Source organism: Nycticebus coucang, chromosome 2 (genome assembly GCF_027406575.1).
Source record: "Nycticebus coucang isolate mNycCou1 chromosome 2, mNycCou1.pri, whole genome shotgun sequence".
NCBI lineage: Eukaryota > Metazoa > Chordata > Mammalia > Primates > Lorisidae > Nycticebus > Nycticebus coucang.
This window is the reverse complement of record NC_069781.1, coordinates 118,194,083-118,315,978: the sequence shown is the minus strand read 5'-3', so window position 1 is coordinate 118,315,978 and position 121,896 is coordinate 118,194,083. Positions and strand designations below refer to the sequence as shown.

General features: G+C 51.1%; 4 protein-coding genes across 6 annotated transcripts; 3 read left to right on the top strand and 1 right to left on the bottom strand.

Annotated features, from left to right (window-relative positions):
- The first annotated feature begins 3,243 nt into the window (after positions 1-3,243).
- On the top strand, positions 3,244-9,722 carry FSTL3 (follistatin like 3). The gene is made up of 5 exons (XM_053581626.1): positions 3,244-3,430; positions 4,717-4,902; positions 7,216-7,431; positions 8,003-8,230; positions 8,327-9,722. The coding sequence occupies exons 1-5, from the start codon at positions 3,328-3,330 to the stop codon at positions 8,389-8,391; spliced, it is 798 nt and encodes a 265-aa protein (XP_053437601.1). The 5' UTR covers positions 3,244-3,327; the 3' UTR covers positions 8,392-9,722.
- A 2,507-nt stretch (positions 9,723-12,229) lies between these two features.
- PRSS57 (serine protease 57) lies at positions 12,230-26,574 on the bottom strand. The gene is made up of 6 exons (XM_053608861.1): positions 26,555-26,574; positions 26,030-26,271; positions 18,752-18,892; positions 18,313-18,490; positions 16,577-16,721; positions 12,230-13,100 (listed from the first exon to the last, which is right to left on the bottom strand). Exons 1-6 carry the CDS (start codon positions 26,572-26,574, stop codon positions 12,684-12,686), a joined length of 1,143 nt encoding a protein of 380 aa, XP_053464836.1. The 3' UTR covers positions 12,230-12,683.
- PALM (paralemmin) lies at positions 26,304-57,457 on the top strand. 3 transcript variants are annotated; one of them, XM_053581623.1, is made up of 10 exons: positions 26,304-26,577; positions 31,456-31,629; positions 39,497-39,548; positions 39,964-40,044; positions 40,123-40,253; positions 42,062-42,212; positions 44,722-44,743; positions 48,251-48,310; positions 51,462-51,593; positions 55,427-57,457. In XM_053581623.1, exons 5-10 carry the CDS (start codon positions 40,204-40,206, stop codon positions 55,954-55,956), a joined length of 945 nt encoding a protein of 314 aa, XP_053437598.1. In that variant the 5' UTR covers positions 26,304-26,577; positions 31,456-31,629; positions 39,497-39,548; positions 39,964-40,044; positions 40,123-40,203; the 3' UTR covers positions 55,957-57,457. The 3 variants fall into 3 exon arrangements, with proteins under 3 accessions (XP_053437598.1, XP_053437596.1, XP_053437597.1); XM_053581621.1 differs by lacking the exon at positions 31,456-31,629; XM_053581622.1 differs by lacking the exons at positions 31,456-31,629; positions 51,462-51,593.
- Positions 57,458-59,651: 2,194 nt separating this feature from the next.
- Positions 59,652-68,092, top strand: MISP (mitotic spindle positioning). The gene is made up of 5 exons (XM_053581614.1): positions 59,652-59,779; positions 63,430-65,180; positions 65,767-65,897; positions 66,912-66,950; positions 67,858-68,092. Exons 2-5 carry the CDS (start codon positions 63,506-63,508, stop codon positions 67,945-67,947), a joined length of 1,935 nt encoding a protein of 644 aa, XP_053437589.1. The 5' UTR covers positions 59,652-59,779; positions 63,430-63,505; the 3' UTR covers positions 67,948-68,092.
- The last annotated feature ends 53,804 nt before the right edge of the window (positions 68,093-121,896 follow it).

Sequence of the window (121,896 nt, the reverse complement as noted above, 5' to 3'; positions counted from 1 at the left end):
CATCTTTAGTGAAAATAGAAAAATTAGCTAGGTGCAGTGTTTCATGCTTATGGTCCCAGCTACTAGGGAGGCTGAGGTAGGATTATTTGAGGGCAGGAGTTTGAGGTTGTGGTGAGCTATGAGGCCATGACACTCTACCCAGGATGACAGAGTAAGACTCTGTTTCAAAGAAAAAAGGGTGGCGCCTGTAGCTCAAAGGAGTAGGGTGCTGGCCCCATATACTGGAGGTGGCAGGTTCAAACCCGGCCCCAGCCAAAAAAAAGCTGCAAAAAAAAAGTCCAACTTGCATCTCACTGGGGGAAATCGAGGTATTGGCAAAACTGCATCTCAGGGGAGAGTCTGTTCTGTGCCTTTTCCAGCACCATCTAGAGCAGCAGTTCTCAACCTGTGGGTCGTGAGCCCTTTGTAAAAATGAAAATACGCCCCTGTGGCTCAAAGCAGTAGGGTGCTGACCCCATATGCTGGAGGTGGTGGGTTCAAACCCAGCCCCCACCAAAGAAAAAAAAAAGAAAGAAAATATGTCACGGTATTAAGAAGGTTGAGAACCACTGATCTATAGGCTATCTCAATCTCTGGGCTCGGGATCACTCTTCCACCTTCAGAGCCAGCAGTGCAGCATTTTCCAGTCTCTCTCTGCCTCGGACCCTCCTGCCTCCTCATAGGGGGACTCTGTGAAGATGCTGGGCCACATGGATGATCCAGGATGATCTTCCATTTTCAGAGACCCCTTTAACCATAGAGGGTGACAAATCCACAGGTTCCAAAGATTAACCTAGTCGTCTCTGGGGCTGTTATTCTACCAACAATCCCTAAGTTGCACTCTTACTTGTAATGCAAACATTTTATCACTTCTGTTCCCAGCACACACCCCTGACTTTCAGTATAGCTTTGAAGTCTCAATTTAAGTGTCTCTTTCCTCTGGGAAGTCTTTCTCAATCTTCCCACACTGGGTGAGGCCTTTAGGGCACCTATAGCTGTCTGTTTACCTATTAGGGTCTAAGGGGGAAAGAAGCCTTACAGCAGAGGCCACAGGGAGTCATGGTGGGCATATGAGTTGGAGAGGTAGGTGTCTTACAGCAGCTAAGATAGGGAGGGGGCCGCAGGGGCAAGGCTGGATCAGGGTGAAGAGGAAGGCAGGCAAGAAGCGGAGGTGGGGAGGCTATCACTGGAGTCTTGGCAGGAAAGGGCTCCCCAGAAAGGCTCAGTAACTTGCTTGAGGTCACCCAGCACATGGCCTCTGGGTTAGAGAGAAACACTGAACAAGGGCGCAGGAGGACATTGGCAACTGGCCTTGGTTTCCCTGGAGAGGCCCCGAACCCACGCCACCCAGACAATGTCCCTTTGATTTACAGAGCTTAGGCCAGAGTGTCCAAGCCACAGTGAGGTCAGGTCTTGGCCAAGGTCACAGTGTCCAGCCCTGGCAAATGCTCTGGAGAACACAGGATCTTATCCCTACCCTATTCCCCAACCCAGGGAGAATCTCTGGGGACTGCCAGAGGCCAAGGATAGGTCAGGACAGTCAGTGTCTTCCTCCAGTGCCATTAGGGCAGTAAGCTGGCCTCTGGCCACTGGCCAGGGGACACAGGTCATGCTGGGCAGCTAAGGTTGAAGAAAAGGTCCAGGTGGTGGTGGCAGATCTTACTCACACAAGAGGAGGTGCTGTGCATGTTGCTCTAGAGAGCCTCAGTTTCCACACCTCAGGGCAATCCAGGAATGGCAGTGACCAGGCATAGGCATCCCTTGGAGATATTCACTTGCTTCCCATCACCTCAACCTTCTTTACTTTCCTGAAAGCATTTACCACTCTTTGAAATTATGGATTAACTTGTCTCTACATTTTGTTGTCTATGGCCCTTCCAAACCATGAGCTTGGTGAGGGCAGGACTGGGTCTTCCTTGTGGTACCCTAGCACCCTGCCTGGTCACCACTCCTGCCACTAGGAGATGTTCAATAATTACTTCTTAGAAGCACGAACATAGAGAGGACTTACTACACAGAACCCACAAGTATATCAAGGGTGCCCTGACAATTCTGGAGGCCCCCAAGATAGAAGGCATCAGCTCCAAAGTAGGCAAGCATGGGGCAGCACCTGTGGCTCAGTGAGTAGGGCGCCGGCCCCATATGCCGAGAGTGGTGGGTTCAAACCCAGCCCCGGCCAAACTGCAACAAAAAAATAGCCGGGTGTTGTGGCGGGTGCCTGTAGTCCCAGCTGCTTGGGAGGCTGAGGCAAGAGAATCGCGTAAGCCCAAGAGTTAGAGGTTGCTGTGAGCCGTGTGACGCCACGGCACTCTACCCGAGGCCGGTACAGTGAGACTCTGTCTCTACAAAACAAACAAACAAACAAACAAAGTAGGCAAGCATCCAGCGGTATCCAAGCTTCAGCCTTCCAGGCCCATGCTCATGTCACTGTCGTAAATTGCGAGACATGCCTCTGCTCAGGCAATCCAGGATTCCAGGACAGCCAAGGGCTGCACAGAAATGGAATGTCTGCTGAGTCTCAGAGGGGAGAGGAGAAAAAAACATCATAAACCAGTAAACTAATAACGTTCCTGTTAGTGCGACCTGGGCCACCACCTGCAAAAGGTTGGAGGGCTTGGTACATAGCCTCCTAGGGGTCAAGAGGCACAGGGCCAGGCACAGAGTGGGCTCTTGGGAAGCCATAGCTGATGTGAAGATCCCTGTCCTCCATGTTGTGCTGGAAGTTGCTGTGTCTCTGAGTCTCTCCCCACTGTACCCCCCCTCCCACTCACGCAGAGTTCAGCCAGGTGGACAGGTGGGTGGCCTGTAGTTGTGAACAGAAAATCATATTCAGCCAAGGTCCCAAGGCTGTGGGGCTGTGTAGAGGCAGAGGAGAAGAGTTCACTACCCAAGCTACACTTGGGCCATGAAAATGACCACATGCAAACCACAACGCAGTACATAGACAGGCTTGCTGTGGGTCACAGCTCAGAGCCTATGGCCCTACAATCAAAGGTCTCCCCAAACCCACGGGGGACACCTCAAGATGACACCCTCCACCTATGAGAGGAACGGACCACCTCAGTTACAATTCTCCTGGCCACAGCCCCAGCTCAATCCTCTGACTCCCAGATGGAATTCCCCTGCCCCCCACCCGCTGCCGTCCGCAGGCGGCCTGGCCCAGCCCCTGCACACGTCGCGCGGGACACAGCCTCGCGCCCCGCCACTCACGCGCCGCGCCCCGCCCCGGTCCCGCCCCGCCCGCAGCCAGCGGGACCTTTATAGGGCGGGCCAGCCAAGCGCTGGGAAGTCGGTGCCGCCGCCCGCCCGCGCGTCCGACGCGGGGCCGCCGCAGTCTTTAACTTCGCCATGCGTCCTGGGGCGCCGAGGCCACTCTGGCCTCTGCCCTGGGGGGCCCTGGCTTGGGCCGTTGGCTTCGTGGGCTCCATGGGGTCAGGGCACCCCGCGCCCGGTGAGTGGGGCGGCTGGAATGGGTGGGCGGGCGGGCCACCCACGTGGGCCTGCCCGGAATGCAGCCGGTGATATTGGGGGTGGCGCGACGGGCGGGGCTGCATGACCACAGCCTGAATCCCAGAGGGATTGGGGCTCCCATCCCCCAGTCCCAAAGGGCCAGAAGGTGGGTCACCAGGAGGTCAGTAGAGTAGAGGTTAGTAATCGCTATGATTGCTGACATTTATTGAGCACTTAGTGTCTACCTCTTCCGGCCTCCAATCCACACAACCATCCAATAGAGTAGGTACTCCTACCATCTCTGTGTTTCCAGGTGAGGAGACTGAGGCTTGGCGTCACACAGCCTGGGAGTGGCAAAGTCTGGATTCAAACTTTCTGGGTAGGACTGCTGCCCCTAGAGAGGCAGTGCTGGCTGACTGGACCCAGACTCTCCAGCCAGGGTCTTAGATCTTCCCCAAGTCTAGAGTCTATACTTGGGACTTTCTGGGAGATGCCAGGCAAGCAACATCCCTACTCCTGGCCTTAGTTTCCCTTTTTTACAAGATGGGTGCTGGGGCACTGGATGTCCAGAGCTGGTCCCTGGAAGGTGCTCAGCTGAGTCTGGGAAGCAGTGAGTGCTCTAGGATGAGGGCTGTGGCCACTTCTGCCCCCACTGACCAGTAAGGAAACTGAGGGCTATCTGTCTCCTCACCCCTCCACCCTGGCAGCCACACTGCACCCCACTCCAGCCCCAAGCCAAAGGGAGAGCTAAGCCCCCTCCCCGAAGGCCATGTCCCTGGGGAGATGGTGAGCTCATGCAAGGAGAATGTTCCCAAGTTGGAGTGAGTAAGAAGCAGGCCAGGCGAGGGGGGGCCCTGCCAGGCGAGGGGGCTTGCATGCCCTCGCCCTTGGTGCTGTCTAGACAGAGGGCAGAAGCGGAAGAAGCAATTCTAGGGCCCACTAACGCTAACTTGCCCAGCGCATGGTGTTTGAAGGGTTGGGCAGAATGCCAGCTGGGGGACTGTAGGAAAGGAGTGCTTCCAGGATGAGTGGGGGTTGGTGGTGAAGCAGTGAAGGGGGGTAGGTGGACCTCAGAGTGGAGAGAACCCAAGGGATCCAGAGCCAGTGAGGATACTCACATGGGGTATCATACTCACAGAAATGTCCCTCCTTCCTGGGTTGGGGTACATCATTCTTTTCTAACTACTTAGCACTGTGTGCATCAACACAGGCTAGAGGCTTTGTCAGGAGTGATACAGGAGAGCACCTCTGACCCCGTCCCATAGGAACTGTGCCCTTTGCCTTCAGGTGGTGTCTGCTGGCTCCAACAGGGCCGAGAGGCTACCTGCAGCCTGGTGCTCAGAACTGATGTGAGCCAGGCTGAGTGCTGCGCCTCTGGCAACATCGACACTGCCTGGTCTAACTTCACCCACCCCGGGAACAAGATCAGCCTCCTTGGCTTCCTGGGCCTTGTCCACTGCCTCCCCTGCAAAGGTGAGACCCTGGGCATTGGCCACAGGCCAGAGGCAGGGCTGCTGTGTTTCATCTCAGGACCAGGAAAACTAACCACCGTGGTCGAAGGTGGACCATGGGGAGCAAGCTCCCCATTCTGCAAGAGGTTGCAGAGGAGAGGAGCTAGGGGATTCCCATTTGGAGTTCAGGAAAAGGCTCTCTCCCAGCCTGGTTTGTAGCCTCTAGGACTTTGCTCAGGATGAACCCTCTTCCTGGATGCTCCTTCTACCCGTGCTCTGCCTCTCCCAGTGTAGAAACATCTGGCTTGTGACCCCACACTTAGTGTTCCCAAATGTCATACCAGGGTCCTTAACTCCACAAATTTTAGGGATCTGTGGTGGACTTGCAGCTGCATGTTTAATAAGAATGTGGTATCTGGACCTTGTTCTGAGAAATGTTATCTCCCACTTCAGACTAGGAGGTCTTTGAGGGCAGAATGAAAGAATCAAAACATTCTCTGGGCCGGGTGTGGGGACTCACACTTATAATCAGCACTCTAGGAGGCCGAGGCTGGCAGATTGCTTGAGCTCAGGAGTTCAAGACCAGCCTGAGCAAGAGTGAGACCTCATCTCTACTAAAATAGAAAAAATTAGCCAGACATTTTGGCAGGTACCTGTAGTCCCAGCTACTTGGGAAGCTGAGGCAAGAGGATTGCTGGAGCCTAAGAATTTGAGATTGCTGTGAGCTGTGATGACGCCATGGCACTCAACCCCCGGGCAATTGAGTAAGACCTGTCTCAAAAAAAAAAAAAAATTCTCTGCCCTGGGGAGAATGGATTGTGGGGTCCTCCTAGAGCTGAATCTGCTGGCCCCTGAGGGAGAACTAGGGCACAATTTGAAAGAGGTGGGCATTAGAGTCAGAGTGTTGGGGAATGATTAGGAGTTTGCCAGATGGAGAAGGTATGGAAGAACACATTAGGAGAAACTATGGCCCAGGGGTAGGGTGGGGCAGGGAGCAGGGCTGGAGCAGAGGACTCTAGATCTGGAGGGCAAGCTGAGGAGGCCTGCTGGCCTCCAAGATATGATTAATCCCAGATCAGCCTGGCTGGGTGGTCCTGAACTTACTGCCACATACTCCTGCTCTCTCCAGAACCACCCCCTAACCCCCTCGCTTCTGGGAGGAGAACATACTTCAAAAAATGTCTGGCCTGGGTATGAGATGGCCCAGAACTCTCCTCCTCCCCCCACTCAGACCTCCACTTCCGTTCCTACTTGCATGAAGCAAGTGGCAGAGTGTTTCCAGATGTGCTGTGGGCCAGCTGTGTGGGAGGTGCCCAGGTGCGGCCCACATGTCCTGGCAGGGACTAGTTGGGCCGGGTTATCCTCTTGGGGAGTGTCTAATCACCCTAAGGTGGGGTCCCCCATCAGCTCCACTTTATGCACAGGGAAACTGAGGCTGGAGGATAAACTCAAGACTTGGTGTTCAAGGGCCCCTTCCAGCAACAGACCTTGGGGATCTGGCTGGAGCTCTGAAGGAGGTGCCCCCGGCTTCCTGACACTCAAAGCTGTGATCCAGCCTCAGTTTTGCCGTCTGTAAATTAACGACTTGGGAGGATCCAGAGAGCCTGGGAGGACCTGGGAGGCAATAATCGGCATATTAAAAGTGGTTGCAGGGACCCTAAAGAGAATTTCCCCTCGCTGGACCTCAGTTTCCCTACCTGACAAATGGGGCTATGGAGGGCTAGGGCTGTGGAAGGCACCCTCCCCAAGACATGCTAAAGCTCCACCCTTACCGATGCCTCCTCCCGGGAGGTGCACGCAGCCGCGGGAAGCAGACCCTGCTGGTCGTCCCCAGATCCACGTCTGGACAGGGTGAGGCCACTCCACCCCCATTGCCCGTCTGACGCAGCCGGTCCCGCCGGCCTTCCCAGAAAAACGTGTAAATCCGAGAATAGACGTCAGTCCAGTTGTGAGGAAAGCGGGCTGTGTTCCTGGACCACCAAACCGGTAGAGACCCCCGCCCGCCCATAGTGAGCTCAGCCTCGCGACTGAGCCCCACCCTGAGGCGCAGCGCTGAACCCAGAATCCACAGGGGCCTTCCGCTAACTCCCGCCCCCTAACGGATCCAGCACCTACACTCCCAACCGGTGCCCTCCTCCCGCACCCAGGCTATGGACCGACACTGGACCCTGGATTGCGCCCCCATCCCCGAGTCCTGCCCCTCTCTTGCAGAACTGTCGGGTGGGGAGTACGAGGGGCGAAGGTGCCGCAGGCACGAAGGACCAGTCATCGGCCACGCGCCATGGGACGCCCTCCCATCGCCCCAGCCCCACGCGCTCGCGTCCTGTTTCCGCAGATTCGTGCGACGGCGTGGAGTGCGGCCTCGGCAAGGCGTGCCGCATGCTGGGGGGCCGCCCGCGCTGCGAGTGCGCGCCAGACTGCACTGGGCTCCCAACGCGCCTGCAAGTTTGTGGCTCGGACGGCGCCACCTACCGCGACGAGTGTGAGCTGCGCGCCACGCGCTGCCGCGGTCACCCGGACCTGCGCGTCATGTACCGAGGCCGCTGCCGCAGTATGTGGGGAGGGGGGCGGGTCGTGGAGGGGTGGGGCCACAGGCCGGAGGTCTTGTACCCGGGCCGCTGCCACAATACGTGGTGGTGGGGCGCCTCCAGCCCAGTCACGTGGATTGGTACGGGGCTTGTGGTGAGCGGGGTCTGGATAGCATGCTCATGGAGCTGGGGTCTAAGGGACGCTTTGTTTTCCCGAGAGTGTGTGACTGGATTGGGTGTTGTGACGTGGGAACTGAGGAGGGGTCTGGAATGTGGAAAAGGGGGTTGGGATTTGGAAAGGGGACGTTGGTGCTCACATAGTGTAGAGAGAATATGGCATGGTCGTAATGGACGCGTAGTCAGAGGGTGGGGCTTGATGCTGGAACTAGGGGGCGGGGCTCATGGAAGGGGTGTGGCTCCTGCCGCAACAGAAGGCCTGGAGCTTGTGGGTGGACTGGGGAAGGGGAGGTGGGGCTCGCGCCTAGGAAGAGGTTTGTGAACCCAACTCTCGACCTCTGTAAGCTCGGCCGCCAAAGCCCCTGCGCGGGGTCCTGGCGCAGTGCCCCCTGACCCGCTTCTGGCGCCTGCCCGCAGAGTCCTGCGCGTACGTGGTGTGCCCGCGGCCGCAGTCGTGCGTGGTGGACCAGACGGGTAGCGCTCACTGCGTGGTGTGTCGCGCGGTTCCTTGCCCCGTGCCCTCTAGCCCCGGCCAGGAGCTCTGCGGCAACAACAACGTCACCTACATTTCCTCGTGCCATCTGCGCCAAGCCACCTGCTTCCTGGGCCGCTCCATTGGCGTGCGCCACCCGGGCAGCTGCACAGGTGCGGGCGCAGGGCAGGGGCTCAGGCCTGTCCTAGGGGCCCAGAGCCCCCTGCTCTGCACTCTCAGCGCTCTGACCATACCTTCCACACTTGCAGGCCCGCCTGAGGAGCTGCCAGATGCTGAGTTGGAGGAGGAGGAGGAGGAGGAAAACTTCGTGTGAGCTGCAGGGGGCCTGGGCCTGGCGTCTGAGGCCACTTCTGCTTTATTTATTGCCACAGCAGAATCTAATTTATGTCCCACGGACATTCCCCAGTGCCTGCACTGGGATCTCTTGGGGATCCTGGAAGGACTGAGGGAACAAGGCTGGAAACTGCGTTGGTGGGTGGAATAGTACTCAGAGCCCTGGCACTGAGCATCCCCTTTAGGGGACTTCTGTGGGAAGTCCTAGCCCCTATTCCAAGCATCCTACTGTATGGGAGGACCCATACTTCTGTCCTTTGGGGATAAGCCCATTAATTATTACCACTGCCAGGAAGACTGGGTACTCCCTGCTGGTAATTGATAAAGAGGCATGACTTGCTCTCCTAGCCCCAGATGGGGCACCTCAGGCTTAGGTCAAGAGGAGAGGGCAAGGTCTACCCTCGGAACACAGCGACCTTGGCCCAGTGGGACATGCCCTTCATAAAGTCCAAGAAAGCAGCCACTGTTCCCTATGGCCCAAGAACTCCAGGTTCTTGCCCTCTCATCGCCTTCATTTCCTTGGTTTATGTCCCATGAAGGCCACTGAGAAGTACTCGATGTGTCCCTTGTGAGAAGAGCCATCTGTGCCTCCTCCATTGCTGTTCAAATGGGTTCATGTGGCAACATCTCATGGCCTCAGATGTGGAGTAGCCAGCAGCAGTACAGAACAGGGCACTGTGTCCAGTTGTGCCCAGTCCACTTAGGGTGGTTTCTGGCCAGAATGCAGAGCCTCTACTCACCCCACTGGCCCAGGGTGGGGTGTTCGTATGCCAAGACACACTGCACAAATGACATCCTGGAGCCAGTGTCCCTGCACATCCTATTCCCTGCCTTCCATGGGGGAGGTCAGACACAGGAGCCCTTAGTCCTGCACAGCCTGCCCTGGCCAGGCTTTGCACACAGTTCCCAGCTAGACCTTCCTTACCCACCAGCCTGTCAGGGGGTGGTCATACCAGCCACGTGCTGCTCTTGGGCCAATTCCCTCCAAAGTGCTCACTCTCCATGCAGTCTGATCTGACGCTCAAATTTATCTACCTACCTGTGTCTGCATGTAGACCAAAGGCTAAGACTGATATAGAGTGGGTGGCAACAAGGAAGAAATCTAGCTCCCCAAGTCTGGGGTGAGGAGTCCAGGGGAGTTTTGCTCATCCTCCTCCAGCCCTCAAGTAGTGCCTTACCTACAATGCCCAGAAAAGTGTCCTTGAGTAGGGGGTGTCCACCCAAGCCCCCAGACAAGGCAGCCTCCCCCGCCCTGGGGTACTGCCTCACCAAAGAAATAAAGACTGAAAAGCCCATTTTGGGGTGTCCAGGCCTGAGATGGTCTCCTAGGGTGCTGCTGGGGTATTGGGTGGGGGCTCTGGAAGGACCCAGAGGAGACACACAAGTGGATGTCTTTGAGACAGTCACTGCCTACCTCTGGGCCTCAGTGTCTAAAACTTGGCAGTGGATAACAGCCAGAGATGAAAAAAAAAAGGCCCTTAGGCTAGGTGCAATAGCTCATATCTGTAATCCTAGCTGTCCGGGAGCCCGAGGCGGTAGATTGCCTCAGCTCATGGGTTTGAGACCAGCCTAAGCAAGAGCAAGACCCCCGACTCTGCTAAAAAGTAGAAAAAACTGAGGCAAGAGGATTGCTTAAGCCCAAGAGTTGGAGATTGCTGTGAGCTATGACGCCATGGCAGTCTACCAGGGTGACAGCTTGAGACCCTGTCACAAAAACAAAGGCTCAAGCGGCTAAGGTGCCAGCCACATACACCTGAGCTGGTGAGTTCGAATCCAGCCCTGGCCCACCAAACAACAATGATGGTTGCAACCAAAAAATAGCCAGGTGTTGTGGCCGGTGCCTATAGTCCCAGCTTCTTGGGAGGCGGAGGCAGGAGAATCTCTTGAGCCCAGGAGTTGGAGGTTGCTCTGAGCTGTGATGCCACAGCACTCTATGCAGGGTGACAGCTTGAGGCTCTGTCTCAAAAACAAAACAAAACAAAAGGCCTTTAAGGGGTGATTGGCAGAGGGGAAAACAGGAGGCTTGGTATCCAGAAGCAAAGGCCTGGTCTTGAGGGATTAGGGTGCAGCAGTAGTAGTAATGGTAATTACACCATTACTGACAGCCTCTGCCAATGACAGGGACCTGTGGGGTACCTGTGCCATTATAAACTTTTCAGAGGAATAGCACAAGGCTTGATGGAGGTCAGGCCAAGCTAAGATTCCACACGGGGTGGGACAGCCCCATACTGGTATCTTAACAGCCCCCTGACTCCTGCTCAGGGAACTTGGAGTTCCTTAGCCTCAGTTTCCCTGTCTATGCTTGTGAATGTGGTTAGTCAGCTGGTGGGTGGTGGAGGATGGGCACTCCAGGCAGGGGATGCTGCAGGGGCAAAGGGTAATGGTTCCTGGAGTGTAGGTTGAGTAGGGTGTGTCCACCCAAGCCTCTAGACAAGGCAGCCTTGGGGTTGTGAGGAGGGGCACAAATCCAGGGAATTCATGGTGGAGGTGTGGGAGAGTGGAGAGGGCTGGGGGAAGGAGACGTGGGGAGGAATGTGAGTGGACCCTGAAGCTGCCAGAGGTGAGTGAGGCAGGCATCCATAGTCCCTGTAAGTTGGTTAACATTTTACTTGGTTCCATTTTGACCTTTTCATTTGGAATAAATTCCCCACCCCCACCTGCAGCCTGCGTACCAGGCTTCCCCACAGACCCCCTGCCACATCAGCCCAGGAATATTCCAGGTCAAGAGCTGCCATCTGATCTGCATACCAGTAAGACTATGGGTTCAGGCAGCTCCTGACAGGAGCCTGGTGGTCCCAGGCACAGGGGCGGGCTTGGGGCTGCCTCACCCAACCACATTCCAGATCCAGGCCACAAAGGCAGACACCTGTGTGTACACATCGGGGGTCTTGGGGTCACCACACCAGAGGCCCGAGAAGGAGACAAGGCCATGGGCACGGTTCCTGCACACCAGAGGCCCCCCAGAGTCTGCCTGGAGTGAAGGAAAAAAAATGGTTAGAGGCCCTTCTCTGGGGTTACTTTCCCAGAGGAGCTTCTACAGGTAAATCAGATCACAACCCTCCCTGCCTCAAAATACATGGCTCCCTGGTGCTCTTAAAGCAAAAACTAATCTTACCTCTGCCTTTCAGTCCCTGAGAATCCAGCCTGCACCCACTTCTGCCTTGTTCTCCTAACGCATTTGGTTCCAGCCCAGGGACCTGTTACTGCCCTCTACTGGATACTGCTTGTATATACAAGGCTGCAGTGTATACCCTGCGGAGCTGTATACAGTTGACCTTTGACCAGTCTCTCTGCCTGGCATGCCTTTCTTCACATCTTCCCAGGACTCCTTCAAGTCTCAGCTTAAAGATTCTCTACTCATACAGGGCTCCATTCATACCCACCCTAGATCTCCTGACTCCCTGTTCCACCATCCTAACTGCCATCAGGAATCAGCTCTGACCCTACCAAGTAGGGTGAGAAAAAATTACTGGCTGTAATCTTTTCTTTTCTTGTTTTTTTCCTTTTTTCTTTTTTTTTGAGACAGAGCATCAAGCTGTCACCCTGGGTAGCGTGCTGTGGCATCACAGCTCACAGCAACCTCCAACTCCTGGGCTCAAGCGATTTTCCTGGCTCCGCCTCCCAAGTAGCTGGGACTACAGGTGCCCACACCCGGCTATTTTTTTTGGTTGCAGCTGTCATTGTTTGGCGGGCCCGGGCTGGATTCGAACCCACCAGATCAGCTGTATATGGCTGGCACCTTAGCTGCTTGAGCCACAGGCACCAAGCCTGTTTTTTTTTGTTTATTTTTTGAGACAGAGTCTCATTCTGTTGCCCTGAGTAGAGTGCTGTGGCATCATTGTACCTCACAGCAACCTCAAACTCTTGGGCTCAAGCAATCCTCCTGCCTCATCCTCCCAAGTAGCTGGGACTAGAGCTGCCCACCACAACGCCCAGCTAGTTTTTCTATTTTTAGTAGAAATGGTATCTTGCTTTTGCTCAGGCTGATCTCAAATTCCTGAGCTCAAAGGATCTCCTACCTTGGCCTCCCAGAGTACTAGGATTACAGGCATGAACCACCACACCCAGCCCCATGTCACTCTCTTGACTAAAACAAAAGGCACTGCAGGCTGAGTGTCTCCTTCAGCACCAGGGCCCAGTTCATTCAACCAACGGGGTCTTGGGTGAAATAGCTGCTTCCTTTAGATCTGTTATGCCCTCTACTGACCACTGCTTGTATAAATATATGAGTCTGTGGCACTTTGTGTAGTGCCCAACTTGGACCTGCACAGCTTAATGCGGTACCTCTGTGTGATAAACTCCTTGCCCTTCTTGGGCTTCAGCTCCTCTACCTTGGGATTCAGCTCCCAAGGCTCTGCCTGAGTCTCCTCCCTCTGTGAGCCTTGGTGTACTCATATAAGTGAGTGGGGCCAGAAAGGATCTTACTGAGCAGAAGCCCCGCCTCTGGCGGTCTCCACTGTGGGTGCAGAGCATGGCAGGTCTCAGCTGGCCCTTCCAGGAGCTGTTACAGACATCCAGGCCCAGCACTCGGACCTCAGCCTCCATCAGCCCAGGCGGCTGCTCCTCAAAATTCGACACGAAGCCCCATCCAGCCACCCAGCACCGCGACCCAGGCTTGGGTGGCCTGGCACCTCTCTTTGGCAGCTTCAGCACTCCCACATGAGGGCCCAGGACAGCAGAGCTGTTCAGCTGCAGGGAAAATGTGGATTCAGGGCAACTCCCTTCTCCCTTGCCACCAACCCACCTTCCCCTGTTCCTGCCTCACTTTACCTGTCTGTGACCACTGGTCATGGCCTGTGGGGAAAAATCATTGGCCCATCAGGTCTGTGCCAGCCTCCAGGCTGCCAGTCTCACCTCCTCAGCTGCCCAGAGAAGCTTTCAACTCCTGTCTCTTTCCCTCCTCTAAGCCTTCCCCTGGGATCCCTATTGCCCCAGGGACAAAGCCTCTAGGTCCCCCCAGCCTCAGCCCTCTGTCCACCAAAGTGGTTTGCTGCCAGACTTTGGAGCCACCTTCACAATTTCGCTTCCCTGGCACTCCTGCCCAGAGCACCTTTCCTGTTTAGTCTTCAGATCTCAGCTTATATATCACGTCCTCTGGAAGCCTTCCTAGATGCCTAGGCTAAGATACAGCTGGTGCTCAATTAATGATTATAGAAAGAATGGGTCTGGGCAAGCAAGGTGGCTCATGTCTATAATCCTAGCACCCTGGGAGGCTAAGATGGGAGGATCGCTTGAGCTCAGGAATTTGAGACCAGCCTGAGCAAGAGTAAGATTTTTTTTTGAGACAGTCTCACTGTGTTGCCCTCAGTAGATTGCTATGGTGTCACAGCTCACAGCAACCTCAAACTCTTGGGCATAAGCCAGCTGTTCTCAACCTGTGGGTCGAGACCCCTTTGGGGGTCGAATGACCCTTTGACAGGGGTTGCCTAAGACCATCCTGCATATCAGATATTTACATTACGATTCATAACAGTAGCAAAATTACAATAATGTTTTGGTTGGGGGTCACCACAACATGAGGAACTGTATTGAAGGGTTGTGGCATTAGGAAGGTTGAGAACTACTGACTTAAGTGATTCTCTTGCCTCAGCCTCCTAGGTAACTGGGACTGCAGGCACCTGCCACAATGCCCGGCTATTTTTTTGTTGCAGTTGTTTAGCTGGCCCAGGCTAAACCCACTACCCTTGGTGTATGTGGCTGGTGCTGAGCCCAAGAGTAAGATCTTTTCTACTAAAAAAAAAAAAAAAAAATTTTTTTTTTTTTTTTTTTGCAGTTTTTGGCCGGGCTGGGTTTGAACCCGCCACCTCAGGCATATAGGGCCAGCACCCTACTCTGTTGAGCCACAGGCACTGGCCCCAAAAAAAATATTTTTGAAAAAATTATCTGGGCATTGCGCCAGGTTCCTGTAGTCCCAGCTACTCCAGAGACTGAGGAAGGAGAATCATTCCATGAGTTTGCTATAAGCTAGGCAGACACCATGCCACTCTTGCCTGGAGCATCAGACCACTGGTTTTGGTGTCGCCCACTTCATGGCCTTGGTACATTTCTGACTTCTCCCTCTGCCTTGGTTTCCCCATCTGTACAATAATCTGAGAAACAAATAATCTGAGAAAACCAGAGCAGCAGGGTCTAGGCTTCAGGCTTTCATAGATGAGTAAAATTCACCCAAAAGCTTTGATCACCAGCACTCACTCCTGCCTTTTTATTTTGCTAAGAAAACACTGCCCCTCCACCCCCACCAAGTATTCCTGTTTATAAGACTGCGGTTATCCTGTTGAGAGTTTCACTATGTTTTGGGGGGGCAGGACTGGGAATCCTCCCTTTGAAAAGTAGGCCCTGGCTCAGCGCCTATAGCTCAAGCTGCTAAGGCGCCAGCCACATACACCAGAGATGGTGGATTCGAATCCAGCCTGGGCCTGCCAAACAATGACCAAAAAATAGCGGGGTGTTGTGGCAGGCGCTTGTAGTCCCAGCTACTTGGGAGGCTGAGGCAAGGGAATCACTTAAGCCCAGTAGTTGGAGGTCACTGTGAGCTGTGATGCTATGGCACTCTACCCAGGGTGACAGCTTGAGGCTCTGTCTCAAAAAAAATAAATAAATAAAATAAAAATAAAATAAAAAGTAGGCCCTGAGGTGTGCCTGAAATTTGGGGACTTCCAGGTGGAAGCCACAGTGAAGGAGTCGTCCTCCTCAGCAGGAGGAGGCCATGCAGGGTCAAATGGATGCGCTACGAATGGCCGGGAGTGAAACTCACTTGATAGTAGACACAACTTCCCACCCAGAAAACTTCTGGGACACAGGGTAGAGACCTAGATCTAACAGTGACCCTAGACTCTCATTCTTCCCCTCTTTCAGCATAAATATTGAGCACCTGCTATGTGTCATAAATGGCCATAAATGTGATAAAAATCCCTGACCTTGAAGCGGTAAACTATCACCAAGGTGAAGAAGCAGATGTTACAGGAGTTAGCAAGTGACAACTATGTGGACAGAAGGAAGGTGGAACAGGATAAGAGGTGAGAGGCAAGGACAGAATGGGGGTGTGTGGTCAGGGGAGGCTCCTGAGGTGGTAGGATTTGAGATTTGTGTGGGGGAATGGTGCTTGGGTGGGGCACAGCCAGTGCAAAGGTGACAGATGGGAGACTATAGAACAGCAGTTCTCAAACTGTGGGTCGTGACCCACAGGAACTGTAATAAAGGTTCACGGCATTAGGAAGGTTGAGAACCACTGCTATAGGAGGTGATGGGAACACATGAACAGGGCCCATGGATACCAGAAGGGCTTTAGCTCTTGTCCTGAAGGAGTTAGGAGCCATGGAGTGTTCTAGGCAGAGGAGAGATGTGGCTTAACTTGGGAGTTCACAGGGTCCCTCCAGGTGTTTTTGTTTTATTTATCTTTTTTTTTTTTTTTTGAGACTCTGTCTCACTGTACTGCCCTCGGGTAGAGTGCGGTGGCGTCACACAGCTCTCAGCAACCTCTAACTCTTGGGCTTACGCGATTCTCTTGCCTCAGCCTCCCGAGCAGCTGGGACTACAGGCGCCCACCACAACGCCCAGCTATTTTTTTGTTGCAGTTTGGCCGGGGCTGGGTTTGAACCCGCCACCCTCGGCATATGGGGCCAGCGCCCTACTCACTGAGCCACAGGTGCCGCCTTATTTATCTTTTTTTAATTTTTGAGACAGAATCTCACTCTCTTGCCCTAGGTAGAGTGCCATAGCATTGTAGCTCATGGCAACCTCAAGGTTTGAAAATTGAAGAAGGCTTGAGCCATTCTCTTGCCTTAGCCTCCTAAGTAGCTGGGACTACAGGTGCTCACAACAATGCCTGGCTATTTTTGTGTGTGTGTGTGTGTGTGTGTTTTTGGCCAGGGCTGGGTTTGAACCCGCCACCTCCGGCATATGGGACCGGTGCCCTACTCCTTGAGCCACAGGCGCCACCCATGCCTGGCTATTTTTAGAGACAGGAGTCTCACTCTTGCTCAGGCTGGTCTCAAACCTGTGACCTCAAGCAATCTACCCACCTCGGCCTCCCAGAATGCTAGGATTACAGACGTGAGCCACTGTGCCTGGTCATTCAGCTGTTGTTAAATAGAAGTCAGATGGTCCTGAGTGACCAGAAATGGGTCAGATCCATCCACCGGCCCACCCTCAGCAATAGGGCTCACCTGAAGCAGACAGATGTCATTGGCGTGGGTCGTGGGCTGGTAGTCGGGGTGCCTGACAACAGCTGTGATGCCAAACACCTGCTGCGTGGGCTCTGTGATGCCCAGGGTGTGGGCCCCCAGCACCACCAGGCCACTGCGGGAGTCTCTGCAGAGAGAGGAGGGCAGGCAAGACTGAGGCTGCCCACCCAGGGCCTCAGTCTCCCCATCTGTGAAATGGAGGTGTAGCAATCCTGTTAATGCTCATGCCAGCCCTGCAGTGATAATCACTATGTTGACTATCATTCCTACCTTAATTACACTGTTAGCTTCAATGGCTGCAATTTTTTTTTTTTTGTAGAGACAGCGTCTCACTTTATTGTTCTCGGTAGCACAGCTCACTGTAACCTCCAACTCCTGATTTAAGGCGATTCTCTTGCCTCAGTTTCCCGTGTAGCTGGGACCACAGGCGCCTGCCACAATGCCCGGCTATTTTTTGTTACAGTTTGGCCGGGGCCGGGTTTGAACCTGCTGCCCTCGGTATATGGGGTCAGTGCCCTACCCACTGAGCCACAGATACCACCCCAATGGCTGCAATATTAATTTGAATCACAGTTATGAAAATATACTTAGAATGAACATAACACTATATTTATTAAATGTCCCATTTCACGGCGGTGCCTGTGGCTCAAGGGGTAGGGCGCCGGTCCCATATGCCGGAGATGGTGGGTTCAAACCCAGCCCCGGCCAAAAACAAAACAAACAAAAAAATAAATAAAATAAAAAAAATAAATGTCCCATTTCAATTATAATATTAACTATAATAATTTCAATATCCTTTTCTTTTTTTTTCTTTTTTTTTTTTGAGACAGAGTCTCGCGCGGTGCCTGTCGCTCAAAGGAGTAGGGCACCAGCCCCATATACCAAAGGTGGCAGGTTCAAACCTGGCCCCAGCCAAAAATTGCAAAAAAAAAAAAAAAGAGAGTGAGAAACAAGAGCTCACTATGCTGTCCTAGGTAGAGTGCTGTGGCGTCACAGCTCACAGCAACCTCAAACTCTTGGGCTCAAGTGATCCTCTTGGTTCAGCTTCCCAATTAGCTGGGACTACAGGTGCCCACAATAACACCTGGCTATTTTTTTTGTTGCAGTTGTTATTGTTGTTTTAGCTGGCCCTGGCTGGGTCTGAACCTGCCAGCCTGGCTGTATGTGGTCAGTGTCCTAACCACTGAGCTACGGTCACCAAGCCAATAATTTCAATATTCATGCTAATAGTCATTATAACAATATATTTAAAAAGACTATCATAACAAAATGTTTAATTGTTGTCACCATTGTTGCTTCTTTTTTTTTTTTTTTTTTTTTTTGTAGAGACAGAGTCTCACCTTGTCGCCCTTGGTAGAGTGCTGTGGCGTCACACAGCTCACAGCAACCTCCAACTCCAGGGCCCAGGCGATTCTCCTGCCTCAGCCTCCTGAGTAGCTGGGACCACAGGCGCCTGCCACAACGCCCGGCTATTTTTTTGTTGCAGTTTGGCGGGGGCCGGGTTTGAACCTGCCACCCTCGGTATATGGGTCTGGCGCCCTACTCACTGAGCCACAGGCGCCACCCCATTGTTGCTTCTTATGTATTTCTCCCGTTTTCTCCTTGATGCCCTCTCCTGCTACACCTCCATTAGGTGAGGGGTAGAGGGGTAGTGTCCACCCTGCCCTGCTCATGCCCCAGCTCACTCCACAGAAGAGATCCAGAAAGGTGAGGCTCACCTGTGGCTGAAGCAGTGGGCGACCGAGACTACCCAGCGTTCGTGGAGCAGGAAGCCCCCACAGTGGTGCTGGCCACTGAATTGCACAGAGGCCATGTAGGGCCGGGAATTGGGGGCCACCTCTTGGCCCCCAATGATCCAGGTTCCCCAGGAGCCTGTGGGGGTGGATGGCCTGAGTCATGGATCAGCACTGGACAGGCTGGGGGCTGGACAGGGGGAGAAAAAAGCAGAGGCAGAGACAGGGTGGGAAGACACCAGAGAGATGCAGACAGGGAGAGAGAGTCCAGACAAGCCTCCATGCACCGGGAGGGGGCTCCCCTCTTTTCCAGCTGAGGCCAGGAGGGGGACAACCATCCAGGGGGGTTAAGTAGCTAGGTTGGATGGGGGGCCTGCCTGCAGGTTCTCAGGGCACCCTATGTAGGGTCCTAGGGGCTCCTCACCAGGCAGCTTCATGGGCAGTGTCAGAGCAGCAGCCATAGCCAGCAGCGGGCGGCCCCAGCCCCCCATCGTAGGCCTCATGGCCATCACAGGCTGGCGGCTCCCTGTAGAGGTCTGTTGGTGGCCGAGGCCCCCACTCTCACCTAACGGCCCGGAAGCAGGGAGCCGAGCTGTGGCCTGTGGTTGGGAGGCCCCATCAGCAACATCCAGTGCAACCAGGTGCTTCTGGGGAACCGATGCTTTGGCTGTCTCGGGTTGTTATTGATAACGATTATAACTGCAAGAGAGGCCAAGAAGCAGGCCATGGAGGTGAGAGTAAGGGTCCTGGGGCTGCTGTGTGACCTCAGGAAGTCACTTCACCACTCTGTGCCTCAGTATACCCAGCCTGGATATGTGCAAGGGAGCATTCACAGGGCCTCAGCAGAAATGCAGCTGCCTCTCTGGTTGTAGGTGCTGGATTTCCAGCCCGTTGAGGTAAAGCTGGGTGGTACCCAAGCAAGCTCTTTGCCCCTCAAGCCTCAGTTTCCTCATCTGCAGCCCCAGCACTGACCTCAGGACTGTGAGAACATTGAGAAAGGCTGGTCCCTGGACAACTCTAATTATTTCCTTCCTTCATTGCATTTACTGAGCATCTTCTGTATACCAGACCTTATGCTTGGAGCTGGGCATAAAGCAGCAACCATGATTCTATGGTCCTGCCACACATTAATGAAAGCCTGGTGAGGGCCATTTTGGACTATGACCTCCAGAACCGTTAGAGAATAAATTGGTGTCATTTTAAGCCACTGATTTTGTGGGAGTTTGTTGCAGCAGCTCTGGTCTGCTGGGCTTATCTGGCATGGCTGTGTCCCCAGAGTTTGGATTGCCCTTGGCCAATAATGTTGAATGACTGGACAGAAAGGAAATACTCTGGTCTTTGAGAATCACTGCGTCGGCACTAGTGGGTCCCTTGTCTGGGTTTGCTCCTGGACTGCCCTGTGATAGAGATACCTGGAAAACATCTCCAGCCACACATTCCATGGAGGCTGGAACTAGTAGGTGGGTCATTACAAAAGTTTTTTGTTTGTTTGTTTTTTGTTTTTTAAGAGACAGAGTCTCACTCTGTTGCCCTCGGTAGAGTGCTGTGGCGTCACAGCTCGCAGCAGCCTCCGGCTCTTGGGCTTAGGCAATTCTCTTGCCTCAGCCTCCCGAATAGCTGGGACTACAGGTGCCGGTCACAACGCCGGGCTATTTTTTTGTTGTTGCAGTTTGGCCGGGGCCGGGTTCGAACCCGCCACCCTTGATATATGGGGCCAGCGCCCTACTCACTGAACCACAGGCACTGCTATTACAACAGTTTTAAGATACACAAAAATCACGAAACATAAAATCTGCACTGATGGAAACAAATGAAGCCCTTTTAGCAACACTGATAAGCTGAGCAAGTTGCAACTTGCACAGGTGAATCAGAAAGGATGCCGTTGACTGTGTTTCTTGGAAGTGAAATAATATACCATAACATAGTCTGTCTCACAACTTTCATAGTTACCTACATATTACCTGAAGTTACAAGTGTGTGGAACTTCATTTACCTGAGGATGTTGGTTTTAGCCACTCCACCTTACTGATTTAGAAACAGCCACAGTCACACAGTATAGGATGATGGGGCCAGGGATGCAGCCTTGGGTAAGCTCTTGTTGCCTCTCTAGGGGCTGATCCATCCCAGACCTGGGCAATTTCCTTCCCTTTTCCTGAATGTTTCTGAAACAAGTAACCATCCTTCCTGGAAGCTCTAAAGAGTAGCTGGGTAAGGGTCAGTGTTTCCACTTTCCAAAGGGATGCCCAGATAGGGAGAGGGAGCTGTTTGGGAGAGAATCTTTTTTTTTTTTTTTTTGAGACAGAATCTTCCTTTGTCACCCTTGATAGAGTGCCATGGCATCATAGCCCATAGCAACTTCAAACTCTTAGGCTCAAGCCATCCTCTTGCCTCAGCCTCCCCAGTAACTGGGACTATAGGTATCTGCCACAATGCCCAGCTATTTTCTAGAGAGAGGGTCTCGCTCTTGCTCAGGCTGGTCTTGAACTAATGAGCTCAGGCAATCCACCCACCTCAACCTCCCAGAGTCCTAGGGTTACAGGTGTGAGCCACCATGCCTGACCCTAGCTAATTTTTCTTTTTTTTTTTTTTTGTAGAGACAGAGTCTCACTTTACTGCCCTCGGTAGAGTGCCGTGGCATCACACGGCTCACAGCAACCTCCAGCTCTTGGGCTTATGTGATTCTCTTGCCTCAGCCTCCCAAGCAGCTGGGACTACAGGCGCCCGCCACAATGCCCAGCTATTTTTTTGTTGTTGCAGTTTGGCCGGGGCTGGGTTTGAACCCACCACCCTCGGCATATGGGGCCGGCGCCCTACTCACTGAGCCACAGGTGCTGCCCTTTTTTTTTTTTTTTTTGTAGACACAGGTGTCTCGCTCTTGCTCAGGCTGGTCTTGAATGCCTGAGCTATGATGCCAGGACATTCTACCTGGGGCAGTTGTTCTCAACCTTCCTAATGCCACGGCCCTTTAATACAGTTCCTGTGGGTTGTGACCCACAGGTTAAGAACTGCTGACCTAGGGCAACAGAATGAGACTCTTTTTCAAAAAAAAACAGAAAGAAAGAAATATATAAATATCCAAGTATCCATGCACACTTTTACAGTGATAGCTATTGGAGCAATAATAACTTTATTTATGTATTTTATTTATTGTTATTTTTTATTTTTGTAGAGACAGAGTCTCACTTTATTGCCCTCAGTAGAGTGCCGTGGCGTCACACAGCTCACAGCAACCTCGAACTCCTGGGCTTAGGCTATTCTCTTGCCTCAGCCTCCCGAGTAGCTGGGACTACAGGCGCCCATCACAACGCCTATTTTTTTGTTGCAGTTTGGCCAGGGCTGGGCTTGAACCCAACCACCCTTGGTTTATGGGGCTGGCGCCCTACCCACCACGTGGAGCCATAGGCACCACCTTATTTATTTATTTATTTTTTTGTAGAGACAGAGTCTCACTTTATGGCCCTTGGTAGAGTGCCGTGGCCTCACACAGCTCACAGCAACCTCCAACTCCTGGGCTTAAGCGATTCTCTTGCCTCAGCCTCCCGAGTAGCTGGGACTACAGGCGCCTGCCACAACGCCCGGCTATTTTTTGGTTGCAGTTTGGCCGGGGCCGGGTTTGAACCCGCCACCCTCGGTATATGGGGCTGGCGCCTTACTGACTGAGCCACAGGCGCTGCCCCTATTTATTTATTTTTTGAGACAGAGTCTCACTTTGTCACCCTCAGTAGAGTGTGTGGCATCATAGATCACAGCAACCTCAAACTCTTGGGCTCAAGTGATCCTTTTGCCTTAGCCTTCTCAGTAGCTGGGACTACAAGCACCCACCACAACGCCTGGCTATTTTTTTTTTACCTTTTTTTTTTTGTTGTTGTTGTTGTTTTTTGGCTGGGGCTGGGTTTGAACCCGCCACCTCCGGCATATGGGACCGGCGCCCTACTCCTTGAGCCACAGGCGCCGCCCACGCCTTGCTATTTTTTAGAGATGGGATCTTGCTCTTGCTCAGGCTGGTCTCGAACTGGTGCATTCAGGCAATCCACCCACCTCAGCCTCCTAGAGTGCTAGGATTATAGGCATGAGCCACCTTGCCTGGCTTGCTTCTGGTTTCTTGAGATGGAAGATGCTGCTTGAAAAATAAACACAGTGCAACCCAACACCATGCGCCTTCCTGCCTGCCCTGGGGTCCCTGACACCTGTCCCTGGTCAGACTTCAGGCTATGGTGGGCTTGATTGCCCTTCAAGGACACCTTCTCCTGGACCCACACCCAAAGGCCTAGCAGAGAGCACAGAAAGGAATGGACACATGGGGCACCCTGACAAGTCCATTTACACCAATGAGAAAACTGAGGTTGGAACAGTGAAGGTGACCCAGTGCAGCCAAGGTGTGTTCACCTCTGCCCACCTCCTCTGCCCTCTAGGTCTCCAAGGCTTAACCTTGCACAGCAGCCCTCCTGGCCTCTAGGATTTTAGCCAAGAAAGCAGCTTGGCCACCATTGGGGTCTACTGCTCCCCAGAGATCTCTAAGCTTTGATCCTCCCCATTAGGAAACAGGTTGACCCTGGAGCAAGATTCTGGGTGCAGACTGCAGCAGGGGATGGGGTCCTTGTGCCCCTCACTGGGCCCCTATCTATTCATCTATAAACTGGACTCTGTGATCATCTTTCCCAGGGAGGTGTCACAGTCAAATGAGAAGATGGAAGATAGGAAATCATTCATTCCCCCAACACTTATTGAGAACCTAGTGTCTACTGACACCCTTCTGAGGGCTGGGGATTCAGCAGTGGGGAAGACAGGCAAATTCCTGCCCTGGTGGCTCCAACATTCAAGGGAGAGGCTGGAAGGAAATGCCAAACACAATACATAAATGACACCATCTGTTAAAAGAATTTAGTGGCTTCTGCCTGTAATTCTGGTAGGCCAAGACTGGAGGATGACTTGAGCCCAGGAGTTGGAGACCAGACTGGGCAACAGGGCAAGATCCCACCTCCACCAAGAAAAGTGAAAAAGAGGAAGGAGAATTATTTAGTGGGAAAAGAGAAAGCAGAGTGAACAAGAGGAATAGAGAAGGGGGAAGAATTTTTAAATAGGATAACCAAGGGGACTCTGTAACAATACAGAGGTGGGGAAGGTGTTCCCAGAGGAAGGCACAAGCAGGATGTCTGGATGGCTGAAGACAAAGTTGGGTGTGGAGCAGGGAGAGATGAGGGTAGAGACAGGGTGCTCTGGCTTAGCTCAGTCTCATGAGTCAAGCTGTAGGGAATTGGGAAGCCATGGACTGTGTTTTAGCAGAGGCAGGCCAGGGCAAATGAAAGTGCAGTGGGGAGAGCAGGCAGGGAGAAGAGGAAGCTGTGGGGCTGCAGGGTGGGGTGGGGTACAAGGACTGAGCTGGAGCCAGGGCTGGAGGGATGTGGGGGGGTGTCTCTGACTCAGGGAGAGGGGAGGAGTGAGGTTTTGGGGCCTATCAGAGTTCAGTGTGAGGAGTCCTCCTAGTTCAAGAGCCCCAGAGGATGTCCAGGGGGGCTGGAGCAAGAGAAGGTGGTGGTGGAGGAAGCCCGGTAGATGGTACATGGCAACTTCACAGGGAGGTGAGAGGAGAAGGGGCATCCTCAGGGAAACTATGGGTGCTGTGGTCCAGGGAGCTGGGGGGGCTAGGAGGCAGGGCCAAGGGTGCAGGGGTGGGGCTGATTGTGCAATGGGGTGGGCCTGGGGTGAGACCAGGGTGAGGGGCGGGGTCAAGGTTATGGGGGGCAATCAGGTTTGAAGGGTGGTAGATGCATTTTGTTCAAAATAGGAAGTGGTGGCTTGGTGCTTGTAGCATAGTGGTTATGGCGCCAGCCACATACACCGAGGTTGGTGGGTTCCAACCCTGCCTGAGCCAGCTAAACAACAACTGCAACAAAGAATAGCTGGGAGTTGTGGTGGACACCTGTAGTCCCAGCTACTTGGGAGGCTGAGGCAAGAGAATTGCTTAAACCCAAGAGTTTGAGGTTGCTGTGAGCTATGACACCACAGCCCTCTACGCAGGGCGACATAGTGAGAATCTGTCTTAAAAAAAAAAAAAGGAGGGCAAGACATGATTGCAAGAGGGACTTTACCTAACAATTGCAATCAGTGTAACTGGCTCATTGTACCCTCAATGAATCCCCAACAATAAAAAAAAAAAAGGAGGTTAAGAAACAGTCCAGGGTCACACAGCTCATAGGAAGGTGAGCTGGGATTCAACCCAGGGGCTCTGATGTTCCTCAGACTATTTTTGTTTTTTTGTTTGTTTTTTTGAGACAAAGTCTCACTCTGTCAGCCTGGGTAGAGTGCCAGCCCACAGCAACCTCAAACTGTTGGGCTCAGGTGATCCTCTTGGCACAGAGGCTTCCTGAATAGTTGGGACTATCGGCACCTGCCACAATGCCCAGCTAGTTTTCTCAATCTTTGTTTTTTGGCCACGGTTGGGTTTGAACCTGCCACCTCTGGCATATGGGGCCAGCGCCTTACTCCTTTGAGCCACAGGCGCCACCCTCTCAATCTTTTTAGTAGAGTTGGGGACTTGTTCTTGCTCAGGCTGGTCTTAAACTCCTGAGCAAACTCCTGAGCTCAAGCAGTCCACCTGACTTAGCCTCCCAGGGTGGTAGGATTACAGGTGTGAACCACCGTGCCCAGCTTTACCTCATTGTTTTAAATGCAAAAATGAACACAGGCTCATTGCAAAGTTGGTGAGATGCAAAGGTCTACAAAGAAATAGGTCTAGTTCAGGCATGGTGCCTCAGATCTCTAATTCTAGCAATCTGGGAGGCTGAGGCAGCAGGATCGCTTGAGCTCAGGAGTTCCAGACCAGTTTGAGCAAGAGCAAGAGCAAGACCCCCTTTCTATAAAAAAAATTAAAAAGTAGCTAGGCATGGTGGTGTGTACCTGTAGTCCCAGCTATTTTTGGAGGCTAAGGCAGAAGGATTGCTTGAACCCAGGAGTGTGAGGTTGCAGTGAGTTATGAACACATCACTGCACTCTATCCTATCTCCAGGAGCTAGACCCTGTCTTAAAAAAAAAAAAAAAAAAAAGTATAGATGTCACTTCCCAATCTGAGGTACACCTGCCATATCTTCCTCCAAAGTTTGCCCAAAGCTATTTCTTTTAAATGCATATCAATGTATTGAGCACCTGCTAAGTAGAACTGTTTTATAGAAAACTGAATTTGAAAAAATTTCCCCTTCTGTCCTACCCCGGACTTTGACTTCGGTAAGTGTGATCGGGCCAGGGGACTGCATGTCCTCTTAGGAACCTGGGAAGTCGGGGCCATAGTCTACATAGTCGGGGAGAATAGGTCCTGCCTGTGTCCTGCTCTGGCTCCCCAGTGCCTTCAGTACAAAGCCTGAAGTCTCCCTCCTTTTTCCGCTGTCCTCACTCACTCTTAAGACCAGGAACATCACCTAGCGGGTGCTCAGACAGATCGGTAATTGCTATTATTGTTGTTGTTCCTCAGACACCGAGCTCAGTTACATCCCCAAGCACGGGCGTCTGCAGTGTGCCCTACCTGAGCGCTCTTCTAGACATCTCCGCAAAGGTTCCTCCGGGACCTCAGGGGTGGGGGTGGGGGTTGCAGCGGGGATGTCAGCTCCTTGGAGCGGCCTCTCCTCCCTCCCTGGGGCTCCTACTCTTCGGTCTATTTGTCCCCATTCGCGCTTGGCACCTCAGGAAAGGAATTTGTTTGCTGTCTGACTTCCCAACAGATCCCTCTGGATCTGGCGCTGGGGAGCCGCAAACCTTTGCCACAGCCACGTCCCAGGCCAGCGCCCAGACTGCGCTTGGCAGCGAGAGTCAGGCCTTCTCGATGGGTGTTCGTGGGAACCGGGGCGCCTCTGAGGGACCCGGCCCCATGCCGGGGTGCGGTGCGGGATGCGGATGGGGGGGCTCTGCCGCAGCAGCCGCGGCCGGCAGGAGGCGCAGCGACTACTCGCGGCGCTGGAGGCGGGAGGGGAACGCGGAGGGGAGGGGAGGGGAGGGAAGCGAAGAGCCGCGGCGGCGACGCGCGCGCCGAGCCCACCCCCCGCGCCTGCCGCCGCCCGGACAATAAACAACCGCGCGCGGGGCGATGCCAGAGCCGGTGCCGCCGCCCCCGCGCCGCGCAGCCCCGGCCGCCAGGCCTTAGCCCGCCTGGACCCCGCCCGGCCCTCTACCCCTCCCCCACCCTTCCCCGGCCGCGCGCCCGCCCGGCGCCCGCCCCCGCCCAGCACCGCGGACCCACCCGGACCTCGGCGGGGACATGGAGTGAGTAGGCAACCTGCAACCGGGTGCTGGGGGCCCTTAGAGCCAGGGGAAGCCCCCGCTCCCGGGCCCCTCTGGGGGCGTCGCGGCCCCAGCGAGGAGGGGAGGCAGCGAGGGGCTTTCAGGCCCTCCACCAGCTCAGCTGGGGAGGAAAGCGGGCTGGGCCGCGCGGGTCCTGAGACCCCGCTATCCAACCGCGGAGGTCCTCGGGTTATTGGGGATCTGGGCGGCAGCGGCTCGAGGGCAGTCCAGGACGCTGAAAAGGGAAGGCTCACGTCTACGCCTGCCCGCCGCCCGCGCCTACTGAGCAAGCCTCGGCCTTCGGCCACCTGTGGGTGGCCCCAGGGAGGTGGAGCGACCCCTCCCCAATTGCTGCGGTCTGGCCCTGAGCTCACCAGCCCTTCCTCCTCCCCAGCCTGAAAGCACCGCTCCTTGCGCCCTGGACGGGCGCACGGGCCAGTCCCCCTACCCCGCCCTTCCCCAGGGCCTTCAGTGTTGTCCTGAGCCTCTTGCTCACTCTAGATCCAGCCGCTAGATGTCCTGAGTTGCCTCTGGAGGCAGGGGGCTTCTCTCCAGACTTTGGGGTGGGGTAGGGTGGGGGGGTCTTCAGTATGTACAAGAAGAGAGAACCAGGTATATGGAGCTTGGGTCTGATGCCTTCCCAGGGAAAGTGTCTCCAAGATGGAGCTCCAAACGTGTAGCTAAAAGAGTTGGCCGGCCCTGGTTGGAATCCTCAGTCCCTTGCAAGCCTACTGGGTGACCTGGACCTGAGCAGGGGTCTGGGAAGAAGTGTTGGCAGCAGAGGGTTCTTGTACACAGCAGATGCCAGGTGAAGGTGCATGGTCATTCAGGCACATTGTCCCTTCTTCCCAGTGTGAGGGTCACTGGCCTCTCCCCTTCACTCCCACAGGTGGGCACCAGGAGGCTGTGGGGTGTGTTTGCATGGTCAGGGGGCCAAGAGGCACTTCCTGGGGTCACCCCCACCTGCCCACTTTGGGACAGAGCCAGCAGCTGCCCTGCTTTGGACCCCTGGGCCCTACCCTAGCCAGAGGGCCGAGATTGGTATCAAGAGGTCCAGCCAACCAGCCTGGCTGGTTGCTCCCACTGGTGTGTTTTCTGAGCAGGCAACTCTCCCACCTCCCACCCCGTATTCACCCGTGACCCACCACACCTTCCTCTGAGTGGGAGCCACTTCCCTCTCTCCCTGAGAAAGCAAGACACCCGGTGTCCTCTGCTTTTGAAAACCCAGACAAAAGCCTAGCCTGCTCCCCCCCACCACGCCCCGGGAGCCTAGCCAGGGGCTCATGGGAGCCAGGGCTTGGAGTTGCCTATTCCTCGGTTCCCCTCACTTGTTTATCTGCTCTGTTTTCAAGGCCCAAGGGGAGCCTCTTGACAGTAAGGCCTGGGCAGGGTGTGGCTTCAGTGAAGGGGCTGTCCTGGGGAAAGGCAAGAACTCCCCCATCCAAAGCAGAAGAATAGGGGAATATTTTGGTTGGATCCCATTGTCTCCTTTTTTCCCCAGTGGGGATGCTGAGGCCCAGAGAGGGACAACTGCTGCCCCAGGGTTACACAGCGCAAGGATAGCCCCTCAATTCCTCCTGCTCTGCCCCTATGGCTTTTTGGACATAGGTCAGCTATGACTCCCACAGGCTGCCTCTGGGTCATTGCTGCTTTTTCTGGGTGCAGATATGGAACTTGGCGCTCACCAGCTTTGAGCAGCCACGAGTGAGTGCCTTTCTCCCTGGTTCCTGGGTTGACAATGGGTAAGGAGAGGCTCCATCTGGTATTGCCCTGTCTTGGACATCTGCCCCTTCACTCATATCCAGAGCAGGCTTCAGTCATGAAGGCAGTGGCTGCTAGAATGTGATCATTGACTTCATTCTGTTTCCATGGATTTTTCAGTCCAAGACACAGGAGGTGATTGTGGTTTACAGGGGTGCTGGTCTTGCTGGAAAGTTTAACAAATGGATTTAATAATTTAAAGAATTTAAAATTTTGTTGATTAAAAGATTGATTTTTGTTAATTTAAGGACTTAAGGAAAACTAGAGAGTAACTAACTGGGAAGACTAATGCTACAAAGGTGGGCAAGTGTAGGTGGCTGCCAGAGAGAGATGCTTCTAGTAGGAGGTAGGTGACGTCTGTGCACCAGGAGAGTTTGTATGGCCCTGGGATCCTCAGGGTCTGGCCAGTAAAATAAGTATATTTTAGCTTGGAGCAGCCATTCTCTGGTGCTCAAACAAATCCCTGTTGTGGGGAAGACAAGGCCCAAATCCTGGGGCAGGAGCAGAATTGAGCCTGTGACCATCTGGGCCATCCCAGATTCCTTTTCTACCTCAGGCCTAGAAATTTTCAAGGGGAAAGTCTCAATTGGGTGCTAACTGGGTCCTTAACACTCTTTCACAGCCACTAATCTCCCTTCTTAACTAAAAGCAAGGCAATTAAAAGGCAACAGTATCTAGTGATAATTTAATAACAAGCCTTTATTTTCATTATATCTATTTTTCATGTTTTTGCTACAATGTTTGTGGCAGTGGCTTCTGGATAGCTCAGTCTTGGTAACAATATAACATTTCCTTCTAAAACAAGGAGATTTGATTTAAATTTGAGAAGCTCTGAAGGGAAGGAATATATAGGTAAAGCTAGGGAGGTAGGGGAATTCGTGAAGGTGTTTTGAGAAATACAGGCTTTGGTTATTTACTTAGCAATGACTTGGTGGGTGCCTGCTGTTTCCCATCCCTGTTCTGGGGGCTGTGTGTGTGAATTTAATCCTTACAGCAGCCTCCCATGACAGAGGTCATGGGAGTAGCTTGGAAAGAAATACTAGGGCCAGAGGGACAAGACCCCATGGCTGGGTCAGCAAACACTCAGCTTCAGGTCTTGTGGTTGCAGAGCTGCCCCCAGGCTCAGACTGCCTGGGAATTGGGAGGGGAGCCTGAGCTAGGCCTACTTCCCTGAAGTAGGGAAACTGAGGCATGGGTAGGGGAAGTGATGCATGGGGACACACAGCTACAAAGATGTGGGGGTAAGGTTTGCTCTTGGGTGGTCCAAGTTCCCACCCTCTAAGCTGCTGGGGTGGGGAACTGGGGAGGGATTTTTGGTGTCTTCCAGTGTCTGACCTGCTGTGGTCTGGGGGCTTCTGAGTATCAGTTATCCTGACACCAACTTTCATACTAGGTTTGTTAGCTGAGTCACACATGTAGAAGGTGTCCTTGTCAGAGGCCTTGGCCCTTGAAGGCATCTGTGCCCACCCCTTCTGTTACTGTTGACTTGGATGTGAGCTAAGGAGAGGGAGAGTCCTGAGTCCCCAAGAGACTTTGGGCATGTCACTTTCCTTTGGACCTCACTTTTCTCACCTTGCCAGTGGGGGTATTACCCCACCCAGCCTCCTTCTGGGGGAGGCAGGGCTAGGAGAAGGACAAATGCTTTTATTTGTAGGGACAGGGCCTCATTCTTTCACCCAGGTTAGAGTTCAGTGACACCATCATAGCCCACTACAGCCTTGAAATCCTGGGTTCAAGTGATCCTCCCACCTCAGCCTCCTGAGTAGCTGGGACTACAGACCTGTGCCACCACACCCATCTAATTTGTTAAAATAGGATCGGTTCCTATGGCTCAAGTGGCTAAGGCACCAGCCACATACATCTGAGCTGGTGGGTTCGAATCCAGCCTGGCTCGCCAAACAACAATGATGGCTACAACAAAAAAGTAGTCGGGCATTGTCCAGCTACTTGGGAAGTGGAGGCAGGAGACTTGCTTGAGCCCAGGAGTTGGAGGGTGCTGTGAGCACTCTACCCAGGGCAACAGCTTGAGGCTCTGTCTCAAAAAAAAAAAAAAATTTTTTTTTTTTTTTTGCAAAAATATTGAAAAGATAGGGTCTTGCTTTAGTGCCTGGGCTCAAGCGATCCTCTTGCCTCAGCCTTCCAAAATGCTGGGATTACAAGTGTGAGCCACTGCGCCTAGCTGTCTTTTCTTTTCTTTTCTTTTTTTTTTTTTTTAAGACGGTCTCACTCTGTTGCCATGGGGTTGAGTGCCATGACATCATCATAGCTCACAGCAACCTCAAACTCTTGACCTCAAATTATCCTCATGCCTCAGCTTCCCGAGTAGCTGGGACTACAGGCGCCAGACACAATGCCTAGCCAGTTTTTCTATTTTTAGTAGAGATGGGGTCTCACTCTTGTTCAGACTGGTCTCGAACTCCTAAGCTCGAGCAATCCACTTGCCTTGGCCTCCCAGAATGCTAGGATTATAGGAGAGCCACTGCACCCAGCTCTACCTGTCTTGTCTTGCTCCCCACTGATATCCTACCCTTGAGCAGGATCAGAGAGGTCTGGAAACCCATAGAGCAGTGGTTCTCAACCTTCCTAATGTTCCGCAGCCCTTTAATACAGTTCCTGTGGGTCGCGACCCACAGGTTGAGAACCACTGCCATAGAGAGTCTTCTCTAAGGTGTGGGAAAGGTTTCCTAATATAGTCCATCATGAACCTTTTCTGTGAAGGATGGTTAGGGGTTTACCCAGTCAGGAAGAAGGGTGAACCTGGGGGAGAGACTTAACATGTGCAAAGGCCCAGAGGTAGGAACACATTGAAAGGAGAGAGGACTCTTTACTACTATTGGGGCCATATCCTGCTGGTTCTTGTGTCAGGCAGGGGAGCCATGAGGAGCTATGGACAGTGTGTAAGCAGGGAATGATCAAAGGCTAACTTTGGATACCAGAAAAAGGCTTTGGCAGCTAAGGAGTGAGACCAGGGAGGAGCAAGTTGTGGCTAAGCCTGAACAGAGGTCATGGGAGTAGCTTGGAAAGAAATACTAGAGCCAGAGAGATAAGACCCCATGTCTGGGTCAGCAAGCACTCAGCTTCAGGTCTTTGTGGTTGCAGAGCTGCCCCCAGGCACAGACTGCCTGCTCAGGAAGAGTTGGCCTGGACACACAAGGAGGGTGGCAGACACCCTGCATACTGCAGGAGACCTCCTGCCCAAGAAGGATGGCTAAGCAGGGGTCTTGGTGTCTGAGGAGCATGAAATTGGGCCACGGTGGCTGTCTCCTACCCAAGGTTTGTTTTTTTTTTTTTGCTGGGGCTGGGTTTGAACCCACCACCTCTGGTATATGGGGCCGGCTCCCTACTCCCTGAGACACAGGTGCCACCCTCTGCCCAAGGGTTTTGAGTAGACATTCAGGGGGCAGTGAGAGCTGTTTACTGGGACTGAACCTTGACTGAGCTGGGAATCGGGAGGGGAGCCTGAGCTAGGTCTTATAGTGAGTTAGGATCAGAACCAGGTGAGGGCAAGGGGAGCTCTGTGGACAGAAGGGGAAGGGTAGGGCAAGGCCAGGTCTGGCCAGCCTGGGTGGGCAGAGGATGTAGGTGTGAAGACAGGGGCAGTGGGTAGACATAGGCCTAGGGAGTGTTCTAGTAACACCTGTCATGGAGCCAGAATGTAACATTCTCATCAGCTTGTGTTCAAATCCTTCTGAGCATAGAAGGTCAAATGGCAGGGCCATACAACACCCCACATGGGGTAGGCATGACCCCAGCCCAGGCCCTGGCCTGGCTCTTGGTGAGAGGATTGCTGTGTCCATTACCAACACATGTGTGTACGTGTGTATAAAATTTTTAACAACTCTGTTAAAATATAATTCATATACCATACAATTCACCTGTTTAAAATGTACAATTCAGTAGTATTTTGTATATCTCCACAATAAATGTTAGAACTTTTTTTGAGACAGAGTCTCAATCTGTTGCCCCAGGCTAGAGTGCTGTGGTATCACCCTACCTCACAGCAACCTCAGACTCCTGCCTCAGTCTCTAGAGTAGCTGGTACTATAGGCACCCACCATAACACCCAACTGACTTCTAATTTTAATAGAGACAGAGGAGACAGAGTCTTGCTCTTGCTGCTCTTGAACTCTGAAGCTCAAGAGATCCTCCCACTTGTCCTCACAGAGTGTGGAGAGATTACAGATGTGAGCCACCTCTCCCTATCCCAGGCAATGTTAGAACTTTTTCTTTTCTTTTCTTTTTTTTTGAGACAGAGTCTCACTCTGTTACCCTAGGTAGAGTGCTGTGGCATCTACCTTCTCTTGCCTAAGCCTCCCAAGTAGCTGGGACTACAGGTGCCCGCCACAATGCCCGGCTATTTTTTGGTTGTAATCATTGCTGTTTAGCAGGCCCAGCCTGGGCTTGAACCCGCCACCTTCAGTGTATGTGGCTAGTGCCCTAGATCCTGTTAGAACATTTTTTTTTTTTAATTTTTAATTTCAGCTTCCTTGTTCATTCTTCTTCTTTTTTGTTGTTCATTTTCTTCTTCCTCTGGCGATGTTTTTGATGTTAGATGTTTTTGGTCTTACTCTGGCTCACTGCTGTTCATACTGGTCTCGAACCTCTGAGCTCAGGCAATCCACCCGCCTCGGCCTCCCACAGCGCTGGGACTACAGGCATGAGTCACCACACCCGGCCATAACTTTTTCATCACCCCAGAAAGAAAGCCCCATCCCCATGAGCAATCACTCCCCATCCCCTCCCCCAGCCCGTAGTGACTATGAATCTACTTTCTTTCTTTCTTTTTTTTTTTTTTTTTTTGCAGTTTTTGGCCTGGGCTGGGTTTGAACCCACCACCTCTGGCATATGGGGCCGGTACCCTAACCCTTTGAGCCACAGGCGCTGCCCATGAATCTACTTTCTGTCTCTGTAAATTTGCCTGTTCTGGACATTTCACATAAATGGAATCATGTATTATATGTCCCTCTGTGTCTGCTCTCACTGAGTGTGATTCCTCTAGGTCCATCCACATTGTAGCCTGTGTCAGAGCTTCTTTCCTTTTCACGGCTGAGGGATATTTCATTGTGTGGTGTTTACTCATACATGGATGGACACTTGCGTTGTTTTACATGTTAATTTGTACAGCTCCTCCCCACCCCCGCCAAGGTAGTTTAAGCCTGTGTTCTCTTCAATGTGAAGAGTCCTGTTTAAAATAAATGTAAATCGTGGCAATGAGTTTCTTTAAAAAGAAAAAAAGGAAGTGATGACAGGGTAGGTGGCCCAGGGAGATGGCGGGAGTATGATCGGCAGGGGCTGAGGTTTGAGGAACCTTTCATCTTTCTGAAGATGGAAAGATCCTAACTGACTCGCTGGACTGGCAAGCATTTATTGAGTTGTGCTGTGTACTGGGTGATGGAGGCATGGCAGGGACAAAAACTCAGTGCTGTCATCATGTGAAAATAAGAGAAAAAGACACCATAAGAGTATTTCATGGCAGCGCCTGTGGCTCAAAGGAGTAGGGTGCTGGCCCCATATGTAAATCGAGTTTACATTTACAGGTGGCGAGTTCAAACCCAACCCCAGCCAGAAACTGCGAAAATAAATAAATAAATAAATAAAGTAAAAAAAGAAAAGAGTATTTCATGGCAGTGAGGGCAAGGGGCTGCTTGAGGGTATCAGGGATGACAATTAGGAAGGTCAGAAAAGTTCTAAATGAGGAGGTGCCATCTGAAGCGAGGCCTGGGGAGTAAGTGAGGCTGTGAACATCTGAGAGAGGGGCCTCTAAGAGGGGTACAGCTGATCCAAAGGCCCTGGGGTAGAACAACAGTGGAATGTTTTGAGAGTGTGGCTGGAATGGAGCCCAGAGGGGAGAGGAGCCATGGGGGTCTTTGGGCTGGTCTCCAGATAGATTTGCCAGAAAAGGCCCCCAAGTCATGCACCGCTGGCCTCCTCCTGTGAGGGCACAGGGCAGGGTCCAGCTCCTCCCCAGCCCCCGGTTAATACGCAACAGGTTTGTTCCTCTGGATCTGTGACCTACCCTGACCTCCACATACTCTACGGGGGGTGGCCTGGGGGTTGTGGTGGTAATGTTTCTCTGCCTTGACCCTTCTAGAATTCTCAGTGGCCCCATGTGTTGGCTACCTCACAAGTGACAGTAGTAGCCCTTGGGCCACCTGTGTAGAGAGGGCTAGGAGGAGATTCCTTCTAGGGCTAGAATATGGGCAAGCTTGGAGCAGAGCAGGGAGTTGGCAGAAGGAGGGCATGGGCTGCATGGACTTCAGCTCCCCCTGAGAATCTAGAAACTACTCTGGGAGGTAGGAAGCAGCCCAACCAGCTGGAATCAGGACACCCTGCCTCCATCCCCTGATGTGTGGGGGAAGGGGCTGCTGGGATTCCCCCTCACCCCTACCTCCCAGCCCCATGTGACTACCCCCACCTATGGCTAAGGTCACCGTCAGCTGTTTCCTTTCAATTAGCAGCAGGAATGTTCTCGGCGCTGGGCTCTATGCCTGCCCGGGCAGGGACCCCCCCCTCATTCCAGCTGGAGCTGCCTAGGTTGTAGCTGCCTGGGCGTGGGCTCTGGAAGGACAAGTGTGGACCCCCCTTCCCCAAAAGATACACACCTCCTGCCTGCCCGCTGGGTGACCTTGGACCTGTTGTGTAACCTCTCTGGGTCTTTCAAAAATAAACGCCCTGCAAAGTAGAGGACTCTGCTGGGCTCTTGTTGGGTTTGGACCTTATTAGCTCATCTTTTGGAGCCGGATTATCTGATGCACTCACAGACGGCGCCCTCGCTGAGTCCTGAGCCGCCCACATCACTACACCAGCCCTAGAATTTGCTCCAAGCGCCATAAAAATAATCGCGCGAGGATAGAACGCCTGCGTGTACTGATAGTGGGCGTCTGGGCGAAGGGCATGTCCCCCCACGAGTGTCTCTGAGTTGCTACCCACTGCCCAGCCAAGCTAGTGAAGTCCCAGATTATAGGAGTGACCTGCCCTGGGACACAAAGCCAGCCCGGCCCTCCCAGGCCTTTTGGCAGCTTCTCCACCCAGCATGTAAGATCTTTTGTGATCTGGCTTCAGCTTCTCTCCATGAGCCCCAGAAAGCTATCCTGCCTGCCTTGCCCCCACCTGCGGGTAGACCCTGAGCTGAGAGCCCAAGGGGTGCAGTCTGCAGCCTCTTCCACCTTGATAACCATGGGGGGGTAGTAACCTCGCCGCCCCGCAGGACCATCAGGAGCATGGAAGCTTAGCTGACCCTTTCCAGACTGCTTTGCACCCAGCCTCAGTTCCCTCATGTGTGAAATGGGGCTGACTTCAGCCTGCAGGAGACAGCATGGGGGAGGGAGGGAATGTTCTTATTTCATGACTGTTTTATTAGTGGTTTAGGGTTGTATTTTGCTTCGTTTTTTGGATTTGCAAAGTTGAGCATTATCGTGGCTTGACCTTGGCTACCTGGTGCCAGGCCAGTTGCAGACCCTTCCTAGATAGAAGCCCTTTCCTGGGGCAGACTCCCCTTTGAAGCCAAACCGGGAAGTTTCTTCCCACGCCCAGTGGCGGGGGTGGGCTAAAACCCTTACCCCTCCCAGCCCTACCTTCTCTGGGCAGCCCCTGAGGCCCGGGGCGGGGGATGCTCAGTTGTGGCCCTGCCCCTGCATGCCGGGCCTTGGTGTTGCCATGGGGACAGCGCAGTTGCCAGGGCGACCGCCTCCCATGGGCCCCCGCCATCCATCACAGGGGCGGCAGCACTCCAGGCGGTGGGGCGCTTGGCACCCCCAGGCCTGGGGAGGGGCGAAAGGGGTGCATACAGCCAGTGCCCCTTCCATCTGTGATGGGGATATGGGTGGGGAGGGATGGGAATTCTCTTCCTGGGACTCGATGGGCACATTGTTTCCTGCCTGACCTTCCCTTGCCCTGGCTCAGGTCAGCAGTGACAGGCCTGCCTAAGTGAAGACACTGCCTGCCTTGTCTCCAGCCCGGCCAGCCGGCCACACAGTAGTCCCTGTGTCCACCCAGGATGGCCACCTGCCCGCTGAAGTGGGGCTGGGCACTGTGCCCTGGGGTCTGGGCTACTAGGTTGACTTTGTGCTCCAGTTCTAATTCCTGGGTTAGTCTTTGGTGTCCACATTCAAGCTGGGAACCCAGGGACTGTGATAGGACCAGAATTGAGTGGGTGTTTGAGTCTACTCTGCCACGACCTCGTGTTGCCCTCTCTAGACCTGGTTTCCAGCCATAGGTAGGGCCTGGCAAGCAGGGGAAACTGCAAGTGCAAAGGCCCTGAGGTGGGAATGAGCCTGTTGCTCAGCCAGCAAGTCCTGGCAACTGGAACAGAGTGATTGGGGTGGGTGGGGGGAGACTAAAGGGGTGAGGGCAGGGATGTGAATGGGCTGACAAGAGCCAGGGACACTTTGGAGCATGAGCATGACAGGGTCTGATTCTCATTTTGAGAAGCTGCCTCTGGTTGTGTGGTAGAGAGGGGAGTTGGGGGGTGGGCAGAGAGGTAGCAGGGGACACCAGGCTAGGGGGATGTAGGGTTGGCAGAAAGTGAGGGACTGAGCCTCATGAGGAAGCATAACAAAGGGGACCCTGTGTGCTTCACACAGTGCAAGAGGGCAGACCAAGAACTCTAGCTGATCTGGCCATTCAAGAAGTGCCCCCAAGCCAGGCTAGATCAAGCCTTTCCCGAACTCCACCCAGCTGAACCCAGTCTTCCTGAAGAGGGAGAAGGGGAAGCTACAGAGGACATAACCAGTGTTCATGGACCCCTAGGAGGCAAAGAGATGGGTAGGTGATACCTGCCAGGAAGGGAGTACTGGGTAGGGTCACCTTTTGAGGCCTGGGAGCTGGACACTTCACGGGCCTTAGCAATGCTGGGAAACTGAACCCAGTTCAGTTCCCTGAACTGCTGGGAGGCAGGCAGGCAGTGTGAGCTCCCGGGTAAGTCTTAACCTGGGAGCAGCCTCTCAGGTTGGGGCATAGGGTAAAGCCAACATGCTGTGGAGTTTTGGGTGTCTCTTCTCATCATGAACCACAGGTGCAGGAGCAGTGAGAGGAGGGTCTGGATCTAGAGCTGTCTGTGCCTCTGTTTTTGTGCAGATGGGGGAAACTCAGGTCCAGTGGGGAGCAGGGGCTGCAAGTGGCTCCAGGCCCTGACACCAGGCTAAGGTGTATTAGTAGTGGTGGTGGAACCAAAGAATAGGCTGTAATTTCAGTCTCGGTGAAGAGAAGGGGTTGGGAAAACCTGGCTCCCAAGCTTACACCCCCTTGTTCCTGTCAGGCCCTGCCCCTTAAGACTGGGTCCCCCACCCTCTGGTGCTGCCTAGAGTGGGCAGCCAGCCCTGGGACTACTCAGGATTTGGAGCAGACAACTCAGAAACTCCCTTCTTGAGTTCAGGACTCCTCCTCCTCCCCCTCCTCCTCTGTGTGTGCACCTTCCTGCTCACGCTCCTCTCCCTGCCTTGTGTTACTGCAGCCCCTGGGAGCCTGAGGGTATCCTTATGTTCATTGCAGGGAAAGTGAAGGCTCACGATCAGCCTTGGTGCAGGTCCTCATTGGTTCCTGCATTTTACTAAGTTCCTACTGCATGCAGCTTTTGGGGACCCTGCAGGAGACCGAGAGCAGGATGAGAGTTCTGCCATTCTTCCAGCACTCTGCCCATACTGTCCAAACTTAACCCTAACCCCCGTTCTGCCAGGTGGGGGTTAGGATTAAGTTTGGACAGTATGGGCAGGGTGCTGGAAGGAAGGTTAGGGAAACACAGGCTGGGTTCTATCCTGAGCAGTGAGTGCACAGGTCATGCTTGGCAGGGCTCAGGGGAATGTACAGGCCAGGGTGTGGGGCAGAGATAACACACTGTCCAGTATCCTGGGCTCCTGCCCACCCCACAGAGGGCCTGTAACCTTGCAAAACATGAAGCTATGTTTCTTCAGGTGCATCTGGTGACACTGATATTTATTAAGCACCTGCTGCATACCAGTTCTGGAGACTAAGGCTAAAACCTCACTGGGAGGACTCTCCAAAGACATTGCTTGGATGAGAGCAAAAGTCTGGGGTTGAGGGTGGTGCCTGTGGCTCAGTTGGTAAGGTGCTTAGCCGGGCATTGTGGCAGGTGCCTGTGCTGTGGTCCCGGCTACTTGGGAGGCTGAGGCAAGCCCAGGAGTTGGAGGTTGCTGTGAGCTGTGTGACGCCACGGCACTCTACCGAGGGCGATAAACTAAGACTCTGTCTCTACCAAAAAAAAAAGTCTGAGGTTGAATCCTGACTTCGCTTCTTTGCTGTGTGTCCTTGGGAGGCTCACCTCGCTCTCTCAGCCTTTGAGCTCTTGGGAGACTCCAGCAGAGGCTGGGGTGAGAAGCACTGAAGCACCCATAAGCCCAGGATTGGGTGGCCGGGTTGGTGGGTCTCCCATCCTCTCTGTACCCTTCCTTGAGCTACAAAATAGGTCTTAGTGGGCAGGAAGGTACAGAGAGAGCTGTCCTGATCAGTCTAATGGTCTTAGCCAGGAGGTGACACCCTTCTTCCTGGCCTTTGTTCTTTTGGGGGGGTTTTGTTTTGTTTTGTTTTGTTTTTTTGAGACAGAGTCTCAATCAGTTTTCCTGGGGTTGAGTGTCATGGTGTTATAGTTCACAGCAACTGACTCAAACTCTTGGGCTTGAGCAATCCTCTTGCCTCAGCCTCCTGAGTAGCTGGGAACTGGGACTATAATAGGCGCAGGGCACAATGCCCAGCTAGTTTTTCTATTTTTAGTAGAGATGGGGTCTCGCTTTGCTCAGGCTGGTCTGGAACTCCTGAGCTCAGATAATCTGCCCACCTCTGCTTCCCAGAATTCTAGGATTACTGGTGTGAGCCACCATGCCCAGCCCCTTCTCTGGCCTTTGATGCCTGGTGAACTCCTATGCATCCTTTATGGCTTAGCTTGGATGCCCCTTCTCCCTAAACCCTTCTTGTTTGCTACCCAGAGCCTCTCCCTTTCCTGTTATGGCTCCTTCAGTCCTTGAGGGGACAGGGCAAGGTCCTACTTTGTAGAAAGGGAAACAGGCTGAGAAGTATAATAGCTTTCCTATGGTCATCTAAATGGGAAGAGACAGGGTTGAGATTCAAACCTTGTCCAGTTGAAAGCAGGAGAAAGTAGACCATGGCTGATCTTCTCTCCCTCCCCCAGGGTCCTCGCGGCAGAGACCACATCCCAGCAGGAGCGGCTGCAGGCCATTGCAGTGAGTTCTTCCTGCTCTTGGACAGGATGACCCTTGGGGTCCCTTAGTCCCTTACTAAGGCCTGGGACTCAGAACCAAAGGGTGGTAAGGGGAGAGGTATTTTCTTTGGAAGTTTGAGTCCCACTGACACTTCTACACAGAATGAAAATAAACATGGAGACCCCCTGACTCCTGAGTCCCTTAGACCACTAGCCCTCCCTCTGCCTTTTGGGTAGGTGGAGAAACTGAAGCTTCCTCATCATGGACAGAAAATAGGCTTTGGTGGTGGGAGCACAGATGTGCTCAGGGTCATCTCCTGGAAGCCAACAGGCCAGGGGAGTCCACTTGGAGGAAGCAGGGTCTCCCTGGGTGGGGCTTTGGTTGGGTGTGTTGGGGTCTCTGTAGCCCCCACACCAACACCCTTCACTCCCTGCAGGAGAAGCGGAAGCGACAGGCAGAGATTGAGAACAAGCGCCGTCAGCTGGAAGATGACAGGAGGCAGCTACAGCACCTGAAGGTAGGGGTAGGGGGAGAGGGGTGGCCAGCTGCAGAGGTACCCCTGGGCCAACCCTGACCTGGACCCCTGCCACTCCAGTCCAAGGCCCTGCGGGAACGCTGGCTGCTGGAGGGAACACCATCCTCAGCATCAGAGGGGGACGAGGACCTAAGGAGGCAGATGCAGGAGGACCAGCAGAAGGCGCGGCTCCTGGAGGGGTCCATCTCCAGGTGGGTGGTGCCCAGGCTTCACTCTGCTGGGTCTGAGGACTGAGCATCACCCCTTTGTCCCCTGACACATTACTGTGAGCAGATGTGTGAGGGACGTGGACGCAGGGCAGCTCCAGAGTCCCTGAGGATGGGAGTTGCCGGCATGGAGCTCCCCCAGGGCTTCATGGCGCCGGCCCAGCTGGCAAGGCAGCGTGTCCACAGCTTGCTCAATGCTAACAGAGGCCACAGAGGCAGCTGGGCCTGCAGGAAGCCCAGGGGAGGGGCAGGATGGGGAAAGTGGTCATCCCTGTGGGGCTGGTGGGACACAGGCCTAAAGTTTCCGGCATGCAGGAGTCCCAGGCTCAGCTCAGGGCAGGAGGTCAGGCCAAAGGGAAGTGACGACCAGACTTCCAAGTGCCTGCTTTGGATGCAGAAGAGGCTCAGGAGGCGGAGGCCTGCTCAGGTCACATGGCATGCTGGCTCTGACAGTGAAGGCCTATAAGCCTGTCCTGGCCACCCTTGGATGCTGTCTCAGCCCCGATGGAGTCCCTACCCCCACTCTTCCCTTGGGGTGCATTGAGCTGGATGCTGGATTTTTCTTCCTGAGTAGGAGGTGCTTAAAGGCATGGATGAGTGGGGGAGGTTCTGGTGGGGCCTTGGGATGAGCTGAGTGCTTCAACCTCTGTGAGCCTCAGTTTCCCCATGTATGAATGGGGGAGGCAAGGATTCCAGCAAATACTAAGCACTGTCTGTGTGCCTGGCCTTGGAGCAGGGCAGGTCTGCCCATGGGGCTTGGGCAAGTAGCTTCCTTCCATCCATCCCTGCTGGGACAACAGACTCAGGCATCCTCAGTGATGGGGGTAAGGGGCCCCAATTCAGCTGCATGTGCTTTTGGGGCCTGGGCTTCCCTCCTCCCTGGGGCAGTGGCTTCTTGGTGCTGACACTGAGCTGGTTTGGGGCTCTCCTGCCCTCATTTTCCATCCAGTCTGCCCTTCAGGCTGACTGCAGTGTCTAGCCCTTCCTGAGTCGGGGAGGGCTGGCATCCAGCTCAGAGTCCAGCCTGCCAACCTGGGCCCACCTTTAGTACTCTAGCCCTTGCCAAAGCCAGTGCCTGGGATTTAATATCCCAGTTTTGTTTTCGCTGGATCTGTTTGTACTGTTATCTTCTACTACTTGGAAAATGACATGGTTTTTCCAGTTTCCTTGGACAGATAACATTTCCTGTTAAAATACATGAATTCCAGCTCAGCACCTGTGGCTCAAGTGGCTAAGGCGCCAGCCACATACACCTGAGCTGGTGGGTTCAAATCCAGCCCCGGCCTGTCAAACGACAATGATGGCTGCAACCAAAAAATAGCCATTGTGGCAGGCACCTGGGGTCCCAGCTACTTGGAAGGCAGAGGCAGGAGAATCGCTTGAGCCCAGGAGTTGGGGGTTACTGTGAGCTGTGATGCCACAGCACTCTACCCAGGGCGACAGCTTGAGGCTCTGTCTCACAAAAAAAAAAAAAAATACATGAATTCCAGTGGAAGATAAAGGAGAGCTCATTTGAGACAAATTGTGAAGTAAACAGCACAGGTGGGCCACAAAGAGGTATGGTGGCACCAGCCCTTGTTTGAATCCAGCTCCGCTGTGGGCAGGCTATGTGACTTCTCCACTCGGTGCCCCCTCAGCCCCCTCCATGAGAGGGTGTGATGAGCATACAGGGTGCTGAGAAACATTCAATTCTAGGAGTTGTCGCAGAATCATAGAACCCAGAGCATTTCTGGGAACATAGAAGTGCCTAGTGTGGGTTCTCACCACACATGTGCACCCCACCCCACCCCCAGGCTGGAGAAGGAAATTGAGGTGCTGGAGAGTGGAGACACTGTCCCTGCTGTAGTGAAGGAGAACTCGACAGCCCGCAGCCCAGCCCAGGCCCTGGCCCCAAGCCCAGCCAGGGAAGAGCCCAAAGCAGAAGTGGTATTGAACTCCCAGCAGGTAAGGTGATAGGAATGGATCCTGGGGTGCCTGCACCTGCCGGCCATAGAGCGGGGCCTTGCCACTTCCATGTCAGCACAGTTGAGGGGGATCAGCACAAACTAGAGCTATTTCTTGGATTTGAATCTCAAGCCACTTCCCAGCTGTATGATCTGGGACCAGTTGCTTTGCCTCTCTGGGCCGTTGCTGCAGGATGGGGCAGCAATCAGTGAATTAATGCACAATAAGGTCTTTACACAAGACCTGACACCAAGGGAGATTTCAACAGATGCCGCCTACTCATCAATTCTGTTGTTATTTTAATAGAGCATGAGCGCATGTATCTCATTGTCTGATTCTCCTGACAGCCCTTTCAGCTGTGAATGGTGTACTCATTTGATGGACATGAAAAGCCTACCAGTGGTTCTCAACCTACCTAACGCCGCATCCCTTTAATACACTTCCTCATGTTGTGGCGACCCCCAACCATAAAATTATTTTCGTTGCTACTTCATAACTGTAATTTTGCTACTGTTATGAATCGTAATGTAAATATCTGATATGCAGGATATTCTTAGGCAACCCCTGTGAAAAGGTCATTCAACCCCCAAAGGGGTCGTGACCCACAAGTTGAGAACTGCTGGCCTAGGCCCGGTTGGTTGAGAGACTGGCTTAAGGCAACACAGCTAAGTGGTCTCTGTAGAACTTACCCATTGATTCTGGGATCTGATGTCTGTACCAGGCTGTGTTAAATCAGACCTCAGGCCAGGTGTGGTGGCTCACATCTATAATTCCAGCACTTCGGGAAGCTGAGTCAGGAGGATCACTTAAGGCCAGGTGGTTGAAGCTACAGTGGGCTATGACTAAACCCCTGTACTCTAGCCTGGGCCACAGAGCAAGACCCTGTCTTTACAAAAATACCAGTCCTTATAATTCTAGACTCTAAGCTTGTGGCTACCGCAGTGTGTTAATGCATATTTGGAAATGTCCCAACCACATTTGTTGTCGTTGGGGCTCAAGGGCCTGTGGGACATGCCTACCCTCTCACAACCTCATTGTGATGGGAGGGACATTGCCGGCATCTGGAAGCAATGTGTCCTTTTCTTTTTTTTTTAAGAATTAAAAAAAAAAATTATTACAAAAATACATACTTAAAAAAAATTCAAATGATACAGAAATAAAAGCACAATACCCCACCCAGTATACATACAAGCACATAAACCCCCTTCCCTCCAATCCTACTCCCCAGAGATTATTCTTGTGAACAGTTTAGCATATATCTTTTCAGAACTTGTCCTTTGCCAATGTGTCCTTTTCTAGTCTGCTCCTCTAATATTGGTCTGGACTTCTGCTGATCCCTGCCCACACTGTTTGCCAAGGCCTGATTTGGGGGAGACTAGAAGGATTAGACCCAGCCCTGGCCTCACTGAGCTCCTACAGTGTGTGCAGATGGACATGTATCAGGCAACCACACAGGGAAGGTGGTCAAGCCTATGATGGGAGAACACAAGTGCCAGACTCATGGGAGGCTTCCACAGGAGGATGTGGGTTTTGAAGGTTGAGTAGGAGTTCTCCTACATTTACTGAATGTAAATTGGGCGTGGACTGTGTGCTGGCATGGGAGACACAGCAGTATACATACATAGTCCCTTCCATGATGATGTGCACATCCTGGATGAGAGACAGGCCCGGGGTGGATGAATAACACAGTAACTTCAGGAAACAGTGATCATCCAAGGACACAGCCCAGTCACATGGTAGGAGAAGGGGTAGATGGTGGGGGGTGGGGGGTGGCTAGTGAAGAGCCAGCCAAGCCCAGATCTGGGGAGGAGCCTTCCACATGAGGAGAACATCATGTATGAAAACCCTAAGGCAGGAATGCATTTGAGAAATAGCAAGATGCTGGGTGCGGTGGCTCACACCTGTAATCCCAGCACTGTGGGAGGCTGAGGAGGGAGAATTGCTTGATCTCAGGAGTTTGAGATTCGCCTGAGTGACAGTGAGACCCCAACTCATGAAAAAAATGGAAAAACCCAGCCGGGCGCCCCGGCGAGGAGGCTGAGGCAGTGGGGTGCCCGCAGCCCGAGTCTGAGGTTGCAGTGAGCTACCACACCCACTGCACTCTGCTCAGGGGCATAGGGTGGGACCCTGTCTCAACAACAAAAAAAGAGAAATAGCAAGGTGGCCTGTGAGGCTGGGCAGACCTAGGGGAGAGAGGAAGGGGAGGGGACCAACCACCCAGGGCCAAACGGGTTCAGACAGGAGACAGCACCTAGGAGGAGGCAGTGGCTGGATTCAGGGTCACCTGCAGGCCCTGCTGCAGAAAGGTGCGTGGGAGGGGGGAAAAGAAATTGGAGATGACCCCTAAGTTTCTGTCTTAAAGCCCAAGAGAGGAGGGGAACCAGGTACAACTGGCATCATCCACTGTGCCAGACCCTTCCCAAGTTCCTGACCCCATAGGTGGGGGCTCTGGTCAGCAGGAGTTTGGCGGGACACCAGCATCCCTTACACCTCTCCTTCTTTCTTGCAGACCCCGGTGGGCACACCCAAAGGTAGGGCTTCTGGAAGGGATGTGTGGGATCTTGGCGCCCTCTGGTGGTCTGAAATGGGATGGTAGGGTGGGGAGGGCACCCAAAGAGTAACTGTTGTTACTAATAAATAACAATAATAGCAACAATGATTCATTGTTGTTATTACTCTTCTTGAGTCCTAAGTTTGGGCCTGGGTCATGCCAGTATTCTTCATTATCATATACACTTGCAAATATTTCACATCTCAATGACATTTAAATATATGTTCTTGCTGAACAGTGTCTCGTGCCTGTAATCCCAGCACTTGGGAAGCCAAGGTGGGTGGATTGCCTGAGCTCACAGGTTCAAAACCAGCCTGAGCCAGAGCAAGACCTCATCTCTGAAAATAGCCAGGTGTTGTGATGGGTGCCTGTAGTCCCAGCTACTTGGGAGGGTGAGGCAAGAGAATCATTTAAGCCCAAGAGTTTGAGCCAAGAGTTTGCTGTGAGCTGTGACCCCACAGTACTCTGCTAAGGGTGACAAAGTGAGACTGTCTCAAAAATAAATAAATAAATAAATGTTCTTACCTGGGGTGGTGGTTCCCACCTGTAATCCTAGCATTTTGGGAGGCTGAGACGACTGGGTGGCTTGAGCTCAGGAGTTCAAGACCAGCCTGAGCAACAGTGAGACCCCATCTCTATTTTTTTTAAAAAATGATTAACTAGACATTGTGGTGGGCACCTGTAGTCCCAGCTACTTAGGAGGTTGAGGCAAGAGATTTCCTTGAGTCCAAGAGTTTGAGGTTGCTATGAGATAGGTTGGTGCCATGGCACTCTACCCAGGGTGACAGAGTAAGACTCTGTCTGTAAATAAGTAAATAAATAAATATTCTTCTCTGGAACAATAATTGTTTCAAAATATATGTATACATATATACCATCCCAGACAGCATAGTGGGAATACATTCCTACAAAAGTTAAAAAAAATTAGTGTGGGCAGCACCTGTGGCTCAGTGGGTAGGGCACGGCCCCATATACTGAGGGTGGCAGGTTCGAAACCACCCTCGCCAAATTGCAACAACAACAAAAAAATAGCCAGGCGTTGTGGTGGGCACCTGGGCACTCCCAGCTACTCGGGAGGCTGAGGCAAGAAAATCACCTGGCTTGGTCCCTGCCTGTGGCTCAAACGGCTAAGGCACCAGCCACATACACCTAAGCTGCTGGGTTTGAATCCAGCCCGGGCCTGCCAAACAATGACGGCTGCAACCAAAAAATAGCTGGGCATTGTGGTGGGCACCTGTAGTCCCAGCTACTTGGGAGGCAGAGGCAGGAGAATCGCTTGAGCCTAAGAGTTGGAGGTTGCTGTGAGCTGTGATGCCACGGCACTCTACCAAGGGCGATAAAGTGAGACTTTGTTTCTTTTTTTTTGGCCGGGGCTGGGTTTGAACCCACCACCTCCGGCATATGGGACCGGCACCCTACTCCTTGAGCCACAGGCGCCACTGAGACTTTGTTTCTTAAAAAAAAAAAAAAAAAAGCCAAGCAAGGTTGTGCATACATGTAGTTCTTGTTACTCTAGAGGCTGAGGCAGGAGGATTGAGTCCAGGAAACTGGAACAATAATTGTTTCAAAATATGCAGTGAGCTGGCTAAGTGCCTGTGGCTCAAGCAGCTAAGGCATCAGCCACATACACCTGAGCTGGTGGGTTCAAATCTATCCCGGGTCTGCCAAACAACAATGGCTGCAACCAAAAAATATTCGGGCACTGTGGCAGGTGCCTGTAGTCCCAGCTACTTGGGAGGTGGAGGCAGGAGAATCGCTTGAGCCCAGGAGTCAGAGGTTACTGTGAGCTGTGATGCCACGGCACTCTACCCAGGGCAACAGCTTGAGGCTCTGTCTCAAAAAAAAAAAATATGCAGTGAGCTATGATGATACCACTGTACTCTAGCCTGGGTGACAGAATGAGACCCGTTCACACCATCCTGAGCAGGAGCAAGACCCCATCTCTAAAAATAGCCACGCATTGTAGCCAGCACTTGTAGTCCCAGCCACTTGGGAGGCTAAGGCAAGAGGATCGATTGAGCCCTAGAGTTTGAGCTTGCTGTGAGCTATGACACCATGCCACTCTACTCAGGGCGATGGAGTAAGACTCTGTCTCAAAGAAAAAAAGAAGAAATTTTTTTTTTTTTTTTTTTTTAAAGAAGAAATTTTAAAAGACAAGAAACATATGGGCCAGGCACAGTGGCTCATGCCTGTAATCCCAGCATTTAGGAGGCCAAGGCAGGTGGATTGCTTGAGCTCAGGAGTTCCAGGCCAGCCTGGGCAAGAGCGAGACCCCATCTCTAAAAAAATAGCCCAGTATTGGGCGGCGCCTGTGGCTCAGTGAGTAGGGCGCCGGCCCCATATACCGAGGGTGGCGGGTTCAAACCCAGCCCTGGCCAAACTGCAACAGAAAAATAGCTGGGCGTTGTGGCGGGCGCCTGTAGTCCCAGCTGCTCGGGAGGCTGAGGCAAGAGAATCACGTAAGCCCAAGAGCTGGAGGTTGCTGTGAGCCGTGTGACGCCACGGCACTGTACCGTGGGTGGTACAATGAGACTCTGTCTCTACAAAAAAAATTTAAAAAAAAAAATAGCCCAGTATTGTGGCAGGCGCCTGTAGTCCTAGCTACTTGGGAGACTGAGACAAGAGAATCACTGAAGCCCAAGAATTTGAGGTTACTATGAGCTGTGACACCACAGCACTCTACTGAGGGTGACAAAGTGAAACTCTGTCTCAAAAAAAGAAAATGTATTCTTAGATATATACAATAGCTTATTACATATTTTGTTAAGTCATTCAGCATCGTAAATTTGTTAAATATAAATTATATCTTTTTTTTTTTTTTTTTTAGAGACAGAGTCTCAGTTTGTCCCCTCGGTAGAGTGCCATGACATAACAGCGCACAGCAACCTCTAGCTCTTGGGTTTAGGTGATTCTCTTGCCTCAGTCTCCGAGTAGCTGGGACTACAGGTGCCCACCACAACGCCTGGCTGTTTTTTTGTTGCAGTTTGGCCAGGGCTGGGTTTCAACCTGCCACACTCAGTATATGCAGCTGGCGCCCTACTCACTGAGCCACAGGCGCTGCCCTAAATATAAATTATATCTTAAAAATGTACTTTAAACATGTGTGTTTGCACATCTAAAACTCAGAGCCACCCACTGGGATTGACAGTGGTGCCTGAAGTATCTCTGGCCTGATTTATTGTGCATTAATTATTTATAGAGTGTCTCCTTCTCTTGCTGTAGAATTAAAAATTAATAATTTACAAAAAGTTCACACAGGCCTCTCAGGGATTTTGTGAAAATCATTGGGCTCAGAGATAAGAGTGGGCTATGGTGCTTGGTGTGTGTTTGGGGGTCCAAGTGCATGTGTATGTGTCTGGGTGGGGTTTGGCGGGTCTAGGTACATGTGTGTGAAAGGGTTTTCAGGCATCTGGGGCAGGGGCCTTGTGATCATTTCTCCTCTGATCTCTCTCTCTCTCTCTCTCTCCACCCTCTGCCTCCTGCACAGAGAAGCGAGTTTCTAACACCCCGGTGAGGACAGTTGAAGGCTCTACCATGATGAAGGCAGGTGGGTTGGCTCCCAGGCTCAACCTCTAAATCCAGTCACCATCCAGGACTGTATCTCAGTCTGGGAGGGTGGAACCTGGTGAGGTGGGGGTGACACAGACCCACTCTCAGCAGTGTGGTGGGGACTGTGATTATATAGATGGCGGCTGGACGAAGCTGGTGGCTCTGGGCCTGGGCTGGGTCCTGGATGCCCCCTGTGCTTTGGTGCCTTGGTCATGCACAGGCCCATGCTTCCCTGAGAAGATGGGCCCTCATGCATGGTGGCTCTCTAATCTGATGCCCCTCACGCAGCTTTCATTCCACCTTACCCTCAAGGCTTGCTCCTGGCTCCTGGGTCCTGGGAGGGGGGGGGGTGCTCACGCCTAGACATACCTGAACATGCTTGCTGCAAATCCTACCTGTTCCACAGTCCTTGGGAAGCAGGATTGGCTGCCTTGGGAGAGAGAGTGAGTGCCCTGTCCCTGGAGGTAACCAAGCCAGTCCTTGGGATTGCTGCTCTTCTAAGAAGCTGGGGAAAATTGCAGTTAATGCTAAGCATCATGCAGTGCCCACAGTCAGGATTCAAGTCTTCTCTCTCTGAGTGACACATAGTGCCTTGAATTTCCCAGACAGAGGGGTGGGATTATACTCGCTGGCACAAAACGAGCAATAATGAAGATAAGCCATAACTATTGTTGTTGAAGTGAGTTGGAATAACAGAAAACCAAGGAAAGGAAGTGAAGATAGATTCAGGGCTGGGTGGCCAGATTGTGACCATGCCGAAGGGTGAGAGGGCCAGGTCTTCTCACAATCTGTAGCAGGTTTTGCCCCAGGTGACACAAAGTGAAGGTAGCATTTCCAGGGTGAGGGTGCCTTCAGGACCTTTGTGATAGTTAGATTGGCCCTGGCTAACACCAAGGCCAGGTGCTCCATAGGTTGCCTCACCAGTGACTTTGTGCAGTACACAATCTTCTCAACTGTGCGAGCAGCCCTGGACACAGATGTTTGGGTATGGAGGTGTTAGACTGTGCAGGGGCATGGGATTGAATAACATTCATTCATTCATTCATTCAAGTGCTCATTGAGCTCCTACTTTGTGGCAGGCATGGAGATCACAGCCTAAGGGAGTCTATACAGCTAACTTATGGAGAAGTCAGCCAGAGAATGGGGAGCTGGAGGAAGGAAGCAATTTAAGTCAGAGGGCTCAAGGGAGGACTAACTTAAGAAGTGGCCTTTAAGCAAAGACCCAAAGGAGGGAGCAAGACATGCAGATATCTGGAGGAAGGATGTTCCACCCACATTGGCCTATTGGAGGCACAGTGAGGCTGGAGCAGAATAAGGAGAGAGAAAAAAGGAAGAGAGGAGGGCAGGGAGAAAGCAGGACAGGTCATGCAGGGCCTGGTGGGGCCCTGGAAGGACATGGGCTTTTCTGCCAAGGGAGGAGGGTGGTAGGAGCCATGAAGGGCTGTGGGCAGAGCAAGGATGAGCCCAACAAGTGCTCATAGGTGCCCTCTTGTGGCGTCAAGGAGAACAGACCATGGATAATGCTGGGAGACCCCTGGCGGGGGGGTGGGGGTGGGGGGTTGGGGGCAGGTGTCCACAGATGCCCAGGCCTGGCCCAGGAGGGAGTACAGAGGGGCAAGCAGTAGGCCATTCCAGGTGTTCTGAAGATGGAGCCCCCCCTCCCAGGTTATATAGATGGACAGGCGTGGGCATGAGAGAGAGGGAGGGGGTGGGGAGGACAGAGCTGCTGGGATGGGAGCAGATAGGGAATGGGGGTCTTCGGTGTAGTGAATGTGGGGCTCCTGTGGAACTCGAATGGCAGGTGGTTGTGGGAAGGAGTCAAGTCCAGGGTGAGGTCAGTGGAGATGGGTAGGTGTGCATTGTGGGCATGTGGTAGAGATTAGAGCCAGAGCCTGGGTAAGGTCCCCAGCACAGAGTGGAGTCTGGGGCCCAAGCTGGAGGGCAGGAGGAGAAAACCAGGTGACCATGGGCCCCAGCACTTGGCATCGCCTCTTCCTCTTGAGCAGACCTGGGACAGTGGCTGTTAGGACTCAAGTCTCTGTGTGGGTTTTGTGGTGATGATGATTTTTTTACAATGCAGGAGCAAGATGCTGGCCTAACAGGTAGTGACAATCATTTGTCTTAAGTGGGAATTATTCACTCTTTGTGTTGACATAGTTAACAGAAAAGAGACGTGATGGCTAAGTGCATGTAGCTCAGCGGTTAGGGCCCCAACCACATACACTGGGGCTGGCAGGTTTGAACCCAGCCAGGGCCTGCTAAACAACAATGACAGCAAAAAATAGCTGGGCATTGTGGCAGTTGCCTGTAGTCCCAGCTACATGGGAGGCTGAGGCAAGATTGCTTTAGACCAAGAGTTTGGGCTTGGTGCCTGTAGCTCAGTAGCTAGAGCGCCAGCCATGTACACTGGAGCTGGCGGGTTCAAATCCAGCCCAGGCCTGCCAAACAACAATGACAACTGCAACTGAAAAAAAAAAATATATAGCTGGGCATTGTGGCGGGTGCACATAGTTCCAGCTACTTGGGAGGCTGAGGCAAGAGAATCGCTTAAACCCAAGACCTTGAGGTTGTTGTAAGCTGTAACGCTGTGACACCATGGCACTCTACCAAGGGCGACATAGTGAGACTCTGTCTCAAAAAAAAAGAAAAGAAAGAAAGAAAAGAGATGTGATGTCTAGAGGGCCAGGCGGACAGAGATTGGGTTGGGGCTATGGGTCTACAGACATGAGTTCAAATCTTACGTGTAACCCTGCATGGAACAGGGCTTCCTTCTGATTCACTGTGGGCCTCTGAGAAAGCAGGAATAATGAGGGCTTTCCAGATGGGATGGGATAGAACCTGGACTTAAGGGACCAGAGATTGGTGGCCAAGTGGAGGGGACTGTAATGCTGAGGGTTGAGGGGCAAAGGATGGACCTTGAATGCTGAGCAAAGGAACTCAGACCAGACACTCTGGGCACTGCGGAGCTGTGGAAGGTGTCAAGCTGGGGAGAGTCAGGTCGAGATGGTGCCCCTGGCATCCCTAACCTGGCCCACCTCATTGCTGCTTGGCTCTGTGCTGCTGGCTGCCCCTTTCCTAGCTTGGTGGCAGCCTGGCGGGGGGCACGTGGGTGGGTAGGCTGTGGCATAACCCCCTGACTCTTGTGCCAGCCATGTACTCAGTCGAGATCACTGTGGAGAAGGACAAGTTGACGGGGGAGACCCGGGTGCTATCCAGCACCACGATGCTCCCTCGGGAGCCCCTCCCTCAGGGCATCAAAGTCTACGAAGATGAGACCAAAGGTACGAGAGCCCCTGCCCCTGCCCCTACCCCTGCCCCACCACAGCCTGAGCCAGAGGCCCGAGCACATGGGACCATGGCATGGACTTAGCTTCTGCCCTCATCTTTCTATCTGGAGCTCATGAATAATTCATTCAAGTAATTGGAATTGTGACAAAGGTTATATAAAAACTCAGAGACATACAGGGGGCCAAGAGGGGATCTCACAGGGCGGGGAGAAGGACAGGACAGGTATCTTAGTGGAAGTGAGGAGGAGCTCATAGGAAGCACAGCAGGAAATGGGGAACAGCCACAGCATGTGCAAAGGTCCTATGGTGGGGTGGAATTTGCTGGAGCTGGTGTGGAGTAGAGGGAGGACTATGTCCAGAGGGTCTTGGGAAGCCTTGGTGTGGTGGGGTTGAGCCCAGACTACTGTAGTGAGATCTGATTTGGTTTTAAGGGCTCCTTCTGGTGGCCAAGGAGGAGCAGGTCATGGTAGATGCCCACCAGGAAGCTGGGGATTCCAGAGGAGCAGGAGAACCTTTGGCAAAAGCCCCAGAGTGTTTCATTCTCTTTTGAGCAATAATTCATGCACCATAACATTTAGCCTTACAAAATAGACGATTTAGTAGATTTTGGTGTGTTTGAAATTGTACAACCATCACCTTTCTCTAATTCCAGAGCATTCCATCACCCCCAAAAGCAGCCCCGTCCCCATCAGCAGTTACTCCCCATCCTTCCCCTAGCCCCTGGTGACCACAAATCCACATCCCTTGTCTGTGGATCTGCCTGTTCTGTTCACATTTCACATAAATGGAGTCACACGCTGTGTGTCCTTCTGTGTCTGGCCTCTCTCACTGAGCACAGTGTCCCAAGGTCTGTCGACAGTGCAGCCTTGGTCAGAGCCTCCTTTTTCATGGATGAGTGATATTCCATTATGTGGGTGGGCCATGTTGGATTTATCCAATTATCCTACAGTGGACACTTAGGTTGTTGCCACCTTTTAGCTTTGTAATGCTGTACAAGTTTCTGTGTAGGCATATATTTTCATTTCTCTTGAGTGTCTACCTAGGAATGGAATTGCTGGATCATGTGGTGACTGTGTTTAGCTGTTTGAGGAATCTTCAAACTGTTTCCCTTAGTAGCTGCACCATGTCACATTCCGATAAGCAGTGGATGAGGGCCCCAGTTTCTCCATATCCTCCCCAGCACTTGCTATTGTCCATTATTATTGTTGCCATACTAGTGGGTGTAAAGTGGTTTTGATTCCCAGAGCCTCATGTCCTTAGAGGCAGCTTGGACCTCTGGAGTGTTCAGGATGCTATTAGAGGGGTCTCATTATAGCCCAGCTTGGGGTGGTTTTGGGGTATGGACTTGGTTGAATCCTGGCTCCTGCTCTCACTGTCCTGGCCTTGTCTTCTAGACAAGAATTACCACAAAGAGATTCATCACTGAGTCCACTTCCTTGCCTTACCGAGCCCCTGGGGATTCAGGACCTGCCAGACTGGACTCTGGTTGCTTAGCAATGGGAAGGTGATCCGTTTCCATGGCAGCCAAAGGCTCTGATGCCTATCTTAGGGCAGCGGCCAGTAGAAACACTTACCTTGCTTTTGTGACCAAGACGTAGGCCACCCTCTGGGCCTCCAGCCCAAAGTCACTAGGAGGCTCTGAAGCATGGACAGGCTTCCCCAGGGATTAGGAAACAGAGCAATTTCCTCCTGGCTTAAAGCTGGGGACAGAGCCCTTGGTTGAGAGGAGGGGAGTACCTGAGGCTGCCTGTTGGGTCCCCACCACCACAACTAGTGTGGCCTGGGAAGCTGTGTTTCTAGAAGGAATTTGCAGGGCCATGATGTAGGGCTGGCATCAGACCATGGCTGTGAGTCCTTCCAGGGTGCTGAAATCTCATTCTTAGACAGTATAGCACAGCTCAGGAAATGACAAATCAAAGAGAGATGAGTAAATGTGGAAAGTTTGGGGGAACACATTTAACAAGATTGAGTGTGTATATAAAACTCTACCCAATTACAGGCAGGATATTTCTAGGAGTGACTGTGTCCTAGGCTTCCAAGGAGGTTATGAGGACTACTATAAAGTTTATGTCTTATGATTTACTCCTTGAAATTTAAATAAACACCCTGGTAGGCTGGGTGCTGGGACTCACACCTATAATCCTAGCACTATGGAAGGCCAAGCAAGGTGGGTGGATTGCCTGAGCTCACAGGTTCAAGACCAGCCTGAGCCAGAGCTAGACCTTATCTCTAAAAATAGCCAGGCATTGTGGTGGACACCTGTAGTCCCAATTACTTGGGAGGCTGAAGCAAGAGAATTGCTTGAGTCCAAGAGTTTGAGTTGCTGTGAGCTGTGACGCCATGGCACTCTGCCGAGGGCGACAAAATGAAACTTGGTCTTAAAAAAACAATAACAGGGTGGCGCCTGTGGCTCAGTGAGTAGGGCGCCGACCCCATATACCAAGGGTGGCGGGTTCAAACCCAGTCCCGGCCGAACTGCAACAGAAAAATAGCCGGGCATTGTGGCGGGCGCCTGTAGTCCCAGCTGCTCGGGAGGCTGAGGCAGGAGAATCGCGGAAGCCCAAGAGCTGGAGGTTGCTGTGAGTCCTGTGATGGCATGGCACTCTACCGAGGGCGGTAAAGTGAGACTCTGTCTCTACAAAAAAAAAAAACAATGAAAACAACACCCTTCTAAATAAATTTTTGCTTAAGGCAGCACCAATCAAAACGGAAATTGTGAACTATATACACTCAGAAGAGAACACACCTAACCTGTGGGATGCCATCAAAGCAAAATTCAGAGAACAACGTATAGCCTTTAGGTCACTTACTAGAAAATGAGAAGGACTGGGTGAAACAAATGAAACTTTAATTCAAGATCAATCAAATAAACCCAAAGATGGAAAAATACCAGATTCTCTATAACTTCTAACCTCCAGATCCCCAGGGTAGATGGTATTCTTTCACTTAAGAGAACAGGCCTAGGCTGCAGGAAAGAGTAGGGGACTAGCCCTGGCCATCTATGTGACCTCTGTCTAATAATTGCTTCCCTTCTCTGAACTTTGATTTTTGCTGTCTTCACAATGGAAAAAACAAAAAAGACTTTGCAAGGTGGCTATGTGGGAGTCAGCTAAAGAATATAAAAATACAGTTGGTATTTGGACAATGCATGGGTTAGAGGGACTGAGCTTTATGCAGTCAGAAATCCACATATGACTTTTGACTCCCCCAAACTTAACTAATAACTTGCCATTGACCAGTGGGTAGGGCGCTAGCCCCATATACCAAGGGTGACAGGTTCAAACTCATCCCCGGCCAGCTAGCCCCATATACCAAGGGTGACAGGTTCAAACTCATCCCCGGCCAAACTGCAACAAAAATATAGCCGGGCATTGTGGCAGGCGCCTGTAGTCCCAGCTACTTGGGAGGCTGAGGCAAGAGAATCACCTAAGCCCAGGACTTGGAGGTTACTGTGAGTTGTGTGATGTCATGGCACTCTACCAAGGGCGATAAAGTGAAACTCTGTCTCTAAAAAAAAAAGGTGGACCTGTGCAGTTCAAACCCTTGTTCAAAGGTCAACTGTACGTCTAAAGGAATGACAATAAAATCCCAATTTATTTATTTCTGGTTTTTCTTGATTCCTAGTAAATGCTTTTTTGTGCCTATAAATTTTCTTCTGTATACAGCTTTGGCTACATCTATAGATCCTAATAGAGAGCTTTAATTGTCAGTCAGTCCTACATGTGTAATCCAGTTTGTGGTTTCTTCTTTAGCCTTGAGAATGAGCCTTACCTAGGCTTCCCTCCTGTCTGAGAACCAGCTCATTCTCCCTGTCTCTCCTTATGCAGTGGTCCATGCCGTGGATGGTACCGCCAAGAATGGGATCCACCCATTGAGTTCCTCAGAGGTGGATGAACTCATCCACAAAGCAGACGAGGTCACACTGAGCGAGGCAGGGTCCACGGCTGGGACAGCAGAGACCCGGGGGGCTGTGGAGGAGGCTGTGCGGACCACACCTTCCCGAAGGGAGATCACAGGAGTGCAGGCACAGCCAGGTGAGGCCACATCAGGCCCACCTGGCATCCAGCCTGGCCAGGAGCCACCAGTCACAATGATCTTCATGGGCTACCAGAACGTGGAGGATGAGGCCGAGACCAAGAAGGTACTGGGGCTTCAAGATACTATCACAGCAGAGCTGGTGGTCATCGAGGACGCAGCTGAGCCCAAGGAGCCTGCACCACCCAATGGCAGTGCTGCCGAGCCCCCAGCTACCGTGGGCTCCCGGGAAGAGAATCAGGCGGGGCCTGAGGCCAACACCAGCGACCCCCAGGACCTCGACATGAAAAAGCAGCGTTGTAAATGCTGCTTGATCATGTGAGCCAGCCCGGACCCTAAGACCCCAGCCCCTGCCCCATACCACAGACCCACCAGCCCGGCCCCTCCCGGCGCCTGCCCATCCTCCACCTACAGCCTCACGGGCCCCAGGACTTGCCGTGTTGTCACATGTTCCTTCTGAGGTTTCTTGGAAAGAGGGACAGGGCCCCACCCATCACCATGCCCCCACACTGACCCCAGCCAGAGCCGTGCACCTGCACATGGTAGGAGAGAGACACGGACAGACCCGCTTTTCCTGAAATGAGGACCCTCCCCACCCTCCATCATGGCAGCTTCACAGATGCGGGGTTCATGCCCAGTGTGGTCCTGGTGGGTGTGACCTGTGGCCTCTGTGCAGGCCCAGGCCAGCCCGCCACCCTCTGGGCCTCCTGCCTGTGCCTTTCTGCCACCTCTGATGAGTGAGGTCTCTGAGGGGACACCCTGCCGGAGAGGGACCTGGGAGCTGGGGCCTGCTTAGACCCTGGAAGTTGGGCTCCTTGGGGTTCCCCGGCAAAGGCGCTGGCCCCCCAATCTTGGACGGTTGGGGTGAGGCCGTGCCTCCTTTGGGGCTTAAGGTCCAAGCCTGATGTGCCCCCCACGTCCTCTATGGGCCCAGCTAGTGGTCAATGGAGTCTGCAGGAGGGGAGCCCTGGAGACATGCCCCCACCTCGGGAGAGGTCATAGCCTCTCGGCTGTCTTCTAGATGGGTGATCTGGGGGTCATGGGACCAGGTGAGCCACTTCTCCTGAGTTCCCAACCCCACTGGGCCCTTCTTCCTCCTGGTGCTAATTTGGGGACCCCGGGGGCCACCTCTGGCCTCTTCTCCAACCCGCTTGGACCAGGGTCCTGGGTCTTTCCAGGTGCACCCCAGAGATTAGGCCCCGCCTTCCAGTTCTGCTGGGCTTGCAGCATATCTGGGTAGTGGAGGGAGGGATGCACCCTGGGACAGGAAGGCTCCCCCTGGGTTGCAGCAGGGGCCCAACCCAGCCCAATGTGAGCCTGTCCCCCAGCCCAATATGAGCCTGCCCCCAGCCCAATGTGAGCCAGCCCCAACACCCTATTACTGGAAGTGACAAGGGGCTCCCCTCCTGGGGGCAGTCACACTTGTCTCTGGAGGCACATTTGTGCACATTCTCAAAGACACCCTCTTCTCATGTGTTGGCTTTGGACAGCCAGGCCCCATCTTGGCCCCTTCTCCAGGGGCCTCCAGCCTGGTTCCCAGTGCCCAGGCCACCTCTGGGTCCAGTGACCACCTGCAGCCTCAGTTGGGTGGGTGTAGGGTCTGAGTCCCAGTCTCAGCTCTGCCCCTGGGTGGCTGGGAGGAGAGGCCCTCTCTGGGGGGTGACTTGGAGTCCCTCCTCTTCCTCCCTAGAGTCTGCTTGAGTCCCTTGAGCCGTGAGCCTTTGCTGAAGTGCCCTTGCCGCCCCCTTTCTGCTTTGATGTGTGACAAGGTCCCTGATGTTCTTGACTTTTTCCCAGAGAAGCAAATAAACAGCGTGAACAGCCCCAGATCCCAGAGTTCTTGGCTTTCCCTGGATGGGGAGGGTGTGCTGGGCTGGTAGTGGGGCCCCACTGGCCAGCTGAGCCATAAAAGGGGAGGCTTAGTGGGCGGCACCCGTAGCTCATTGGGTAGGGCCACATATACCAAGGCTGGCGGATTCAAACCCAGCCTGGGACGGCTAAACAACAATGAGAACTCCAACAAAAAGCCAGGTGTTGTGGTGGGCGGCTGTAGTCTCAGCTACTCAGGAGGCTGAGGTAAGAGAATTGCTTAAGCCCAAGAGTTTGAGGTTGCTGTGAGCTGTGACATCACGGCACTCTACCAAGGGCGACATAGTGAAACTCTGTCTCAAAAAAGAAAGAAAGGGAGGCTGAGCAGGGTCTAATGAGCTGGCATCCCCTCTCCTGCACCTGCTTATGCCTTGGCCTCATCCCAGGGTCGTGGGGCAGGAGACTATTGGTGGAGTCCCAGCTTGCACCTGCACAGGTAAGGCCCAGAGGAACAGGGGGTAGCTGCTTCCTATGGGGTGCTGGGCTTCTGTACTTGCTCAACCCTGTCCTCGGGCATCAAGACTCCCACTGCTGACCTCACAGTCTCAGGGATTGCAGAACAGTCCCCACAGACACCACCCAAGTTCTTCAGAGACACCAGCCCATCAGAAACAGGGTGCAGGGGGGAAGCCACTATAGGACCTGCCCTCGTGCCCAGGGAGCTCTCCCACCCCTTCCATCTCACTATGTGATCTTGGGAGAAGCTGCTTCCCACACTGGCCCTTGATTTTCCACGTGTGAAACAGGCTTTCAGAACCCTAGTGGGAGGCAGCCTCAGCTTGGGGCAGGACAATTGTCCTCCTAGATGCCTCTAGCCTATGGGGTGATACAGTTTCCACTCTTTGAGGCCCTCAGTTTCCTCATGAGATAGTAAATGTAGTGGAGTACATGTGGCACAGGGAACTGAGGTTCAAAGCCCAGCCCAACTACTGGCCATTCTGTGCCCTTAGACTGGATTTTAAGTTTTCTGTGCCTCAGTTTCCATATCTGCAAAGCAGGGATGGAGGGACTTGAAGGCTGTGCATCCCAGGAGTGTAGGTGCTCAAGCTGTTATTCTGGGATGGGTCCCTTGTCCATATCTGTCCTTAATCCCCCAACCCCACATAGCCCTGCTGGCTTTGAAGCTGGGGACCCATTTTCTGGAAGAGGAGTCTGAGGTTCAGGGGTCCCACAGCCAGCCAAGGGGGAAGTCAGGACAGAGCCCCATCCTGAGGTCACTTCTGCTATGTCTCCTGCCCCTGTAGACAGTTCTGGGTCTAGTGGCCGGACTTTCCACAAATGCTAGGCGACCCAAGGCCCTGGCAGATTCTCTGCTACTTGAACAAGAATAGAATCAGGGAGGACAGGTGCATGCCTGGGGCTTCAGTGTCCCCATCTCTCCCTGAGGCCTTCTGATGCCCTGGTTCAGTCCTTTATATGGAAGGGACCTGGGGAGTTCTCCCAGCCACCCCAAGGGAACCACTGCTGTGCTGTTCCCATTTTCTGGAGGAGTAAACAAAACTCATGGAGGTTGGGGGAATTCAAACCCAAGCCTACGAGTCCCAGATACTTGGGAGGCTGAGGTAAAAGAATTGCTTAAGCCCTAGAGTTTGAGTTTGCTGCGATAGGTGCCACAGCCCTCTACCCAGGGCGACAGCTTGAGACTCGGTCTCAAAACAAACAAACAAACAAACAAAAAAACCCAAGCCTAGCTGAACACCCTCAGAGCTTGGCAAGTCTGGCCTATCCAAGGAAGAGGGGTGGCCCCAAAGGCTGGGCTAGGCCAGGGGCACAGGAATTTGATAGACAGTGCATTGCCCTGCTGGAGAAACAGGCAGCTGTGACCCCTGAGCTGCTGTGTGACCCTGGGCAAGTGGTATGCTTCTCTGAGCAGCACAGGGAGGTGGGGGGAGGGCAAGGAGGGCAAGGGTGCAGCAGTAGGGGAAGTTTCAGGCTGAGTTCGGCTCCACAGGGCTTAATGGAGGCCCTGGGCCAGGGGCAGCTTACAGGGGCCTGGCTCAGGCTCTGCCCAACCCAGGTGTCATCTTTCTCCCTCTGCTCCTGGACTTTGTTTCTTGAGCCCAGGTGGGGCTGAGAGGAAGGGGACACCTGCTTCCCCTGGGTGGGGCTTCTGTGCCCTGGCAACCTGGTGGGCGGGGAAGAACTGGGAGGCCTCTGTACCCATTGAGAGCTGGGGCTGAGACTGAGAGGCTTCAGAGGTCTGGTGTTGCTGGGAGCCAGGAGCTAGTAAGGCCAGGGCTGGCAGCAAGGCCAAGAGTCCCATTGGTGGTGTCTAGGTAAGACTGGGAGCCAGGGGTCTTTGTGGGGTGGAGTCTGGGGAGGCCAGAGGCTGGGGCTGGGTGGGGGTCCTATGTAGGGTGGGGCCTGGGAAAGCCAGAGTTGGGGGTCAGCCTGGGGGTCCTGGGTTGGGTAGAGTCTAGGTAAGACTAGGGGTCAGAGGTCCTGCATAGGATGGGGTCTAGATGAGGCTGGGCTATGGGGCTGGCCTGGGGTCCTGCATGAGATGGAATCTGAGTGAGGCTGGGGAGTATAGGCTGGGCTGAGGTCCCGTGTGGAGTGAGATCTGGCAAGGCTGGGGCTGGGCTGGGATCTTATGTGGGGTGGGGGCTCCCAAGGCTGGCTCCCTCCCTAACCCTCCCTGCAGGCCCAGCTGGGGTCTCAGGCTAACAGGCACCTTCTTTCACTCTGCACCCAGATTGCTGTGAGGCCTGAAATCTGTGCCTGGCACCCCTGCTGGGGAACAGAGGTCCCATCCCTAAACCTTGCTAGGGCTTCAATTTCTACCCGGGGCCACCCAAATCTCTGAACCCTGGGCCTGATTGGCACACCTAGAGGCAGAGAGGCCCCACTGGTCATAGAAATCTCAGGAGCTTCCAGGAAGATGCTTGTGGGTACAAGCCAGACCCCTTCTTGGGAGGCTCTGGGCACTAATACCCCCCCGCCCCCACCCAGGCATCTGGGGTTGCAGCCCTAAGACATGGAGGAGGAGCAGGCTGTGTCCAGGTGGGAGCAGCTTCTTCCTGGGGTGCTGGGGGGGTCAGCCTGGGAGCCTGTGTGTTCAGGGTGGGACTCAGAATGCATGTTGGGGGACTGGCAGGGACTCAGGCTAGGACTCATGGAGCCAGAGTGACTCTAAGCATGGGGGACTCTGTCCAAACTGGAGCCTAGGAGGCCTGAAGACCAAGGGATGGGCAGAGGAACCCCAGATCCCTGCTGTAGGATCCACTCTGTCCAAGCCCCAACCTTTCCAGGGGGCCTTTGCTCAGGGCAGGAGGCCAGTGGTGTGATGAGGAAGTAGTTTTGGGACACCAGGGACCATAAATACAGTTTCAGTCTGACAAGGTACAGGGTGGGGCAGGGCAGGGCAGAGCAGTCCGGGGGGCTTCCTGTAGGAGGCAGTAAGGGCTCTCATCAAATCCTATTGCTCTGTCATTGCTATGTGAGTTTGAGCCAGCAGCTTCCCCTCTTTGGGACTCAGTTTTCTCTGCTATAAACTAGGAGCAAAAGTGGTTCCCTTATCTCAGGCTCCTGTGAGGTGCTTGGTGTTGAAGGCACTAAAATCGTTTTGCTGTGATTTTCCTTGCTTCCCTCCCCAGGGCTTCTCTGCTCCCCTATGAATATAACACTTTCCCTCACCCAGAGGCCCTGCAAGAGAGAAACCTGCCTTTGAATCACCCTGAGATGGGTGGTGGATCCTGGGTTTAAATGATGATGGCAGGAAACACCATGACCACTGTGAAAGCATTTGCTGAATGCCTGTTGTATACCAGGAACAGGGTGCTGTCTGAGGGAAAAATGAAGTAGAGGCCAACTGCAATTTACTTAGGCCACAGGTGATAGGGGTCCTGAGGCCTTGAACCCAAGGCTAGGACATGAGCCTCACCCATCCCGCTGGCCTCCGTGATTCACCAGGGAGGAATGAGCCTAGCAGAAAGCGATGCCCCCACCCACACCCCACCTCATCAGGAATCCAACACCCATTAAAGCCTAGACCCGTCTTTCACTTTCCCCCTGGAGTTATTGTCTGCTGTGGGTTGTAATTCCTGATAGGTTAAACATCCATCCACTCACTCAGCAAACACTTCTGTCGTCACACTGCACCTGCCCTCCCCAGGAAGCCCTAAGGTACAGGGACAGGGCCAAGACTTGCCCAACCCTTTGGAATCAGGGCAGGGCCAGAGGGTAGGACTGGGGTGGGAGAGCAGGACAGATCTGCCACTTGAAATGACGTCCCTGCCTGAGCACTTGGGGCAAGTGGTGTTTGTTCAGCCAGTCTTTATTGAGTATTTGCTGTATACCAGGCCATAAGCTGTGGGAGGGATGCTTCCCTGGGGCCATGGTTTCAGGTGGGAGTAAAGGAGAGCTTAAACGGGACTTCTAGGGTGACAAAGGAGAGGTGAAGGGTAGAGGTTATATGCTTATTGCCCCTTGGGACTGAGGCTCAGCTGTGTTTGGCTGGGATTTATTCCCCAAGACTACTTGTTTTTTCATTGTTGTTTTCCTTATTGCAGTTTTTGATATTCGGTATCTACAAAAGGTTGTGTGGCACGTAACGTGTCAGTTATATCATTGTTCTCCGTGATTGATTTTATGTTGCTTGATGCCACGTTTCAGTTCATGGAGGGGCTATGTTTTCCTTTTTAGAATGACATTGAGCTCTTAAAAGCCAGTCAGTGTTAAAGGCAGGGAATCTAAATGACAGCTTTGGTACAACCAGGAGCATCAAGGGCTGTTTGGGGAGCTCCAAAGTCCCTGTGCTCTCAGGGAGGCCTTTCTTTGCTCAGAAAGGCCTAAAACTTGGGTGCTTGGTGCAGGCCTGACCCTCAGGACACCTCAGTGATGGATTCAAGGGGAAGGACAATCCAGCAGGCTCCCTAGAGGTGTCCCACAGGCCACAATGAAGGCAGCGGTGGAGGAATAGAAACAGGGGCTTTGAAGCTGAGAGCTGCACAGAGAAAGAGGGTCAGGTTTGAAATGGAGGCACTTGCAGCATTTGAGGTCTTGTGCCAAGAACAGATGGTGCCCTGGAGCACCCTAGCTGGGCATGAGAACTGCACCTTGTGGATGCCAGAAAACAAGGAGTGTGGGAGCAGGGGTGCAGCCTTCAAGAAGGTGCCTGAAGGGCCAGGGGCAGTGGCTTACACCTGCAATCCTAGCACTCTGGGAGGCCGAGGCAGGCCTGAGCTCACGAGTTCAAGACCAGCCTGAGCAAAAGCGAGACCTTGTCTCTAAAAAATAGCAGGGTGTTGGGCGGCGCCTGTGGCTCAAAGGAGTAGGGTGCCGGCCCCATATGCCGGAGGTGGTAGGTTCAAACCCAGCCCCGGCCAAAAACTGCAAAAAAAAAAAAAAATAGCTGGGTGTTTTGGTGGGTACCTATATTCCCAGCTACTTGGGAGACTAAGGCAAGAGAATCACTTAAGCCCAAGAATTTGAGGTTGCTGTGAGCTGTGATGCCAAGGCACTCTACCAAGGGTGAAAAAGTGAGACTCTGTTTCAGAAAAAAAACAAGTAGAGGCCTGGAATCTGGACCCTGGGGAGAGGGCAGGGGCACTGAGACAGGGTGTTGCCCATAGGCTTCATGGCCCCACCCAGGCCCCATGGGACAAGGTCCAAGGCCCATCCTGGCTTTATGATGCAGTAGTGGGGGTGGGAATGTTGTCTAGTGTGGGACAAGGTGTCCTGCTGAGCAGGTGCAGAAGAGAGGCCCAGGGTGTGGGAGCTGGGAAATGGGTTGCTGCTAGTCACTGCCCTTCTCTGGGCCTCAGTTTCCTCACTTGTTGTTTCTCAGCAAAGGACCATCTGAAAAGGCTAAATGAAAATAATCACAGAAGTAGTCTCATGATGACCACAGGGTGGAAAGGGAGAAGCTGGTACCTGTGGCTGGGACTTTTGCCTTTGAGGGACTCAAAATTATTTCTCTCCCCAGGTGCACTGACTTGGGGGCATCTCTTCCTTCTTATCCTCCCTCAGTGAACCTGGAGGTCTCTCCACCTCCTGAGGCAATGGACCGAGTGACCAGATACCCTATTCTGGGTGTCCCCCACTCACCCCGTGTCACTGGCCTGGTGCTTGATGGAGACACCAGCTACACATTCCAGCTGGTGGGCGTAGGTCCTGAGGCAAGCAGCTGGGGTCAGGATAAGCAGCAGGCATGGTCCACTGCCCCTGAAGCCTGGCTGGATGCATCAAGTACAGAGGCATCCTACAGTGTGCATAGCTACCCCATTGAGCGCTCCCCAGGGGCACTCTACCCAGAGGATGAGGAAGATGAGGAGATGGAGGCTTACCACCTGGATGCCAAGGACACCCTCTCCAAGAGGCCACAGGACCTGGAGCGGGAACGCTGGGCTGTCATCCAGGGCCAGGCTGTCAGGAAGAGTGGCACAGTAGCCACACTCCAGGGCAGCCCTGACCATGGAGACCTCAAGGCCCCCAGCCCAACTTGTCCTCCACGCCTAGAGGAGGACGTGGTCGACAGGGGGCAGATCAACTTCCTGGCAGTGCGGCAGCAGTTCCTGAACCTGGAGCAGGCGAGCAAAGAGGGCCCCCGGCAACCCCTGGCCAGGGCACCCCCAACACGTGTACCACTGGGGTCCTTGAACAGATCACCCCTGGCCAACGGGTATGTTATCCCCATTGAGCCACAGATGAAGGAGGTGGTCAGGGAAGAGAAGAAGTACCAAGGTTTCCCCACACATTCCAGCATCCCAGCTGGGGATGACTCTGGCTCCTGGTCCCAAGTGGACTCCCCAGAGCCTCCCAAAGAGACACCCATTGAGCGGGAGATCCGACTGGCCCAGGAGCGTGAGGCAGACCTGCGTGAACAGAGGGGGCTTCGGCGGGCAGCTGGCCATGAGCTGGTGGAGATTCCCACCAGACCACTGCTGACCACAGCAAGCCTGACTGCAGCCCCACGGCGCAACAGGGGGCGCCCATCTCTCTACGTGCAATGGGATATGGTGCAAGGGACACAGCGAGAGGAAGACCACCGGCGGGAGGGCCTGCAGGTGAGTCAGGCTTCCACACCTGGCTGGGTCCCTGAGGACCCCCTGCCTGGACGCCAGAGAGCCTACAGCTCAGATGCCATCCTGAGCCCACTTCAAGATGCCCAAGCAGCTGACCCAGATCCACAGGTGAAGAAGGTGAACCGCATCCCCCCTGAAGCCTACCAGCCATACCTGAACCCTGGGAACCCCCCACTAGAGCTCTCAGTCCTTGGAAGAGCCTACAGCAAGCCTGGCAATGTCTCCAAAGAGGAGGTCAAGGCTCCAGCCTCTCCAAAGGCCAAAGGGTTTTGGAGGCATCTCTCAGAATCCACTGGAAAACCCTTGAACACAAAGCAAGAGTGCCCAAAGCCCCCACAGGGACCCCTGCGAGCCAAAAGGGGTGTGGTGCGAGGGGAATACTTCCGCCTGCGCCCTCTGCGGTTCAGGGCTCCAGATATGCCCCAGCAGGCCGAGGCCCTCCAGGTCTGGGGCTGGGATGTTCCTGGGGGCCCAGCACTGAGGCTGCAGAGGTCCCAGTCATCTGATTTGCTGGAGAGGGAGGTGGAGAGTGTCCTGCGCCGGGAGCGGGAAGTGGCAGAGGAGAGGAGGAATGCACTCTTCCCCGAGGTCTTTTCTCCAACACCTGGTGAGAGCTGTGGCCAAGACTCCAGGAGCTCCTCCCAGGCATCCGGTGAGGAGAGGGTCCTCTGAATGGTGACTTTGCTTAGGGTCTGAAAGGTTGAAACAGAGTAGGATGGGGAGGTGGAGTTTGAGGATGTCAGGAAGGGCTGGGATAGGGGGAATGTCTCTTCCTGACCTGTGCACTCCCCTAGTCAGCTGATCTGCCTGCTTGTCTGCTTAAGCTGTAGATTTTGGAGACAGATGTCAAATCTGCCTTGATGTTTTTGCTTTATGGATTTGGGTGCATTGTTGTTAGGTGCATACAGAGTCACAGATGTTTTACCTTTTGGTCGATAGTTCCCTCTTGTCAATATGAAATATTCCTCAGGTTACTTTTAATGTTTTTCACCTTGCATTATGGCCATCTGTCCATCAACAATTTCTCCTAACTGGCTATTTTGGCAAATCTGCCTAAAGTTTTCCCAAATGGTCTGCTCTGTCTGTCCATTCAGCTGTCTTCTTAACTTCTCTAGTCTCTTGGTCAGAGACTCTGTGACCTGAGGTGGAGTCAGAGACTCTGTGACCTGAGGTGGGGTCTAAACTAGGTCCTCCCCTCCTCAATGCTCTCTCCTCCTCCTTCTCCCCTTCTCCCACAGGCATCATGGGCAGCTACTCAGTGTCTGAGTCACCCTTATTCACCCCCATCCAATTGCACTCTGGCCTGGTGTGGACAGCAGAAGATCCAGTGGACAGGGCTCCTGTGCAGAGAATTAAGAAGGAGCAATGGGTGAGTCTGGCACCTATCCCCCCAGAGGCCAGGCTGAGGTCTCACAGCCCCCAGTTAGGGCCATGGTGATTCATGTCTTACCTGGGCTCAAGCACCGTCTCCCTCACTGCTCCACTTGTGACTGTGCCATAGTCTCCCCCACATGTGAGGCATAAGATGATAAACTAGATATCTTCTTGCTTTTGGGCTTCTGCTCTGAAAAGCCACCCTGTAGAGGGATGTTTTTCCCTTATTGTGAGGATGTCTCTAGGCTCAGAGGACAGGCTCTGCTTAGAGGAGGATAACAGTGGTAATCTATCATCATCATCTTCATCATTCAAATGTTTTTATTATTTTTGCCATTATCCACACTGCACGTGTGATGTGCCATTTGCGGCCCAGGGTTTTGCAGGAGCCACAGCTTTAGCACATTGGTGCTCTTACATGCCCAGATTCACACAGCTTATGAACCAGGCTTGACTCCAGACCCCACATGGATAACTCTGAGGCCATAGCCCCTTCTCCCCAGGCTCCTCCTAGACACCACAGAGAATGACACACACCCTAGCCTCGCTTACCTGCTGTTCAAAGGCTGACCTGGTAGAGTGACTGGACTTAGACCAGTGACTGTGTTCAAGATTCAGCCTTGCCACTTGTTGGCTGTGTGACCCTGGGCAAAATGCTGCCCCTCTCTGGCCCTGAGTCTTTTCCTCTGTAAAATGGGATCCCCTCTGACCCTCTGTGAGAGGATGAAATGGGATCATATATGTGTGTCAAGCACTCAGAGACACGTTAAAAGTGCCACAAATACTGCTGTCTTTGTTATAAGTGAAATAAAATCATTACAAATGTTGGGCAGAGGCTGTGGTGAAGAGAACAGCATGAGGGAACAGCATAGTGGGTGGCCTTGAGTCTGGAGTGATTGTGGGACATTTATAGCAATTCTATGGGCAGAGAATGCCTTCCCATCTGCCCCAAGTGGAGTCCTGGCTGGGCCAGGAAAGCCCCCAGCTGACTCACATTCCTTCCCCGCAGTATGCTGGAATCAACCCCTTGGACCGCATCAACTCAGAGGTGAGTATGCTCCTGGGGGTGAGAACACAGGTTTCTCCCTCCTGGTCTGTGCTCCCTGCAAGGAGGGGTGGAGGCAGTTGAAAGTTCCTCTCTCCTAAGTGTAGGAACTGTACTGGTATCTTCTGAACTGGTAGTGTCTGCCTGAGGTGGATTTTGCTGTGAACTGCTTGTGATGCCTACCATAGGTATAGATTAAAGATTCACATGCCACCTCTTTACCAGATGATGAAAGTTTTTGAGCAGATTAGACCCCCCAAAAATTCACTTTCTTTGAGAGAGGGATGCATCTGAGAGTGTATAGAAAGCCTAGCTACAGGGTGGTGCCTGTGGCTCAGTGGGTAGGGCACCGGCTCCGTATACGAGGGTGGCGGGTTTGAACCCGGCCCTGGCCAAACTGCAATAAAAAATAGCCAGGCTGGGTGGTGCCTGTGGCTCAAGGAGTAGGGCGCCGGTCCCATATGCCAGAGGTGGCGGGTTCAAACCCAGCCCCGGCCAAAAACCACAAAAAAAAAAAAAAATAATAGCCAGGCATTGTTGTGGGTACCTGTAATCCTAGCTGCTTGGGAGGCTGAGGCAAGAAAATCACCTAAGCCCAGGGCTTGGAGGTTGCTGTGAGCTGTGATGCCATGAAAGAAAGAAAGCCTAGCTACCTCAATTGATTTATGGAGGACACTTGTAATTCCTTGTGCTGAATCCAAAATGCCAGATCTAGGCATTTTCCTTGTCATGAAACTCAGCATAAATTATGTTCCTTGATCACGTTATTAAGAGCAGAGGGTCTGAAACTGAGGAGGGGATGGAACTACTTCACCCCTGTTCCTAGCCTATGAAATGGCAGTGGGAGGAGATGAGTGGGGGAGGTAATTAGAACCCTGATGTGGGGGGCTTCATACCTCCTCTTGTACAGATCTTGGAAGCCACACGGGTGACCCGCCACAAGAATGCCATGGCAGAACGCTGGGAATCCCGCATCTACGCCAGTGAGGATGAGGACTGAGCCTGGGGACAGGGTGCCCACCCTCCTTCCCTGACCCTTGTGGGAACTGCCAAGACTGTCACCAAGCTCCTTACCATAGGAGATAGGGCCCTGTCTAAGTCCATGATCTGAGAACCACAAATCATGTGCCAACAATCCTGTAGCGGGTATATATTAGACTGGAGGGTTTTCTTTTCCATTTCTTATTTTCCTGGAGAATTTTTTCTACTTTTGGGGTCTACACCTGCAATTATTTCTACTTCTAAGACTTTGCCAAATGCTCTGGCATCCAAGAAATAAGGAGAACCGCTTCTCCGCCTTCAGATATAGTTTGTCTCTATCCATCTGAGGGCAGAGTGACCGGTCAGGGAGGGAGGCCAATCCTGATGCCCTGAGGATCTATGAGTTGGAGGGAGTGTTTGAGAAATCCCAATATGAGAGGGAAGATCCTGGGGAACCTTCCAGTCTGAGAGAGGAGACCTGAGCCCCCAGGACTGGAGGCCTCTGTGCAGCTCTCAAACTTCTCAGTGCCCCCAGTAACACCTATGGGGCATAAGCTCTGACGTCAGTGGAGTCCTGGGAGGATACTCCTCCTTGCCTGGCAGATAAAAGAATCAATTTGTGGATTGAAGGGTATCTTTCTTTCCCACCCTCAAACTGTTTATCCATGTCGACCAGGAAATAAACCTGGAGTGAGCTGCCTGCCTGGCCCTGCCTGCTGTGGATGAAACACCCGGAGCCTCCCTGTCTGACTCATCTTTTGTGTGACTTAGGTCTCACCCCACTGAGCTGTGGGCCCCTTGATGGACTGTCAGGTGCACGTTGAACATTCTCAGCATCTGGGATTCAGTAGGTGCTCAATTATGCTTGTTGAGTGCCTGAATCACAAGTGGATGCCTTCAGTTATGCTGGGCCCTGGGCCCAATTTCTCCAACCCACCTCCCTTGGCCCTGTCCTGCCACATCAGTAGCAGCACTTGGAGAGCTTATTAAGCACTTGTTGAGTCCCCAGCCTGCGGGGTTGTAGGGGAGGTCGGAGAGGTCATTAATGGAGCTCCACTTGTATACTAGGCTCACACCAGGGGAGGCTGGCTCCTACTGGTCAGGGTGTGTGGTCTTGGGGATCTGCTGAATGCCCACTGCCTCAATTTCCCCTCTAAATACAGTGATAGTGATAGGGCCAGGCTCCCAGCAGGCACACACACCCCCATCCTTGGGGAGAGCCCAGTCTGATGGGTAAGGCCCCTGTCCTAAGCAAGACCTCTACTTGATGGAGGTAGGTTATGTGTGCCTTAGGTGGCGCTGCCAGCACATGGAAGCATTGACATCAGGTTTGGTGTCTGAATGTGTCCTCAGATCCTCCCCCAAATAGGCCTCAACCCCCAAAATCCCCCAGCCCTGCCTGGAGTAGCTGGTGTTAATTACACCCTGGCCAGCCTGGCCTGCCAATGGCTCCTTAGTGCCCACTGCTGCAGGGAAAACTGCTGCAACAGCTATTTTAAGAAATCTGTCTTTAGGGAGGCCCACGCCAGACCCAGGCAGGCAGATGTGGGCCCAAAATAGATAGTCAGGGGTGGGGCTTGGGGGGCCCAGGCCAGCCAGGGAAGAGGGTGGAGGGGCTCCCTCTGGACAAAGCAGAGACTGAGGGTGGAGGCAGGGCACCATCCTCAGGGAGACCGCAGTCTGACGGGGAAGGCCTCTGTTCTAAGCAAAACCTCAATTTTATGGAAGTAGGGTGTGTGTCCATAGAGAGAGCCCCAAGAATCAAATGTGGGGTCTGCCATACCTCTTAAGGAAGGAAGGGCCTCAAACACACCCTGGGATGAGTCTCAGGGTTTCTCCACCATCTTCCATCCCATCCCATCTTCCTGGGTGCCCATCCTCTGTCCCTGTGCTCCCTTCCTCTCTCTCCTTTTTTTTTTGCAGTTTTTGGCCGGGGCCAGGTTTGAACCTGCCATCCCCAGTATATGGGGCCGGCGCCCTACTCCTTTGAGCCACAGGCGATGCCCTCTCTCTCTCCTTTTTTCTTTTTTTTTATTCCTTTCTCTCCCTTTTCCATACCAAACCTTAAAACCTTTTCTCAGCTCAGCCTTGACTTCCTCTGTTCCATGCCATAGAGTCCTCAGAAGTAATGCAGTTTCCCCAGTTTGAGGCTGAAAGAGGAGCCACCTGTCTGGAGTGATTCTCTCCATCTGGGGTGGAGGGGGCCACAGGGGCCCAGCAGGTCACATTCCAGGAGGCTCCCTAACCTGGCATCCAGATCAAAGCTCAGACATTTAAGCCACATATAACCCCAGTCTGGCATGCCCTGCAGATTTGCCTAGAGCACCATCACACGGCTATCCCCACGGATGTGGGTCTCAGCCACTCAGCAGAAGACTGAGGGGAAATGATGGGAATTCACACATCAGCACGCAGGTCATAATTCAGGGGCTGGTCCCCTTCAGGGTGGTGATGATGGATCACCAGGGGCTTAGGGCTGGTGGTGGAATGTTGCTTCTCCAAGAGCTGGTTATCTGTCAAGTTCAGTGCAGATGGCACATTGAGCTCCACCCTCTGTGAAGTGATTTTGCAATATTGTCCCTACTGAGACAAAATTTACTAACCACATAAAATTCACTCATCCTAAAAAATTGTATACATTAAAAGTGCACAATTTGGCTGGGTGTGGTGGCTCACACCTGTAATCCTAGCACTTTGGGAGGCCAAGATGGGCGGATTGCTTGAGCTTAGAGTCTGAGACCAGCCTGAGCAAGAGTGAGACTCTGTCTCTAAAAATAGTGGGGCATTGTGGTGAGTGCCTATAGTCCCAGCTTCTTGGGAGGCTGAGACCAGAGAATCACTTAAGCCCAGGAGTTTGAAGTTGCTGGGAGCTATGATACCATGGGACTCTACCAAGGACAACATAGTGACTCTGTCCTAAAATAAAAAATAAAATAATAAAATAAAAGCATACAATTCGATCCTAGCACTCTGGGAGGCCAAGGTGGGTAGATTGCTTAAGCTCACAAGTTCAAGCTCACCTGAGTAAAAGTGAGACCTTGTCGCTACTAAAAATAGAAAAACTGAGGAAGAGGATCTCTTGAGCCCAAGAGTTGGAGTTTGCTGTGAGCTATGATGGCACAGCACTCTACCCAGGGCAACAGCTTGAGACTGGGTCTTAAAAAAAAAAGAGCATGGGCGGCGCCTGTGGCTCAGTGGGTAAGGCGCTGGCCCCATATGCCGAGGGTGGCAGGTTCAAACCCGGCCCCGGCTGAACTGCAACCAAAAAATAGCCGGGCGTTGTGGTAGGCGCCTGTAGTCCCAGCTACTCGGGAGGCTGAGGCAAGAGAATCGCTTAAGCCCAGGAGTTGGAGGTTGCTGTGAGCTATATGATGCCACGGCACTCTACCCAGGGCCATAAAGTGAAACTCTGTCTCTACCAAAAAAAAAAAAAAAAGCATACGATTTGGTGATTTTTAGTATCTTCAGAGTTGTACAAAAACCACATGTATTCAATTCCAGAACATTTCATCACCCCTAAAAGGATATTCTGTCCCCATCACTAGTCATTCCCCATCCCCTCCCCAGACCTGGGCCACCATGAATCCACATCCCGTGTCTGTGGATCTGCCTGGTCTGGACATTTCTTATAAATGGAGTCTCACACTGTGTGTCTTTCTGTGATTGGCTTCTCTCACTGAGCACGATGTCCTCAAGGTCCCTCTATGCTGTAGCCTGCGTCAGAGCCTCATTCCTTTTTGTGACTGAATGATATTCCAGTGTGTGGATGGACCATATTCTTCCACTGGAGAGTGGGCAGAACCTTGACTTCTATCTCACCATAAAAACTGGAAAAGTGAGGATGTCACTCCAGAGATCAAACTGTGTTGTCCAAGTTTCTTCTGAACTAATAGGAACTGGAGACCCCCCCTTTTGTGCTTGATGAAGTACATGGCAGTGGTTTGGAGAAGCTGGCATGGCAGGGGACTGTGTGCAGCCCCTAGGATCTGAGCCAGCCCCAAGCTAGGGTCCAGCCCTGCAGCCACAGGGAGGGAGCCAGCAGCTTGGGGAAGCTGGGAAGTGGCTCCTTCCCCAAGGGAATCTCAGCACTTTGATACCAGCCTTGCCAGAAACCCATGGAGGGTGAAGATGAGCCTACCCAGATCCACAACTCACAAGAACCATGAGATAGCAAATGTACACGAGCACCAATATTGCTTTGTTACACAGCTACAGCTGACCAACACAGTGGCCCTGCTGGCTGTCTCTGCCTCTCTTTAGACCTTCAGACTATGATTCATGCAGGGTAGCCCTATCTGTCTCAGTCCCTGCTGCATTCTCAAGACCCACAACAGTGCCAAGCACACAGTAGGTGCTTAATAAATACAGTTTCCTGGGCGGCGCCTGTGGCTCAGTGAGCAGGGCGCCGGCCCCATATGCCGAGGGTGGCGGGTTCAAACCCAGCCCCGGCCAAACTGCAACAATAAAATAGCCAGGCGTTGTGGCAGGCGCCTGTAGTCCCAGCTACTCGGGAGGCTGAGGCAGGAGAATCGCTTAAGCCCAGGAGTTGGAGGTTGCTGTGAGCTGTGTGACGCCACGGCACTCTACCGAGGGCAATAAAGTGAAACTCTGTCTCTACAAAAATAAATAAATAAATAAATAAATACAGTTTCCTAATAAAAATAAAATGAATGAATAATTGAGGGTCTTCCAGGGAGCCCAGTTATGATGGATCTTTGCTTTCCATCTAATACATTTTTGCAATGATTGAATCTCTGGTTTTGCCATAAGCTTATGGGTTTTTTAAATCACTAGAAATCACAATAAGAGTTAAAATGTCCTTTAGATGTTTGGTGCTTTAGAGCTGAGCCAGGATTGCAACATGTCCTATTGGAGTCAACTAGGACTGGATTGAGGGTTTCATCTCCTGGCCTTGGTTTCCCCATCTGGAAACACTGGCTCAGCTGGGGCATGTGAACCTTATGGAGTGGGTGTCCTAAGCCTTGGGGCTGTACCATGGAGGGTTGTGATCATTAGTCCTAATGAGGGGCTGGCTCAACTGGCAGTGTTTCATGAACAAATATTTCCAGCTCCTGCACCCCAGGAACCTGGTGTGGGGGAGCATTTTTCTCCGTTCCTTTGGCCTCAGGCAGAGCCAACAGAAAGGGAGACCATGGATTTTAAAATCCCATCCATCACTTCTTGGCCTTTGGCTAAGCTCAGATATAAAAACCCATCCCTGACACATCATGTTCAGCCAGGGTGGCCAGACAGAGACCTGCTGGTATGAAATAGGTTTTCAGCCTTGGAGACTTGGGAGTATTTGTCACCATAGCATGTCATGGCCCAGTCAGACTAACTGACCTTCCCAACCCCAGAAAGATTTCTCCCCCAAATTAAACAGAATCACCATATGATCCAGCAAATTTTACTGCTGGGCTTATGTCCCAAAGAACTAACTGAAATCAGGGTCTCAGATGTTAGACACCCAAGTTCATAGCACTCAAAAGGTGGAAGCAACCCACGTGTCCACGACAGATGGGTGTACAAACACAATATGGTCCATCCATATAGTGAAATATCACTCAGTCATGAAAAGGAGGCTCTGACATAAGCTACAAGGTGGATGGACCTTGAAGACATCCTGCTCAGTGAGAGATGCCAGACACAGAAGGACACATGGTGTGAGATTCCGTTCATAGGCGGTGATGTCACACTCACAAGGACAGAGTGACATGTGTATGCCAAGGGCTGGGAAGACGTGGGGTGTTAGTGTTTCATTAGGATAGAGTTTCAGTTTGAGAAGTTTGGCATTGGCCAAGGGTCTTTTGATTGCAAGGGAAAAAAAATGGCAGAAGCAAAGGCAACTCAAACCGGCTTTGGCAAAACTGGGAATTTACTGGTTCCCATAATTGAAATGTCTGAGTAATGCCGGTTTCAGGTTTAGCTGGTTCAGTCCCCAAATGGCATACTCAAGTTCCTCTTCATTATTGAGAGCTCAGGCTCCAGGCGCAGAATCCTGTCCCAGCTCTGCCGCTGATCCCTGGGTGACCATGGACAAGGTCTATCCTCTCTCTCAGCTTCAGTTTCCTTATTTTCAAGTAGAGGAAGCTACATTGACATCACCATCCTGGGGGATGTTATGAGGGTTGCCAGGTACCTAGAGAACAATAACTGCTTAATAAATGTTGATTACTACTGCTATTGACCAAGTAAATAAGCAAATCCTCACCAGAGGATTCCTGTTTCCTACAATTTCTGAGTTTGAGGCAAAGAGGAGCAAATGTACACTGCCACCAGAGGGCGGCAAAACACCAATGATGAAGTCTCACTCTGCCAGGGAGAAACCCGCCTGCTGCTTTTCTTAAGTTCCAATTCCTCTAACTGGCAGACATTTTCCCAGCACCTTTGAGGGCCCAGGCAGTAAAACCAGCCCCTGTGCCCACAAAACACCCCCAGGCTAGTGGAGGCAACAGAGGGGCAATGGTGCTCTGGAGCAGGTTTGCACAGACCTTCGCCGACCGCCGACCAATGAGAAAAATGGACTTCCCTGTGACGCCTGTAGTTCAAGTGGCTAAGGCGTCAGCCACATACACCAGAGCTGGGGGGTTCAAATCCTGCCCGGGTCTGCCAAACGATGACACTACAACCAAAAAATAGCCGGGTATTTTAGCGGGCGCCTGTAGTCCCAGCTACTTGGGAGGCTGAGGCAAGAGAATCGCTTAAGCTCAGGGGTTGGAGGTTGCTGTGAGCTGTGCCACCACAGCACCCCAACCAGGGCGATAGCTTGAGGCTCTGTCTCAAACAAACAAAAAAAAAGGACCTCCTTCCATAATTCTTTTTTTTTTTTTTTGGCCGGGGCTGGGCCTGAACCCACCACCTCCGGCATATGGGACCAGCGCCCTACTCCTTGAGCCACAGGCACCACCCCATAATTCTTTTTTTTAAGAGACAGAGTCTCAGTCTATCGCCCTCGGTAGAGTGCCGTGGTATCACAACTCACAGCAACCTCCAGCTCTTGGGCTTAGGCGAGTCTCTTGCCTCAGCCTCCCAAGTAGCTGGGACTACAGGCGCCCACCACAACACACGGGTATTTTTTTGTTGCAGTTTGGCCGGGGCTGGGTTTGAACCCACTACCCTCGGTATATGGGGCCAGTGCCCTACTCTCTGAGCCACAGGCACCACCCTCCATAAATGTTTATTTTTTGTTTGTTTTGTTTTTTTTCTGTAGAGACAGAGTCTCACTTTATTGCCCTTGGTAGAGTGCCGTGGTGTCACAACTCACAGCAACCTCCAGTTCTTGGGCTTAAGCGATTCTCTTGCCTCAGCCTCCCAAGTAGCTGAGATTACAGGTGCCCACAACACCTGGCTATTTTTTTTTCTTTTTTTTTGTTGTTGTTGATGCAGTTGTCATTGTTGTTTAGCAGGCCCTGGCAGGGCTCGAACCCGCCAGCCCCAGTGTATGTGGCCAGTGCCATAACCACTGAGCTATGAGCGCCAAGCCTTTTTTTTTTTTTTGAGACAGAGTCTCACTATGTTGCCTTCAGAGTGCTGTGGCATCACAGCTCACACAACTTCAAACTTGTGGGCTCAAGCAATTCTCCTACCTCAGCCTCCCTAGAGCTAGGACTACAGGTGCCTGCCACAACACCCAGCTGTTTGTTGTTTAGCAGGCCTGGGCTGAGTTCGAACCCTCCTGCCTTGGTGTATGTGGCCAGCGCTCTAACCATTGAGCAATGAGTGCTGAGCCTTAATAAATTTTTTTAAGCACTTTTAATTTATATCCAGAAGTAATTTTACTAAGAGTCAGTCTTTAGTAATGCTCCTACAAACTGGTTTCCTGGCTGGGACCAGCCAAGTTTCCTGACAGCTAATCTGGCAAGGGGGCTTTGGTAGCCTCAGGGAATTTGGGAGATGTTAAGGTAACACTTCAGGGGCTCCCAGAGCAGGTCACTACTGTGGGGAACGTGCCCTGTGGAATTCAGAAGGGATCAGAGCAGGGTAGGCCCCCTATCATCTACATTTTAGGGCTTCCCATGGCCTGAGGCCAAAGTCCACAGGCAGCACAGCTCCCATTTCATTGCTTCATTCAATCATTCAGGTCTTCAAGTGCTGGTCATGATACTGACAAGGGAATTATCCCAGCTCATGTTGATTCCATGTTTAGGGAAACCCTACTCAATCTTTATGCTATTTAGACCTTGGAAACAGAGACTGTCCACTGCTGGCCACTCCACAGTCCCCACCTGGATAGGCCCATCACCCATCCCTGGATCAGCCCAGTTCCCTCCACCCTGGAGCCTGGATCCTGCCCTCGCCAATGGTCTGTCTGTCCTCCTGGCCCATGACAGCCACCAGAGGGCGCCAATTTTCACCTGATACAGGGCTGGTCCCACAGAGCTTTGACCACAGACAGCTCCTTGTGGTTCCCATGTCCCTTTTCTTTTCTTTCTTTTTTTGTAGAGACAGAGTCTCAGTTTATGGCCCTCGGTAGAGTGCTGTGGCCTCACACAGCTCACAGCAACCTCCAACTCCTGGGCTTAAGCGATTCTCTTGCCTCAGCCTCCTGAGTAGCTGGGTCTACAGGCGTCCGCCACAACGCCCGGCTACCTTTCGGTTTCCCTCGGTAGAGTGCTGTGGCATCACAGCTCACAGCAACCTTCAACGCTTGGGCTTAAGCGATTCTCTTGCCTCAGCCTCCCAAGTAGCTGGGACTACAGGCACCTGCCACAATGCCTGGCTATTTTTTGTTGCAGTTGCTACTGCTGTTTTAGCTGGCCGGGGCCGGGTTTGAACCTGCCACCCTCGGTATATGGGGTTGGCGCCCTACCTGCTGAGCCACAGGCGCCACCCTGTTCCCTCATCCCTTGAGAGTAAAAGGCCAAATCCTCCCAGGAACCACCAGGCCCTGCACCATCCACCCCAGCCCCTCCTTGACCTCCCACCTTCCTCTTTCTCCCTCCTCACTCTGCTTTAGCCACACAGGCCTCCTTACTGGGCCTCAAACACACCAGGCATAGCCCTGCCCTAGGGCTTTTGCACCTCCAGCATATGGACCGGCGCCCTACTCCCTTGAGCCACAGGTGACAACCACTTTTTTTCTGAGTGTTGCCCTGGGTATAGTGCTGTGGCATCTTAGCTCACAGCAACCTCCAACTCTTGTGCTTACATGATCCTGTTGTCTCAGTTTTTCTGTTTTTAGTAGAGACAGGGTCTTGCTTTTGCTCAGGCTGGTTTTAAACTCCTGAGCTCAATTGACCGGCCTTGGCCTCCCAGAGTGTTAGGATATTATAGGCGTGAGTCACCACACCTGGCCTGCCTTTTTAGTCTCTTAAGGGTGTATTTGGTCAAACCAACTTGTTTAAAATTATACTAAATTTTTTTTTTTTTTGAGACAGAGTCTCACTTTGTTGCCTTTGGTAGAATGCTGTGGCATCACAGCTCACAGCAACCTCAAACTCTTGGGCTTAAGCGATTCTCTTGCCTCAGCCTCCCAAGTACCTGGGACTACAGGCACCCGCCACAATGTCTGGCTATTTTTTGGTTGTAGTTGTCATTGTTGTTTGGCAGACCCGGTCTAGGTTCGAACTCACCAGCTCCGGTGTATGTGGCTGGCGCCCTAGCTGCTGAGCTACAGGCACTGAGCCTAATTTTTTCTTTCTTTCTTTCTTTCTTTTTTTTTTTTTTTTGAGACAGAGTCTCATTTTGTTGCCCAGGCTAGAGTGTCATGGTGTCAGCATAGCTCACAGCAACTTCAAACTCCTGGGTTCAGGTGATCCTCTTCCCTAAGCCTCCTGAGTAGCTGGAACTACAGTCGCCCACCACAATACCGGGCTAACTTTTCTATTATTTTTTTTAACTAAAATACTTAAGAGTTTTATTTTCATTTTAACTTTCCTATTTTTAGTAGAGACAGGGTCTCACTCTTGATCAGGTATTGAACGCCTGAGCTCAAGGGATCTGGCTGCCTCAGGCTCTCAGAGTCCTAAGATTATAGGTGTGAGCCACCTACCAGCCAAGTTAGGCTATTTTGTAGCAAAGCTGAAGTTTTGGCATGAAACCCTCAATGTGAAGTTGCAAATCCCTTTTCTACCAAACCAATATAAAATCTTAGGGACAGAAAGTCCATTGTTGGCTCAAGTTTTTTTTGAAGCACAGTCTCACTTTGTCACCCTTCGTAGAGTGCTATAGCATCATACCTAATAGCAACCTCAAATTCTTGGGCTTAAACAATTCTCTTGCCAGGCAGCACCTGTGGCTCAGCGGGTCGGGCGCCAGTCACATATACCAAGGGTGGCGGGTTCAAACCTGGACCCAGCCAAACTGCAACAAAAAAATAGCCAGGCGTTGTGGCAGGAGCCTGTAGTCCTAGCTACTCAGGAGGCTGAGACAAGAGAATTGCCTAAGCCCAGGAGTTGGAGGTTGCTATAAGTTGTGATGCTACAGCACTCTACAGAGGGTGATAAAGTAAAACTCTATCTCTGAAAAAAACAAAAAAATAATTCTCTTGTTCCCCCCAAGTAGCTGGGACTATAGGCACCCGCCACAATGCCTGGATAGTTTTAGAGACGAGGTCTCGCTCTGGCTCAGACTGGTCTAAACCTGTAAACTCAGGCAATCCACCGGCCTTTGCCTCCCAAGTGCTGGGATTACAGGCTGAGCCACCTCACCTAGCCTCATTGTTTATATTTTGCCCACCCTGGCTGCTGCTCCAATAGGTCATTCATTTATGTAGTTACATGGAGTGGCAAAAGGGGCTCCTTTGGACTGGGCTGCTGGGCTTCAGCTTGGGGTGCCTGAATTCCCAGCCTCTAGTACACTTCTGGGTCCCTCTAGTGTTCCCCTTAGGTAGTGGCAGAGCAGGTCCCTCAGCCTCAGGCCCCTGACTTTTCCATGAGATACTTCCTGGAGCCCATCCAGGGGCTCTACTTTTTTCTTTCTCTTCTTTCCTTTTTTCCTTTTTTTTTTTGTTCCCCATCAGGATTTTGTTTTGTTTTGGTTTTTTGCCAGAGTCTCACTATGTTGCCCTCGGTAGAGTACTGTGGCGTCACAGCTCACAGCAATCTCAAACTCTTGGGCTTAACCAAGCAATTCGCTTACCTCAGCCTCCCAAGGTACCAAGGTAGCTGGGACTACAGGCAACCTGCACAGCGCCCAGATTTTTTAATCTTTTGCAGTATTTGGCTGGGGCTGGGTTTGAACCCTCCACCTCTGGCATATAGGGCCAGCGCCCTACTCCTTTGAGCCACAGGCTCTGCCCATCACCTGGATTTTTTTTTTTTTTTGAGACAGAGTCTCACTTTATCGCCCTCAGTAGAGTGCCGCAGCATCACACAGCTCACAGCAACCTCTAGCTTTGGGGCTTAGGCGATTCTCTTGCCTCAGCCCCACGAACAGCTGTGACTACAGGCACACACCATAACGTCCGGCTATTTTTTTTTTTTTTTTTTTTTTTTTTTTTTTGTAGAGACAGAGTCTCACTGTACCGCCCTCGGGTAGAGTGCTGTGGCGTCACACGGCTCACGGCAACCTCTAACTCTTGGGCTTACGCGATTCTCTTGCCTCAGCCTCCCGAGCAGCTGGGACTACAGGCGCCTGCCACAACGCCCGGCTATTTTTTGGTTGCAGTTTGGCCGGGGCTGGGTTTGAACCCGCCACCCTCGGCATATGGGGCTGGCGCCCTACTCACTGAGCCACAGGCGCTGCCCACGTCCGGCTATTTTTTGTTGCAGTTTGGCTGGGGCTGGGTTTGAACCCACCACCCTTAGTATATGGGGCCGGCACCATACTCACTGAGTCACAGGCACCACCCATGCCCGGATATTTTTTGATTGTAGTTGTCATTGTTGTTTGGCTAGGCCTGGGCTGGATTCAAACCCTCCAACTCCAGTGTATATGGCTGGCACCCTAGCCACTGAGACTTTTTAAACTTGTTTCATGGATGGCTCAGTGAGTAGAACGCCAGCCCCATATACCAAGGGTAGAGGGTTCAAACCCAGCCCCAGCCAAACTGCAACACAAAATGGCCGGGCATTGTGCTGAGGACCTGTGGCCCCAGCTACTCGGGAGGCTGAGGCAAGAGAGTGGCCTAAGTCCAGGAGTTGAAAGTTGCTGTGAGCTGTGACGCCATGGCACTATACCAAGGGCAAGAGACTCTGTCTCTACAAAAAAAAAAAAAAATAATAATAATAATAAAATAAATAAACTTGTTTGTTTGCTTTTGAGACAGAGTCTCACTATGTCACCCTCAGTAGAGTGCTGTGGCATCACAGCTCACAGCAACCTCCAACTCTTGGGCTTAAGTGATTCTCTTGCCTCACCTTTCCAAGTAGCTGGGATTACAGGCACCTGCCACAACACTGGCCTAATTTTTTGTTGCAGTTGTCATTGTTGTTTAGCTGGTCCAGCCGGTTTCAAACCCCCCAGCCTCAGTGTATGTGGCTGGTGCCATAACCACTGTACTTCCCTAAAGGTTTTATGTCTTTTTTTATTTAAAAAAAAAAAAACTCTGAGGCCAAGCACGGTGGTTCATGCCTGCAATCCTAGTACTCAGGGAGGCCTAGATAGGTGGATATCTTGAGCTCAGAAGTTTGAGACCAACCTGAGTAAGAGTGAAACCCCATCTCTACTAAAAACTAGACAGGTGTCGTGGCAGGGGCCTGTAGTTCCAGCTACTTGGGAGGCTGAGGCAAGAGGATCACTTGGGCCCAGGAGATTGAAGCTGCTGTTAACTATGATGCCACAGCATGCTAGCTTGGGACAATAGAGTGAGACTCCATCTCAAAAAAAAGAAAAAAATAGGGTGTCGCCTGTGGCTCAGGGAGTAGGGCACTGGCCCCATATACCGAGGATGGTGGGTTCGAACCCAACCCTGGCCAAACTGCAACAAAAAAATAGCCGGGCATTGTGGCAGGCACCTGTAGTCCTAGCTACTCGGGAGGCTGAGGCAAGAGAATCACCTAAGCCCAGGAGTTGGAGGTTGTTGTGAACTGTGACGCCACGGCACTCTACCAAGGGCGACAAAGTGAGACTCTGTCTCTAAAAAAAAAAAGAATACCAATTATGTCTCATTAATATCTTTAAAAAAAACAATTTTTGTTTGAGACAATATCTCACTTTGTTGCCTAGGCTAGAGTGTCATGGCATCACCCTACCTCACAGCAATCTCAAACTCTTGGGTTCAAGTCATCCTTTTGCCTCAGCCTCCTGAGTAGCTGGAGTACAGGCATATGCCACAACATTTGGCTAGTTTTTCTATTTTTAGTAGAGATGGGGTCTCTCTGTTGCTCAGGCTGGTCTCAAATGTCTAAACTCAAGTGATCCTTTCAACTCAGCCTCCCAAAGTGCTAGGATTATAGGTTATACTTGTCATTGTTTGGCAGACCCAGGCCGGATTTGAACCCGCCAGCTCTTGTGTATGTGGCTGGAGCCTTAGCCACTTGAGCTACAGGCACCGAGCCCCATGACTTTTTTTAAAGCAGTTTTTTCTGACTTATGGTTGTATCTCCATGGACTGTACCACTTTGACAACTTTGGGGTTTTTTTTTTTTTTTTTTTTTTAATTTGGCCGGGGCTGGGTTTGAACCCGCCACCTCCGGCATATGGGACCGGCGCCCTACCCGCTGAGCCACAGGCGCCGCCCAACTTTGGGGGTTTTTTTGTTGTTGTTGTTGAGACAGAGTCTCACTTGTTGTCCTGGGTAGAATGCTATGGCATCATAGCTCACAGCAACCTCAAACTCTTTTTTTTTTTTTTTTTGAGACATTGTCTCAAGCTGTCGCCCTGAGTAGATTGCTGTGTGCTGTGGCATCACAGCTCACAGCAACCTCAAAACCAGGGCTGTGGGGTTTTAGCCCGGCCTGGGCTTGCTAAACAACGACAACTACAAAAAATATATATATAGCCAGGTGTTGTGGTGGGCACCTGCAGTCCCAGCTACTTTGGACGGTGAGGCAAGAGAATCGCTTGAGCCCAAGACTTTGAGGTTACTGTGAGCTGTGATGCCATAGCACTCTACCAAGGGTGACAAAGTGAAACTCTGTCTAAAAATAAATAAATACATAGGTTCAGCTCCTGTAGCTCAGTGGCTACTGTGCCAGCCACCTACACTGGAGCTGGCAGGTTGGAACCCAGCCCAGGCCTGCCAAACAACAATGACAACTACAGCCAAAAAAATAGTCAGGTATTGTGGAGGGCGCCTGTAGTCCCGGCTACTTGGGAGGCTGAGGCAAGAGAAATGCTTAAGCCCAAGGGTTTGAGGTTGCTGTGAACTGTGATGCCATAGCACTCTACCGAGGGTGACATAGTGAGACCCTTCCTCAAAAAAATAAATAAATAAATAAAATTGTCCTATATGAATCAAATGTCCAGAAGGGGGTGCTATGTGGACAGAGTAGGTAACAGCCTGTCTAAAAGGGTCCCCGTGGCAGTGCCGGTAGCTCTGTGGGTAGTGTACCAGCCACATACACCTTCGCTGACAGGTTCAAACTCAGCCAGCTAAACAATGACACTGCAACAAAAAAATAGCCGGGTGTTGTGGCGGGCACCTGTAGTCCCAGCTACTTGAAAGGCTGAGGCAGGAAAATCACTTAAGCCCAAAAGTTTGAGGTTGCTGTGAGCTGTGACACTACAGCACTCTACTGAGGGCCACATAGTGAGACTCTGTCTCAAAAAAAAATAAATAAATAAAAATAATAGAGTCTCCAGCTGGAGCCAGAGTGTCTGCCTTAAGAGAAAAGAGGCTCTACTATCATTATTACTGCTATTATTTTGTTGGCTCAGCTTTTTACAAACCTCTCTGATGTCAGGGTAGGGAATCACCTTCCCAGACCAGAGACTCCTGCTCTGAGCATCAAGGGCTGGGGACCTAAGGACCTCAACCCGTGGGTCGAGACCCACAGGAACTGTATTAAAGGGCCACGGCATTAAGAAGATTGAGAACCACTGCCTTAGAAGAAAGGGCAAGATAATAAGGATGGCAGGGTCAGCAGGGAGAAGGGGTTGTGTGGTGAAAGGCCCAGGGCATTTGTCCAGGGAATGCCTAAGTCATCACCAGCCCCCTCAAGGGCTTGTACCTTGGGCAGTTCCAAGGCCTCAGGCTGAAGCAAGTGGCTCTAGGCCCTGACAGCCCTGACTCCCCTTTCCTTTCCTGACCCCAAGAAGCTTAAAAGAGCTCAAGCTGGGATCTGGAGCAGGGGCTCCCTCACTCTGGGCCTTAGGGAGCGAGCAGCAGGACCAGCCCTCCCACCCATCCCTATTTATAACCTAACTCCATGGAAAGATCTGGTTTCGCAGAGCTCTTGTCATCAATTAGTCATCAGTCAGGTGAATTATTCCACCTCCAGCAACAGCTGAAAGGCAGCCACTTCATTCTCCCAAAGCTCTGGCCTGGCCTTGTTTGGGACATTAAAACTTCTGATCAGGGGTGGCACCTGTGGCTCAGTGAGCAGGGCGCAGGCCCCATATACCGATGGTGGTGGGCTCAAACACAGCCCTGGCCAAACTGCAACAAAAAAAATAGCCGGGCATTGTGGCAGGCGCCTGTAGTCCCAGCTGCTAGGGGAGAATTGCCTAAACCCAGGAGTTGGAGATTTCTGTGAGCTGTGATATCACAGCACTCTACAGAGGGTGATAAAGTGAGACTCTGTCTCTGAAAAAAAAAAAAAAAACTGCTGATCAGGCAGCTACTCAGGAAGCTGCGGCTGAGGCAAGAGAATTGCCTAAACCCAGGAGATGGAGGTTGCTGTGAGCTCTGACCCCACAGCACTCTACCCAGAGCAATAAAGTGAGACTCTGTCTCTAAAAAAAAAACAAACAACAACTACAAAAAACTGCCTATCAGGCTGCAGAGAACAGTCTGGGGGTTCAGCAAAAGCTCAATCCAGCAATTCCTCTCCTGGGCCTTTACCCAAGAAAAAGGAAAACACATGTCCACATAAAACCCTACACAAACATGTTCACAGAAGAACAAAGGGTGGGAATAGACCAAGTGTCCATCCGTATCTGATTGGATAAATGCACAGGGTCCATTCCCATAGTGGAATATCACTCACCCGATAAGAGGAATGAAGCTCTGACACAAGCTACAATGTGATGGAACTTAAGGATGTCCTGCTCAATGATAGAAGCTAGACACAAAAGGCTACAGAGCCTTAAATGTAGCTCATACATTTAATCCTAGAATTTTGGGAGGCTGAGGCCCAATGTGGGCAAAACAGCAAGACCCCATCTTTATAAAAAATTAGGCTCAGCATGGGCGGCACCTGTGGCTCCACAGAGTAGGGTGCCAGCCCCATATGCCAGAGGTGGCGGGTTCAAACCCAGCCCCAGCCAAAAACTGCAAAAAAAAAAAAAAAAAATTAGGCTCAGCATCTATAGCTCAATGGTTAGGGCACCAGCCAAATGCACTGGGACTGGTGGGTTCGAACCTGGCCTGGGCCTGCTAAACAACAATGACAACAACAAAAAAAAATAGTCGAGTGTTGTGGTGGGCACCTGTAGTCCCAGCTATTTGCGAGGATAAGGCAAGAGAATCACTTAAGCCCAAGAGTCTGAGGTTGCTGTGAGCTGTCAGCATGGACTCTACCAAGGATGACATAGTGAGACTCTGCCTCAAAAAATAATAATAAAAAAAAAAACTAGGGGCAGTGCCTGTGGCTCAAAGGAGTAGAGTGCCAGCCCCATATGCTAGAGGTGGCAGGTTCAAACCCAGCCCCGGCCAAAAACTGCAAAAAAAAAAAATTAGCTGGACATGGTGATGTGTTCTTGTAGATCCAGCTGCTCAGAAAGCTGAGGTAGGAAGATCACTTAAGGCCAAGAATTTGAGGTTATAGAGAACTGCGATCATGCCACTGCACTCCAACCTTGGTGACAGAGAAACACCTTGTCTCTAAAGGGTACGAACAACCAGGTCACAATATTTGAATTTGTTAGGTAGAGTCCCTCTTGTAGTTGTGTTAAAAAAGAAAGATTTTGGGGGGCAGTGCCTATAGTTCAGTGGGTAGGGCGCCAGCCCCATATACCCATAGTGGCAGGTTCAAACCTGACCCCAGCCCAAACCTCAACAATAAAACGAAATAGCTGGGCGTTGTGGCGGGGTGCCTATAGACCCAGCTACTCCGGAGGGAGTAAGAGAATCACCTAAGCCCAGGAGTTGGAGGTTGCTGTGAGCTGTATGACACCACAGCACTCTACTGAGGGCGATAAAGTGAGACCTATCTCTACAAAAAAAAAAAAAAAATTTTTTTTTTCTTTTTGTTGTAGTTAAAACTGCCTCAGTGCCCAGCTATTTTTTGGTTGTAGTTGTCATTGTTGTTTGGCAGGCCCGGGCTGGATTCGAACCCACAGATGCTGCCCACAGATTGTTTTTTTTTTTTTTTTTTTTGTAGAGACAGAGTCTCACTGTACCGCCCTCGGGTAGAGTGCCGTGGCGTCACACGGCTCACAGCAACCTCTAACTCTTGGGCTTACGCGATTCTCTTGCCTCAGCCTCCCCAGCAGCTGGGACTACAGGCTCCCGCCACAATGCCCGGCTATGTTTTTGTTGCAGTTTCGCCGGGGCTGGGTTTGAACCCGCCACCCTCGGCATATGGGGCTGGCGCCCTACTCACTGAGCCACAGGCGCCTCCCCAGATTGTTTTTAATTAAAAAAAAAAAGAAAAGTAATGTCCAGAACAGGCAGATACACTGAGATAGGAAGTGGATTCAAGGTTGCCAGGGGCTGGGGAAGGGATTGACTGCTGATAGGGACAGAGCTTCCTTTTGGGTGATGGAATGTTTTGGAATTAATAGTAGTAATGGTTGCACAATCCTACAAATTTATAAAAACCCTACATTCTATAATTTAAATGAGTGAATTAGGGTGGTGCCTGTGGCTCAGTGAGTAGGGCCCCAGCCCCATATGCCGAGGGTGGCGGGTTCAAACCCAGCCCCTGCCAAACTGCAACAAAAAAATAGCGGAGCATTGTGGTAGGCGCCTGTAGTCCCAGCTGCTTGGGAGGCTGAGGCAAGAGAATCGCGTGAGCCCAAGAGTTAGAGGTTGTTGTGAGCCGTGTGATGTCATGGCACTCTACCCAAGGGGGATACAGTGAGACTCTGTCTCTACAAAAAAAATAATAAATAATAAATGAGTGAATTATATGGTACATGAAGTATATCTCAATTAAGCTTTTATTTAAAAAATTCTGGGTGGCACCTGTGGCTCGGTGAGTAGGGCACTGGCCTCATATACTGAGGGTGGCAAGTTCGAACCCGACCCCAGCCAAACTGCAACAAAAAATAGCTGGGCGTTGGGCGGCGCCTGTGGCTCAGTGAGTAGGGTGCCGGTCCCATATACCAAGGGTGGAGGGTTCAAACCTGGCCCCAGCCAAACCCCAACAACAAAACAAAAAAGCTGGGTGTTGTGGTGGGTGCCTATAGTCCCAGCTGCTTGGAAGGCTGAGGCAAGATAATCGCTTAAGCCCTGGAGTTGGAGGTTGCTGTGAGCTGTGATGCCACAGCACTGTACCCAGGGTGACAGCTTGAGGCTTTGTCTCAAAAAAAAAAGTCAGACTCTGTCTCTAAAAAAACAAATAAATAAATAAAAATTAATAGCACAGTGATTACGGCACCAGCCACATATGCCCAGGCTGGCAGGTTAGAACCCAGACCAGGCCTGCTAAACAACAATGACAACTGCAACAAAAAATAGTCGGGCATTGTTGTAGGCTCCTGTAGTCCCAGCTACTTGGGAGGCTGAGGCAAGAGAATTGCTTGAGCCCAAGAATTTGAGGTTGCTGGGAGCTGTGACACCACGGCAATCTACTGAGGACAACATGGTGAGACTCTTGTCACAGAAAAAAAAAGAAAAAATTTAAAGCAGACTAGGCTGGTTGATGAGGGGACCCTGGTACAATGATCGAGGCCCAGGGAGAAAGCCAGGAGCCCTCCCACTTCAGGAGTGTTAAACAAAGGGGCAGGTTGGGGGCTTTCAAGGCAGGCCAAATTATTTTCCCAAATTCCCTGAATGCAGCCACCCTCCTCATCAGTCTTTTCTCTGGTAGCCAGGCCTCCCTTCCTACAGTGGGGGCTTCTACACAAGAATGAACATATCGTCTTCCAGACACCCATCAGAACACATCAGACTGAAAGTAGCACATTGCTATTTTATGTTATTTATTTATTTTTCTTTTTTAAGACAGAGTCTTGGCTCAGCACCGATAGCACAGTGGTTACAGCACCAGCTACATACACTGAGGGTGGCAGGTTCGAACCCAGCCCAGGCCAAGCTAAACAACTGCAACAACAACAACAAAAACAACCAGGCCTTATAGCAGGCACCTGTAGTCCCAGTTACTTGGGAGCCTGAGGCAAGACAATCACTTAAGCCCAAGGGTTTGAGGTTGCTGTGAGCTGTGACGCCACAGCACTCTACCAAGGGTAAAAAAGTCAAAGACAGAGTCTTAGTTTGTCACCCTTGGTACAGTGCTGTGGCATTACAGCTCACAGCAATCTCAAACTCATGGGCTTAAGCGATTCTTTTTCCTGAGCCTCTCGAGTAGCTGGGACTACAGGTGTGTGCCACAACACCTGGCTATTTTTAGAGATGAGGTCTCGCTCTGGCTCAGGCTGGTCTCCAACTTGTGAGTTTAGGCAATCCAGCGGCCTCAGCCTCCCAGAGTGCTATGATTACAGGCATGAGCCACTGCACCAGGCCCCACATTAGCATTTTAAAGGCTGTGACAAGGTCTGCAGTAAAGAAAATGCTTTAAAGGGCACATTTTGGACTCCAGCCCCCAGAATTCTGATCCCACAGATTTGGGGAATAGGGTCAAGAAGGATGTCCAAGGGGTTCTGGGGCAGGCTGACCCTTTCCAAAGTGCTCTCTGGGGCACCTCTCCCCCTCATGGTTTCAACAACGTTGAGATATTCAGATCCACAGACTCAGACTTCCACACCAAACTTTAAGCCTCAGCTTCTCCAAAGCAGCCAGTCACTTCCACCCACTGCCTTCTCTCAGCCCTAGTGTGAGCCATTATTAAAATGGGTTTGGGGATGCTGCACCAACAGCCTGGAGGGAGGGACCAAAGGAACACAGATGTATAAACAGGACTATGCCAGCAGGTGCCAGGAAGGAAACATGCTGGCAGCATTGGAGAGAGTGATAAGGTAAAGGTAGGAGGTGAAGGGCTGAGCATGGGAGGAGAATCAGGCAGTGGGGTACCTTGTGGAGGGCTCAGGATGAGCACAGGTCCTGAGGCAGGCTCACTTTGGTGAGTTCTGGAGAGGTCTCAAGACTTGAAGTCTCCTGGCCCCAGATGGCCAACACTTGGGGCAGGGAGGTGACCTCTATCTGAAGAGCTGTGGCCCTAATACCCCACGGCAGGCAGCTACCCAAGGGACCTCACCTGAGCACAAAGGACAGGCTTCGGTGAGCATTTGATCCCCACTAACCTTTGGGGGGCTCTCAGCCTGGCTGTTCCCATTTGTTAAGTGGGTCCTCAGAGGCTATGTTTGGGGTAAGCTCAGCTAATGGACATGGAAACATTTTGTGCAGCAAACCCTGGATACTACTCGCCCCACCCCTAGTTCCATCTTATCCTCTTGCCCTCACTTTTCTTTCTTTCTTTTCTTTTCTTTTCTTTTTTTTTTTTTTGAGACAGAGTCTCACTATGTCGCCCTTGGTAGAGTGCCGTGGAATCACAGCTCACTGCAACCTCAAGTTCTTGGACTTAAGCAATTCTCTTGCTTAGCCTACCCAGTAGCTGGGACTACAGGCACCCACCACAATGCCTGGCTATTTTTTTGGTTGTAGTTGTCATTGTTGTTTAGCAGGCCTGGGTTCAAATCCCCCAGATCCGTTGTATGTGGCTGCTGCCCCAGACACTGAGCTATGGATGCTGAGCCTATTTTTATTTTTATTTTTTTTGAGACAGAGTCTATGTCGCTCTCAGTAGAGTTCCATGGCATCACAGTTCACAACAACCTCTAACTCTTGGGCTTAAGTGATTCTTTGGCCTCAGCCTCCCAAGTAACTGGGACTACAGGCGCTCTTCACAATACCTGGTTATTATTTTTTGTTGTAGTTGTCATTGTTCTTTGACAGGCCCAGGCTGGATTCAAACCCTCCAGCTCTGGTGCATGTGGCTGGCGCCCTAGCCGCTGAGCTACAATTGCCAAGCCAGTTTTCCTATTTTTAATAGATATGGGGTCTGACTCTTGTTCTGGCTGGTCTCAAACTCCTGAGCTCAAGCAATCCACCCACCTCGGCCTCCCAGATGCTAGGATTACAGCAGTGAACCACCATGCCCAGCCTATTTTTGAACAGTTTTAGATCCACAATTTTAGATCTGTTTCAAAACAACAACAACAATAACCAAATAGAAAGTACAGTTTCCATGACCTTTACCCTTGGGCCAGGTGGGCATGGTGGCTCACACCTGTAATCTTAGCACTCTGAGAGGCAGAGGCAGGTAGATGCCCTGAGCTCAGGAGTTTAAGACCAACCTAAGTAAGAGCCAGACCTCATCTCTAAAAATAGCTGGGGGGAAAAAAAATAAAAATAAAAGTATCTGGGCATGGTGGCGGGCACCTGTAGTCCCAGCTACTTGGGAGGCTGAGGAAAAAGAATCGCTTGAGCCCAAGAGGTTGCTGTGAGCTTTGATGCCAGTGCTTTCTACCTAGGGGGACAAAGTGAGAATGTCAAAAAAAAAAAAAGATGGTTCAGCACCTGTGGCTCAAGCAGCTAAGGCACCAGCAACATACACCTGAGCTGGCGGGTTCGAATCCAGCCCGGGCCTGCCAAACAACAACAACCAAAAAATAGCTGGGTGTTGTGGCAGGCGCTTGTAGTCCCAGCTACTTGGGAGGCTGAGGCAGGAGAATCGCTTGAGACCAAGAGTTGGAGGTTGCTGTTAGTTGTGATGCCATGGCACTCTACCCAGGGCGACAGCTTGAGGCTCTGTTTCAAAAAAAAAAAAAGAAGAAGAAGAAGACTTTCACCCCAGTTTCCTCTAGTATTTTTTCTCTTATCATTAACACTTTGCATGAGGGTGGTACATTATTACAACTGATGGGTCAATATAGACATATTATTATTAACTTAAGTAAGTAGCTGACATTAGGGCTTATCCTTGGTGTTGTCCATTCTATGTTTTTTTTTTTATTATTAGTTTGTTTGTAGAGACAAAGTCTCACTTTTTCACCCTTGGTAGAGTGCCGTGGCGTCACATAGCTCACAGCAACCTCCAACTCCTGGGCTTAGGCAATTCTCTTGCCTCAGCCTCCCGAGTAGCTGGGACTACAGGCGCCCGACACAACGCCTGGCTATTTTTGTTGTTGTTGTTGCAGTTTGGCCGGGGCTGGGTTTGAACCCACCACCCTCAGTATATGGGGCCAGCGCCCTACCCACTGAGCCACAGGCGCCACCTGTTTTTTTGTGGGTTTTTTGCAGTTTTTTTGAACCCGCCACCTCTGGTATATGGGGTCAGCGCCCTACTCCTTTGAGCCATAGGCGCCGCCCACATTCTATGGGTTTTAATAAACACATAATACCGCTTTTCCACCACTATAACACCCTACAGAGTCATTTCACTGCCCTAAAAATTCTTGGTGCTCCACCTGTTCACCCAACCTCCCCCCCATCCCCTGGCAACCACTGATCTTTTTACTACTTCCATAATGTTGCCTTTTCCAGAATGTCATGAAGCTGGAATCAGGTAGAAACTATGTAGCCCCTTCACCTCTATGAATTAATGTTCCGCCCAACAAAAAAAAAAGAAAGCATGTAGCCCTTTCAGACTGGCTTCCTTTACTTCATACTCATGTTAGTTTCCCCCATGTCTTTCAAGGCTCAAAAGCTTGTTTCTTTTTAGCACTGAGTATCATTCCATCTTCTGGATGCTGCTGAAGGTTGTCTTAGTGGCTTACAGGTTTGGGCTATTGTGACTAGGCTGCTATGAATGTCCGTGTACAAATGTGAACATGGCAGCCTCACCTGGTTTTACTGTCCTCAGAGCATACACCCTTCACTTTGAAGGACTCACTGAATTGTAGATTCCTTGGACTGGAGCCTTCCCAACCCCATCCAAAGCCTGTGACCCAGTGAAGGAGGGGACAGTGTCCTACCTGCTCCCCGGTTGGCCCCAGGCCTGTCCCTGTCCCTGTCCCTGAGGCTGCTGGAAATCGAGCCTGAGTACTGCCACTTCCAAGTGGAAATGATCCTGGAGACTGGTCAATGCCTCAGTTTCCCCAGCTTCAGTGAACCAGTGGGGAGGTTGAAAGGCAGCTGGGCCAGGAGCAGGAGTCCCTTCTTCGGGGACTCCCCACTCTTGCTTTCCCTTTTCCGCTATTCCAGACAGAAAATGCTGGAAAGAAGCCACCAAAGATAAACTTCAACCACCAGAAAACTTCTCTTCTTAGGGAAATGAAGCTCCAGACTCAGAAAATTGGGGCATGAAACATCTCTAGCAGGTTTTTCCAGCCCACAGAGTCCCAGGCATTAACTCACCATGGGGTTGCCTGAACTTGTTGAAATTTCCCAATTTCCCTTGTAGGTGCACAGCTTTTACATGATGAACACATACAGTGTGGTCTGAAGAGGGCACCTCTGCAGACATTCCTGTCACTGCCCCAGTGCAGGGTTGTAGGGTCTGCTGAGGCCAAAGGCAGCAGCTGAAGTCCAGCCTGGGTGTTGGAATCCCAAGTCCCAAGTTTGATCCACAAGGTGAAGACCTGAAGAGTTGTGCTTACTGGTAGGAATGAACAGAGGCGGTACAGCCATGGTGGAACAGTCTGGCAGTCACTCAGAAAGTCAAACATGAAGTTACCATCTGACTCCTTAATTTCACTCCTAGATATATGCTCCAAATAACTGAAACCACACATTCACATAAAAACTTGTCCATCGATACTCACAGCAGCACAATACACAATAGTGAACAAATACAACAGATGAACATATACAACACAGTCCATCCACAGGTTGGAATATCACTCAGCCATGAAAAGAAACAAGGCTCTGACACAGGCTAAAACGTGGATGGACCTTGAGGACATCATGCTCAGTGAGAAAAGCCACACACTGAAGGATTCTATTTACATCAAATGTGCAGAACAGGCAGATCCACATAGACCGGAAGTGGATTTGTGGTCATCGGGGTCTAGTGAGGAGGGTGGGGAGTGACTGCTGATGGGGATGGGGCTTCTTTTTGGGATGATGAAATGTTCTGGAATTAGAGATGGTGGATATACAAAATTGTCAAGGTGCTAAACACCACTGAATTGCACACTAAAATGCTTAATTCTGTTTGCAAAATTTATCTAACAAAAAAGGATGGTGCTTAAAGCAACTTTATCCCAAATGGGCCCTGAATTTGATTATTTGTTCATTCTGGGGGATATACCTAGGGGCAGAGCGCAAAGGTTGAGGACATGGGGCTGGGCTTGGGAACACTCGGACTGTGGGAGGCTGTTCCCAGACCCCTCACTTTCCTGTTCACAATCTCATATCCACAAGGACAGCAATTTCAACATTAGCCAATGCTCTAGCCAACTGCTGGCTCCTGGGAACCTGACACACATTACCCCGTTTAATCTTACTCTTCCTTCCTAGAGGAGGTGAAAATCACATGGGTGGCCTCCCGCTCCCCATGACAGTGCCAGTCAGTGCAGAGAGGGCACCTCTACCTTCAAGGGGTGATCCCTTCTTGCAGATGACACCATTGAGGCACAGGGCTGGGTTCAAATCCATGAATGTCCTCCAAGGAGTGACTTTAACCCCCATACTGGTGTCCTTCAAGGAGTGACATTAATCCCCATGCTGATGTTCTCCATGGGAAGCTGGCTCTCAGCAATGCATGCTACCAGGGTCTGGGCCTGTCACCCTCTAACCCAGGGTCAACATCCCCATCCCCTGCTCTGGGTCCAGACCTGCGGCATCTGCTAAGGCCCAACCTGGCCTGCATGCCGAAGAAATATGGTCTTCCTGAGAGAGGATAGCTGAGAAGGGTGAGGTCTAGAAGAACAGGTCTTCTTAAGGAGACCACAAGGATACACATGCAGGGTCCTCTCCGCGGTGACTCAGTTCTTGGGAATTTGTAAACTTAACTTCCTGAAACTTGGAAATTTCCAAGTTCTGTGAAATCCTGTAGTTCTGTAGGGGCGGAAACAGCATCTCCCACTTGCTTCAAACTGGCCAATGAGAAGGGTACCTGTGGGGTGGAACTCTTTGACAGTCAATAAAAAGGGAAAGACCAAGGCAGTCAGGGAGCACGGCTCCCGGCTGGTGAATAAAGCCCTTCCTCTTATAACCGTGGTGTTTGGGTGCTCTTTCTCTCCCTTGGGCCTTGTCTTCCTGCAACATTCCTACCTTCGTCATCCCAGCCACAAACGAAGGAGTTGGATCCTAGCTGGAAGACTGGACTTCATGGCCTCAGAGCAGTGAGGATGTTAGCCCAGAGAGTCCCCAGGGGCACCTGAGTGGTTGTACATGATGCTTGGGGGCCATACACACCCAAAGGCAGATTCATCATGGTGTGGGTGCACTAAGAGGACACCAGAACGCAAGAGGGTGCCGGCGGAGAGTGGTTCCAGGACATGCTAACAGTCCCAACAGCTTTCCACAGAATCCAAGAGGAAACAGGAATTCCTGGCAGAGTCTGATTTAAAGCAAACAAACAAACAATGTGGGGAAGGAAACAAAGAATGATAGGAATGTGGGCGGGTTCCTCCTCCTCAGCCCCAGCCACTGGGACTCAGGACACGCTGAAAAATCAAAGGTCACCCGAGAACCCACACCCAAGCTCCCTCCAGCCTGTGTCTTGGGGCTACCAGGAGGGGGATGGAGGATTTCAGTAAGGAGCCTTGCAATTGAAAAGCAATTGAAACTGCCAAAAACCCTTTCTTTCTTGTTTCATTTCCTTCTTTGTTTCATCACCTCATTCCTTTGCTTTGAAGTAAAAAATGGATAAAATTCCTATGGAACTTAGGGAACCCTACGGAACTTGGGTCCTCAACTCAGCCTTCACCTGGGGACTCCAGGGGATCTGGGGTGAGGAGTCCGTGGCAGCCTTGAATTTTTCAGTGCTGCGGCAAGAACAAATTCCATGGAAGATTTTAAAGACTAGACAGTGACTTTCAGCCGGTGTGCCACAGCATACTGATGTGCTGTGAATATATATATATATATTTTTTTGTAGAGACAGAGTCTCACTTTACCGCCCTCGGTAGAGTGCCATGATGTCACAGGACTCACAGCAACCTCCAGCTCTTGGGCTTCCGCGATTTTCCTGCCTCAGCCTCCAGAGTAGCTGGGACTACAGGCGCCCGCCACAATGCCCGGCTATTTTTTGGTAGCAGTTCAGCCAGGGCTGGGTTTGAACCCGCCACCTTGGTATATGGGGCCGGCACCCTACTCACTGAGCCACAGGCGCCACCCTGCTGTGAAATTTTTTTTTTATTTTTTATTTTTTTTGCAGTTTTTGGCCAGGACTGGGTTTGAACCTGCCACCTCGGTATATGGGGCAAACGCTCTACTCCTTTGAACCACAGGCGCTGCCCCTGCTGTGAAAAATTTTAAAGATCATTAATTAAATTCTTTTTGAAAGAAGTTCAAAGCACAGTAAGTAAATTCTTTTTTTTTTTACTCTTTTTAATCAACATAATTTAAGTGTGCCACAGAAATTTACCTATAGGCTCAAGTGTTCTGTGAGATAAAAAAGGTTGAAAAACAATGGACTAGAGAGCACAGAGAGAAATAAACACACTTTTCCATTGGTTGGAAGAAAATAATGATTTAAAAAATATACAGCCAGGGGCAGCACCTGTGGCTCAGTGAGTAGGGCGTCGGCCCCATATACCGAGGGTGGTGGGTTCAAGCCCAGCCCCAGCCAAACTGCAACAAAAAAATAGCCAGGCATTGTGACGGGCGCCTGTAGTCCCAGCTGTTCAGGAGGCTGAGGCAAGAGAATCACATAAGCCCAAGAGCTGGAGGTTGCTGTGAGCTGTGTGATGCCACGGCACTCTACCGAGGGCAGTAAAGTGAAACTCTGTCTCTACAAAAAATATATATATATATACAGCCAGGCGCGGTAGCTCATCCTGTAATCCCAGCACTTGGGAGGCTGAGGCTGGTGGATTGCCTGAGCTTACTGGTTTGAGACCAGCCTGACCCAGAGTGAGACCCCATTTCTAAAAATAGCCCCTTGTGGCGGGTGCCTATAGTCCCAGCTACTTGGGAGGCTGAGGCAGGAGGATCTCTTGAGACCAAGAGTTAGAGGTTGGGTTGCTGTGAGCTAAGACGCCACAGCGCTCTACCGAGGGTGACCAAGTGAGACTCTGTCTCAAAAAAAAAAAAAAAAAAAAAATTAAAAACATATAGAGGAAAAAACTTTTTAAAAATTAAGAAACAAAAAATAAAAATAAAAATATTGGCTCAGCACCTGTGGCTCAAGCGGCTAAGGTGCCAGCCACATACACCTGAGCTGACGGGTTTGAATCCAGCCCAGGCCCGCCAAACAACGATGATGGCTGCAAGCAAAAAATAGCCGGGCATTGTGGCAGGTGCCTGTAGTCCCAGCTACTTGGGAGGCCGAGGCAGGAGAATCGGTTGAGCCCAGGAGTTGGAGGTTGCTGTGAGCTGTGATGGCACAGCACTCTACCCAGGGAGACAGCTTGAGGCTCTGTCTCAAAATAACAACAATAACAAATATATACACAAGAATGGAGAAGCATGAATCCTATATACTCAATTTTGATATGAGGACAATTAATGACAATTAAGGTTATAGGGGGGAAAGCAGAAAGAGGGACGGAGGGAGGGGGTGGGGCCTTGGTGTGTGTCACACTTTATGGGGGCAAGACATGTTGCAAGAGGGACTTTACCTAACAATTGCAATCAGTGTAACCTGGCTTATTGTACCCTCAATGAATCCCCAACAATAAAAAAAAAGAAAAAGGGCGGCGCCTGTGGCTCAAGGGGTAGGGCGCCGGTCCCATATGCCGGAGGTGGCAGGTTCAAACCCAGCCCCGGCCAAAAAAAGAAAAATATATATATATATATACACATCTATATATATTTATATATATATACATATATATGTGTATATATAGAGAGAGGGAGAGCCGGGCTCAGTCGCTCACGTCTGTAATTCCAGCACTCTGGGAGGCCGAGGCAGGTGGATTACCTGAGCTCACAGCTTCAAGACCAGCCTGAGCAAGAGTAAGACTCCATCTCTAAAAAATAGCTGGTGGGTGGTGCCTGTAGTTCAGTGGGTGGGGTGCCAGCCACATACACTCAGGCTGGCAGGTTCAAACCCAGCCTGGGCCAGCTAAAATCAACAATGACAACTGCAACAACAACAAAAATAAATAAATAAATTTCTAAAAAAAAAAAAAAAAGCCGGGCTTTGTGGCAAATACCTGTAGCCCCAGCTACTTGGGAGACTGAGGCAAGAGGATTGCTTGAACCCAAGAGTCGCTGTGAGCTAAGACCCAACTTGCTGTGAGCTAAGACGCCATGGCACTCTACCAAGGGTGACCAAGTAAGATTCTGTCTCAAAAAAAACAACAGGCGGCGCCTGTGGCTCAGTGAGTAGGGCGCCGGCCCCATATGCCGAGGGCGGCGGGTTCAAACCCAGCCCCAGCCAAACTGCAACAAAAAAATAGCCGGGTGCTGTGGCGGGCGCCTGTAGTCCCAGCTACTCAGGAGGCTGAGGCAAGAGAATCGCTTAAGCCCAGGAGCTGGAGGTTGCTGTGAGCTGTGTGATGCCACGGCACTCTACCAAGGCCCATAAAGTGAGACTCTGTCTCTACAAAAAAACAACAACAACGTATATATATATATACACACACACACACACACACACACACATATATCAGTGCCAGGAGCGGAGGCTCACGCCTGTAATTCTAGCATTTTGAGAGGCTAAAGCAGAAGGGTTGCTTGAAGCCAGGAGTTCGAGACCAATCTGAGCAAGAGCAAGACCTCGTCTCTACAAAAAATAGAAAAAACTTAGCCTAGCATTGTGACAGGTGCCTGTAGTCCCAACTACCAGGGAAGCTGAGGCAAGAGGATCACCTGAGCCCAAGAGTTTGAGATTGCTGTGAGTTATGACACCACTGGCACTCTACCCAGGGCAACAGAGTGGTCTCAAAAAAAAAAAAAAAAAAAATGGGGCGGCACCTTTGGCTCAGTCGGTAGAGCACCGGCCCCATATACCGAGGGTGGCGGGTTCAAACCTGGCCCCGGCCAAACTGCAACCAGAAAATAGCCGGGCGTTGTGGTGGGTGCCTGTAGTCCCAGCTACTCGGGAGGCTGAGGCAAGAGCATCGCTTAAGCCCAGGAGTTGGAGGTTGCTGTGAGCTGTGCGAGACCACAGCACTCTACCAAGGGCCATAAACTGAGACTCTGTCTCTACAAAAAAAATAAAAAAATAAAAAAAATAAAAAAAAATGAAAATACATCTAAGGTCTGGCTTGGCCTGTCTCTGTCATGATTTGGTGCTGCTTTCTAGAATCCTATATATATATATATTTTTTTTTTTTGTAGAGACAGAGTTTCACTTTATCGCCCTTGGTAGAGTGTCGTGGCGTTACACAGCTCACAGTAACCTCCAACTCCTGGGCTTAGGCGATTCTCCTGCCTCAGCCTCCCAAGTAGCTCGAACTACAGGCGCCTGCCACAACGCCCTGCTATTTTTTGCAGTTTGGCCGGGGCTGGGTTTGAACCTGCCACCCTCGGTATATGGAGCTGGCGCCCTGCTCACTGAGCCACAGGCACCGCCCTAGAATCCTATATAATATTTGAAAATGACAAAGAGCATTCTGGAGCCCAGGGGCCATGCTTTAGAGATAAATACAAGCACCTTAGTATGTTTGTTTTTATGGTTGGAACCTATTTTACCTTGAGCAAAATAAAAAGGTTTGCCCAGAAAAACAGAAGTGATGTAAGCTAGGAGGCCTGTGAAGGCCCAACTGATTCTGGAACCATTCTCTAGAATAATACCTAGAATTTTAACCCTGTGAGCTCCACAGAGAAGCTTGAGGTGGGGAGAAAGTCTCAGCATGGCCTTCTCCTTCTCCCCCTCCTCTTTTTTTTTGAGACAGAGTCTTATCGTCACAGCTCACAGCAACTTCAAATTCCTGGGCGGAAGCCATCCCCTTACTTCAGCCTCCCAAGTAGCTGGGACTACAGATGCCCAACACCCGGCTAGGTTTTCTATTTTTAGTGGAGATGGGGGTCTCTTGCTCAGGCTGGTCTCAAACTCCTTACCTCAGGCAATCCACCGCCTCAGCCTCTCAGAGTGCTAGGATTACAGGCGAGAGTCATCATGCCCGGCCTGGCTCTTTTTTTTTTTTTTAGAGACAGGATCTGGCTTAGCTGCTCAGGCTGGAGTGCAATAGTGTGATCTCCTGGGCTTAAGCAAGCCTGCTGCCTCTGCCTCCTGAAGTGCTGGAATCACCGCACCTGATTTTGATGTGGCTTCCTGGTTTTCTCTTGTTTGTCGAGCTCTGCTGCTGTGATAGGAAGCCCCTGATCTCAGTCAGGTCTTGAGGGGCCTGAGACCTACTGGCATGTTGGTCTGGGGGAGGACAGAGCAGACCTGAGGTGTTTTCAGCAAGTCTGGAACGTGGGATGGGGCTGACTGGACACACTCATGTGCACTGACCCAGTGTCTGTCTTCCTCCTACAAGTCCTGAGCCAGTTAAAGGAAATCAGGTCACACAGAGAGCTAGGGGCCTTGTGAACAGAATGCTGGGCCAACCCAGGATAAGGGGCTGATGGAGAGTGGCAGTTATGCCTGGCTACTGGGGACAGTGCCTGTTTCCACATGTACACAGTGTGATGTGTGTGGAAACTCTGTTTGTGGTGATGAAAAAGTAGACAGAGATAGCATCACATAGCAAAGCCAATACACTTACTGCCAGTGAGCACAACATATTCCTATGAATGTTAAAGAGTTTTTGTTTGTTTGTTTTGGAATTTTTGGCCAGGGCTGGGTTTGAACCCACCACCTCCAGCATATGGGGCTGGAGCTCTACTCCTTTGAGCCACAGGCACCGCCCAAGGGTTATTTATTTATTTATTGTTTTTTCTGAGACAGAGCCTCAAGCTGTCGCCCTGGATAGAGTGCTGTGGCATCACAGCTCACAGCAACCTCCAACTCCTGGGCTCAAGCAAGTCTCTTGCCTCTGCCTCCCAAGTAACTAGGACTACAGGCGCCTGCCACAATGCCCTTCTATTTTTTGGTTGCAGCCGTCATTGTTGTTTGGCGGCCTGGGCTGGATTCGAACCCGCCAGCTCAGGTGTATGTGGCTGGTGCCTTAGCCAGTTGAGCCACAGGCACCAAGCCAAGGGTTAATTTTATGTTATGTATTTTTTTTTTTTTTTTTGGCCGGGGCTGGGTTTGAACCTGCCACCTCTGGCATATGGGACTGGTGCCCCACTCCTTGAGCCACAGGCACCGCCCCGTATGTTATGTATATTTTACAACAAGAAAAGAAAAGTTTCAGAAGAAATTCTATTATCACTTGTATAGTTTGAGGATGTAAAATATGAGGACAAGGATAATAGAAAGCCTTCTCCGAAAGAAAAAATGATGTCTCCTTTTGGTGATAAAGAATAAAGCTACAAAGCAAAAATTTAAAAACCTGCACAATGTTGGCTCGGCACCCTTCAGCGGCTAGGGTGCCAGCCATGTATACTGCAGCTGGTGGGTTTGAATCCCGCCCAGGCCTGCCAAACAACAAGGACAACTACAACCAAAAAATAGCCGGGTGTTGTGGTGGGCACCTGTAGTCCCAGCTACTTGGGAGGCAGAGGCAGGACAATTGCTTAAGCCCAAGAGTTTGAGGTTGCTGTGAGCTGTGATGCCATAACACTCTACCCAGAGCGACATAGTGAGACTCTGTCTCCAAAAAAAAAAACAAAAACCTGCGCAATGTAGCAACATCCATTCAAAATACTAACAGTTGTTACCTCTGATTGCTCAGGGTTGGTGTTTGTTTCCTCCGTTGTTGCCAATTCTATTTTTTTTTTTTTTTTTTTTTGTAGAGACAGAGTCTCACTTTACTGCTCTCGGTAGAGTGCCGTGGCGTCACACGGCTCACAGCAACCTCCAACTCCTGGGCTTAGGTGATTCTCCTGCCTCAGCCTCCCCAGCAGCTGGGACTACAGGCGCCCGCCACAACGCCTGGCTTGCCAATTCTATTTTTAAATATTTTTCTACACAAACCTAGAAGACATAGAATTAGTTTTTAAATGGATTAAGGAAAAATGGAATCAAAAGCCTTGACCATTTAAAAATCAAATAACAGGGCAGCGCCTGTGGCTCAGTGGGTAGGGCGCCAGCCCCATATACCGAGGGTGGCAGGTTCAAACCCAGCCCTGACTAAACTGCAACAAAAAAATTGCCAGGGGTGGGAGGCGCCTGTGGCTCAGTGAGTAGGGCACCAGCCCCATATACCGAGGGTGGCGGGATCAAACCTGGCCCTGGCCAAACTGCAACAACAACAGAAAAAAATAGTTGGGTGTTGTGGCGGGCCCGTGGCGGGAGCCTGTAGTCCCAGCTACTCAGGAGACTGAGGCAGGGGAATCACCTAAGCCCAAGAGCTGGAGGTTGCTGTGAGCTGTGATGCAACAGCACTCTATTGAGGGTGACAAAGTGAGACTCTGCCTCTTTTTTTTTTTTGAGACAGAGCCTTAAGCTGTAGTCCTAGGTAGAGTGCCTTGGCATCACAGCTCACAGCAACCTCCAACTCCTGGGCTCATGCGATTCTCCTGCCTCTGCCTCCCAAGTAGCTGGGACTACAGGTGCCCGCCACAACGCCTGGCTATTTTTTGGTTGCAGCTGTCATTGTTGTTTGGCGGGCCAGGATGGATTCGAACCCGCCAGCTCAGGTGTATGTGGCTGGCGCCTTAGCCGCTTGAGCCATAGGCGCCAAGCCCAGAGTCTGCCTCTTAAAAAAAAAAAAAATAGCCAGGGGTTGTGGTGGGCGCCTGTTAGTCCCAGCTACTCAGGAGGCTGAGGCAAGGGAATTGCCTAAGTCCAGGAGCTGGAGGTTGCTGTGAGCTGTGTGACGCCACGGCACTCTACCCAGGGCGATAAAGTGAGACTCTGTCTCTAAAAAAAAAATTAAAAAAGGCGGCGCCTGTGGCTCAGTGAGTGGAGCGCCGGCCCCATATACCGAGGGTGGCGGGTTCAAACCCAGCCCCAGCCAAACTGCAACAAAAAAATAGCCGGGCGTTGTGGCGGGCGCCTGTAGTCCCAGCTGCTCGGGAGGCTGAGGCAGGAGAATCGCGGAAGCCCAAGAGCTGGAGGTTGCTGTGAGCCGTGTGACGTCATGGCACTCTACCCGAGGACGGTACAGTGAGACTCTGTCTCTACAAAAAAAACAGGAGAGAATTGATTATGCCCAAGAGTTTGAGCTGTGATGTGGGCTGTGATGACACAATACTCTACCCAGGGTGACAAAATGAACCTATCTCCAGAAAAGAAAAGAAAACCAAAACTCTACTGAGGATGATAAATTGAGACTCTGTCTCTACATTAAAAAAAAAAAAAAGAAAGGGCGGCGCCTGTGGCTCAGTGAGTAGGGCGCCAGCCCCATATGCCGAGGGTGGCGGGTTCAAACCCAGCCCCGGCCAAACTGCAACCAAAAAATAGCCGGGCGTTGTGGCGGGCGCCTGTAGTCCCAGCTGCTCAGGAGGCTGAGGCAAGAGAATCGTGGAAGCCCAAGAGTTAGAGGTTGCTGTGAGCCGTGTGACACCACGGCACTCTACCTGAGGGCGGTACAGTGAGACTCTGTCTTTACACACACACACAAAAAAAAAAAAAAAAAAGAAAGAAAAGAAAATAGTTTTTTTTTGTAGTCTCACTTTACTGTCCTCGCCCTCGGTAGAGTGCTGTGGCATCACACGGCTCACAGCAACCTCCAGCTCCCGGGCTCACGTGATTCTCCTGCCTCTGCCTCCCAAGTAGCTGGGACTACAGGCGCCCGCCACAACACCCGGCTATTTTTTTGTTGCAGTTTGGCCGGGGCTGGGTTTGACCCCGCCACCCTCGGTATGTGGGGCCTGTACCCTACTCACTGAGCCACAGGCCCCGCCCCAAGAAAATAGGTTTTGAAAGAAGTCTGGCAGGGGTGCCTGTAGCTCAGTGATTAGGGCATCGGCCACAGGCACCGGGGCTGGTGGGTTCCAACCCGGCTCTGGCCTGCTAAATAAACAAGAAAAAACTAAAATAGCCGGGCATTGTGGCAGGCGCCTGTAGTCCCAGCTACTAGGGAGGTTGAGGCAAGAGAATCTCTTGAGCCCAAGAGTTTGAGGTTTCTGGGAGCTATGACCCACTCTACAGAGGGTGACAGAGTGAGACTCTGTCTCAAAAAAAAAAAGAAGAAAAGAAAAGAAGTCTGGAGGCAAATGTATTTATTTAATTCATTTATTTATTTATTTATTTATTTTGAGACAGAGTCACACCATGTTGCCCTTGGTAGAGTACTGTGGCATCACAGCTCACAGCAACCTCAAACTCTTGGGCTTAAGTGATTCTCTTGCCTCAGCCTCCCAAGCAGCTGGGACTACAGGCACCCACAGCAACGCCAGGCTACTTTTTGTTGCAGTTGTCATTGTTATTTAGCTGGCCCGGGTCAGGTTCAAGCCCATCACCTTCAGTTATATGGCTGGCCCTGCAACCACTGTGCTACAGGCACCGAGCCAGCAAATATATTTAATACAGGGGTTTTCTTTTCTTTTTTTTTTTTTTTTGTAGAGACAGAGTCTCACTTTATGGCCCTCGGTAGGGTGCCATGGCATCACACAGCTCACAGCAACCTCCAACTCCTGGGCTTAAGCGATTCTCTTGCCTCAGCCTCCCAAGTAGCTGGGACTACAGGCGCCCGCCACAACACCCAGCTATTTTTTGGTTGCAGTTCAGCCAGGGCCGGGCTTGAACCTGCCACCCTCGGTACATGGGGCCGGCGCCTTACCGACTGAGCCACAGGCGCCGCCCAATACAGGGGTTTTCAACCTTCTTAATGCCATGGCCCTTTAATACAGTTCCTGTGGGTTGTGATCCACAGGTTGAGAACCCAACTGATTCTGAGAACCACTGATTTAATAGAATGAACTTGGAGTAGCTGCTATAGCTGAGGTTCAGGATAGGGGAGCTTTTTGTGTTTATTTTATATTTTTCCAGGATTGTTTAAAAATTTTTTTTTGTACAGACAGAGTCTTACTTTATTGCTCTTGGTAGAGTACTGTGGTGTCAAAGCTCACAGCAAACTCCAACTCCTAAGTTTAGGCAATTCTCTTGCCTCAGCCTCCCGAGTAGCCGGGACTACAGGCGCCCACCACAATGCCCGGCTATTTTGTTGTTGTTGTTGCAGTTCAGCCCGAGCCAGGTTTGAACCCGCCACTCTCAGTATATGGGGCCGGAGCCCTACTCACTGAGCCACAGGCGCCACCCAGGATTATTTAAATTTGATGTAATGATATTTAGTAATTTTTAGCCAGTATTTAGAATATATTGTCACAATCCTAGTAATATATCTGGTCACACATAAGTACAGACACATACACAAACATTTATATTTGCATATGTACATATTTTCCACGCAAAATATGTAAACATAGGGAATATTCTTAAAAGAAAACATCTAACTTTTTTTTTTTTTTTTGTAGAGACAGAGTCTCACTGTACTGCCCTCGGGTAGAGTGCCGTGGCATCACATGGCTCACAGCAACCTCTAACTCTTGGGCTTTACGCGATTCTCTTGCCACAGCTTCCCAAGCAGCTGGGACTACAGGCGCCCGCCACAGCACCCGGCTATTTTTTTGTTGCAGTTTGGCCGGGGCTGGGTTTGAACCCGCCACCCTCGGCATATGGGGCCGGCGCCCTACTCACTGAGCCACAGGTGTCGCCCTAACTTTTATTTTTTTTTAAGCAACAGGGAGAAAGATTGTTAAGTATGATAAGCGGGGGCACCCGTTGCTCAGTGGTTAGGGTGCCAGCCACATGCACCAGGTTTGGTGGGTTCGAGCCCGTCCCGGGCCTGCTTAAACAACAAAAAGTAAAATAGCTAGGCATTGTGGTGAGTGCCTGTAGTCCCAGCTACTCAGGAGGCTGAGGCAAGAGAATCGCTTGAGCCCAAGAGTTTGAGGTTGCAGTGAGCTGTGATGCCAGGGCACTCTATTGAGCGCGACGTAGTGAGACTCTGTCTTAATTTAAAAAAAAAAAACATGATAAGCCAAAGAGGGTGAACAAAAGAGGGCAACCAGAACCTCCAGCAGCAAAGGTGGGGGAATCCAAGTAGGTAGCCCTCTAAAAACACCTAATATTAAGGGTAGTTATTGTTGACTTGGGTGGAGGTTTACAGGTGATTTTTAGTTTTCTTCTGTTTGGTTATCTAAATATGTAAAACAAGCATTTAATATTTATAAATTTTATTTTATTTTATTTTATTTTTATTTATTTATTTTGAGACAGAGCCTCAAGCTGTCACCCTGGGTAGAGTGCTGTGGCATCACAGCTCACAGCAACCTCCAACTCCTGGGTTCAAGCGATTCTCCTGCCTCAGCCTCCCAAGTAGGGACTATAGGCACCCACCACAACGCCCTGCTATTTTTTGGTTGCAGCCATCATTGCTGTTTTGCGGGCCCAGGCTGGATTCAAACCCGCCAGCTCAGGTGTATGTGGCTGGCACCTTAGCTGCTTAAGCCACAGGCACCGAGCCTATTTTTTATTTTATTTTGAGACAGAGTCTCAAGCTGTTGCCCTGGGTGGAGTGCCAGGGCATTACAGCTCACAGAAACCTCCAACTCTTGGGCTTAAGCGATTCTGTTGCCTCAGCCTCCCAAGTAGCTGGGATTACAGGTGCCCGCCACAACACCCGACTATCTTTTGGTTGTAGTTGTCATTGTTGTTTGACAGGCCCTGGCTGGATTCAAATCCGCCAGCTCTGGTGTTTGTGGCTCCGCCTTGAGCTACAGGCGCCGGGCTATTTATTTTATTTTATTTATTTGTTTATTTTTTGAGACAGATTCTCACTATGAGGGCACTCAGTAGAGTGCTGTGGCATCACAGCTCACAGCAACCTCAAACTCTTGGGCTTAAGTGATTCTCCTGCCTCAGCTTCCCAAGCAGCTGGGATGACAGGCACCTGCCACACCACCCAGCTATTTTTTTGTTGCAGTTGTTGAGTTATCCTGGGCTGGGTTTAAACCTGCCACCCTCTGTGTATGTGGTTGGCACCATAACCACTGTGCTATGGGTGCTGAGCCTAATACAAATAAATTTTAGACTCAGTAAATACACACACACACACACACACACACACACACACACACACACACACACCCCTCTGGAACAAACAGAAGCCCAGTCTCTATCAGCAGTTACTCCCCAGCCCCTGGTAACCAATCCACTTCCCATCTCTGTGGATCTGCCTGTGCTGGACATTTCATATAAATGGAATTTCACACTGTGTGTCCTTCTGTGTTTGGCTTCTCTCACTGAGCATGATGTCCTCAAGTTCCATCCACATTGTAGCCTGTGTCAGAGCCTCATTCCTTTTTGTGGCTGAGTAATAGTCCAGTGTGTGGACAGAACACCCTGGGATTATTCATCTGTCCATGGACACTTGGGCTGTTTCCACCTTCCACCTTGTGAATCGTGCTGTTGTGAACATTCATATACAAGTTTTTGAGTGGACAGGTGTCTTCTATTATCTCAGTCATACACCTAGGAGTGAACTTGCCGTGTCACGGTGACTCTATGTTTAACTTTTGGAGAATCATTGGACTGTTTTCCATAGTGGTTCCACTTTCTCACATTCTCACCCACTGAGTGTAGGGGCGTCAATCTCTCCACACTCTCACTGTCACCTGTTACTGTACAGCTTTCTTTTATTTATTTATTTATTTATTTATTTTTTGGAGACAGAGTCTCACTTTGTCACCCTTAGTAAAGTGCTGTGGCATCATAGCTCACAGCAACCTCAAACTCTTGGGCTCAAGTGATCCTCTTGCCTCAACCTCTCAAGTAACTAAGACTACAGATGCCTGCCACCACACCCATTTATTTAGATACAGAGCCTCAAGCTGTTGCCCTGGGTAGAGGGCCATAGCATCACAGCAACCTCCAACTCCTGGGCTTAAGCGATTCTCCCGCCTCCACCTCCCAAGTAGCTGGGACTACAGGCGCCCACCACAAGGCCTGGCTATTTTTTGTTTGCAGCCATCTTTATCGTTTGGCAGGCCCGGGCTGGATTCGAACCTGCCACCTCAGGTGTATGTGGCTGGTGCCTTAGCCATTTGAGCCATAGGCGCTGAGCCCTCGGTGTATGAGGCTGGCACCCTACTCACTGAGCCACAGGGCTGCCCGCCGCTCCACATTTATATTCTTTTTTTTTTTTGAGACAGAGTCTCACTATACTGTGGTTTTATTTTTTATTTATTTATTTTTTTTGTAGAGACAGAATCTCACTTTATGGCCCTCAGTAGAGTGCCGTGGCCTCACACAGCTCACAGCAACCTCCAACTCCTAGGCTTAAGCAATTCTCTTGCCTCAGCCTCCCGAGTAGCTGGGACTTGTGGTTTTATTAGACTTTAAATAGACTTTATTATTTTTTTCACATTTATATTCTTTTTTTTTTTTTTTTTGTGGTTTTTGGCCGGGGCTGGGTTTGAACCCGCCACCTCCGGCATATGGGACCTGCGCCCTACTCCTTGAGCCACAGGCGCCGCCATATATATATATATATATACATATATATTTTTTTTTTTTTTACATATTTTATTCTCTTATTGGATATTCCCATGTTTTACTTTTTTTTTTTCCTTTAGAGACAGAGTTTCACCTTGTTGCCCTCAGTAGAGTGCTGTGGCATCACAGCTCACAGCAACCTCCATCTCTAGGGCTTAGGTGATTCTCTTGCCTCAGCCTCCCGAGTAGCTGGGACTACAGGCGCCCGCCACAACGCCCAGCTATTTTTTTGTTGCAGTTTGGCCGGGGCCGGGTTTGAACCCGTCACCCTCGGTGTATAAGGCTGGCACCCTACTCACTGAGCCACAGGGCTGCCCGCCGCTCCACATTTATATTCTTTTTTTTTTTTGAGACAGAGTCTCACTATGTCGCCCTCAGTAGAGTGCTATGGAGTCACAGCTCACAGCTCACAGCAACCTCAAATTCTTGGGCTTAAGTGATTCTCTTGCCTCAGCTTCCCAAGTGGCTGGGACTACAGGTGCCCACAACAATGCCCAGCTATTCTTTTGTTGTAGTTGTCATTGTTGTTTAGCAGGCTCGGGCTGGGTTTGAACCTGCCTGCCCTGGTGTATGTGGCCGGTGCCCTAATGACTGAGTTACGGGTGCCGAGCCTACATTTATATTCTTTTCCCTTCCATTCTCCTCCTGTCACTGTGGTCTTGATTTGTATTTCCCTAATGGTCAAAGATTTCTGGTATCTTTCCATGTGCTTCTTGGTCATCTGTAGACTCACCGTCAGAGAAATATCTGTCCGGGACTGCAGAGGAATGTGGACCCCCATAGCTCAGCCCTGCCCCTCCCCTGCTTTCTTCTGCTATTCTGGGGGATGGGGGACTGTGGCCAGTGCTAGAAGGGCCTCCATTCAAACCGCTCTTTACACAAGCATCTGGGCAACACACCCCTCCTTTGGCCCATCAAAACGAATGAAACAAGAAAGAATCAGTGACTGTGATGCATTCTCTGCACTCCTGGTCTGAAGCCAGGCACTTGCTACTCATGTTCAGATGGCAAGTGGAGGACATAGCTGTCCCCCCATTCAGGCTGGCAGCAAGAAGTCTCTCCCAGGGAGGCAACATCCAGGTCACTTGAGCTGGCTGCCTGAGACTCAAGATCAGATGTCTGCTTCCCAGTATAAACTATTGATGCTGGGATGTCACTACTGTGAGCTCACTGTCTTCTGTTTCATATTTCACCTCTGATGACACGGGCCCCCTGCAGCCTGGGGGAAGCTGCCTTCCTTCTGTCCTGGATCCCCATGGGGATCCTTGGAGCATGTCCCTTCTGTGCCAACTTGTTCCAGAATTAGTTTCTTATCCCAATCCCGCATCTCCAGCATAGTGAAAGCCTGACCTGTGAGAAATACCATTTTAGGGGACACGAGGGGCTTTTAACTCTATTTTTATTTAAAAAAAATTTTAGGGCCGCACCTGTGGCTCAGTGAGTAGGGTGCTGGCCCTATAAACCGAGGGTGGTGGGTTAAAACCAGGCCCCAGCCAAACTGCAACAACAACAACAACAACAAAAAATAGCTGGGCATTGTGGCAGGCGCCTGTGGTCTCAGCTACTCAGGAGGCTGAGGCAAGAGAATCACCTAAGCCCAGGAACTGGAGGTTGCTGTGAGCTGTGACACCACGCACTCTAGTGAGGGCAACAAAGAAAAAAAATAAAATTTTTTTTTAGACATGTGGACTTTATATATATATATATATATATATTTTTTTTTTTTTTTGTAGAGACAGAGTTCACTTCATTGTCTTCAGTAGAGTGCCATGGCGTCACACAGCTCACAGCAACCTCCAACTCCTGGGCTTAGGCGATTCTCCTGCCTCAGCCTCCCGAGTAGCTGGGACTACAGGCGCCCGCCACAACGCCGGGCTATTTTTCTGTTGCAGTTTGGCCAGGGCTGGGTTTGAACCCGCACCCTCGGTATATGGGGCCGGCGCCCTGCTCACTGAGCCACAGGCGCCGCCCTGGACTTTATATATTGTTCAGACTGGTTTCGAACTCCTGTCCTCAAGCAATCCTCCCACTTCAGCCTCCCAAAATGCTCTCCCCAAAAGGACTACAGGCCTTTAAGCCACCTTGCTTGGGCTTTCAACTCTGTACTGTACTTTAGTGTATAGTCTCCCCCTTGGATCTGTGACTTTGAGCCTGGATCACTCTCTCAGGTGGGCCCATCCTGGGCACTGCAGAGTACTGAACAGCATCCCCCTTCATGCACTCCCACCCAGGAACCACCCCCGTTTGACAACCACAGATGTCCCCAGACATTGTCCAAGTTCCTCTGAGGGCTGAACTGACCCTGGGTAAGAATAGCTCTTTCCTATATCCTTGCAATCACTGAGCTTCCCTATGGTTTGCCTTTTTTTTATTTTTTATTTTTAAGCAAAGCAGGACTTAGACCTGCTATTGATAAAACACAGCAAGGAGTCTGGACAGCACAGGGGTCCTGTATTTCCCAGAACAAGCACAGGCGGCTCTAGATATGATAGCCTGGAGATCTGGGGTCTCCACTACTGTGAGTGTGGAGCTGCTCTGTCCACTACCCACCAGTCCCCTAGCTTGGTAAGCTTGGTGGATGACCTCAGAGACATGCAGGTGAACAGATGGCCACTGGATCACTTACAGCTCAGCTCGTGTTCCCGCTCCATATCAAGACATCATCCTTTTAATCAATTTTGCAAGGCAGTGGAGGCAAGCCAGCAGCTGCGCGTGTTGTTCTCTCCTGTCACCAGGGAGGCGGGAAATGCCTGTCTGGCCTTCTTCAGTTTTCACAGGCTGTGTGGGTTTCTGCGACTGGGTGCCGCAAACTGGGTGTCTTTTTTCTTTTTTCCTTTTTTTTGAGACAAGAGTCTTACTTTATCACCCTTGGTAGAGAGCCATGGCATCATAGCTCACAGCAATCTCAAACCCTGGGCTCAAGTGATTCTCTTGCCTCAGTCTCCCAAGTAGCTGGGACTACAGGTGCCCACCACACCCAGTTGTTTTTAGAGATGGGGTCTTCTCTTGCTCAGGCTGTTCTCGAATTCCTAAGCTCAAGGGATCCACTCGCCTTGGCCTCCCAGAGTGCTGAGATTACAGGCATGAGCCACCGCTCCTGGCCTTTGGGTGTGTTAAAACAACACACATTTATTCTTTCACAATTTGGGAGGCCTGAAGACTGAACTCAAGGTGTTAGCAGAGCTGGATCTTCCTGGAGGACCCAGGGGAACATCCTTCCTACCCCTTCCAGCTTTGTTTTCCAGGCAGTCCCTAGGGTCCCTTGGCTTGTGGTTGCTTCACTAAGGACATCACACAGGACATAGTCTGTGTGTCTGTGTCCTGTGTCCTAATTTCTCTCTCCTTATAAAGATACTAGTTACTGAATTGGGACCCACCCTTATGACCTCATCTTAACTAATTATGTCTGTAGGAACCCTGTTTTCAAATAAGGTACTATTTACAGGTGCCTGGGACCTGTGTGGACAGATTTCTTTCTTTCTCTCTCTCTCTCTCTTTGTTTTCTTTTTTTTTTTTTTTTGCAGTTTCTGGCCAGGGCTGGATTTGAACCCCACACCTCCGGCATATGGGGACGGTGCCCTACCCCTTTGAGCCACAGGTGCCGCCCCAGTGAACAGATTTCTTGGGGGACACAATTCAACCCATGAGTAAGGACTAACCTCTGTGGTTTTCTCCCTACCTTCACATGTTCTGGCTTCTCAGTGGCTGGCCCTCGCTATTCAGATCAAATTCCGCTTCTTGGCCAGGCTTCCTGGCCCATCCCAGCCCCTTCCTGTCTTTCTTTCTCTCTGTGGCTGTTTCCTGCAGGGACCATTTAAGTTTCCAATGGCTGCCTGTCCTTATTTATTTATCATCCATCTTCTTCTGGGGCCCAGGCTTCCTGCAGGAGCCCCACATGTGACACGGACCAGTTGGACACTGCCTAATTCCACCACAAGTCACACAGGAGGCAGGTGCTTGATAGAAACACCCCTGGTTGGCTCGGTGCCTGTGGCTCAGCCACATACACCTGAGATGGTGGGTTAGAATCCAGCCTGGACCCACCAAACAACAATGACGGCTGCAACAAAAAATAGCTAGGGGTTGTGGGTAGGCTCCTATAGTCCCGGCAACTTGGGAGGCAGAGGCAGGAGAATCGCTTGAACCCAGAAGTTGGAGGTTGCTGTGAGCTATGATGCCACAGCACTCTACCCAGGGCGACAGCTTGAGGCTCTATCTCAAAAAGAAAAAAAAAAAAGAAAGAAAGAAACACCCCTGTCTACCTCTTATTTATTTTTTTTGTTGTTGAGACAGAGTCTCACTATGTTGCCCTTGGTAGCGTGCTGTGGCGTCACATCTCACACCAACCTCAAATTCTTGAGTTTAAGTGATTCTCTTGCCTCAGCCTCCCAAGTAGCTGGGACTACAGGTGCCTGCCACAACGCCCCCCATTTTCTTTGTTGTCATTGTTTAGCTGGCCCGGGCAGGGTTTGAACCCACCAATCTTGATGTATATGGTTGGCGCCATAATCACTGTGCTACAGGCGCCAAGCCCTATCTCTTATTTTTAATATTTGTATTTTTATTGATAAATCATGGTTGAACATATTTTTATCTTTCTAATAAATTTTGGCCAGGTATTGGGCGGCACCTGTGGCTCAGTGGGTAGGGCACCAGTCCCATATACTGAAGGTGGTGGGTTCAAACCCGGCCCTGGCCAAACTGCAACAAAAAAATACCCGGGCGCTGTGGCAGTAAGTCCCAGCTACTCAGGAGGCTGAGGCAAGAGGATCGCCTAAGCCCAAGAGTTGGAGGTTGCTGTGAGCTGTGTGATGCCATGGCACTCTACTGAGGGCAATAAAATGAGACTCTGTCTCTACCAAAAAAAAAAAAAAAATTTGGCCAGGCAAATAGTGGTTATTGCCTATACTCCTGGTACCTTGGGAGGCTGAGGCAGGAGGATCACTGTGGCCCAGGAGTTGGAGGCTCCAGTGAGCTGTAATGATGCCACTGTGCTCTAGCCTGTGTGACACACTGAGACCGTATCTCTAAAATAAATAAATAAATAAATAAATATTTAGGGCGGCACCTGTGGCTCAGTGAGCAGGGCGCCGGCCCCATATACCAAGGGTGGTAGGTGCAAACCCGGCCCCGGCCAAACTGCATCAAAAAATAGCTGGGTGTTGTGGCGGGTGCTTGTAGTCCCAGCTACTCGGGAGGCTGAGGCAAGAGAATTGCCTAAGCCCAAGAGCTGGAGGTTGCTGTGAGCTGTGACGCCATGGCACTCTACCAAGGGCGACAAAGTGAGACTGTGTCTCAAAAAATTAATTAATTAATTAATTAATATTTGACCTTGTAAAGATGTAGTGAGAAGGATTCTTACCTCTGAGTTGTTTCTCCCTGAAACTCATCACCCTAGTCTAATTATGGGGGAAAACATCAGACAAACCTCAATTGATTCTGTAAAACACCTGATCAGCTCTCAAGATTGTCCATCACATCAGAGAAAAGGAACATATGAGACTGACAGAGCTTGGAGGAGTCCAAGAAGACAGACATAAGGACTAATTACCATGAGAAATCCCAGATGGGGGACCCTGGGCAGAAAAGGACATTAGGGAAAACTAAGGAAATTTAATAAACAAAGACAATCACAAGTGCTGAGAGAATGTGGAGAAGTTGGAGCCCTTGTGCATCACTGGTAGGAATGTAACCCAGTACAGCTGCTGTGGGAAACAGTCTGGCAGTTCTGCAAATGGTTAAATATAGAATTAACTTTTACCCAGCAATTCCACTCTGAGGTTTTTGTTTTGAGTTAAATTGCACTGCCCCCCTCAAGAAAAACATATGTTGAAGTCTCAACTCCACTATTTCAGAATGTCATCTTATTTGGAAATAGGGTCTTTTTTTTTTTTTTTTTTTTACAGACTGAGTCTCACTTTGTTGCCCTCGGTAGAGTGCTCTGGTGTCACAGCTCAAGCAACCTCCAGCTCTTCCATATCTGTCCTTTTATTTATTTATTTATTTTTTTAAGACAGAGTTTCCTTATGTTGCCCTCGGTAGAGTGCCATAGCGTCACAGCTCACAGCAACCTCTAACTCTTGGGTTCAAGTGATTCTCTTGCCTCAGCCTCCCAGGTAGCTGGGACTACAGGCACCCGCCACAATGCTTGGCTATTTTTTTTTTGCTGTTGTCGTTGTCATTGTTATTTAGCAGGCCGGGGCCGGGTTCACACCCAATTGTATGTGGCTGGCACCCTAACCACTGAGCTACAGGCACCGAGCCATATTTATTTATTTTTTTGTGATAGAGTCTCACTCTGTCACCCTAGGTAGAATGCTGTAGCATCATAGCTCAGAGCAACCTCAAATTCTTGAGCTCAAGTGATTCTCTTGCCTCAGCCTCTCAAGTAGCTGGAACAACGGGCTCCCGCCACAATGCCTGGCTATTTTTAGAGACGAGGTCTCACTCTTGCTCGGGGTGGTCTCGAACCTGTTAGCTTAGTCAATTGACATGCATGGGCCTCAGAGAGTGCTAGGATGACAAGCATGAGCCACAGCGCCCAGCCTAGGATGATGTCCTCATAAATGGAGGATATTTGTGCACAAAAACAGATGCACAAAGGTTAGACAATATGAAGACGGAGATACAGCAAAAGTGGCCATCTACAACCAATGACAAGGACTAGAACAGACTCTCCCTCACAGTCTCAGAAGGAACAGCCCTGATGACACCTTGATCTCCAACTTCCAGCCTCCAGAACTGAGAGAGAATACATTTCTGTTGTTTAAGTTGCACAATCTGGGATGCTTTGTTATCATAACCCTGGCTAATTAATATAAGATCTATTCAAGAGGGCGGCACCTGTAGCTCAGTGAGTAGGGCACCAGCCCCATACACCAAGGGTGGTAGGTTTGAACCTGGCCCCGTCCAAACTGCAACAAAACAAAACAAAAAAAAGATCTATTCAAGAGAAATTAAAACATACACCCCTATAAAAACTTACACATATAGTCAGGCATGATGGCTCATGCCTATAATTGTAGCACTCTGGGAGGCTGAGGCAGGTGGACTGCTTGAGTTCAGGAGTTTGAGACCAGCCTGAGCAAAAGTAAGACCCCATCTCTAGAAAATAGCCAGGCATTATGGTGGTTGTAGTGCCATCTACTTGGAAGGCTAAGAAAAGAGAATCAAGCCGGGCGTTGTGGCGGGCGCCTATGGTCCCATCTGCTCGGGAGGCTGAGGCAGGAGAATCGCCTAAGCCCAAGAGTTGGAGGTTGCTGTGAGCTGTGTGATGCCTTGGAACTCTACCGAGGGTGATAAGGTGAGACTCTGTCTCTACAAAAAAAAAAAAAAAAAAAGACCCAAGTAATAAAAACAATCATTTAAAAAAAAAAAAAGAAAAGAAAAAAGAAAAGAGAATCACTTGAGCCCAAGAGTTTGAGGTTGCTGTGAGTTATGATGCCACAGCACTCTACCCAGGATGACAAAGTGAGACTCTGTCTCTAAATAAATAAATAAAATAAAATAAAAATAAAAGAAGTTTGAGACCAGCCTGAGCAAGAGCGAGACCCCACCTTTATGAAAAAAATAGAAAAAGGGCGGCACCTATGGCTCATTCAGTAGGGTGCTGGCCCCATATACTGAGGGTGGCAGGTTCAAATCCAGCCCCCTCCAAACTGCAACAAAAAAATAGCTGGGCGTTGTGGCAGGCGCCTGTAGTCCCAGCTACTCGGGAGGCTGAGACAAGAGAATCACCTAAGCCCAAGAGCTGGAGGTTGCTGTGAGCTGTGACGCCGTGGCACTCTACCGAGGGCGACAAAATAAGACTCTGTCTCAAAAAAAGAAAGAAAAAGAAAAAATAGAAAAAACTTAACTGGGTGTCATTATGGTGGGCGCCTGTAGTCCCAGCCACTGAGGAGGCTGAGGCAAAAGTATCGGCTTCAACCCAGCAGTTTGAGATTGCTGGGGGCTAGAGGCACTCTAGCCTGGGGGAGCAGAGTTGGACTGTGTCTCTAAAAAACAATACCAGTGGCGGGCGCCTGTAGTCCCAGCTGCTTATGAGGCTGAGGCAAGAGAATCACGTACGTAAGCCCAAGAGTTAGAGGTTGCTGTGAGCTGTGTGACACCACAGCACTCTACCCGAGGGCGGTACAGTGAGACTCTGTCTCTACAAAAAAAAAAAAAAAATACCAAAAACTTGTACACTTGGGTTTACAGCACCATTCCTCACAACAGCCAACAAGTGAAAATCAGGTGTCCACTAAGGGATGGAGGGAAAAACTCAAAGTGGTTCCACACACTGTAATATCACTCAGCCATGAAAAGGAATGTGGCTCTGACAGAGGCAACAAAGTGGACAGATCTTGAGGATATCTTGCTCAGTGAGAGAAGCCAGACACAGAAGGACACACAGTGTGAGATTCCATTTATATGAAATGTCCAGAACAGGCAGATCCACAGAGACGGGAAGTGGATTCATGGTTGCCAGCTACTAGGGATGGGCTGTGGAGTGACTGCTGATGGAGATGGGGCTATGAATATACTGAAAAACATTATATTGGGTGGTGCCTCTGTCTTAGTGAGTAGGGTGCTGGCCCCATATACTGAGGGTGGCAGGTTCAAACCCAGCCCCGGCCAAACTGCAACAAAAAAATAGCCAGGTATTGTGGCGAGCGTCTGTAGTCCCAGCTATATGGGAGGCTGAGGCAAGAGAATTGCTTAAGCCCAGGAGTTGCTATGAGCTGTGTGACGCCACGGCACTCTACTAAAGGCAATAAAGTGAGACTCCGTCTCTAAAAACAAACAAACAAAAAACATTATATTGTACCATTTGAATCAATGAATTGTATGGTTAATGAACTCACTGGCTATTTGAAATATTTCAGATGCACATGTGGGGCAGAACAGAACAAATCATGCAGGGCATGAATAGGACATCCCTGCCCAGTTCTGTGCAGTCAAGAGCAATCTCTGTCCCAAATCCAGAATTTACTGTTTGCTCACCTTCTGTCCACTGTGCCAAGAACATGCTTGTCCCCATCCATTCCCAGCATGGTCTTTTTTTTCTTTTGAGACAGAATCTCACTATGCTGCCCTCACTAGAGTACTGTGGCGTCACAGCTCACAGCAACCTCCAACTCTTGGGCTTAAGCGATTTTCTTGCCTCAGCTTCCCAAGTTGCTGGAACTTCAGGGACCCGCCACAATGCCTGACTTTTTTTGTTGTTGTTGTTGTTGCAGTTGCTATTGTTATTTAGCTGGCTTGGGCTGGATTCGAACCCACCAGTCTTCGTGTAGGTGGCCAGCGCCATAATCACTGTGCTATGGGCGCTGAGCCAGCATGGTTTTTTTTTAAGTTTGTTTGTTTATTTATTTATGTATTTATTTATTTTTGAGGCATAGTCTCACTTTGTCCCTCTTGGTACAGTGCTGTGGAGTCATAGATCACAGAAACCTCAACCTCTTGGGTTCAAGTGAACCTCTTGCTTTCGTTTTTCATTTTTAGTAGAGATGGGGTGGGGCAGGCGTTTCACTCTTGGTCTGGCTGGTCGAGCTCATGAGCTTAAGGGATCCACCTGCCTCAGCTTCTCAGAGTGTTACTATTACAGGCGTGAGCCACCATGCCCAGCCTGCCAGCACTGTCTTGTGAGGTCAGGCTTTTAAAATTGTATTGAGGCAGCAGTGGCTCACGCCAGTAATCCTGGCACTCTGGGAGACTCAGGTGGGCAGATCACCTGAGCTCACAAGTCTGAGACCAGCCTGAGCCAGAGTGAGACCTGATCTCTAAAAATGGCTGGTGCCTGTAGTCTCAGCTACTTGGGAGGCTGAGGCAAGAGAATTGCTTAAGCCCATGAGTTTGAGTTTGCTGTGAGCTGTGACACTACAGCACTCTACCCAGGATGACAGCTTGAGACTCTGTCTCCAAAAATATATAAAATAAAATAAAATTGTATTGAGGCTAGGGCAGGCACAGTGGTTCACATCTGTAATCCTAGCACTCTGGGAGGCCGACGCCAATGGATTGCTTGAGCTCAGGAGTTCAAAGACCATCCTGAGCAAGAGCAAGACCCCAGCCAGTGTTTTGGTGGCTGCGTATAGTCCTAGTTACTTGGGAGGCTGAGGCAAAAGAATCACTTGAGCCCAAGAGTTTGAGGTTGCTGTGAGCTATGACACCAGAGCACTCTACCTAGGGTGACTAAGTGAGACTCTGTCTCAGAATAAATGAATAAATATGGCTTGACCCCATAGCTTAATGGTTAGAGCGTCAGCTTCATGTACCAGGGCTGGTGGGTTTAAACCCAGCCTGGACCTGCAAAACAAAACAAAAAATAGGGGCAGGGCGGAGCCTGTGGCTCAGTCAGTAAGGCGCCGGCCCCATATACCGAGGGTGGCGGGTTCAGACCCAGCCCCGGCCAAACTGCAACCAAAAAATAGCCAGTCGTTGTGGCGGGCGCCTGTAGTCCCAGCTATTCGGGAGGCTGAGGCAAGAGAATTGCTTAAGCCCAGGAGTTGGAGGTTGCTGTGAGCTGTGTGAGGCCATGGCACTCTACCGAGGGCCATAAAGTGAGACTCTGTCTCTACAAAAAAAAAAAAAAAATAGGGGCAGTGCCTGTGGCTCAATGGAGTAGGGTGCCATTCCCATATGCCAGAGGTGGTGGGTTCAAACCCAGCCCTGGCCAGAAACTGCAAAAAAAAAAAAATTAGTTGGGCGTTGTGGCAGGCTCCTGTATTCCAAGAGTCTAGGGAGGCTGAGGTAAGAGAATCACTTGAGCCCAAGAGTTTGAGGTTGCTGTGAGCTGTGATGCCACAGCACTCTAACCAGGGTGACAGCCTGAGGCTCTGTCTCAAAATAATAATAATAATAATAAAATAAAATAAGGCGGCACCTGTGGCTCAGTGAGTAGGGTGCTGGCTCCATATACCAAGGGTGGCGGGTTCGAATCGACCCCAGCCAAACTGCAACAAAAAAATAAATTGCCAGGCATTGTGGTGGGCGCCTGTGGTGCCAGCTACTCGGGAGGCTGAGGCAAGAGAATCGCCTAAACCCAAGAGCTGGAGGTTGCTGTGAGTTGTGATGCCACAGCACTCTACCCAGGGCGACAAAGTGAGATTCTATCTCTAAAAATGAAATGAAATGAAACAAAATTGTATTGAAGGTCTCCCTCCATAGATAATTCTTACCACTTGCTTCTCCTGCCCTGTCAAGTGGGAGTGTGGCAGGGCTGCTTAGTAGAACAGAGGCAGCACTCGCGGGGGCTATGGTATATTCTACTGGACTCATTAGCTGACCATCCTGGGCATTTTAGAGAGTTTTAGTTTTCTTTTTAATTCTTTTTGAGGCAGGGTCACCCAGGCTAGAGTGCTGTGGTGTCATCACAACTCACTACAGCCTCGAACTCTTGGGCTCAAGTGGTCCTCATCCCTCAGCCTCCGAAAGAGCTGAGACTACATGTGCTCACTGCCACACCTGGCTAATTTTAAGTTTTTTTTTTGTTTGTTTTTGTTTTGTAGAGACAGAGTCTCACTTTATGGCCCTCGGTAGAGTGCCATGGCATCACACAGCTCACAGCAACCTCCAACTCCTGGGCTGAAGCGATTCTCTTGCCTCAGCCTCCTGAGTAGCTGGGACTACAGGCGCCCGCCACAATGCCCAGCTTAATTTTAAGTTTTTGTGGAGACAGGGTCTTACTCTGTTGCCTTGGCTGGTCTTGAACTCCTGGCCACAAGTGATTCTCCTGCCTTGGTCTCCTGAGTAACTGTGACTACAGAGGAGCTGGTATTAGAAGCACTAGCCACTAAGCCCAGAAGTCATGAAAGTTTTATTGGAAGTTGCCAGGTTGCTCCTTACAGTGCAGCAATCTAGGTACCTCCCGTGCTCCCAGCTGCTCACCTGGGACTTGGTCCCAGACCCTGTCTGGCTGAGTCAACCTCCGCCACTCCCCACCCCACCCCCCAACACCTCTAAGACTCTACAGCCCCTGGCTGCTATTCCTTCTGACCATCCATCCCCCTCAAGTCCCCTGCAGGGCCCTCTTTCCTTCTCCTCCCTCCTTCCAAGACACATACTTCCTATGGCAGTGAAATGACCCATGGCCTCTGGCCACCACATCCAGCCAGTGTGGCTGGATCTCAGCTCTGGGTCACAGCTGCCTGCCTAGGGTGAGGACTGAAGGAATTGCAAGGGGCCTTTGACAAGGGGAGTTGCTCTGGGTCCTGAAAGAAATAAGGAAAAAAAACCCCACAAAAACAGCCATCCACCCAAGCCTGGTGTGATAGAGCTTTATGCCACACAGCAAATGTGGTCTGTGCTGTAAGATGTGGCAGTCTCCAGTTGGCAAGGCTACTTACTAAGTATTTGAAATCTGGATGGTGTGGCTGGTGGGGAGCTGAATGCTTAATTTTATTTAATTGTATGTCCTTTAAATTAAAATAGCCATGTGTGAGAAGCAACCACTTTGTGGGGCCCATAGTACATTCTGATAACAAAATAGATCATCTTATTTACAGATGGATTCCATATTTGCAAATTCACTGAAATTTATTTGTTGTCATTTGTAAAATTTATTGTAAATGGATACTCCCAGTGGTTTTGTAGTCATTTGCAGACATGTGCAGAGCTGCAAAATATTTAAGTTGAGGTAGAACAAGGTGGTGTTCTGCGCTCTTGTTCCAGCCCATGCCCTAAACAAGTGTCTTTTGTGTTTCATTTAGTGCTGTTTTTTTTTTCGTATTTTTGTGCCTTTTTTCTTGGTGATTTCCCTCTTTAAAATGGCTCCCAAACCAAAATAAAATAAAATAAAATAAAATAGCTCCCCAAAAAAAGCAGAAGTGCTGTCTAGTGCAGGGGGCTGTAATATGCTTCAGAAAACACCCGTGTTAAAGAAGGTTTCTTCAGGAAGCTGAGGCGAGAGAATAATTTGTGCCCAGGAGTTCAAGGCTGCAGCGAACTATGATTACACCATTGCACTCCAGCCACATATACTGGGATTGGCGGCTTTGAACCCAGCGGGCCTGCTAAACAACAATGACAACAACAACAACAACAACAAAAGTAGTTCCGGCTACTTGGGAGGTTGAGGTAAGAGAATAGCTTAAGCCCATGAGTTTGAGGTTGCTGTGAGCTGTGACATCACTTCACTCTAACAAGGGGTGTGACAAGACAGTTAGACTGTCTCAAAAAAAGACCAAACCCACCTTATAGAATATATCGTGTTGATTTACTAACATTGCACTATAACTTTAGGTAGTTAGCTAGAAATCTGGCTCTCCTGGGGAAGGAGGACAAGGGTGGGACCCCCATCTCGATGCTGCCCACCTTAATTTTGTTCCAAGTAATTGCTCACTGTGGAGGAGGGCCCACCCTACAAATCTACCAATCAGAAGTTAGCATGCCAACTGCAAAAGGATGTAGAAGACTCTCTAGGGAGGTGCAGGAGGCTCAACAGAGTAGGGCGCCGGCCCCATATGCTGGAGGTGGCAGGTTCAAACCCAGCCCCAGCCAAAAACTGCAAAAACTCTCTAAACCAGGCAAGGGGGCTCAGGCCTATAATCCAAGTACTTTGAGAGCCCGAGACGGGTGGTTGCTCCAACTCAAGAGTTTGAGACCAGGCTGAGCAAGAGCTTAGAGTACAGGTGCCCACCACCATGCCCAGATATTTTTATAGATGGGTCTTGTTCTTGCTCAAGCTGGTCTTAAACCACTGAGCTCAAGCAATCCACCCTCCTGGGCCTTCCAGAATGCTAGGATTACAGGTGTGAGCCACCTCACCCAGCCTTATTTCTTTATAGACAGGGTCTTGTCTGGAACTCCTGGCCTCAAGCAATCCTCCCACCTTGGCCTCCCAAAATGCTGGGATTACAGGCCTGAGAAAATTTGTCTAGCCCAAGTGTTTATCTTTTTTTCTTTCTTTCCTTCTTTCTGTCTCTCCCTTCCTCCCTTCCTCCCTTCCTCCCTTCCTTCCTTCCTTCCTTTCTTTCTTTCTGGACAGAGTCTCACTTTGTCACTCTTGGTAGAGTGCTATGGAATCTAACTCACAACAACCTCAAACTCTTGGCCTCAAGTGATTCTCCTGCCTCAGCCTCCCAAGTACCTGGGACTATAGGCACAAACCATAATGTCCAGCTATTTTTTTCTTTCTCTTTTTTTTGCTCTGTGGGCTGTGAGGGTGAGCTGAGTTCCACCCCAGTGAGGGTGAGCTTAGTTCGGGAAGGAAATCAGCCATGTCCGGCTATTTTTTTTTTTTTTTTTTTTGCAGTTTTTGGCCGGGACTGGGCTTGAACCCACCACCTCTGGTATATGGGGCTGACACCCTACCCCTTTGAGCCACAGGTGCCACCCAATGTCTGGCTATTTTTATTGACAGGGTCTTGCTCTTGTTCAGGCTGGTTTTGAACTCCTAAGATCAAGCAATCCACTGGCTGGGCGGCGCCTGTGGCTCAGTGAGTAGGGCGTCAGCCCCATATGCCGAGGGTGGCAGGTTCAAACCCAGCCCCGGCCAAACTGCAACAAAGAAAATAGCCGGGCGCTGTGGCGGGCGCCTGTAGTCCCAGCTACTGGGGAGGCTGAGGCAAGAGAATCGCGTAAGCCCAAGAGTTAGAGGTTGCTGTGAGCTGTGTGATGCCACGGCACTCTACCGAGGGTGGTACAGTGAGACTCTGTCTCTACAAACAAAAAAAAAAAAAAAAAAAAAGCAATCCACTGGCCTTGGCCTCCCAGAATGTTTGGATTACAGGCATTAGCCACTACTCCCGGCCATGTGGACATTCTTGTTAAGGGTTTCTGAGGATATCTACACATTTCTTTCAGGTGAGCACCTAGTGGTGAGATGGTGCATCTCAGGGGAATCTCTGAGATGCACCATCACAATCTCATCTCAAGCTGAGTTTGGCAGCTTCTTATGAAGTAAGAAATTTACTTATTTTTTTTTTTGCAGTTTTTGGCCGGGACCGGGTTTGAACCCGCCACTTCCGGTATATGGGGCTGGTGCCCTACTCCTTGAGCCACAGGTGCTGCCCACCTGTGCTTGAATTTACTTTCTTACTTTCAAACTATTTTCTTTTCTTTTTTTTTTTTTTTTTTGAGACAGTGTCACTATGTTGCCCTCAGTGGAGTGCTATGGCATCACAGCTCAAAGCAACTTCAAACTCTTGGGCTTAAGTGATTCTCTTGCCTCAGTCTCCCAGGTAGCTGGGACTACAGGTGCCCGCCACAACGCCCAGCTATTTTTTGGTTGCAGTTCAGTGGGGGCCAGGTTTGAACCCGCCACCATC

What these genes read in the sequence shown, in the direction of transcription:
- MISP (XM_053581614.1), top strand. Translation starts at nt 63,506, where the DNA reads ATGGACCGAGTGACCAGATACCCTATTCTGGGTGTCCCCCACTCACCC. An exon ending in GAGCTCCTCCCAGGCATCCG is followed by an intron (nt 65,181 to 65,766) that starts GTGAGGAGAGGG and finishes CTTCTCCCACAG; the next exon opens with GCATCATGGGCAGCTACTCA. An exon ending in TGGACCGCATCAACTCAGAG is followed by an intron (nt 66,951 to 67,857) that starts GTGAGTATGCTC and finishes CCTCTTGTACAG; the next exon opens with ATCTTGGAAGCCACACGGGT.
- PALM (XM_053581621.1), top strand. An exon ending in TGGTATTGAACTCCCAGCAG is followed by an intron (nt 42,213 to 44,721) that starts GTAAGGTGATAG and finishes TCTTTCTTGCAG; the next exon opens with ACCCCGGTGGGCACACCCAA. An exon ending in CTCTACCATGATGAAGGCAG is followed by an intron (nt 48,311 to 51,461) that starts GTGGGTTGGCTC and finishes CTCTTGTGCCAG; the next exon opens with CCATGTACTCAGTCGAGATC.
- FSTL3 (XM_053581626.1), top strand. Translation starts at nt 3,328, where the DNA reads ATGCGTCCTGGGGCGCCGAGGCCACTCTGGCCTCTGCCCTGGGGGGCC. An exon ending in GTCAGGGCACCCCGCGCCCG is followed by an intron (nt 3,431 to 4,716) that starts GTGAGTGGGGCG and finishes CTTTGCCTTCAG; the next exon opens with GTGGTGTCTGCTGGCTCCAA. An exon ending in CCACCCGGGCAGCTGCACAG is followed by an intron (nt 8,231 to 8,326) that starts GTGCGGGCGCAG and finishes CCACACTTGCAG; the next exon opens with GCCCGCCTGAGGAGCTGCCA.
- PRSS57 (XM_053608861.1), bottom strand. Translation starts at nt 26,574, where the DNA reads ATGTCCCCGCCGAGGTCCGG. An exon ending in ACTGCCCATGAAGCTGCCTG is followed by an intron (nt 18,491 to 18,751) that starts GTGAGGAGCCCC and finishes GTGCTGATCCAT; the next exon opens with GACTCAGGCCATCCACCCCC. An exon ending in ATGACATCTGTCTGCTTCAG is followed by an intron (nt 13,101 to 16,576) that starts GTGAGCCCTATT and finishes TTTTCCCTGCAG; the next exon opens with CTGAACAGCTCTGCTGTCCT.